The 140,823-nt window shown below is 40.4% G+C and overlaps 13 protein-coding genes across 21 annotated transcripts; 6 read left to right on the top strand and 7 right to left on the bottom strand.

Moving 5' to 3' along the window:
* Nucleotides 1-5,016: 5,016 nt before the first annotated feature.
* Nucleotides 5,017-6,037, bottom strand: LOC113150965 (growth-regulated alpha protein-like). 2 transcript variants are annotated; one of them, XM_026343737.1, is made up of 4 exons: nt 5,946-6,037; nt 5,513-5,639; nt 5,334-5,411; nt 5,017-5,240 (listed from the first exon to the last, which is right to left on the bottom strand). In XM_026343737.1, the coding sequence occupies exons 1-4, from the start codon at nt 5,998-6,000 to the stop codon at nt 5,168-5,170; spliced, it is 333 nt and encodes a 110-aa protein (XP_026199522.1). In that variant the 5' UTR covers nt 6,001-6,037; the 3' UTR covers nt 5,017-5,167. The 2 variants fall into 2 exon arrangements, with proteins under 2 accessions (XP_026199522.1, XP_026199523.1); XM_026343738.1 differs by having other exon boundaries at nt 5,193-5,236.
* Nucleotides 6,038-9,149: 3,112 nt separating this feature from the next.
* LOC113150943 (growth-regulated alpha protein-like) lies at nt 9,150-10,468 on the bottom strand. Its single transcript, XM_026343707.1, has 4 exons — nt 10,365-10,468; nt 9,631-9,757; nt 9,452-9,529; nt 9,150-9,358 (listed from the first exon to the last, which is right to left on the bottom strand). The coding sequence occupies exons 1-4, from the start codon at nt 10,417-10,419 to the stop codon at nt 9,286-9,288; spliced, it is 333 nt and encodes a 110-aa protein (XP_026199492.1). The 5' UTR covers nt 10,420-10,468; the 3' UTR covers nt 9,150-9,285.
* Nucleotides 10,469-14,354: 3,886 nt separating this feature from the next.
* On the bottom strand, nt 14,355-20,840 carry ppm1f (protein phosphatase, Mg2+/Mn2+ dependent, 1F). 6 transcript variants are annotated; one of them, XM_026344013.1, is made up of 8 exons: nt 20,598-20,840; nt 19,954-20,250; nt 19,021-19,151; nt 17,716-17,918; nt 17,403-17,591; nt 16,689-16,832; nt 16,323-16,416; nt 14,355-16,203 (listed from the first exon to the last, which is right to left on the bottom strand). In XM_026344013.1, exons 2-8 carry the CDS (start codon nt 20,121-20,123, stop codon nt 15,818-15,820), a joined length of 1,317 nt encoding a protein of 438 aa, XP_026199798.1. In that variant the 5' UTR covers nt 20,124-20,250; nt 20,598-20,840; the 3' UTR covers nt 14,355-15,817. The 6 variants fall into 6 exon arrangements, with proteins under 6 accessions (XP_026199798.1, XP_026199797.1, XP_026199795.1 ...); XM_026344012.1 differs by having other exon boundaries at nt 19,954-20,170; XM_026344010.1 differs by having other exon boundaries at nt 19,954-20,143.
* An 810-nt stretch (nt 20,841-21,650) lies between these two features.
* top3b (DNA topoisomerase III beta) lies at nt 21,651-39,161 on the bottom strand. The gene is made up of 18 exons (XM_026344095.1): nt 38,871-39,161; nt 32,392-32,523; nt 31,434-31,540; nt 31,230-31,304; nt 30,670-30,866; nt 29,989-30,145; nt 29,793-29,906; nt 29,546-29,636; nt 28,653-28,807; nt 27,831-27,936; nt 26,426-26,572; nt 25,835-26,008; nt 25,190-25,318; nt 24,822-24,971; nt 24,383-24,483; nt 22,524-22,725; nt 22,164-22,351; nt 21,651-22,046 (listed from the first exon to the last, which is right to left on the bottom strand). The coding sequence occupies exons 1-18, from the start codon at nt 38,938-38,940 to the stop codon at nt 21,765-21,767; spliced, it is 2,577 nt and encodes an 858-aa protein (XP_026199880.1). The 5' UTR covers nt 38,941-39,161; the 3' UTR covers nt 21,651-21,764.
* Nucleotides 39,162-67,315: 28,154 nt separating this feature from the next.
* sdf2l1 (stromal cell-derived factor 2-like 1) lies at nt 67,316-70,620 on the bottom strand (the record flags this gene model as incomplete). The annotated part of the gene is made up of 3 exons (XM_026342953.1): nt 67,316-68,122; nt 68,386-68,582; nt 70,452-70,620. Coding segments are annotated over 3 exons (645 nt in total), but the record flags the coding sequence as incomplete, so codon positions are not given.
* A 2,540-nt stretch (nt 70,621-73,160) lies between these two features.
* marveld2b (MARVEL domain containing 2b) lies at nt 73,161-79,564 on the top strand. The gene is made up of 7 exons (XM_026344091.1): nt 73,161-73,272; nt 74,802-76,055; nt 76,668-76,703; nt 76,807-76,976; nt 77,238-77,409; nt 77,512-77,562; nt 78,338-79,564. The coding sequence occupies exons 2-7, from the start codon at nt 74,823-74,825 to the stop codon at nt 78,452-78,454; spliced, it is 1,779 nt and encodes a 592-aa protein (XP_026199876.1). The 5' UTR covers nt 73,161-73,272; nt 74,802-74,822; the 3' UTR covers nt 78,455-79,564.
* Nucleotides 79,565-80,294: 730 nt separating this feature from the next.
* oclnb (occludin b) lies at nt 80,295-89,687 on the top strand. The gene is made up of 10 exons (XM_026342952.1): nt 80,295-80,342; nt 80,692-80,772; nt 82,058-82,119; nt 83,185-83,851; nt 84,046-84,207; nt 85,911-86,026; nt 86,215-86,319; nt 86,465-86,636; nt 88,714-88,755; nt 88,853-89,687. Exons 1-10 carry the CDS (start codon nt 80,295-80,297, stop codon nt 88,949-88,951), a joined length of 1,554 nt encoding a protein of 517 aa, XP_026198737.1. The 3' UTR covers nt 88,952-89,687.
* Nucleotides 89,688-92,603: 2,916 nt separating this feature from the next.
* Nucleotides 92,604-97,339, top strand: gtf2h2 (general transcription factor IIH, polypeptide 2). The gene is made up of 15 exons (XM_026344245.1): nt 92,604-92,695; nt 93,067-93,136; nt 93,319-93,396; nt 93,529-93,565; nt 93,736-93,822; nt 93,908-93,958; nt 95,047-95,101; nt 95,221-95,326; nt 95,410-95,500; nt 95,582-95,777; nt 96,072-96,135; nt 96,253-96,356; nt 96,482-96,584; nt 96,676-96,715; nt 97,001-97,339. The coding sequence occupies exons 2-15, from the start codon at nt 93,081-93,083 to the stop codon at nt 97,109-97,111; spliced, it is 1,179 nt and encodes a 392-aa protein (XP_026200030.1). The 5' UTR covers nt 92,604-92,695; nt 93,067-93,080; the 3' UTR covers nt 97,112-97,339.
* Nucleotides 97,340-97,417: 78 nt separating this feature from the next.
* On the top strand, nt 97,418-100,527 carry dhfr (dihydrofolate reductase). The gene is made up of 6 exons (XM_026344246.1): nt 97,418-97,826; nt 98,091-98,140; nt 98,588-98,693; nt 98,830-98,953; nt 99,287-99,402; nt 99,767-100,527. The coding sequence occupies exons 1-6, from the start codon at nt 97,735-97,737 to the stop codon at nt 99,846-99,848; spliced, it is 570 nt and encodes a 189-aa protein (XP_026200031.1). The 5' UTR covers nt 97,418-97,734; the 3' UTR covers nt 99,849-100,527.
* Nucleotides 100,528-103,490: 2,963 nt separating this feature from the next.
* Nucleotides 103,491-112,883, top strand: ankrd34bb (ankyrin repeat domain 34Bb). Its single transcript, XM_026344262.1, has 3 exons — nt 103,491-103,546; nt 110,969-111,248; nt 111,336-112,883. The coding sequence occupies exons 2-3, from the start codon at nt 111,046-111,048 to the stop codon at nt 112,816-112,818; spliced, it is 1,686 nt and encodes a 561-aa protein (XP_026200047.1). The 5' UTR covers nt 103,491-103,546; nt 110,969-111,045; the 3' UTR covers nt 112,819-112,883.
* Nucleotides 112,884-113,803: 920 nt separating this feature from the next.
* fam151b (family with sequence similarity 151 member B) lies at nt 113,804-118,604 on the bottom strand. Of its 2 annotated transcripts, none has more exons than XM_026344264.1 (6): nt 118,569-118,604; nt 118,165-118,290; nt 117,087-117,246; nt 116,578-116,795; nt 115,816-115,951; nt 113,804-114,471 (listed from the first exon to the last, which is right to left on the bottom strand). In XM_026344264.1, the coding sequence occupies exons 2-6, from the start codon at nt 118,283-118,285 to the stop codon at nt 114,333-114,335; spliced, it is 774 nt and encodes a 257-aa protein (XP_026200049.1). In that variant the 5' UTR covers nt 118,286-118,290; nt 118,569-118,604; the 3' UTR covers nt 113,804-114,332. The 2 variants fall into 2 exon arrangements, with proteins under 2 accessions (XP_026200049.1, XP_026200048.1); XM_026344263.1 differs by having other exon boundaries at nt 113,807-114,471; nt 118,455-118,603.
* A 997-nt stretch (nt 118,605-119,601) lies between these two features.
* On the top strand, nt 119,602-133,727 carry npdc1b (neural proliferation, differentiation and control, 1b). The gene is made up of 9 exons (XM_026342614.1): nt 119,602-119,921; nt 127,482-127,649; nt 128,965-129,054; nt 129,146-129,343; nt 130,027-130,093; nt 130,810-130,891; nt 131,338-131,417; nt 131,603-131,702; nt 132,029-133,727. Exons 1-9 carry the CDS (start codon nt 119,852-119,854, stop codon nt 132,098-132,100), a joined length of 927 nt encoding a protein of 308 aa, XP_026198399.1. The 5' UTR covers nt 119,602-119,851; the 3' UTR covers nt 132,101-133,727.
* A 1,907-nt stretch (nt 133,728-135,634) lies between these two features.
* Nucleotides 135,635-140,151, bottom strand: fut7 (fucosyltransferase 7). Of its 2 annotated transcripts, none has more exons than XM_026344175.1 (2): nt 139,760-140,151; nt 135,635-138,669 (listed from the first exon to the last, which is right to left on the bottom strand). In XM_026344175.1, the coding sequence occupies exon 2, from the start codon at nt 138,614-138,616 to the stop codon at nt 137,567-137,569; it is 1,050 nt and encodes a 349-aa protein (XP_026199960.1). In that variant the 5' UTR covers nt 138,617-138,669; nt 139,760-140,151; the 3' UTR covers nt 135,635-137,566. The 2 variants fall into 2 exon arrangements, with proteins under 2 accessions (XP_026199960.1, XP_026199959.1); XM_026344174.1 differs by having other exon boundaries at nt 139,888-140,151.
* Nucleotides 140,152-140,823: the final 672 nt, after the last annotated feature.

Raw genomic sequence — 140,823 nt, 5'->3', positions numbered from 1 at the left:
CATAATCTATGACAAAATATAAGTCATTCCAAAACAGAAAACATTCATCATTTGTTGTTTCAAACACACATATGGTCATACTGCACGTGGCTTCACAACAAGTGAAGTGAGTAAAAAAAAAAAAAAAATGAAATTACACATATCTTATTTGACTAAATCCTCCATTAATTGTTTGCTTTAACATTTCAACAGAAACGAAATCCTACTTAACCTGAATAAATGAAAGTAGCTGTTTCTGTTTCACATTTGTTGCCTGGATCTTTCCTCTTTTGTGTTTTCAGGGAAATTCCCCGAATCAAACACAACTTGCTCAACATCACATCATAAACACAGCACAGACATCATGACACAGAGATCTATAAAGCATTAGTAAATAATGCATTAACCTTCAATAGAGTCATCCACAGCTGTATCTTTGCATTAGACCTGCACAACATCAGGAGGGCCGTTCTTCCTCACTGACCTGCTTTAGCTCAGATATATTGTGTTGTGAACCACTCTCTTCATGTTATTCCACAGCATTGGGTTGTTTTGGTAAATTAAAAAGGCTTTTTTAACCAGAGTAACTTATTCTCAGAATGTATTTATGAAAAGCATGACTAAGCATATTTAGACAGCCTTTAATAGAGCTGCCAAAGTCTATGTGTGGAAAACACTGGTTGAAAAATACATCTGCAGAAATTCTATCAGGATATTCAGATTTTAGATTTTGGTCATTTGATTATACTTTATAGTTAGTTTAGGTTTAGGTTAATATTTGCTATTTACTAGGGATGTAGTGTTAAATATTGTGGGGCACAATAAATGTTTGTATATATGTATATGTATGTATGTATTTAGACGTTTGTTTTTAAAGAGTATATAAACTAACCTGACGTACCAACATTGTCCATTGTGCTGAAGACAGTTGACCTATAAACTACTCCATAGTAGTTATACAGGTGCTGGTCATATAATTAGAATCACACTGTGTGTCACATTTCCAGCTCCTCCTGCTGCCTGTTCCTCATTCCCTGCCCTGGACCCTGCTATTGCCCGACCCTCTGGTACCATGAGTTCATCTCTCCCTCCTGGTCTGTTCTCTGTCTCGTCCTCTGCCTGATTATCCACACCGGACCTGAACTCCATCTTTACATTCTCTGTCTGAACCTCCATTACCACGAGTGTTACTCCCACACCTGATCTATTCTCTTCCTGGTCTACTCTCCCCCTCGTCCTCTCAGTACCGGACCTGTTCCTGCTCCGCCTTATTCACCGTGCTCTGTCTTTATGTTGGACCCCGTGGATTATATGGGACCATCTCTGGAAGTCTGTGTTTAGCCTTGTGGACCTGTCTGTGTGTGCTGTTATTTGAACTGATGTGTGTGTATGACTTTGGACTGTAGTATCACACTGTTAATTGGACTTTGAATTTCATAATTTTCAGGATCTGTAGTTTTGGATTTGGGATTAGTTCTTATTGTGCTTCTGCAAAAACTGTTATTACTCCCTTGGACTCTTCCACTGTTGTCAGCCTCCATTCTGCTTCCACACTGTCTCCACCTGCCTCTGTCTGCTCCACGTGCTCTCCATTAGTCTTCCATCTTGGCCGTGACGTCAAGACCACCTCTTCCTGTCAGCTACTACTCCTGGTTCACACCCAGACCTCCACACTCATCTGACGCCATCTCCTCCCGACTGATGTCCTGCTGTTCTCAATGACTTTTTTTACTTGCTCTTTTGTGAGATAAACCTTCTAAACTAATTCTTACCTCAGTGTATTTCTGGCAATGGAGCCTTTCATCCAGCTCCAAACTGACTCCAGAGCAGTTTTGGACTAGACTTGCTTACCTGCCCAGCTACCTGGAGGATTACGTCTACATGGGTGATTTCCAGGATTCACCCTTTCAGGGAACTTGTCTGACCCTCTGAACGAGACCTCTGGGTTCCATTGGGGCCAGATACCTGCAACTGGTTTGACAGAGGCGTCAAACCTTCCAGGCCCTGGTTTCAGCTTCATCTTCAGCCCCGGCAGTGGGTTCTGTTCCTGTCTCCAATGCTGCTCTTGCTGCTCCTGTTCCTGCTGCACCCCTTCAAGTTGCATCACCTGTTCTGTGAAATCAGACTTTCTAACTTAGCACTAATGGTACCCACTTCCTAATTTAGCTTATGAGGTAATCTCCTCCTCTTCCCCCCCCCCCATTCTAACAACTAACTAACCACCATTGCTGAATGAAGACACCAACCAAAAGCTGCAGTGCAGTTGCTTTTTTGTGTCCACTCTCTCTTTCTGTCTTCACTGTTCCCATTACATGTTGACCTGATTCCAACCTGGACTTTGATGCACTGTTGTTGATTTTTGTTCCTGACTGATTTTATTTCAACATATGAGGTTATACTGGTATATTTGTCATAAAACATGACCTGTATAGATGGTTGACATTGATGATGATAAACAGCAATTTTATTTTCTATTATCTTTTTTTATTGTTGTTGTTTTACAGGATATAAATAGAAATGTTTTATTACCCCTAGTTAATTAACAGGAACATGCTGGCACATATTGTAAAAATACAGTAAGACCAGTTTTCCCACTGTCATATACTGTTATCTTACAAGCAGTCTTCTATTGGTAAAATAAATTACAGTATATGAACTGTAAGACTGTAAAATGCTGATGTCCCTGCTGCCAGTATTTTTTACAGAGTGGGAGCCAAGTGCATTATGAAGCTATGAAAGAAGCATTACTCCACTACAATACGATGGTAAAGAATGCCAGATCTAAATACTTCTCAGACCTGATCACTGCTCACTGCCATAATCCTAAATTTTTATTTCAGACTGTTGACAAGTTAGTAAACCCAACCCCTCCTAGCATCCCAGCTGAAAGTGATGCAGATTGTGAGAAGTTCTTAACCTATTTTAATGATAAAATAGAATCAATCAGAGCTTCTGTCATCCCCAACTCCTCACCAGTCATAGTTTCACACCCTTTTAGAGAATGCACTTTAAGCCAGTTTCCTCCCATGTCCGTATTTGAGCTACTACAAACTGTCTCTAAAATGAAACCATCTTCCAGCCCAGTTGATGTCATCCCAACTAAGTTCTTAATCTCGATCATTGATTCGCTTGCTCCCTCTCTCCTGAATATTTTCAATACTTCTCTGTCCACTGGGATTGTGCCAGATTATTTTAAAATTGCATCTGTGCAACCTCTTTTGAAAAAACCTGGTCTAGATCCCTCATCCCCCGAAAACTACAGACCAATCTCCAAACTACCCTTCATATCAAAGATTTTAGAAAAGTACGTGTCTAAACACTTATTTCTAGCCGCAGAAAACTATAACATCTTTGATGAATTGCAATCTGGTTTTCGCAAACACCACAGCACAGAGACCGCCCTACTGAAGGTAACCAATGACATTCTGTTGGCTTCTGATGCTGGTTTGTGCTCTATTCTTGTCCTCCTCGATCTTAGTGCTGCTTTTGATACAGTAGACCACCAAATTTTGTTAGACCGGCTAAAGCACTGGGCTGGAATAGAAGGCACTGCACTGGACTGGTTCTCCTCATACCTGTCCAACAGATCGTTTTGTGTTACAGTTAATAACTACAAGTCGTCTTTTTCTCCTGTAAAGTACGGAGTCCCACAAGGTTCAGTGCTGGGGCCAATCTTGTTCTCTTTGTATATGCTCCCTTTGGGACATATTATTCGCAAACATGGTGTTTCTTTTCATTGCTATGCTGATGACACTCAGCTGTACTGACCCTTTAAGATATCAGACCACGGGGGACTGAGTTCCTTACATGAGTGTATAAATGAGATAAAAAACTGGATGGCTCAAAATTTCCTGCAGCTGAATTCTGACAAAACAGAAATAGTTGTCATCAGTCCACAGCGTATAGCCAAACACATTCTGCCCTGCACAGATTCTCTCTTAGCTAATTCTAAGCCCACTGCAAAAAGTCTTGGTGTTTGGTTTGATAGTAAACTTAACTTCGAGCATCATGTCAAAAAGCTTGTCCAGGCATGTTTTTATCATCTTAGAAATATCTCCAAAATACGTTCAATTCTTTCTTTTCATGACACTGAAGTAATCTTACACGCATTTATTTCCTCACGCCTTGACTATTGCAACAGTCTGTTCACCTGTCTCAGCCAGAAATCTATTAATCGGCTCCAGATTGTTCAGAATTCAGCTGCAAGACTCTTAACTAGAAAAAGAAAATATGATCACATCACTCCTGTATTAGCTTCCTTACACTGGCTGCCAGTATTTTTTAGGATTGATTTTAAGATTTTATTAATAACTTTTAAAGCTCTGCATGGCCTTTCCCCCAGCTATTTATCCCAGCTTTTAAAGCCTTATGAGCCTGCACGTAGCCTGAGATCCTCTGGTAGAAATCTTCTGTATGTCCCCAATGTCAGAATGACTACTAGAGGTGACAGAGCCTTTTCAGTTAGAGCCCCTAAACTCTGGAACAGCTTACCCGAGCATATAAGATCAGCTGACTCAGTAACATCTTTTAAAACTCTCCTTAAAACATACCTCTACCGGCGAGCCTTTTGCGATCTTCTGTAAGCTAAAACAAATCTGTCCTTGGGAAGACTCTCCATTAGATTACAATGTCTTTACGTTGGAACTGGTCTCCCCAAGGACCGATGTGGTAGTTGTTTGTATTATTGTTTTGTTTGTATAGCTGTTTCCTGCTCCCCAACCGGTCGAGGCAGATGGCCGTTTAACTTGAGCCTGGTTCTGCTGGAGGTTTCTTCCCCCAGGGGGAGTTTTTCCTCTCCACTGTTTGCCTAGTGCTTGCTCAAGTTGATCTTGTTGGGCTACATGTGTTTCTTGTTTGTCTTGTGAAGCACTTTGTAACATATGTTTAGAAAAGTGCTCTATAAATAAATTTATTATATTATTTATTAAATCATGTTTAGTTTGTGTTGAGACAAACACACAAACCAGAAACACAGTAAGTTCCATGAGAAGTGTTTTATTCTTAGTTTTTCAGGACATATATACAAAAACAGCAAGGATAACTTAAACAAATATAGTAAAAATACAAGACTGGCCACTGACAACATTTTGATCAATGACAATTATTATTTCAAAAACAAGACAGTGTTTGAGTTCCTCATCAGCGTCTTCAGTGCAGGGTTCTACAGCTTGGACTTGGTGTGGACTGTTTAAGCTGTTGATCTCCAGGTGTCAGTCTGAGCAGAAGCTTTCGTCGTTGTCTTGGCTCTTTTCTTCATCTGCCTGAATCAGTGTAGAACAAGGTTAGTGAAAAGATCTGAAACAATCACAGCATGATTTGATATTAGAGAGTGTGAGCAGGGACGCTGATCTTACCTGTGTTTGTTTTTCAGGATGAGTTTCCCGAGCGGCGACTGAGGGTCCACACATTTCTCCTTGTTTGCTATTGTGACACTGGGACAAATGAAAGAGACAGAGACGTGTTAGAGAGAAGCTGAGAAGTGCAGGACAACGTCCTGTCAGTACATGTGGTTGAGTTCAGCTCGTTTACTCACATGATCTCTGTGTTTGGACAGAAGACACTTGGTTCATATATGACTGGCTCTGTCTTGATGAGCTTTGGTTTGAAGTTGCCGATGAAGGTGACACACTTGCACCTGCTCGATCTGTTGGCTGGTTGTCCTGGTGGGGGAACAGACACAGTTAAGGCTTTTCACTTGCTCACTGATGACTGTGATACTGAAGCAAACTTTCCAATGTGATCATTCTCAGGTGATGAAATGTTGAAATCACCAGGTGCCACAGAGAAGATTTCATCCCCCAACTCCTGCCTGCAGAATGTTGGTCCTCTCTGAATGGGACTTTAATAAAACCTAGTGACTTACTCCATTTACAATAAGTCATCAGTAAACATCATGTTTAAGTTGCAGTAATGCTGGATACTGAAGTAAAACAGATCACAAACAAATGACAAACTCATCAAGTTACCTTGAGCACAGAAGACAAGCAGGCAGGCGAGAACGACGGTGACCAGTGAATTCATATTTGCAGCTGTAGACTGGTTCTGGTTCAGCACACTGTGTCTTTCTGCAGCCGGGACTCCTGACTCTTTTATACATGAGGGCAGCTGTGCAACATGACACGACACTTTCACTTTCTAATAGTTCCTCAGTCCTTTCCTCTTTATTTCAAACATCCAATTTCTCTGAAACTGAGAAGTGTGTGCAGAGGTTTTGGCTCAGAGGATCATATCAGTCTACAGAATGGAAGTCAGGCTGCAGGAGGAAGTGATTTTCTAATATTGTACACATGAAGAAAAGAGGTCTAAACTCTTAAAGATGGATTTAATGTCCAAAATACTTACTGTACCATAATCTATGACAAAATATAAGTCATTCCAATACAGAAAACATTCATCATTTGTTGTTTCAAACACACATATGGTCATACTGCACGTGGCTTCACAACAAGTGAAGTGAGTAAAAAAAAAAAAAAATGAAATTACACATATCTTATTTGACTAAATCCTCCATTAATTGTTTGCTTTAACATTTCAACAGAAACGAAATCCTACTTAACCTGAATAAATGAAAGTAGCTGTTTCTGTTTCACATTTGTTGCCTGGATCTTTCCTCTTTTGTGTTTTCAGGGAAATTCCCCGAATCAAACACAACTTGCTCAACATCACATCATAAACACAGCACAGACATCATGACACAGAGATCTATAAAGCATTAGTAAATAATGCATTAACCTTCAATAGAGTCATCCACAGCTGTATCTTTGCATTAGACCTGCACAACATCAGGAGGACCGTTCTTCCTCACAGACCTGCTTTAGCTCAGATATATTGTGTTGTGAACCACTCTCTTCATGTTATTCCACAGCATTGGGTTGTTTTGGTAAATTAAAAAGGCTTTTTTAACCAGAGTAACTTATTCTCAGAATGTATTTATGAAAAGCATGACTAAGCATACTTAGACAGCCTTTAATAGAGCTGCCAAAGTCTATGTGTGGAAAACACTGGTTGAAAAATACATCTGCAGAAATTCTATCAGGATATTCAGATTTTAGATTTTGGTCATTTGATTATACTTTATAGTTAGTTTAGGTTTAGGTTAATATTTGCTATTTACTAGGGATGTAGTGTTAAATATTGTGGGGCACAATAAATGTTTGTATATATGTATATGTATGTATGTATTTAGACGTTTGTTTTTAAAGAGTATATAAACTAACCTGACGTACCAACATTGTCCATTGTGCTGAAGACAGTTGACCTATAAACTACTCCATAGTAGTTATACAGGTGCTGGTCATATAATTAGAATCACACTGTGTGTCACATTTCCAGCTCCTCCTGCTGCCTGTTCCTCATTCCCTGCCCTGGACCCTGCTATTGCCCGACCCTCTGGTACCATGAGTTCATCTCTCCCTCCTGGTCCGTTCTCTGTCTCGTCCTCTGCCTGATTATCCACACCGGACCTGAACTCCATCTTTACATTCTCTGTCTGAACCTCCATTACCGCGAGTGTTACTCCCACACCTGATCTATTCTCTTCCTGGTCTACTCTCCCCCTCGTCCTCTCAGTACCGGACCTGTTCCTGCTCCGCCTTATTCACCGTGCTCTGTCTTTGTGTTGGACCCCGTGGATTATATGGGACCATCTCTGGAAGTCTGTGTTTAGCCTTGTGGACCTGTCTGTGTGTGCTGTTATTTGAACTGATGTGTGTGTATGACTTTGGACTGTAGTATCACACTGTTAATTGGACTTTGAATTTCATAATTTTCAGGATCTGTATTTTGGATTTGGGATTAGTTCTTATTGTGCTTCTGCAAAAACTGTTATTACTCCCTTGGACTCTTCCACTGTTGTCAGCCTCCATTCTGCTTCCACACTGTCTCCACCTGCCTCTGTCTGCTCCACGTGCTCTCCATTAGTCTTCCATCTTGGCCGTGACGTCAAGACCACCTCTTCCTGTCAGCTACTACTCCTGGTTCACACCCAGACCTCCACACTCATCCAACGCCGTCTCCTCCCGACTGATGTCCTGCTGTTCTCAATGACTTTTTTTACGTGCTCTTGTGTGAAATAAACCTTCTAAACTAATTCTTACCTCAGTGTATTTCTGGCAATGGAGCCTTTCATCCAGCTCCAAACTGACTCCAGAGCAGTTTTGGACTAGACTTGCTTACCTGCCCAGCTACCTGGAGGATTACTTCTACATGGGTGATTTCCAGGATTCACCCTTTCAGGGAACTTGTCTGACCCTCTGAACGAGACCTCTGGGTTCCATTGGGGCCAGATACCTGCAACTGGTTTGACAGAGGCGTCAAACCTTCCAGGCCCTGGTTTCAGCTTCATCTTCAGCCCCGGCAGTGGGTTCTGTTCCTGTCTCCAATGCTGCTCTTGCTGCTCCTGTTCCTGCTGCACCCCTTCAAGTTGCATCACCTGTTCTGTGAAATCAGACTTTCTAACTTAGCACTAATGGTACCCACTTCCTAATTTAGCTTATGAGGTAATCTCCTCCTCTCCCCCCCCCATTCTAACAACTAACTAACCACCATTGCTGAATGAAGACACCAACCAAAAGCTGCAGTGCAGTTGCTTTTTTGTGTTCACTCTCTCTTTCTGTCTTCACTGTTCCCATTACATGTTGACCTGATTCCAACCTGGACTTTGATGCACTGTTGTTGATTTTTGTTCCTGACTGATTTTATTTCAACATATGAGGTTACACTGGTATATTTGTCATAAAACATGACCTGTATAGATGGTTGACATTGATGATGATAAACAGCAATTTTATTTTCTATTATCTTTTTTTATTGTTGTTGTTTTACAGGATATAAATAGAAATGTTTTATTACCCCTAGTTAATTAACAGGAACATGCTGGCACATATTGTAAAAATACAGTAAGACCAGTTTTCCCACTGTCATATACTGTTATCTTACAAGCAGTCTTCTATTGGTAAAATAAATTACAGTATATGAACTGTAAGACTGTAAAATGCTGATGTCCCTGCTGCCAGTATTTTTTACAGAGTGGGAGCCAAGTGATAAATCATGTTTAGTTTGTGTTGAGACAAACACACAAACCAGAAACACAGTAAGTTTCATGAGAAGTGTTTTATTCTTAGTGTTTCAGGACATATATACAAAAACAGCAAAGATAACTTAAACAAATATAGTAAAAAATACAAGACTGGCCACTGACAACATTTTGATCAATGACAATTATTATTTCAAAAACAAGACAGTGTTTGAGTTCCTCAACAGCGTCCTCAGTGCAGGGTTCTACAGCTTGGACTTGGTGTGGACTGTTTAAGCTGTTGATCTCCAGGTGTCAGTCTGAGCAGAAGCTGTCGTCGTTGTCTTGGCTCCTTTCTTCATCTGTCTGAATCAGTGTAGAACAAGGTTAGTGAAAAGATCTGAAACAATCACAGCATGATTTGATATTAGAGAGTGTGAGCAGGGACGCTGATCTTACCTGTGTTTGTTTTTCAGGATGAGTTTCCCGAGCGGCGACTGAGGGTCCACACATTTCTCCTTGTTTTCTATTGTGACACTGGGACAAATGAAAGAGACAGAGACGTGTTAGAGAGAAGCTGAGAAGTGCAGGACAACGTCCTGTCAGTACATGTGGTTGAGTTCAGCTCGTTTACTCACATGATCTCTGTGTTTGGACAGAAGACACTTGGTTCATATATGACTGGCTCTGTCTTGATGAGCTTTGGTTTGAAGTTGCCGATGAAGGTGACACACTTGCACCTGCTCGATCTGTTGGCTGGTTGTCCTGGTGGGGGAACAGACACAGTTAAGGCTTTTCACTTGCTCACTGATGACTGTGATACTGAAGCAAACTTTCCAATGTGATCATTCTCAGGTGATGAAATGTTGAAATCACCAGGTGCCACAGAGAAGATTTCATCCCCCACCTGCTGCCTGCAGAATGTTGGTCCTCTCTGAATGGGACTTTAATAAAACCTAGTGACTTACTCCATTTATAATAAGTCATCAGTAAACATCATGTTTAATTAATGCTAATGAATCCTGAATCAGAGGATCTACAGTCCATCACATCTTCCAGGAGATGTGTCAGGCTTGGGGGGATATTTTAGACCCGGCAACCCTAAAGTTGTTCTTCTTACCAATGTATCATTCATCTATAAAACATTAGTGAATAATGTATTAAGCATGAAATCAAACAATTCCAGCTTCTAAACCACTGACAGCAGTTTCCTTCTAAGAACAGTCTGACCAGTTTTAAGCTACAAACCAAAGTGTTGCCTGTTTCTGACGTTCACTGACATTGTTTGGAATAATCCACATTTTTAAGTTGCAGTAATGCTGGATACTGAAGTAAAACAGATCACAAACAAATGACAAACTCATCAAGTTACCTTGAGCACAGAAGACGAGCAGGCAGGCGAGAACGACGGTGACCAGTGAATTCATATTTGCAGCTGTAGACTGGTTCTGGTTCAGCACACTGTGTCTTTCTGCAGCCGGGACTCCTGACTCTTTTATACATGAGGGCTGCTGTGCAACATGACACGACACTTTCACTTTCTAATAGTTCCTCAGTCCTTTCCTCTTTATTTCAAACATCCAATTTCTCTGAAACTGAGAAGTGTGTGTGCAGAGGTTTTGGCTCAGAGGATCATATCAGTCTACAGAATGGAAGTCAGGCTGCAGGAGGAAGTGATTTTCTAATATTGTACACATGAAGAAAAGAGGTCTAAACTCTTAAAGATGGATTTAATGTCCAAAATACTTACTGTACCATAATCTATGACAAAATATAAGTCATTCCAAAACAGAAAACATTCATCATTTGTTGTTTCAAACACACATATGGTCATACTGCACGTGGCTTCACAACAAGTGAAGTGAGTAAATAAAAAAACAAAATGAAATTACACATATCTTATTTGACTAAATCCTCCATTAATCGTTTGCTTTAACATTTCAACAGAAACGAAATCCTACTTAACCTGAATAAATGAAAGTAGCTGTTTCCGTTTCACATTTGTTGCCTGGATCTTTCCTCTTTTGTGTTTTCAGGGAAATTCCCCGAATCAAACACAACTTGCTCAACATCACATCATAAACACAGCACAGACATCATGACACAGAGATCTATAAAGCATTAGTAAATAATGCATTAACCTTCAATAGAGTCATCCACAGCTGTATCTTTGCATTAGACCTGCACAACATCAGGAGGGCCGTTCTTCCTCACTGACCTGCTTTAGCTCAGATATATTGTGTTGTGAACCACTCTCTTCATGTTATTCCACAGCATTGGGTTGTTTTGGTAAATTAAAAAGGCTTTTTTAACCAGAGTAACTTATTCTCAGAATGTATTTATGAAAAGCATGACTAAGCATACTTAGACAGCCTTTAATAGAGCTGCCAAAGTCTATGTGTGGAAAACACTGGTTGAAAAATACATCTGCAGAAATTCTATCAGGATATTCAGATTTTAGATTTTGGTCATTTGATTATACTTTATAGTTAGTTTAGGTTTAGTTTAATGTTTGCAATTTAGTAGGGATGTAGTGTTAAATATTGTGGGGCACAAAAAACGTTTGTATATACAGTGAGGGAAAAAATTATTTGAACCCCAGCTGATTTTGTAAGTTTGCCCACTAACAAAGAAATGATCAGTCTATAATTTCAATGGTAGGTTTATTTGAACAGTGAGACACAACAATGACAAAAAAAATCCAGAAAAATGCGTTTCAAAAAGAGTTATAAATTAATTTGCATTTCCATGAAGGAAAGAAGTATTTGATCCCCTATCCGTCAGCAAGATCTCTAGCTCCCAGGTGGATCTTATACAGGTAACGAGCTGGCATTGGCAGCCCTCTCAGCTCGTTACCTGTATAAAAGAGACCTGTCCACAGAAGCAATCAATCAATCCAGATTCCAAACTCTTCACCATGGCCAAGACCAAAGAGCTTTCCAAGGATGTCTGGGACACGATTGTGGACCTACACAAGGCTGGAATGGGCTACAAGACCATCGCCAAGCAGCTGGGTGAGAAGGTGACAACAGTTGGTGCAATCATTCGCAAATGGAAGAAACATAAATTAACTGCCAATCTCCCTTGGTCTGGAGCTCCATGCAAGATCTCACCTCGTGGAGTTTCAATGATAATGAGAGCGGTGAGGAATCAGCCAAGAACCACTCGGGAGGAACTTGTCAATGATCTCAAGGCAGCTGGGACCATAGTCACCAAAAAAACAGTTGGTAACACACTACGCCGTGAAGGACTGAAATCCTGCTGTGCCCGCAAGGTCCCCCTGCTCAAGAAAGCCCATCTACAGGCCCGTTTGAAGTTTGCCACTGAACATCTGACTGATTCAGAGGAAGACTGGGTGAAAGTGTTGTGGTCAGATAAGACCAAAATCGAGCTCTTTGGCATCAACTCAACTCGCTGTGTTTGGAGGAGGAGGAAGGCTGCCTATGACTCCAAAAACACCATCCCCACTGTCAAATATGGAGGTGGAAACATTATGCTTTGGGGGTGTTTTTCTGCCAAGGGGACAGGACAATTGCACCGCATCAAAGGGAGGATGGATGGGGCCATGTACCGTCAAATGTTGGGTGAGAACCTCCTTCCCTCAGTCAGGGCATTGAAAAGGGTCGTGGTTGGGTACTCCAGCATGACAATGATCCAAAACACACGGCTAAGGCAACAAATCACTGGCTCAAGAAGAAGCATATTAAGCTCATGGAGTGGCCTAGTCAGTCTCCAGACCTTAATCCCATAGAAAATCTGTGGAGGGAGCTGAAGGTTCGAGTTGCCAAACATTGGAGAGGATCTGCAAAGAGGAGTGGGCCAAAATCCCCCCTGAGATGTGTGCAAACCTTGTGGCCAACTACAAGAAACGGCTGACCTCTGTGATTGCCAACAAAGGTTTTGCCACCAAGTACTAAAGCACGTTTTTCGAAGGGATCAAATACTTATTTCCTTCGTGGAAATGCAAATTAATTTATAACTCTTTTTGAAACGCATTTTTCTGGATTTTTTTTGTCATTGTTGTGTCTCACTGTTCAAATACACCTACCATTGAAATTATAGACTGATCATTTCTTTGTTAGTGGGCAAACTTACAAAATCAGCTGGGGTTCAAATAATTTTTTCCCTCACTGTAAACTGTTTTTAAAGAGTATAAAAACCAACCTGACGTATCGACATTGTCCATTGTGCTGAAGGCAGTTGATCTATAAACTACTCCATAGTAGTTATATGTGGTTTTATTTGAGCTGCCTGAGAGGAGGTGAACTGAGCTGAACACATCCAATACTATAAATAAAATGCAGACATGAATTAAGTCATCATATGCACAAGTTACTTAATTCTCAATTTAGTAATCTCTGTTCACAATTTAGTGATTAAGTGTGTTGAGCAGTGTATTTTCTATTCAATCCTCCAGTGTGTCTGTAGGTTCTTAAAATGAAATTAATATATTAAGGCATTAAATAGTCTTAAATATGAATTCAGAGAGTGTTACATTCAAGATTTAAGATTGAAAAAACTTCCAGAAGGAAAATAGTTTTGCCTCATTACAGTTGTTCTCAACACAGACAGAAAGAAAAGGAACCACAACCAGGAAAGATCCACAATAACACAAATACACATAACATCAACACAGAGAAACTCAATGTATATACAGAATATGTAAAATAGATGAATGAGAATAGGGCAATAATTATAGTCCAAGGTGAAATGACAGCAATTAAATGACAGAACTAGTCAGTTCCCCCTCCCTTTACTGAGGGGGGAGGAATTGTAAAGATTGATGGCCACAGGTAGAAAGGATCTCCTGTGACGTTCTGTGGAGCACTTGATGTTGATCAGTCTCTGGCTCAATGTTTTTTGACCTTAATAAATGAAATCATCATTTAAAAATAGCATTTTGTATTTATTCAGGTTATCTTTGTGTATTAGAGATTGTATAAGACATTTAGCCTTAGTTCTACAGAAGTAAATTATGCCACTTGAAATGTTTGCTTTCAACAGAGATGACTTGTGTGAATATTTTACATAAGTCTACAGTGTATTTCTGATCAATTTAATGTTAATTTTAGAAATAAAATCAGCTTTCCTTTCAAAAACAACACTCAAAAAATAGTTCTACAAAACCATATTATGTCAGTTGAAAGCAAAACATTTGCCCTGATTCACATGTGCATGTTCTGCCATAATACAATGTGTGAAAGCTGAAACACTGACTTTAATAAAAAATAAATCAAGGTTTTATTTTTTAAACATTTAGAACACTCAGGTGTACATTTTAATTGTACTGTAATTATTTGGAAGTACATTGTAAATTAGGTTTATATCATTCAACTGATCTAATCAACACTCAGGTACAACATTTTCTGTTCACATTTGCTTTTTATTCAGCTGTTTATATTAAATGTCATACAAAGCATGAAACCACTGTACAACTGCTACAGCTGATATGTTATTAATACAGTAAGACGTGATGAAGAAATGTTAGAGAAGAATTAGAAAAGAAACCGGATACAGAAATACTGAGTTTGTGATCATTTAAATCTAACATGGTCCACAATGATTTTCTCTAACCTCTATGTGTTTTGGCACACGATGCTTCATAAAACGGAAATACTGATTACACTGGTGCCTTTGTGACCCCCATGTCATTATTTTCCTTGCATGAAGCAAGATGTTCAAAGCAGACTTTCACTACACTGAACTCAGAGCACAGTGGAAATACTTTCTAGTATTCATAGCCTGCTTGGCATTAGAGACAGACTTATATTAGTTGTTGAGGGCTGGTTAAGACTGAAGAGAATTCAACTTCTCTTACTAAAAACTAATACTAGCCACTGCAACACAGCACACAGTAAGAGATGTTAGCTGCATCCCACTGAACAGTGACTGGTAAAAGGCACAGCTAGACACACTTTATAGCACCCATGATTTCCAAGACACAGGAAAACTGCTTTTAATACTGATGAAGTATAGAGAACGTATGGACGAGAAGTGGTGAATAAAAAACCATAAATACAGAGCTTTAACAATGGTAACAGACTTTTCATAACAGCATGGAGATAAAGAGGAGGCAGACTTAGTATGGAAGCAATGAAAAGCTGTAACAATCTGTATCCTATGAGAAAATCAACCAACCTGTACAAACTGAATACTGAATTTTGGAACTAAAATACCACTAAATGTCTGAAATCTAGTTCAAACACCAGCATTTATGCGGTTTAAGTTGACTTTGGTTCTCTCAATACTTTAGGTGTTGAGTTGCCTTGGCATTTCAAATCATCACTGCCTTTCTTCACTTTGCCAAGAATAAAGCTAAGCAGTTCATTTCACGTCTGTCTCAGATAAAAATAAGGTTTTTTCCTCTTTCAGTCAAATGGATTATAAGAGAAACAAAGGTTAAAAAGGTTGACATGTCTGTGTTAGCTCGGTTTCTTTGAACTGAGCTATGAATGAAAAACATTCTGCACAGAGAGTTCACTCTCCAAAGACACAAAGCCCAGATAACAATGACCACATGAGACAATACTGAGGTTACAACCAGGACATCAGGTTAAAAAGTCAAAGACACACAAGTGACGGTCAGGTGGTGCATATCCTCATATGAATTAAAGTTCAATCCAATTTTTACGAACTAATCTTTCCAAATTCTTTGGATAAAATAACGAGTCTCCTCTGTCACTTCAAAGCAGTGGTACAGCATCACTACACTGCTGTGTTAAGATCAAATGAGTTTTGTTAGTTTATACCTGGGGACAAACAAAGCTGAGAAATACTGGCAGTAGCTAGGCAAAGTGGTGTCTGGGCAGCAGCAGACGTTCTCCCTCACTGCTGTGGTGCATCTTGGGAAGTGGAGTCCCGAGTAGCCTGTGCAGTTTCTGTGAAGGAGTCTCGAGCCAGCAGCTGCTCTGGAGGTCGCAGGAAAACCACCATCACTGTGATGTTATCACTGGAACCAGCTGCCTTCGCGTGAGCTACCAAATATTGAGCAACTCTAAGTCCAACTGCCTCCTCAGACTGTTGAGTGTCGCCTCCTTCTTCTGAGTCACCAGGCTGCTGGAGTGCATTCAGGACCAGCTCTGGGACCAAGGAAGGTCTGACTGTGTCAAAGAAGCCGTCACATGCCAGTAGCACGTAGTCCTCGTCTCCAAGCAGCTGGGTTGTTGAGCAGTCAGCGTCTCCAGACACATAGGGCTTCTGGTCAAAGTCACCTGCATGTACAACAACACAATTAGCAGCAGCGGCTACACACAGTAGTGCAGGTAATGACAGCCGAGCGGCTCACACATGGCAGTAAGTCTGTCTGTATCTGGACTAATTGTCAGATTACCTATAGCTCTGGATACAGCATAGGTACCATTAACACGCCAGCAACCCATGAATGTGATACAGCCTCCAAGGTCCTCAATTCTCTGTTTCTCATCCTGGATAGTGGACGATAAAAGAAACAGACATTACCATCAGATCATCTACTGTTCATCTGCTGTTTAACCCAGAAACTGGGATGATAATGTTTCTGTGAACTGGACAAAAATATTCAGCACTGAAACACTACATGAATGTTTTTCATCAGTTTAGAACATTACAACAGCGCCCCCTGTGGGACCTTATTTTAATCACAGACTACAATATGCTATAACATCTTTTAAAGTAAATGTACACACTGTGGGTGTATCTGTGTGTGTTATGTCCTTACCTCTCTCTCTGGTTTGTGGGGGTCCATGACTGTTACAGCTTCTCCTTTTCTGACCAGTACAGCTTGAGAGTCTCCCAGCCAGGCCACAGTCAGCTCCTGACCCTGTATTAACACCGCTACACCTGTAGAGCCGCTCCGCAGACGCTAACAACACACAAAAACACACAGACACTTTTTTTACCTCAGGAAATCAGGTTTGTCTAATCCCCTACGCCGAAAACAGTAATCAGGTTTCTTTCTCGAGAAAGCTGCTAAGTCTGTACTTTGTGTTGTCTTTGACGCCACTTCTAAAAAGCAGACATCAGCTGTTTAGTGGTGACACTGAAGCCAAGTGTAGCCTGGTTACTTGACTTTTTTTGATATTGGTAGTAAAATTTCAGGGTCAGTGACCCACTTCTTTGATGACCTCACAGCAGGTTTGCAAATTTCTCAGTTTCAACATTTCATGCGTCACATTCAGGGTTTAACGATTTGCAAATCACAGCGTTCGGTTTTTATTCAAATCTGTATATTGTTTTGGGAGCAGGAAAGTAGCTATATGGCTATATTTCTGTTTATTCTAATGCATCTTGAAATAATTGATTGTGGCTATTTTAAATTGGTCTTTTCATTTAACAGTTTGTGGCATCGGTACCTGTTCTAGTGGCACACAGTTCACGTATATGTCGACTGAAACCAGTGTGTTTAGGATGCTGTACTGGGCAGACTCAGTACCTCTCTCCTGGCTTTGCTTCTGAACATGTTGTCTGTGTGCTTGAAGGCAGCTTTAAAGGCTGAGGCTGCATCACTCTGCAGTGTCTCCTGTTTACTGAGAACAACATGGAGGTGAGTGGCAGTGTAGGTGGCAGCGTCCACTCCTCCGTGGCCATCAAACACAGCGTAGAAGGCACGCTCCACTCCATCCTGGAACATGGCAGAAAGAGAAAGACCAAACATCAGTTTAATATGTTATTGAAGAAGCTTCAGGTTTTCTAAACCTTCTGAAATTATGCACATGAAAGACGGTGTCGAGGTGAAAGTCTTGCACCTGGATTCCGAAGAGCTGGTTGAACTCAGCTAGGGCCAAGTGTTTGTCCTCCATCTTCCTCCTTGTGTTTTTGATGGCATGAACAGAGCAAGGGCGGAAACAAGAGGGGTAGGGGTAGGGGCTGGGGAAGTTCTGATGCCATAACAGCGCTGCATTTATCAGCTTGTTGAGGAAGAGACGCTGGACTGGCTCTGACTGAAGTACTAATGATGAGATAAGAGAACCAAGAAAGTGGTTGTTACTGCTTTTTGTTCATAGTATATACAACATAATACATAACAGAGAAAAGAGAACAAAATCAAAGACCAACACCATGAACTTGGCATTGTTTCAGGTTTTTGTAGAACCTGAAACAAACACGCACTCCTTTCCTTTAATCCAACGGCATCTGAACATGTCAGCTCTGGGTCTGGATGTGCAGCCTTGTGGCTTTTTTTTTTATACAGTTTTGACAGCAGCCGTACAAGATCAAACCTAGTAGCATTTACAGGTCACTTTCAACAAGGCACAGGTCTAGTTTATGGACAGGCACCAATGTTATGATGTGTTCCATCAGCAACAGCAACACCAGTTTATAACAACTCTTTACACTGTATTTTACATTGAGAGGCTTGTTGGACTTTCCAAATCGGAAATCCAACTACAGGGAGCTGTTCAGTTTTTACCAATTCCCAAGTAGAATCTGCAGAATGATGATCCTGAACTAAAATGAGAACACAACGAAAACAAAATGTTCAGATTAAGTTCAGGTGGTAGTGATGGTGAGAAGAAGCCTCATTTAGGATGTCAGGTCTTTGCAGCTATTAGTGAGCTCATTATAAACTACTGACATCTAGTGGACATATCCTGACATCACGAGGTCCATGCTGTACAGCAGGGTTGTTATGAATGTGTAGCAACTAGTAACACTGCGGTATTTAAGCTACACTTTACTGGGATAGATAATTTGTTGGCAGTAAGTGCTTAAGTGTTATTACAGTATTAGGGCTCTGGAGGATTCTCTTTTTTGAGAGAACCTGTCGTGTCTTGAAAAACGTTTTGCAAGAGACAGTCATCCGTGAGAATAAGCCTTTACTTGATTCAATCAAAGCCTGGAGATAATATAACATTATTCCAGCAAAGTGAGGTCTCGTTTGTCATTACTCACATGACAATCAGAAAAACAACACATGCTTCTGGTTGAGGCACAAAAAGCCTCAACAGTGGGTGTAAATAACATAACATAACACAACACAACACAACACAACACAACGACCACAGTTTGTCTGAAACTCATGTTGTTGATGGAAGAGTGAAAAAACTTACAGACCACTTCCTGTTCATCTACCAGGTTGGTCTCCGCTTCCTGGGGGAAGTGGTAAGGGGACAGGTCATTCTGCAGCAGCTGGGACAGCGCTTCATGGCACAGGAGGGCACTGAAGACTGCAGGAGCACCCCTTAACCAACAAACACAGGCAAAAGACACACGGGATACTGAACTGGAAAGGATTTATTTTTACATCAAGTGACAAACTAACTGTAGAGCCACTTCAGTACTGAATCAAACAAGTAAAACTAGCAAAAAGCAATGGGGAAAACGTCACTGGTCTGTGAGAAGCTAGAATGCATGTCTAACTGTGAGATCAACTCTGTAATTTCCTTTACAAAATTGTATTTCTGTTGCAGGGAAGACTAGGCTCACGAAACAGGAAACAGGGAGAACAATGGTGTTTCTACAGACAGTGTTTCACAGGGCATACTACTGAAGGAAAATGTGTGCATAAGTGGGAACACACAAGCTGGTGACTCTTCGTCATCATGTTCATTTCAAACATGGATTTCTGTACCTATTCTGCAGCATGTAGTCAGGCAGCAAAGCTAACTGTACAGTTACAGACAGAATGAGCAGGGCAAGTGCTGAGCTGTCAGAAATGTGAGGAATGCAGCCACACACACACACACACACTTTTGTGTGGCAGTCAGTGTGAGGACACTCATTGACATAATGCATTCCCTAGCTCCTTACTTAGCCCATGTTAATCCACCCTGTTTGAATTTTTAACGTATCACATGTACTGTCTTACTCTAACCCTAACTAAAACCTAATTCTAACCTTAAAACCTAGTCTTAACCATGAAATTGCTCTTTAAACAACTCTCTCATTGTGAGAACGAGCTGAAATGTCCTCACTTTTTAAAGATGTCCTAAGTCTAATGGTTAAAATTCACCATACACACACACACACACACCCAGTGGTACCTGGCAGTCAGCAGCCTCAGGCCCAACTCCAGGCTCTCGCCCTGCAGCTCCTCCAGGGACACTTTGCGGCTCAGGGGGCTGACAGGCAGCGGACTGCATTCATCCAGGGCAGCGGGGAACTCTTCCACAAACCTCCCCAGGAAGCTCTTGACCTCCTTCTCGTCGTTCATGCTGCTGGTGAACAGGTGGTCTGGGTGTTACAGGTCAAAGGTGGAGACTTGAAGGACAGAGAGAGCACAGGCTTCAAATATCACTGACGGTCACAAACAGCCACACCTGGTGATGTAGTGACCTTAGCTGTATGAAATTAAGACAGGACAAAACTTCAAATCACCAGAAGCCCAACAAGGTGCACATCTAAACACGTGTACCGTCAGCTAACATCACTTCATTTGTTTTACGTTAGCTACAAACACTGCTTTCTGCATCCTCAAACCTTAACTGCTCTACTTCATACTTGTATTATGTATTTAGTAACGTTACCACAGCTGTGCCTGCCCCACGGAGTTCACTGCTATACATGCTGTCACCGACATTAAAGGGAGTTGCAGGCAGTTTTTAGATGTACGTTTTCCTAACGAGGAGAACATCCAGTAGTATCTTCACAGACACTTTTTAGATCTACGTTAGTATCTGTGTCTTACCCGTGTGGCTGCTTGCTACAGTCCCGCAGAGAGCTGAGAGAAACGCCCAATGACGAGACAAAGACTCCAACAGAGATGAAGTGATCAACAGGCGTGCACTAACACACATGCACACCTGCGCTGGGTGACTTGATGGTAAACACATCAACTCATGGCAGTAATAAAACCACTGTAACGTTACACTATCTGTCATGTACAAATTAAAAAAAGGCTGCATTTACTGATCACCACCCTTTTGCTCCTTCTTCCTGTACGTCACCATACTTCCGTTTTCCTTCCTGTGGTCCCTTAAAGGGCCAGTACAGTCCAGATGGGTGATTTGAGTACAAAGGAAATGAAAGCTGCAGCATGTATTTTTTTTTTTGTTTGTTTTTTGTAGAAATATTTTCCAAAAGTTATGTTGAAGTGGAGATGTGCTGTCAATGTTTCATCAAACTTACCAAACAACCTGGCAGCATTGCAGAGATATACCTTCTAAAGGTTTACAGTGAGGCTCACCCTTCTTACCAATCAGATAATTTTAAACATTTCTGCTATTTCTGCTTATTACATTTTAGAGCTCATTATATATTGTAATTTTATAATGACTCGTAATAGCTGAGAAGAGCATAGTGAGGGAGGGCAACATTGAGAAAATTATAGTGGATGGATTTAGAGCCTTATGCCACTAAAGTGCACCAAAGTGCATATTGTAGCTTGAAACATCAATGGTAGTACACAAATGATGCACACTGATTTTGATGCTGTTGATAACGTGTCTATCCATATTTGTTTTTGTTTGTTACAACAGTGACAATACGTAACATAAGTATCATGAAAATATACTGTATTACAAAATCCAAATTTAGGTAGAGTGCTATAACATTTCCCTGAAAAAAGGATTTTAAAAATAACATAGTATAACAAGCCTTCAGACCCACCAGCCTTCGCACACATCTTTGTGTTGTAGAACTACATTTAAATAGATCTATCTATAAAAATGTAAATCAAAAAAAGTTGCACATTTAAATACTTCTGTATATGAAAAATTTTTGTTAAGATGAACAACACAGAAACATTTTGATGCTGTTTTACTTCAGTGTAAGTAAACATACATGTAACACAAGTCCAATTACTTATTTATACACCTTCATACTACAGCATGTAACATGACATTAATCAGAGACACTATACAAAGTAGGCTGCCAAGGCAGCCATTTTGTCTTTTGGTTTTTTGGGATTGCCACGGCGTCCCCTGCCTCGTCCCCGTCCTCCCCGTCTTGCACCTCCACCGCGATGCATGGCGTGCCTCATGGTGGCATGTTTGAGCTCCACCAGATCCTGGAATACTGGATCACAGAAAACACAGCCAGTGTGTTGGGTCTCACCAGCAGGAAGTGGAGTGCGAGTCTTGTTAAAGTCGACAGCGACCAGAGAGGCGTCGCAGGCATTGCAACTCTCCTGAGCAACCTAAGTAGAAGAGAGAAGTACTTGTTTAAATATTGTATGGGACATTAGGTATATATTATACATATACATATGACGGCATAGGACTTAATATATTAACGTAAGAGAAGATCTTCTTACCTGCACTCTGTGTGCGTGTTCAAAGAAGTGCACCACCACGTTGCATTTATTACAGGCCATCCTCCATTTTGGTCCAGAGGTGGGATCCAACACCAAAACCCCACTGTCACACTCCACACACTGTCCAATGCCAAGAGAGTTTAGAGAGTGCTGACACGATGGATGGGTGCATTCATTGCATCCCATACCTGAGAACATATAAGGCCAGAATGAGAGAAGTCTAGAAAAGACCAACATCAGATTTATTAGGAAAATGGCATTGCGTAAATGTGTTTAATAAAATCAGTTAGTGGCTCCAGCTACTCAGTCACAACCTAACAATCAATTAGTATTTACATTATACTATTTGTTTTGTCCTACCTTTCTTCATGTCACGGAAAGGTGGATTGCTAAAGCAGTAGGGACACAGGGGATAGCTCTTGCCCCGGGCACCAGAGGTCCACAGCACAAGCTCAAAATCATCCAGTGGACAGCGGAGCTCCTTGTACAGCTTGATGGCTCCATTCTGGGGAAGACTGTATGTCTCATCACAGTGGGAGCAGTGGAGCCTGCTGGGCTTGGCCTGCAGATACATGTTTGAATCAGCTGTAATTAAAGGAGCATTCACTTCCAATGGGACAACTGAAAAAATATGTCCTCACCTTAACATCCCACATCTCTTGTACTGTAGTTGCTTATTGAGGAATTAATAATGAATTCATATTAATTGAACTATGTATTGTGTAACTGTTCCTTGAAGTTTGAAGTGTGCCTATAAATTAGAACAGTGGTTTTATTGTAGACCAGTTACCATGTTGATGAGGATACCATCTTGAATGCATGATGAGCCTTTAGAAACTTAATCTGAAACCTTTTTCATGGGTCTGTTTTAGGTGAAGACTTCTAGTTGAGATGCTAAGTTTGGAAAAATTGATTCACTAAGCTCAGATGACGTTTTTCATTAGCAAACAGAGCAGATCTCTCACTGAACAAAGCCTGATGAATTGATCTTCTGGTGGAGTGGCCACCTTTGATCTGCCTGTTCATGGAGTGAATACAACTGAAACAATTTACCCAAAACATTTCCCACAAGTCCCACACACTTCCCTCTTAAAAACCTTCAGTCCAGTCATTATTTAACACTTAAAAAGCAAATAAATGGAAATATATTCCTCATCACAAGCCATGAAATGTATATTAATTTGCATTGATAAAATTTACATCAGGAAAATATGTAATCAATGCAATATAGTGGTTGTTTTGGAGAGGGTGTGCCAGACTGCGCAACACATTATGGGCATGTTGATGGTCCAACTACAGTATGTTAAGTGGAAGTGATATTAGCAAAATATGAACAGTCTGCTGGACACCTTGGAGACTGTAAATGGACAGGTGTGAAAAGTGATGTGTCTTAGCTGTCCACTTGTGATCATCCTAGAGACGTTATTAAAGCAAGAGTAAACAGGGACATGGTGATAGGCCTCCTTGAAAGTGTAATGAGGCAAAACCAACTAAACACATATACTCAGTCCACATGGTGCAATCCAAATACAAGTTCCTAGTCTTCCATGGCTCCAAGAGGACTGCATACAAGAGTTACCTTGCAGTTTCCACCGGAACAAGCCATTTAACAGTACCATATAAGCCTCTACACACATATTCAGATACAATGACCATGACCAAAACATCTGCAGCCTCATGAGTCATTCATGAATTTAAAAGTGGTTTTGCTGTTAGCTAATGAAATGGAAATGAAGGAAGCATGTTTGTTGAAGTTTGAAGGCCAGAACTCAACAGGCAGACATGTGGTCTAGAAAGGAAGGCAATTGGTGCCCAACAGTTACTGGTTCATTATTGACAGCGACTGCAGGACTTTAAACAGCGACTGTCAGTGTACTGCATGTCAGCCCTGTAGTACAATAAGTCGGCAAAAACAGGATCACGGGCCTCATAATTACAGTGAATGTATTTTACATGGACATGAAATCCAGACTTCAGAAACAAAACTCTTATCCAATATACTCAATGATGGAAACATTACTATGTGACCAATCAATAAAACACAGGAAGTGGCTGTGATTTAGCAGCAACTTTCACATTTTATAAAGGTTTGTATGAGGTGCTTGTTTACTGTCTGTTTGCCCCAACAGAGAACAGCAGTGTTCATATTGGCTTTCTTGTGCAACAGATGCAGTATGCCTTCTTTGTATTCTAGCAGTACATTTGATTCCTCGACTGACCTGGATATACTTCATGAAGCGATGGCACTTGCCACAGCGGGACATGGGCTTCCCAGTGGCAGCGATAGGGGAAAATGAGACCTCCATTAACTCATCCATGCCTGTAAAACAAACCAGATAACATGAGCTAGAAGTGCATGGGAACTGTATTAGTTATTTTGGCTTATTAGGCAATAGTGTTCAGACTTGCATGTGAAATTAATTGTAACATTAATTTCAATCTGACTCATCAATAAATAGGTGACAAGGATACAAAAAAGCAAGTGCAAATCAATGTAACTGCTTTGTCAGCCGTTTGTCACTTAAAAACAGAAGACTACCAAGTGCTTCTTTACCTTGCCCAGCACAAGATAAAAAAACATTCAAGAGCCTGAACAAATTCCAACAAATATAGTTAGAAATAAATCTAATTCTTCATTTTTTCAGACAGTGAATTTACCTGTAATAGAATCCACAAAGAAGTGGAACTTCCTCTTGAAGATATCCAGCGTGTGCTGCAGGACCTGCTGGTAGTTGGCCTTGCCCTGTGCGATAAGGTTCAGCTGCTTCTCCACAGCGCTGCGTATGGTAGGCAGCACCAGCTCTGCATCTGCACAGAACGCACAGACAGACTCTCATTGGCATTATAATTATATGTTATAAAATACACTTGTAAATTTCTCACTAAGAGTGTGGCTGGTGATTTTTAATGAACTACTCTGTTGATTATATGGACTTGATTGTGCAAGAGCTGATAATGTGAAATGACCTGCATCGGCTGACATATCTTCTAAATCTGATGCAGGATGGTTCTGGAAACCCACTTACCTATCTTGTAATAGCCATGCACTAAGACAATGCCCAGATTGGTTGGCTTCAACTTGCGTCCACTCTCTACTGTCACATAGTTCCTCTGGCAGATGTTGTTAATGTGGACAGGGATGCTGGCATCAGTACCTGTAGGAGGTTAGGGCAATAGCCAACATCGGTGAAAATGTTATTCATTATTATTATTATCAACAAGTGAAAATATGTAGATAGCTGCCCAAGTCTGAGACCAAACCAAAGCTAAAATGAGAGTCAATATTGGACTTGCATACATCAGGTGGAAAAACATGACTTCAAAGAATAACAACATTGCTTTGTGTCTGCTGGATTTGTTCTTTAGAATTACTGTCATACTTTTTAACAGGTAGTTTGTCAATGGTTTTAGCTTGTTGCAATGTTCCTTCGCTCCCTAAAAATCCTTAAGGCTGCTTTATTTCAATGCTTTAAATTAAAGCGTCTTAAGGGTCTGTGTTTCATATCCACACTCTGTATATTCTATCATTGTAGTAGAATATACACTCTGTATATTCTATCATTGTAGTAGATTTGACAAATTGCAGCAATTAACTGACACCTTTTCTACAAATTCTTTTAATAAGAAGATATACACAGCAACAACATCCAACACACAGGGCTGCTATTTACCAATTCCATGTTTCTCCATGAGGGTGATGAGTTCAGCCTCAGTCAGGTAGTCTGGGGGGCTGGTCTGTTTTTCCACCAGCTTGATCTCATCTACCGTGAAAGTGTCTCCACGCTCACATGCTGGCATGGCCTCTTCCAGAGGGATGCCCTGCCAAGGCATCATAGTTGTGTAACCTGGGATAAGAAAATACACCCATGAAATATTGGGTTGTACCATCCTACAACCTACAGGAAGCCAGTGCAGAGGTCCTCCACGCTACGAAATTTGTAAGTGTACTCACTAGCTCACATGTTTAAAAATAGTGTTTTAGTACACTGTATGTCTGAAGTAATCTTGAATATCACTACGCTCTGACTTTGAAATAAAATCAAATAAAATCAGTATTTCAAACTGTGGATGGCGGAGCTGCCAAGTAAAGTGCTAGTCTGACCCACAGGGAGCATCTTGTGGTTCAGTTCTTCCCCAAGGATACTTTGACATGTACAGAAGGAGCAGGGAATCAATACACAGACCACTCCTGATCCACAGCCACCCCTAAATGCACTTTGGTACTCAAGAAGCAAACACAGTGTGGGAAGAGCTATAAGTACCTGGCGACATCAAGGTTTTGCCATTACATGAGAAGCCCTCCGTGCCAATGTTGAAGTCTATGGTGGTCTGTAGGTACTTGCAGTCCTGACTCACAGTGGCAATGAAATGTCGAGTGATGTACTCGTACAGCCGCCACCCATCACTGCCTGTGGAACAGCAGATGAAGAACAAACTGGATTAGAAGATGAACATGAGGGGCTCCAAGTGAGAATCTAAATGTCAGGTTATGTCATTGTTCAACCATGGATAGCAGGCCAAATTATTAACAGGTTGGAACAAGAGGGACACACTAAAATGTTTACCACCAACAGACACATTCATGTAAACATACTGCATTAAATTCTTAGCCTGTTCTGAAAGTGTTAGACTACCATACTAATTACCGGTACTCAAAATGAAGATAATAAACAACCAAAACATAAAATATTGATTGGTTAGAATCATGTCTAATATCTTTCATTAATGGTACCGGACAAATTTATGGGGCTATTGTTTTAGCAACATTATTTGCAGTTTTGTGGAGACCATTCTGTTCATTTTGTGAATGTGAAACTTAATCATTCTTTTACACTGGCAGGAAACTCAAGCTTGTGAATTAAATTAGTGCCAGGTTACTTTGCAATGTAGCTGTACTGCGTGCAGACCACAGGCGGTGGAACACCTAGTGATTGTGATCTAGACATTGGGTTGTAGTTGTGGTTACAGTGCTGCTTCAACAACTTAGGTCTGCAGCTGAGTCTCATTATATGCCAGTTGTTTTCAAAAGTAGAAATGCATGTGTATGTCAACAATGGGGTATGTAGAACCTGTGAAGTAGGTACCTCCTGCAATAAACTAACCTGATTGGTACTGTAGTTTTTGCTCTCACTGGAGTATCTTTGCTGTAGTTCAGCTACTTCCAGTGTGAATAATTAGTAGCTTGCAAAGCTGTGCTTTCTATGTAGCTTCCCCATCAGTGTATTTATGTGACAGAAGTTTGTCTAAAAGCTGTTGGCAATGAGATCTAAAGGTTATCCTGAGTAAAGGCCACATTGGTGTATTTCTTTTTTTCAGCTCCCACTACATGATAAATTAAATTCCATGAAGAGAGATGTGGATATCTCAAAGCCTGGACAAATAAAACCTGAACTATCAGCATGAATACACAGTCAGACATGCTGGAAAAACTCTTTGGAATTCAAGTATATCGACACTTAATCAATTAGATTCATTCAGTTTGTACTCGGCGATCATCAAATATGTCATCATTCATTGCTGTGAAACAATAAATCAAGTACATCCTCACTACATCATATATCAGAAAAGACCTGCTATGACAGCCAATATCGTACTTTTATTCAGAGAGCTAATATTCATTATCTATTATTTATTATCTATTATTTAATTACTAGCTGCCTGACCCACCCAGTTCTGCTTCTGAAGCAGCACGCATGGGAGTGATAGGTGGATGGTCTCCAGCATCGGTTCCTTTCCTTGGTCGGTTCAATCCTGTTGCGAGTAGAGCCTTCACCTGATGTGAGGTGGAAGAGAAATATAAAATACCATGAAATATTTAGAAATTCACATTCAAGAACTATACAGCTCTGGAAAAACCCAAGAGGCCACTGCAATGTTTTCAGAAAATAGCATCTATATGAGAATGGCATTCATTCCATACCAGTGTTTGTCTATTCACGAGTCTATTCACAATCTGCTTCACGAGGCACTGATAACCTCAATTCTGTTTTGATTTTTTGCAGAAGAAATACAATACAGCTACCACACAGCAATTAAAAAACTGGTGGGGAGCAGCCAAAAAGCTTAAAAGCAGTGATTGCAAATTGGGGTTATTCCATCAAATACTGATTTCTGAATGTTTTTCAGTGAAAATATTGTCACTACTCTGATTTCTTAGTTTAGAGTTTTCTTCAAATTCTGCAAACACTGCGTCATTTTTGTTATTTTGATGTGCTGTCATTTCCTTTAAATGTTTTTTCTAAATAAAAACATTTATTCAGATATTAGGAAAAATTTAAAAAAAGCTCTTCAATTTACCTGTAAAAGATAAAACCTAAGAAATTGATTATTTTGCAATAGTCTTGTTGTTCCCAGAGCTGTATATTTTAATCACCTACCTAGGAGCATAAACACAATGGTTTTGATTCTGTATGCATACAACTGGCATTGAATATTTTAGCACATTAAGCCTTTTATATACTTTTTGCTTGGCTCCACACAGATCCTTACCTCTTCCGCCCACATGGGATTGTTGCTCTGCTGCTTTAATGTTCCTTTCAGGTCGAAGTTTTCTGGGTAGTGTGTTGTCTCAGTACGTGGGTAGCTGATGTAGCCTTGTGTATACAGGCGCTCTGCAATCTGCATGGTATGCTGGGGACCCATGCCTGAGTAATACAAAAAGAGACATTCTTGGAGCTTGAAAACATTTTGAATTGGAGTTCTTATTAATTGATCTTTCTAGGTCTCAGTTTGAAATAGGATGATGACTGGACTTTGATGTCACCAATTAACTGCATGTCTTTGGACGGTGAGAGGAAGCTGGAGTACCCGGAGAGAACCCATGCAGACACAGTGAGAACATGCAAACTCCACACAGAAAGGCAGTGCTAACCCCACCACCATGCCACCCCATTATGGACTAACAGCTGTTAATATTATTTACCTAAAAATAAGTTCATATGGATCACTGATCAGCCACAACATTCAAACTAGCTGTTTGTTTTAATGTTGTGGTGGACAGGGCTCATCATGCACACTCTGACAGGTCTGCAGCTATGCAACCCTACACACAGTGAACTGTGATGCACTGTGTGCTGCGACACCTGTCAATCCTGGTCAGAATTACAGTTTTCCAAAGCTGGGCCCTGTCCAGATTTGTAGAGTTTGGAATGTTGGATGGAATAATATCTTTGAAGCTCTGAAACATTTGGAAGGTCAGTTTTTACTATTTTCTTACATTTATCAGACCAATGAAATAATCTAATCAAGAACATAATCAACAGATGAATTCACTGTAACAATAATGAACAGTTGCAGCCCTAATTCAAACAAAGTATCGCTTAACCGGTGAAGAAATCAGAAGGAAAAAAAACACCTGATGAAATGCTGTCCACTAACTATACCTAAGGCAGAGCTGGCCACTCTCAACATCTCCACTGTGTTCAAAGCCTGGGGCCTCTGCTTGGTCTTCTCTTTCTTACTCACTGACTCCACCTGTAAAAAAGGTGATATAGAGTGAATTGAGGTAAACTGTAACTTGGGTGAATCTAGCAGCTAGATGAAAGTGACTTTTGTTGCACTTCTACACATTTTCTCTCCAATTGTTGAGTTTATCACTTTGCTTGAATTTTGGAAAACCTTTATTCTTACCGTAGCCTCCCTGGATGTCTTAGCCAAGTTGAGGAACATCTGACCAACGTCCCTGTCAAAAACTCTAACCCTGTTCCAATCCAGTGTCAGTGGGCTCTCTTTTCCTTTGAATACCTGACCAAAACACAGCATGTCTGTCAGTATAGCACAGTAGGAAGAGAATACTGTGTAAGGGAGTGTGAAACCAGACATCTACCTTTGCCTGGAGGACCCAGTAAGTCTCTGGTTTAAACGACTGGATCTTGTCATGGCGTTCCACACAGAAGCCCAGCGTGGGGGTCTGGCAAGGTCCAAATGAGATCAAGGAAGAGTCCAGATTGCCATATTTGCCTTGGAAATACTTTGTCTGAAAACTTGAAAAAAAAAGTACATTACCGTACATTAATTCTAACACTCTGTAACACAGTGCAGAAATAAACAATTCAATAACACTTGAAATCATTTAGATGGGACTCAATCATGTATAACCCAGTGAGAATCTGATTAATCTGAATAAGATTTTTAATAATATTTTTTATTTCATGTGCATTTCTGACTACAATAGAGATCCCAGAGTCGATCCAAGGGTTTCAGATTCACACATATTTCAAATAATTGGTATCAACTAAAACAAAGCTAACCCAAATCTGATCCTTTATTCACTGAACTCGAGTGTGTTTTGTCTGTAACAACCTGCTTGTGTTGCAGCACTGCTCTCCTTCCCATGTTCTACATGCATAGATGTTTTGAGTGACAGTGAGTGACAGACATTTCAGTGACTGAAATGCAATACAAAATGCATAATTTGATAAAATTTTACTGTAGGTATGTAAATAAGTATTTTTTACAATTCTGAGAATGAGACCAGCCCAGTGGGTGGCTCTAGATAGTAGTGTACCGGGTGAAAGCGCAGCCAATACGCAGATCCAACTCTTGGCGTGCATCCACTGACAGGGCTTCATTGCGGTTTGGCTCTCCCAGGTGGTTCATGGCATTCCAGATGTCAGTGTCAGTAATGGAACTGAATTTAGCACGGTAAACACTGCGCTCCCTGACATTGCCCTTGTTCATCACTGGCTGGATGGCATCCAGTACCTGGGAAGAGAAATAGTAACTAGAAATAGGAAGATCAAATTTAAATACAGAAACTGTTTTCCCTGTGATCAAAGACCTTTGTCACTTTAAAGAGAAATTTTTAAATCTGAATTTGGGATGAACTTCACTGGCCTCCTAACACTTGACTACACCCAACATTACAGATAGCTGTGGTCAGATGTCATGAACACAGCACTCAAAGGTACTCAATTTAAAATATTATGGTAGATAGAGCCCAGTTTCAGTTCAAAATAAGATAAGAAAGAGTGATTATAATACCAGGTGTAAATACGACAACCCATTACCTATATGTCATCATCTAGTTACAGTTCAGTTCATGTTAATGCTAGGCCATATGATTACCTCAAAACAAATGTTTTCGCCTTCTTTATCACAGTCCAACCATAAAACCACGTAGTCGCAGCCTCTGGCTTCAACCTGACATGACACCAGAAACTCTGGGTGAGCATCAATCATACATCAAACATTAGGGCACAACATGCTGACATCCAAATGGCCATACAGATTGTACAGAAAGTACCAGCAAGTTGCGAAAACCAGGACTACCTGGAGGTACTTGACCATGTTGAGTTTGGGGGTGGCTTCCTTCTTTTCCGTGGGAGCTTTGCTAAAAAGTTCTGCAGGGTCCACCTTGTCCCAGTTGTTGTACTTCCCTTCAAAGACAGAAAGAAGCTGGTATATGTAACCATATTATAGTATGTCAGGTAAGATATCAGGATGGCCAAGATAATTTATTTTTATTTTTTCAGAAATATAATTTCTGAAAGCATGCAGGATGATAGATCTTCAGCAGCTTAGAAACGAACTCCAATTGTTTTTCTCTCTGTTTTAAAGTTTCAAGCTTATTTTAGTTCTTACCAGCTGTAGTCAGAGGTAGAGATGTCCTGAGGCTATCCTAAGGATGATACTAGGCATCATATCTAGCTAAAGACAGTGAGGTGTGAGCCAAAACTGTGGAAAGTCACAAAGCTCATTGAAAGATACTATTAAAAGAAAAGTTATAGTTTTTGACAGATGTTTTTCCAGATGCAACTTTCCCTGTAGAAGAACAGCTGAGGACTTTAAACAGACTTTGGTTGCTCCTATGGCACCACAGATAATAATTTCCTTTAGGCATATAGCCTCCACCCTAATTTATACTTTTTGGCTCTGGGTGTTGTAAAACAGTGATGTCACACATTTTCCTGTGAATTCGAGTTTTCATAGATAACCTTTATGTCCTATACTGAGGTAGGAGGATTTTTAGTTCTAGTTAGTTTAGTCTTAGGATTAAGATGCCCGATAAATACAGGCCCAGAAAGTTCATTAGCCACATGTTAAACTAAATGTGTAACTAACTTAATTGTTTAACGTTTACATCCATTGGTGGTGTACAGAGAGGCTTCACTGTCTGAATATTTCTGGACATGACTATATGTAAATCTGGAGGAGGAAAACACTTGATTTACTCCAAGGAGATACTATCAATGAAGGTTAGGTAAGACCTAATTTAGATCTTACTCACCAATGAAATCCAGAGTCATCACATGTCCACAAACAGAAGTCATCTTAAAGCGTACAGTTTGGCCCTGGAAGCTGCCAGCGTATTCATGCACTGAGCATGCTCCATTGAGCCCTTTACGACTTGTACAATTTCCTAAAGGCAGAAAAGAACAAATGTGGAAGAAATTAGTTGATGAAGTCAGGTATAAACCTCTTTGGTTGCAGCTTGCACTGGTGGGAAGATTGGTCAAAACAGGTGTGGGGGGGGGGTCAATGAAATGAGGCAGCACAGAGCATGCTGTTGATATTATGGGTAAAAATTTACCTAACATTTTAAGTTGAGAATGTCTCAGAACCACATCTTTATACTTTTAATAAACCCTGCAGCCATCTGAAGGCAGTAGGACATATATTCTGTGCCCATCTACTGTGTTTACCTTGATAAAATACATGCAAATGTCAGGCTACTACATAATAACCTCACACAATAGTCTATTCTGTTGGTTTATGCAGAATATGTGAGATTACAGTAGTTTATCAATTCAGTTTTGCCTCCTTTCTTCCTTTTTAACAAAAGTGGCAGTTGATGTTTTATTCTTACATAATGGTGCAAATAGTGCTGTGTCATGTTTTGTGGCCATTTACAACATCAAGTAGATGTATGGGAACCTTTTGGTTTTCTGCATCAATTTGCCACAAAATGTGATCTGATCTTAATCTAAGTCAAATGCATTAACATATATAATGTGCCTAAAATAATACAAAAATTCTGATCTTTCGCGTCTTTATTAGGAACAACCATAAAAACCTCATGGTGCGAGTGAAAAAAGTATACTTTTTCTTGCCACTATAGATGAACGGATAAAAGAGAAAACTGACATACATACATCCAACTGATCCATCATCAATGTACACAGAAAATAAAAAATCACACGACCCATCTGGTCCCGTATATTGAGGATGTTGTGTATCATCTTACTTGGAGACATCTAGCAGTTTACTTCAGTTAATATGTAACACTCCTTGGGGAGTATCTCCAGAAGTGTGTGTGCTAAGGGATACCAGAGCTATCACTCTTCTACTTTCTTCCCTTTTTGACCCCTTGTATACAGTATCCAATTTTCTTGATGTCTGCATTGTTATGTTTGATACCCCTTCTCTCTCTCTCTCTTTTTTAATCCATCTGCCATCTTCTCTTTCCAATTTCCTATTCTGCTGGTAGTTTTTCAGTCCTGGTCTATAGAATGTTATTGTTGATTTCAACTGGCCAGTGGAAATTAAAAATTCCACAGGCCAAAACATAGTTCTGTCTGAAGATTTCTTTTTTTGTTTGCTGATGTATCATTCTCGAACGCCAGATGTTTCTGAGTTGCAGAAAGACCATCCTTGATATGCCTATTCTTGCTCTGATATGAGCATCTGTACATTTGCACTATCCAGAAGTAATCCTATATAAAAGCAATTCTGCAAACATTAGACTGGTTAGTTTTAACTCCAATGTGAGAGATGTGGATTACAGTGGGCACAGCTTTAACACATAAACACGCTCTATCCATTTTGTCTAAATGTTACATATTCTGTTTTTTGATTTTTTTGAAGAACACTCTAAAACTTTGCATAAAATGCCAATGACTCAGACCTGGAAACAGTGTGGTGCAACGACATCAGACCTCTGATGGCCGTGTCCCTTTTCCGGTCAGTCAAGGGGGAAGTGAGGGGCAGCTCTTGTCTCAATGCTACACGCTGATGTCATCTCTGAATAAAATTATTCTTTCAAGGCTGAATACTGATGACAAGACCATGGACACTAACTACTAGGATGGAAACCAGACTAAGCAATTCACCTTCCTCCATCATCCCACACAAACACACAAACGTCATACCAAACTTTTTGACAGTATGACAGTAAGCCAATCCAATTGTCAATACCTCTACCAATCCAAACTCACTTTCATTGGAAGACTATCAAGAAGATGATATATAAATAGAGGCAGATCCAGATGCAGGTCACAGATCAAGCCAAAGGACCCACTCAGGACCAAAGAGAAAAAACCCACCAAGATCTTAATCACAAAGATCTCCAGTCATTCGATTGTTCGAATCATGGAACAGCTCCAGGTAAGGAACTTGCTTTTATGTTACTGGTGAAGACACCGGCTTTTTACCAGTTGCCCCATTCTTCAACAACTCAGACCCCTGGGTGTATATTTTAATGTTCTTAATAGCTGTAACTTTTCTTGTTGTCAATACTGGCTGTGAGATCCCTGTCTGTTGTGCAATACAGTTGATGCGTTTCAGCAGCCTCACATCTACTTAGACAAATCACCAAGTTAGATGTTTAAATTTCATTATAACCACTTTTGCAACACTGGACAAACTGAATTGTTGGCTTGAGAAGGTCACTGGAACGTCGGACAATTACAGAAGTGATGAAATGGTAAATGGTCTGCACTTATATAGCGCTTTTCTACCTAGCTGGTACTCAAAGCGCTTTACACTGCATCTCATTCACCCATTCACACACCGATGGCAGAGCTGCTATGCAGCTGACCTGACTCACCAGGGGCAACTTGGGGTTCAGTATCTTGCATGCGACGTGGCAGCCAGGTATCGAACCACCAATCCTATGATTGGCAGACAACTGCTCTATCTATTGAGCCACAGCCATCCCAAATTAGAATTTGAGGTTAATCAAAGTCTGCATCATTCAACCTATCCAAAGGAGTTTTACCTGACTGGGACCCAGGAACTACGATTCTAACTAAGAAGCAACATGAGGGCCTCAGTACTGCTGTGGGGAAATGCATACTGCAATCAACATAATGTTCTTGATGTTAATGTTAAATGTTATGTCTGCTTGCTGTGCTTGTCAAATTTCAAAACTCTCTACTGTTAAATACACTATGAAATATTTGCCACTGAGTTTTCTCTGCCTATGACTTGATAAAAAGGGATTAACAAATTATAAGAAATTCTACAATGTAATTAGAGACAGATGCTTCGTTGATTGCAGCCAGTGGAGCATGAACATTAAGTATTTACCACATAGCAATGTGACGCAATGTTCCTTTAAAACGGGACGACAACTGTCTGCCAGTGACTCTTCATGTGATTACATATACATTAGGACAGCTCTGTGAGAGGACAAATACCGGTAATCAAACACTCAATATTCCACACTAATGTAAACTTGGTTTATTTGTGTCCAGCTGCTGCGTGTCGTTCTGCTGTGCCTGCTTGCCCTCCACCAGTGTCTGGCCATGCCACTGGGCAGCCAGTGTGTTGACGAATCTGTCTGTACCTTCAGCCTGCAGGACTACTACAGCCAGCTAGTCAACCTTCCCAATCGCATCAACGAGCGCAGCATCGCAACCTGGAGCTATGTGTGAGTTAATGTGCCGTGTGTCACTACAGCTCTTAATTAACCATCAAACAAAGAATTTATTGCTGAAAGGGTTGATGAACCCTGGCAAATATTGTCTGCTTTCAGCTTCTCAAATATGTTGATTTTTTCAATATGTTTTAATATCGGTCAGAAAAAAAAGTAATAAACTAGAATTTTAAAAAAATTATATATATATATATATATATATATATATATATATATATAATATAATTTTGTAATTTTTTTTTTTGACAAGAACCTTGCAAATGTTTGAATGAATGACAGCCTGTGTCTGACATCTCACGTCAGGGAGAACATCAACTTGAACAGACTCCCTCCGGTCATTCACGAGGCCAGCTGCCACACCGACCACTCCTGCAGGGGACTCGACAATACTTTCAGTCTAGAGACCATCCCTTTGTCCCTGAGAATGCCTGTGCTCATGAAGAACCCCAGCTGCTTACCCACATCCAGCTACTCTCTGGAGTTTGAACTCATCACCATAGCTTGTATATGTGCCATCTCCAGGCACAGCTGAACACAACTGGCTGCTCTAATGTCACTTTAGAACATGAAGAATATGTGGTTGTTTAGATTATGAGGTAAAGATGGTGGTTACTGATATTAGTTTATCTCACTAATTGTTGTTGTTGTTTTCCAGTGGACACTGAAAATGCCATTATCCATTCACACCTGTTAAACCAGTTAATCAAAGTAATTAAACCCATTTTACAGTGGCAAGAAAAACTTTGTGAACCTTTTGGAATTTCATGGTTTTCTGCATGAAGTTGTCATAAAATGTGCTCTGATCTTCATCTAACTCACAACAATACAAAAACACAGTCAAAATAATAGTACACAAACATTATATATTTTCATGTTTTTATTGCACATAAGATGTAAACATTCACAATGCATGGAAAAAGTATGTGAACCCCTAGCCTAATGACTTCTCCAAGAGCTAATTGTCCTGCCCTTTAAAAACACACACCAGTCATGGGTTTACTGTTGCAGCACTGTTGCCACTCTCCCTAGGCGTGGTCGTACTGTAAAGATGACTGCAAGAGCACAGCGCAGAATGCTGAATGAGGTAAAGAAGAATCCTAGAGTGTTAGTTAAAGACTTACAGAAATCTCTGGCACATGCTAACATTTTTGTTGACATGTCTACAATAAGGAAAACATTAAACAAGAATGGAGTACACTGGGGGACACCACGGAGGAAGACATTACTGTCCAAAAGAAATATTCCAGCACATTTGAAGTTTGTGAAAGAGCACCTGGATGTTCCACAGCACTACTGGCAAAATATTCTGTGGACAGATGAAACCAAAATTGAGTTGTTTGGAAAAAACACACAACACTATGTGTGGAGAAAAAAGGCACAGAACACCAACATCAAAACTTCATCCCCACTGTAAAACATGGCAGAGGGAGCATCATGGTTTGGGGCTGCTTTGCTGCCTTAGGGCCTGGACGGATTATTGTCATTGATGGAAAGTTAATTCCAGAGTTTATCAAGACATTTTGCAGGAAAACGTAAAACCATCTGTCCCCAACTGAAGTTGCACAGAGGATGGGTGATGCCACAGGACAATGACCCAAAGCATACAAGTAATTCAACAAAAGAATAGCTTCAACAGAACAAAATACGCCTACTGGAGTGGCCCAGTCAGAGTCCTGACCTCAACCTGATTGAAATGCTGTGGCATGACCTTAAGAGAGCCAATGAACACCACACATCCCAAGAATATTGCTGCACTGAAACAGTTTTGCGAAGAGGAGTGGTCCAAAATGACTCCAGATCGTTGTGCAGGTCTGATCTGCAACTACAGGAAAACGTTTGGTTGAGGTTATTGCTGCCAAAGACGGGTGAACCAGTTATTAATCTAAAGGTTCACATACTTTTTACACCCTGCACTGTGAATGTTTACATGTTATGTTCAATAAAAACATGAAAACATATAATGTTTGTGTACTATTATTTTCAGCAGACTGTGTTTTGTATTGTTGTGAGTTAGATGAAGATTAAAGTACATTTTATGACAAATTCATGCAGAAAACCATGAAACCACATAGTTTTTCTTGCCACTGTACATTAACTGGTATCATTGTATCCGTGTGGAGTATTTGGCAACAGTTGAACATACAACACAAGCCCCCAGGATCATCACAGGGCAGTGAAGCTGTTTTGGCAGAGGTGGCCAGCATTGGTATTGCGACTGGCGATTTGATCACACGATGAACACTGTCCCAAAGCTTGTATCTATAGAGAATCTTTGCAAACTAAGCAGTTATAAAACCTTAAATATATTTTTTAGGCTCACAAACCCCACAAAATCTTTATTTTTATTATCAGAATTGAATTATTTCTGTTTCATATATTTTAGAAAAAGCTGTAGGTTTATTTTTATTTTATAAAACATCTATGCATTCCAACATATACACAGCAGAAACAGAGCTAATATATAATTACTCACCATCACAGTCAAGTAATAATGCCAAAAAGAATAACATGGCGTCTTTAATACATGCTGCTGTGCTTAATCAACTGTCTCACATAGCACCCATTTAATTCAAATCACACAAACCCTTTCTCATCTCACCGTAACATTTTAGATCCTTTAATATTTAATTCTAACTGCTCAAAACAATCTGTCATATTCCAACTCGGTTTCTGCTTCTTTCAGTATCTGCAGTTATAATCCTAAATGTCACACTCATTCGCTGCTTATTAGACTGGGATTATCTGCTGCAAATCATGTTTCCTACTTAAGTAAGTTTTTAAAAGATCTCTCTCTCTCTGAGAAGCTGTGAAAACAACAAACCTGTGTTTAGTAAGTAGGAACATGATTTGTAGAAGATAAAAAAGTCAGAACAAGGCACGACGTCTAATGAAATAAATATTTTCAGAATTGAGCAGTGGAGTGAGACAATCTTCTGTTCTTTTGGAAACGTCGTGACTCTTAATGTAACGTTAGCGATAGTAGTTACATGAGAAGGATCATTTATGTTTGTGTGGTTAATAGAGTATCCTATCACAAAACGAAACGAAAACGTTCAACTCCCTCTCTCCTGCTGTTGGAGCATATTATATTGGTATAAATTCATACCCACCTTTCGAGAGGATTTTGGCAATCGACTGAGCCAACGAAGGCTTCTCTGCCACCATCAAAACAGTCCTCATTCTGAATGAAGTGCTAACAGCTCCTCCAACTCCAGTCAGCTCACAAGCAGCAGCACTGGGAGTGCAACGTTACTGTTGTTGTCTTGAACCTTGTCAATACGTGCGAACAACATCCACTCCAATATCTGGAACACTATGAATTCTGTATATAACTGATATTTATGATACTATGCTATGTTACAAAGCACGAAAGTAGCCATGACAGTTTATATATGATTCACTTCCGGGGTCACGTTGACGGGTTTTTTTTTTTTTTTCAACTTTATTAACATCACAGGAAAAGACAACAGACAGTAAAACTAACTACATGATAGTATTTTAACCAGTGTTGATAGAAGTAACCTGTTAGTGTACTTACGGCCCACCTTAATGTTCTCATACTAGTACAGAATATTTATTTATTTATTTATTTATTCCACTGTAATTATCTCACAGAAATCAGTTGTTAATGGAGTACCTATACTTTTGTACCTAAAGTAAATGTTAGAGCATACAGTTCAGTTTAAGTAAAGACTTTCAAGTGGTACTTGTCCATGTACTTGCACCTTTACTTGAGTATTGAATTTACAGACCAGTGGCTCTGACCTCACATATTCCAAAGGCTTTTGAGAGGCTGATCCTGGAGTTCCTCTGATCTCTTGTCAAACCCTACTTGACCCCCTTCAGTTTGCCTATCAACCTCATCTTGGAGTGGATGACGCCATCATACATGTGCTCCATCACACCTACACCCAATTGGAGGAAGATGTTTTTTTGATTTTTCCAGTGATCTAAACACCATCCAGCCTGCATAAATTACAAAACCTGCAGGTTGACACTCCCCTGATTTCGTGGATCATGGACTACCTCACAAACTGCCCAAAGTGCAACCGCCTGCAGAACTGTGTGACTCAGACTTCATTATTCCTTCTGCCTCTTTTCAATAATAAAAGATACCTTACTAACACTCTTCCAGAGTAAGACACAGAAAATATTTTGTTCAGCTTTCACTGGTCTAAAAACATTTTTTTGAACAAGTTTGCTCCGTAGATTGTGAAATGGTTCTAGTTTAATGTCCAGTCCAGCACACTGCCTAACAGACAAGGGTCGACCTACAGACTGCTCTGGACATTGGCCACTAGATGGCAACAGAGGACATGAATTACTCCAGCGACGCCCAGCAGCAGAGGAGGAACCTGCTCGGCAGAACACAGGCTCTGATTTTGAAGTCTCCTTTTTTGCTGTTGTATATTATTAAAAGTATTAGCAGTGTTTGAGAAAGCAGAACCGAGGTTCTGAACGTGTTGAACCGCGTGCATTATCCTGAGGAGTTTGTCCCAGATCACAGCTGCATGCAGGGACATCCATCATGCATGCAGCTGCAGTTGGGTGCATCAGTCCACCCATCTACTCCACGCCGCTCTTTCTGGGCTTAGCCTAGGTCACTGAGGGCAACAGGGTGAGAGCTTGAAAAGATGGAGGGAGCTGTGCGTGAAGCCGGCGGGGGGGGGGGGGGGGGGGGGAGGCTCGCCTTTCGGGATGTTAACCCTGAGGCAGATGGTCTGAGGAGAGACGTGTGGCTGTGAGTGTGTGTGGCTTCCATCCCCTCCTCCACACTTCAAAGTGGGTAATCAATTAAATGCATCCTAACCACCACCATCCCCTCACCTCCCAACCCCTCCCTGCCGTCCATCAAGTCAGCAGATCCCCCTGAGCAGATGCAGGCCTATGGATATGACTCAGTGGGGATGTTTTGCATAACCTGGGGTGGGGGGACTTGAGCTGTGCTTTGGGGGAAGTATGTATAGAATGGCCTCAGGGGCTCAGCAAACACAATATGAATATATTTACGTGCCGTGTATGGTGAACAACTTTATCATGTTTGGGAAAACCTCCATCAGTACAGGCTGTAAACCAACGTGTGGCACTGAGCTGCTCCTTGAAGCATACTGTCGCCACACGTTGTCTTCTATCACAGCACACTGAAAACATGGTGCTGTGATAGAACAGTCAATTGTTTCCAGGGATAACTGTAGTGGAGGTGAAGATTTTCTATGTTTATGTAATATTTCTCCTCAACAATATTAAGTCACTATGTAGGTACATTTACACAAGACCTGTACTCACGTACAATTTGGAGGTACTATTTATGTATCACATACATTTTTCCATTTTATGTTGCTTTCACTCAATAATTGACTTATAAAAATAATAAGCAATTAACGACTAAATGATGTGATATTATGGACGAAGCAGCTGTGAGCACATGACGTGGTTCGAATCAGCTCCATGATTACCAGCTGCTGTTTGTGGTTCACACCAAACAGCAGAGATTTGATCCTTTTTTAAAAAAATGTATTACCAGAAATCTTCTTTGTCATGTTCTTCACTTTACTTCACGTCACTCTCGGACGTTTGTTTTACAGGACAAATGTGAATAAGCAAATGTTTTTATAAGTGAGTGAAGCTCCAGGTTTGACTCCAGTCAGCTTTAACATCAAATGTCACTAGGCTGCTCCTTTCACTTTCTTTATCCACCATCACTCTGTATGTTTAATGGCTGTGTTCAATAAATACGTGAAAGATCAGGACTGTTTGTTGATTTTACATTGTACACTCTCTGCATACTTCTCTGTGATATTGACATTGGACATTGTTTAGTGTAGTTTTTATATATTTCATTTCTGATTGCATATTTTTTTTCTGTAAATCCATCCATTTATTTTCTTTTAGACATTGTGCATCATACATTGTAAATACCTACATCATTTCATTTAGTTTTTTTCCTGTGTATTTTCAATGTAAAATTTCCATTTCTGTATTTTCATTTCCTATCTATCTTGTATCCCCTCTAAGCAGACAGTGATTAAAAAGCATTTCACTACATGACACACTATGTACGATACCGTAGGTATATATTGAAATTGTGACTTCTTTGAAGATCAAATCACATTTTATGACCTATTTACACAGAGACTCAAGAAATTGCAACTTATTTGTCAGACATTTGCAGCTGCACGTAGAGCATAAGAAATCACACTTATGGGCTCTCATTTGTACACATCTACGGCCCTGCTTCTGCTCTGGCTCCTGTTGGATCTTTCATGACGTTCAGGCTGTCGACACCCGACAAACCTGCTTCTTTTCAGACACCTCCACCACTCAATGAAGGCGCTGCTCAGACCGAGTGAACCTTGCAGACTGAGTGTACATTAGTCTGCAGTGCTCCTCTCTCCCTATATCATGCGAACGGCTGTGGCAGGTGGCGTTGCTATGGCAACACGCCCCCATTTTCCTCCACAATGCCAAATCCATCCGGAATGGAGCTCAGATAGCAAGCTCAGATCCGGAGCTGCAGGAGAATGGGAGTATTATGGTATGGATCCCATGCAGACAGAAGCGGGTGGGTTTTCAGTGACGTGTGCAGGCAGCCAGTGATTTCTGTGCAACGTACAAGATCACACACACACGCACGCACACACTTCACAAGTCTTTGCACACAGCATAATGCATGCTGCTGTGCATGAGAGATCTTACTGTACCTTAACCTGTGTGTAAAGCAGAGGATTGAACTGAAGAAAGGCTAATGTCTCTTTTCAGTTCCTGTTTCCAAGATGACTTGGCACCATCATTCAGTAAGAACTCACCTTGTTAACTGCTGAGATCTGGGATCACACGAGCAGTTAGACAGGTTGTAAACCCCTCAGGTAAGGCTGATTTGGAAGTGAAAGCAAACTGTCTGTTACTATCACATTTTACAGACTTCAGGATTCAGCTGAGGTCTACCATACATGTACTCTGGCTTATAGAGGATTGTGAGGACACAGGTGACAGTAACGCCCTGGTTGACTACAGTATAATAGAGAATAGAAATGTGCTTATATATTCATTGTATTGAAAATCTCTTTATTACTTTACATATATTGTAGGTGCAGTTTACTGGTGCTGTGATTGTAAATACAGATCAGACTTGTCTTCTGATTTGGCTCATTAACATCAAAGTCTCATTCAGACTCTTTCTGCTTTTCTGCAGCACTGTGCCTTTTTTCTCTAGTTCTACTACAGGTTTCCATTTCTCACTGATTTCATCTGTTTCCTTGTCTCCATCAGTCTCTCTCATCACTGCGACTCGACTGTTTCAGTTTCTGTCACATGTAGTAGCCACACTATAAATCATTTCATCTTTGTCATGTAAGTTCCCCGGCATCCTTGAACTGAAAGCTTCTTTAATCTTGGGCTCTGAAGAAGTCGCTGAAGAGTTGAATATTTTTGTACAATTTGTTTGTAGAAATATGCATGAAACGTATTTTGGAGAACAGAAATCAAACTCACAGACCAGTCGGGCAGCAACACAGAAATATTCAATTTAAAATGTTTCTTGGCCTTTGAACCAATCTGAGGACTTTAATCATTTCTGCTTGATTAGTAAGTTTTGCAGCTTCTTCTTTATTGTAATTGGATAATATCTAATATCTGAAGGGTTGTAAAGAACGTGTTGGAGCAAAACAAGGAGAGAGAGAGAGAGAGACGAAGAGACGGCAGAAGAGACTAAAATGATAGAACTATCATGCTAGTGCTAGCTTAAGTTACACAGTGCAGCTTTAAGTTCAGTCAAAATAGACAATATGTAGGCAAAACTACTCCCATTAATACTAAATGTCTGGGAGTATGGACGGCATCAACACTAACATTAATTATGATTAGCATTCTTTTTATTGTTATAAAATTACCAATACTATTTAATATGTATTACAAACAAAAAGAAAGTTTCCATCATGAATATTTTCATCTTATTACAAAAACAAGATTTTAACTCTTCAACACTGCATTCTGAAATTCTGTTAATTAGTTTATAAAAAAAAAGAAAAAAAGAATTAATTGAGTCAAGTAATTTACTCAACTCATCATTTCAAGACAAAAGATGCAGGTGAAGTCAGAACAAATCATGATTAGAGAATAGAAATTGGTTTAAAAATTAAAACTGGACATTTTAAGTTGAATAAACGTTGCATATTTACCTTAAGTCAATGAGAAAAGCTTAGTTGATTTCATTAAATTTCTGTATAATGTTTTAGTTCAGAATGAATTTTAAAATTAGTTTGAATAATTTGAAAATATCCTATATTATTTCACTGTAGTAACTATGGACAGTTGAGAAATAATGGAAAACCAATGAAATGGGAGTCACAAACTCTTCCTCAACTTCCTTTGTATTTAAAAAACTTTAAAGCCTACTTGGGTTTTTTTGCAAGTTGCTTTAGATAAAAGCATCTGAAAGTTTACAGTAGTTTAGCAATGAGAATAAGTCGGATTTATTCACGTTTTTCTCATCGAGCCTTGTATCACAAACGCACCCACCTGCATTCGTATTCCACCCACCAGCAGAGGGCTCAGAACTCCCCGCTGGGCCAGGCTCAGATACCCTCCTGGACAGGGCTCTGCCCAGATCTGCTCCAGTCTCAGTCAGAAAAATCACTTGTCATACATGATGTATGATATATGATGATGTTAGAATAGTGAATGCAATCGATTTTGACATGGGAAAGTGGAAATGGAGCTAGAAAATAATACTGGTCTCCCTCTTTGACCTTTCACTCAACTTTGCTTCAATGGCTACACGTATGTCTACCCAAAATGGTGGCATACACTGAGCAACAAATCAGCCAAAACAAGACTCTGACAACAAGAAACACAGAAGCACAGTTCATCCAGCCACACCTCAGCACTATTGCCCTGTCTACACTGTGTGAATGTACTTTGTACGTGATGTCAACGGGTACATTATTCAGACAGAACAACACTAGCATGTGGACATTTTGATTGGATCCATGTTGAATGAACTCAACCCTTTCAGCTCAGCTCCTCTCACTGCTGCACTCAGTCCCTCTTTCATCACCTGCCTTTCTCTTTTTCTTCCCAACCTGGAATTCCAGGGTTGTCTGAACTGAGTTCTCCCAGTTCTTCTGTGACAGGCGACCTCTGACCTTTCAGTCCAGGGTAAGTGTGGTATGCAGGTACCGATGCCTGGACTAGCATTCTCTACATGTCTGAGCTGTAAACTCTTCTCTGGGAAGAAGCCGAGCCGTGATTTACACTGATGAAGATACACAAAAAACAAGAACATGGACTAACAGACTCCACGTATTTCAAAATCATATGGATACAGTTTCATGTGCACGTGCTACATTGACTCCTCTATAGTTACCTGGGAGCTGTAGTTACTAATTATTTTTCATATTTCACATCCAAAACATGAAATAATTATTTGAATAACTATGATCTGTTGTTTCAGACACAAGATAAAATCAAACAGACCATTGTTAATGTAATGTCATGTTATTACTGACTGATGTCATTCTGCCAGTAAAATAAATATTTTTACTATGGACAAGAATAAATCTGTGTTTTTTTTTAGGTAAAATATTGAACGTGGGACTTATACTGGAATATTTTAAGTGAAGTATTACTACAGTTGCTAAAAGATGATGAGTACTTCTTCCAGCACTGACTCTATGCTGTGATGCAGAGATCAACAAACAACAGCACGACTGCTCTGTTGAGCTATTCCATTAGAGCTGTTTTTCCATTTTGTGGAACTCGATACTTTTACTCTTCTAAATTAACATGATTGTAATAACAGCTTTATTACTGCAACTTCACAGCTAAAGGTTTTGGCTCATACAAAACACATGACTGCAGTACAATAAATTGTCTCTAAATTAACTCTCTAAAGCCTTATTAGTACTTTTTCCTTTCTTGTTCTAACTGCCAATACTTTGAATGAGAGGTGAAATAAATATTCATATCGTGATTGGGGGTATTTGAATAGAATAAACTGTAAACTGAATAGACTAAAGGACCTAAACAATTACTCCATGTGATCCTTCTGAGAACCAAAAATTCCAACTGTCTGTAAATGCACTACTGTTCAAAAGTTTTGGGTGCAGAAATTCTTAATTTCCTAATGGACCTCTGTACACCTATGTAAATATATTCCATGAACATTAATATGTACACTGTCCTTCTCACATTAGACTTAGTCTTTTCTTTCAGAAACAAGGACATTTCTAAGTGAACCCAAACTTTTAAACAGTACTCTATAGCTATGGTTTATATATGCTGACCAAATCTGCTGCAAGATATAAACACAGTTCATGTCAAGGGTTTTTTTTTTTTTGTTTGTTTTTTTTTTGCAATGGCAAACACTAATATGCCAAATAAATGAGACGTTCAGGACACAGCTCCACATAGTCACGGCTGCTAAATAATTAACACAAGCAGTGGGATGTGTGTAGCCATCACAGTGATGTCTCTGTCTTTGTCATTGATGCTTAAATTTAACCAGAGTAATTTGTGGATTGCTTTGCTTTCATTTGTTCTGTTTTATTTCTTTCTTTAATACAGACTTTACACTAAACAATGATGGGCCTGTTAATCATCATTTCTAAATGTGCTCAACTAATTGACATTTTTACCAATATGGAGAAATATATGCTGCATTTCTGTCATTATTTAAATGCCATTTCCTCTTGGTAGGCCTGTAATAAATTGTGTGAGGCACATAGGCCTATTAAAAATGATTATTTCTATAAAACAATTATTCTTTCACTTACAATGAACAAATAATACAAGAGACAGTTTTATTCCACAGTGTTAACCATTTAGATCATAGTATCATTACATGTTGTCCTTGGAGAATCCAAAGAAGAAACTGATAGTGTTTGATTTCTTCACTCAGGTCAAAAACAGCAGGCCTAACATTGGAAAAGCGTGAGAATAATTTCATCAAGGCTTTTGGCGTTTTGAAATTCGTTAATAATAATTCACTCGGACATATTGACACGACAATCTCCTGCTGTGGAAGCAGTAAAGAAATGATTGTTGACCTTTTCTAGTTTTATTCACAGCGTTAATCCTGTTAAGTCCATTAGTTTGGCCTGTCTCGGGCTAAATGAAGCTCTGGTTGATCTAAACTGGTTTGGTCAGCGCCCAGCTCCTTCCCAACATGTGTGGTCCAGCAGCTTCCCGGTTTAACCCTTTCACTGGCGGCTCGCACCGCGGCACCCGGACGAAGGATGTTACTCTATTCGTTTTATTCGTTCCCGTTCGTTGAACCAGATCATTTAACGTGGCTGCACCGTTTCCTCCAGGCGACACACCGCAGAGACACGGCACAAACACGTGTGTACGTCGGGGATGGCTCACCGTGGCCACAGCCATCCACTCTCCAGGCTGCTGTAGCCTGTCGCTCCGCCGAGAAATATAGTCCCCGAGCGGAGGCTACAGAGATGGGCCATTTAAAGAGTTGGGAGCTCAAAACACGTGTTTGCTTTGAATGTGGAGCTTTATAGATTAACGTTGCATTCGCGTAACACTAGATTAACAGGATTAAGGAACTTTTTGATATTAGCACATGGACCACAATTAGGAGGAGCCAGTGTGTTTTTACAGCAGAATTATTTTAGTAAGGTGGTTTAGTAAGGAGCATTTAAACCTAATAATCTAAAACAGTTGTGTTTGACTATGCTGATGTCAACAACAAAGAAGGAACTAATGACTGAGCTGGTCATTGGAACATCACAAAATGTTTAGTTAATTGCTGTGAATCCGGCCAAACCTCAAAAATTAGTTCTCTGCACTGTTACTTCATATGGAAAAGAAGCGCATTACCACATTAGCCCACCAAACTAAGTCATATCTTTACCAGACGCCTGTTGGCTGCTAATGGACACTGAACTCAAAGGTATGTCACCAAAACTCTTCATTTCCCATTTTTCCTATGTCACATGAATGCAGCATTTAGGAGGCTCTAACGTTAGGCCCCGCCTCTTGGAATGCTATAAGGCCGAGCCCCGCCCCCTACGGGAGCGCCATTCAAATCCCCAGGTCTGGGTGCGTGTATGGTCCCACAGCCTTCAAGTGAACTGAAAGATCTGCACTGTCCTAGTCAGAAAACACACACAGAACCGTTTAACCTGTTGAAATGGATCGAATTTGAGCAACTAAATGTTCATAGTCATGAAAAGTTTTTAAAACAAAAAAAAAAAACAAACAAACAAAGTAATTCATAATTATACTGTTTCATTTTTAAACAAACTGTTAAGGACAACATGTTAAACAGTTATGTCATTGCAATAATTATAATTTATTTGAATTGTTAATATTTTATAGTCATAATGAATCAATTCCTTAAAAAGGAATAATCAGAGAGTCACCATAACCAGATAACTGAGAGGTTGAGGATTTAATTAACAGCAACTTCACTATGGGAGAATATCTCTCTTGACCTGTTCTATAACACTGCTTTATATTATCCTTGTACCTACATGAGGCAGCCACACCTGTGCAATATTTTTTTTTTTTTCAGTCTTTCACAAAAATCAAATATCAGAGTAAAGCCCAAAAATCTCTTCACATCTCATAAACCCTCAGCTGGATCTATGATCTTATAGGTTGGAAACTACTAGATCATTAATTTACACACTGATGCATCGGCATTAATCAGTTCATATAAAATCATATTTATCATATATGATCATATATAGTAATATATCAGTCACAGAGGCCGCTCTTCTTCAATATGAGTGATTTTACTTATATTGTACATTGTAATGTAGCAATGAAGTATTTTCTGTGTTGTTGTAATTTTTGGAATCCAAAATGATCTCCAAATGATTATATGTATATATATGTATATATATATAATAATCTAATACATTTTTGCTAGTACATTGTGTAACATACTTATGTGTACTGAACAGTAAAAGACTTGATTGGTGGAGGAGTTTGTGGTTTAGTAACAAATTAAAGCAGAAGAAGAAGAAGAAGAAGAAGAAGAAGAAGAAGAAGAAGAAGAAGAAAAAAAAGAAGAAGAAGAAGAAGAAGAAGAAGAAGAAGAAGAAGAAGAAGAATTAACTATGTACTATGTACTATAGTCACGTCTGATGTTGTGACTGTTCCTCACATGTATGAATACTCTTTCGTTGGCTAATTCAAGAACAACTGTTCAGATTTCCCCTGAATTATCTGTGGAGAATCTGGACAGGACACACACATTGATGCACACAGTGATATCACTTGAGAAACAAATCATTTAAATAATTATTTTAATATACAAGAAGCGTACTGAGTAAATTGACATAAAATACTGTGACACTGTATTATACAGTACTGGTACAGTATTTTCCTTATTTTTATTTTTTGTTATTTTCACTGTACAGTAAGTGTAGCACCGTATTAACTTATACTATATATTTACCTATAATATATACTTCTATATTTATTTTCTGGACACTAGATCTGGAAGAAACCCACTGTAGACCGTAGTAATGTGAATATTACAGTTAAAGTATGAGGGTTTAAATCATAAACTGCAAACTTTTGTGTGCATACCTTGGCCAGTTTCTATACTTTATTTATGAACACTTAAGTGACTGGGGAAGAGGGCCTCACGAAGCTCCCCCCTGCCTTGGTAAGAAGGCCTGTTGTGGCCCCAGGTCCCGGGGCTCCGTACATACTCACCATTCCCTCTCACTTCTCACCTTTCCCTCTCTTTTGCTTCCTGCCTTGCATAAAACTCTCCCAAGTGCAAAGCAACCACACCCCCACCCTGACATCTGGCATCTCTGTGGCTGCTGACCCCTTGAGGTCACAGGTCAGATGGTGTAGGAGGGACAGGGGAGTGGGAGGAGTGCTAGTAGTTTCCTTTTCAGTGCCAGTGTAAGGCTTAAAGAGGGAAGAAGGGTAAAAAAAACTGGTGAAAAGCCTCTGTGTGCAGCTGATACTGATGTTAACATTCATTGACAAGAGGCGACGTTGGTAATAATATATCCTATATAATGTTGTTGCTTTTGTTTTTCACCACTCTACCAACTTTGAGCATATTTACAAGGGAAGCATACACTTACTAAAACAATTTCTAATTATTACTATGATGATGTTACTCCTCCCGCTACTACTACTACTACTACTACTGCTGCTGCTGCTGCTGATGAGGATGTCCTTCCTAAATCTTTACATGTTCTTGGTGGTGCTGAACAGACCTGAGCTACAATATTAACACAAAGGAGACTCAAGGAGGCTGAACCTCCTAGAACGTGTTGGTTGCTCTGTTTTGTGCACATGACATTGAATAGATGTAAAGAAGGAGCCAGGAGGGTTGTTGCAGTGGAAGGGGACATGATAAGGGAAGAACCTGCAGCCAGTCGAGTTTGCTTCATCTGGGGACAGACAGGAGCCCTGCGTTCTGAGAGCAGAGAGCATGGGACAAAGGATAAGGTTTAAGGAGTTTGGAAATGAAGAAGAATTTATATTATGATGTCATTAGGAGCGCCTTAAAGTCCTGTCTGACATGTTTAACATGAAGGCCATTTGAGAGAATCTTGATTTTGGCAGAAAGCAGTAGAAGGAAGTCGTGTACCACTTTGCTTAAGTGAGTGCTTTTCGACACGAGGGAAAATTTATAGCTGTGGTCGCTGGCTTCCCAGCTCCGTATGACATGTCATGCAGAGGAGCGTGTGGAAACAAATCGTAAACATTGTTGGTGTGCCTGGTGCCACTAAGAATAGCCAGACTTTCTTACCCCAACACTAAGGATGATTTAAATTAACAATCAATTATGTGACATTAGCACAAAATGAGTATTAGATCCTAGATCATAGATAGAGCTATTCTCAACAGAGGCTGAGAAATCAACAGAATAAATAGGAACAATTACAACAAGGAACAGACAATGTTAATGATCCCATTTAATAACATGATGTGCACTACACATGCAGCATCACAGGAAATGGAAGCTACAGTATACATTTACTACATTTACCTGCTATTGTACTACTGCTACAGCTCCTGCTCATGTATTATTGTAATTCTAATGAATAATTCTATAACGTTCCCTGAACCTTTATGCAAAACAGCTACAGTAAATGTAAAACTGAAACCCTGCAACAAAGTCCTGAATTACTGTGTGAAAAAAGCTGATCCTAATGATAGAAGCAGTCAAAGTAGTTGTCTTCTAACTTCCTCTCCTGGAGTAAGAAGTCTCAGAGCTTCAGTGTCTTGCTCAACACACTTCAGGAACAGGGCGTTGTGTGTGGCTGATCTGGGCCATCCTGTTGCACCCAGTCACGGGTGTCATGTCTAGTTGTGACATTCTGAAGCAAATTCCCTCCGAATCAATTTGCTCATTCTAGTCATCCTACACCTATAACTTTCACTTCAAGTGTCTGCAGAGCACCATCAGTTCCCGTGTTAATGTTACTAAATGGAGACACGGTCTTGGTTGTTTTCCTGTGACAGCCAGAGGTGTGTCTGCTGCTGCTGGTGACTGATCACATGATCAGCGCCAGGGGCCAGCCTAGGACTAACACATGCTGCCGGGCTGAATTCTTTCAAATGTGATTGGCTCAGAGAAACAATGTGAAACACTGGTAAATGACAGTCAGCATTGCTATGTCTTTAGTTTGTATTTTTTCTGCTTTTGACTCTATTAAACAATCAGCTGCTCAGCAGAACAGAGGAAACTATTGTAAGAACAGGTTCTTGAATTTTTTTTTCAAACATCTAGTAATTTCCTTTTGCATTTGATCAACTACGGCATAACAGAGCAAGGATGGAAACATAAAAATACCACAAATCAGTTTCAGGTACATGTCAAAGGTCGTGTGAAATCATTGTTGATGAACCATCAAGCAGGAAGGTTTTGTACTTGGAGGATTTTTATGATCATGAATATTTTAATAAGAACATTTGACGCCTAGTATGGAGTTAGCAGGAAAAGAAATAATGCATTTCCCAACATGTTTTACATCTTCATTTCAATGTATTGTCTTCTCAAAGACACATTTTTTTCCATTAGATTTGGTACATTTCTGGGTGAGTCCACATGCTCCAGTCCTTTTTTTCTTTTTCACTTAAACGAGTATGGGTTCCTTTCACATCACATCTGAGACCTCCAAGGTGTTACTGTGGTCTTTTTCCTATTCATTTCTCACTCCACAACATTGTTTGCAAAACGAAAACTTATCAGATGTCTTTGTTACTGCTACAAACAAGTGTGGGTTTTTACGTATTTGTGTGTAAGGACCCATCACCTTTGATTATATAGTTGTGAATTGTTTTTTGTTAAATACTCCTTGTGCTGCTAGCTTTCCAGAACATAATTTTGATTGTTTCAAGCAAGTCCACCATAGTCCACAAGTTGCCAGACCTTATCTCAGCGGCTAGGCTTGCAGCAGCAGCAGTCATATGGAGGGGTCACCACTGAGGTGAAGCAAAGGTGTACTGCCACACTGTTCAAATATTCCAGATCCTCTGTTGGAAACTCTCCAAGTCACTTCAGTGACAACAGTTTTTTATTCTGAAATTAAAGTTCTGAGTGTCAAGATTACACTTTGCACGGGCCATTAAATATCTCAAATGGTTTGTTCTAAATTGCATAAAAGATGCAGTGAACTCTGGCTCTTGAACACAAAGCATGTCATTGTGCAGTTGTGTAAACAGTGAGCAGTTACAATGCTACTACCTATGTTAACTTCTGCTCTGTGCAATCTGTTGCACAATTTTCTGTAAAAATTTAACCTACTGCAGCCTGCACTGACAAACAAGTTTGGACCCTGGCCATGCAAGACCTGTGCTCACAGCAAAATGTAGCTCATTTCTCTGTGTTTAGAACCACAAACACATATTATCACTAAATTTGGAAATCTTTAAGCCTTCGGTTACCTTATACTGTACATCAGAATGGATGTAAAGCTGTAGTTAAAATAATATTTGTGGATCATCAAGAATAAGTATTAAGATAATGTGTGCTTTAAATTGGTAGAAATGTTTAATAATATAAAGACAATAAATTAAAGGGAAATAATACAACAAACAGACAGAAGACTGTGATGACCCAGCTGGTCATCATCACAGCTTTTTTCCTGTAAATTGTTTTTTTTTAAGTATGTGGCAACACACCATTAATGTGAGGATTATACACCTCTTAACAACCACTATATGGACTAGTGCAAAACAACACCCGATAAAGATGTCCTTTCCCTGCAGGTTAGCATAAAATAAATTCTTTAAACTGCAGAAATGATCGCACACAAGTCAACTTGCAAAGAAAAAAGCATGTGGACCTCTTCTAAAAGGCATTCACAGTACTTTTTTTGACAATGTATTTGTTTTATTTTCTAAGCTGTGATTAAACCAATACAGTGTTTTTTTCCACTTATTTAAATTATTAATATATAGTATTAATAATGTTCCCAATTAAAATTTAGTGGTATTGTGCATGCTGCCCCTTTTCAATATACTTTTTTTTTTTTTACCTTACTACTGTCTGCCATATTGATTTTACAAAGGCTGAACAACACTTCAGTGAAGCAACTATTCATTAAGTGATACCTAAAACACCTAAAACACCAAGTTTAAAGGTTGCACTTTCATCCAATGAATATGTTCAACATACTGTATCTGTTCATCAAAATTCAGTCTGACATTTATTAGTTTTGGAAACTTTGGGATCCGTGTAGGATTCAGACCCTCAGTTTGCTGACTGTAGTCCACATCAAAATGAAGGCACTTTCAGACACAAAGATGAAATGTTGAAACATTTTCTACCAACAACAAATTAAATATTTCCATATTTGTATTATGCATATATAGAACGTGCAGCGTTGAACTGATAACGAAGAATGCATTATTGCATTGTTTCACTGTGCACTAACCACAGTGAGCTGCCTACCACTGCCCAGGTCCTCGGATCTTTAAAGTAACCAGCACGTCAACCTGATCACTCAGCCGTCACGGCTAAATATGGGCATAACGCTTCCTGCCGGCGCGCGGGCGCAGCTATACAGCATAAGCAGAGGCGAACGTGAGCGCGCATTCCTTACATAGCATCTACAGCACGTCATGGCGGCCAGGTTTCTTCACAAAACTCTAGGCCATAGCAAAGATAGTAAAGAAGAGGACTGTAGAAGGGTTTGCTTCTGCGAGGTCGTGTGTTTGAAAAGTTTTTTTTTACAGCCTATGAAATGGGTTAAGCTAAAAAATGTAGGCAACTGAACTTCACCTAGCTGGGGTTGGGTGGAGTGGAGTGGAGGCCTTTCTCCTCAGCTCATGTCCCGCAGGCTGTGTTAGCACATGCGTTAAAAGCCATTGTTTTACGTGCTTCTCGATGTGCATCAAATAGCCAAGCCCCCGCCCGAGGCTGTGGGCTCCAGTTCCAACAGGCTATATTTTTAGAAGTGGGTAAAGACAGAATAGTGTTATGGGTCTATTTATAAATGGACAAGTGTGTATTTTTCCAACGTGGGAATTTCGCACTCTTTGTAACGACACCAGCCGCGCAGCATGACACCGTCCACCGTCCGTCCCCGCGCTGCAGCGGAGAGGAAGAGGAGGGTAGCTGGTGTGGAGGTGGGTCTTTTCCGCTGGACAATGCAATGATTTCAGCTCCATTGGTCAGGAATGCCAGATTTCACAGGCCGCTGCCCTCCTCCGAGCGTCGACCACAGCACCTAAGTGAGCCCCATCGCCTTTAACCTTTTCCCACCCCGGGCCGTCCTCTGCTGCTGACCACCTTCTCTCCAGTGGAACTCTCTCTGTTGTGGCTACAACATCCAGCAGAAGTGGATCTGGAATAAGTGGCGTGCTCACACATGGAGGCTAGTGGCTGAGCCCTTGTAGTAGAGGTCGGGCTACTGTTACTTCCTGAACTTAAAGAAATGTTTTTCGTCCATGAAAGTAGCTTAAGTTATAAGTTGTGCGGCCTGCTCAAGTTCAGAGCAACAAACGTGTCTTTCACCTAAAATGGAGCAGCGGGAGATTGTATCCACACGTAGTGCTTTTATCTCAGGGTGGTCTCCAGTGTGGAGTTGCCATTTTCTGTCCCACTCAGAGGACTCCTGCAGTTGATCAAGTTGCTGACTGTTGATTTTTTCGTTCCTTTGAAGCACAATAACACAATGTAGTACCTCAAAGGCGGGTAATGAGAAATTTGTGAATGGAAGAGAGAATTTGTGTTCATTGTTAAAATTAAACTATACAGTGACGTCCCCCTGGTATGTGACCAATCCAGACTGTGATGAGATGAAATTTCAACCAATGAGCGCAGACACAAGTGCCGAAACGGACCAATGGTAGACTGGCATGCAAATAAGGAATTTGTCTCGGCAAGAGCTGAATGTCAACTAGTCAAAGATGGAGTCCGGAGCTTCGAGGCCGTGAGGTTGCTAATGGACGAAATGCCGTTTTTCTAACTGAGGAGCCTTTACACCCCGCTAAGCGTTACCGGAGGCTAAAGGGACGTATGCGTGGGAGATAGATGGAAATGGACAAGATGTTTCCCCGCAAAAGTGGGGGAACTTGGCTTCGGTGTGCTTCTTCTCTGTGTTGAACTGTGGGGACCGGCCTGCCTCCGCCAGGTACCGTTCACCAGAGCCTCTGCCTCTGCGCGATAGGAGCGCTGCTGCTGGTGCTGCTGCTGCGGGGCGGAGATGGCGTGGAGCTCGCAGATGGACGTGAGTGTCGTTGGGTCTGATTGGCCGCGGAGATGTTCCGCGAGCAGCCGTAGCTTAAAACTGTTAAAGCAGCTATTGTGTGTGTGTGTGTGTGTGCAAGCGTGCGTGCGTGCGTGCGTGTGTGTGTGTGTGTGTGAGAGAGAGGGAGATTGGGAGGCAGTGGGAGCGTGATAACGTGGGTGATTGACAGGTGGGCGCCCATGCAAATGATCATTACTGTCTGCAGATATCAAAACTAAGTAGGTGACATCATATGAGGTAATCCGCATATTTCAAAGTGGGGTCCAGAGACACCTCCACAGTTCGACGGGGCTACCAGAGGGCCCCAGCCAAACGACAAACAGAGCCATTAACTACTCTACAATATAATAACCTAGTCAATATGCCAATTAGGCTAGTTAATGTTTTCTCTTTCAGGAAGGCTACTTCTTCTCCGTGCACAACACAATTTTACAATCAATAAGTGCAAAAAAAAAAAAAAAAAAAAAAACATGTAAAACTTTGCATTAGGTTATTGAGCATTTCTTTGCACTTAAAGGTTAGACAAGAAACATGTAGGGTAATGAAATCACTGTAACCTAAACTATAAAATGTGCTTTAAATAAATGCTTCAAAATGAACATTTTACAAGGTTTCCCAAAGAGTAGGACAGCAATATGCCCCCTCCTCCACAGAAGCCCACATGTCCTTATGTTTGCTGGAGCTGGCGGTTGAAGTTTGTCGTTGCAGTGTGGCTGCAGCCTCTTATTTTACACTGACACCAATAACTTCACGTATAGGAGGGTTTTCAGTGCTCAATCAAATCTTCTTTAACTAAGCTGAGTGGAAAGGAAAAAGTTGGCTTGTCTAGCTGGGTGGTGCTGCTGGTTTAATTGGGATGGAGTTTAAAACGCGTCGGCGGGTTGTTTCTTTATTTCTTTCTTTATGTATTTGTCTTTTTTTTTACCTGGGTCTCTCTGGATCGCAGCTCTCTGCTCTCTGATGGTAAACTTTTCTCAGCGTTGGAAATAACAAAGCCCCCCCCCCCCCCCCCCCCCCCTCCCTCATAAACCGCCACCACCACCTCTTAAACGAGGAGGGTTTCAAATTGCCACTTTGGCTAAATGGACAGGAATAGTAGGTATTAAATGAAGGTTTCTGGTGTATCGCGGAATGTGCTCTTTGCCCTATATATGTTTTCTCCACCCTCGTTTCCTCCTGGTGAAGCGGCCTCCGCCCCCTCCCCACACCACGAACACGGAGCCCACTGCTGACCGGAACAAATGAAAGAGGCGACAGAGCTACACAGGACTCACCTCAAGACACTGGCCTTCACAAGCCACCATCAACATGCATTAGCCACATTGGGAGAAATCAACTTGTTTAAGTTCCCACATATTCACAGTTCCTTCCTAAACTCCTGTTTACGCATTTTACGCCATATAAGACACAGTGCATTGTGAACCTGATAAGCCTCCTCGGTTGTTTCACGGCTGCTGCTTTGCTTCCGACATGTTAATAGCTGTCTGGCGGTAGCTCCCATACAGGCCTATAGGCCCCGTACTGTCTGCATAGTTCAGAGGACTGGAGCTGACGGCTCTCACGCTGGGCTCTGAATAGAAACTCAACGGATTTGAGGAAGAGCCGTGTTGTCCAAGGCCCTTTTTCTGTTGTACTACTGTGAAATCAGATGAGCAGTGCAATATTAAAAGGGCATTGGCTGACAACTCCCCCCAAACACACACACACACACACACACACACACATATACACACACTCCCCTCCCCCCACGTCTCTACTTACAAATCTCCTTTAAACATCACAAAGATATGGAAAGGCCTCTCTGTTAGCCTCACATGGGTTGGACGGTTAGCTAGCAACAGTGTGTCAAGCTACGGTTGTGTCGCAGCGTTATTTTATTCCAGCACCTCAATTTGTCGTTGTAGCATGAATGTAGTGCGGTGAATGTGTGAAGTGTAGCTGCCGTAAAGTGTGTAGCTGTAGGTGTGTGTGTGTGTGTGTGTGTGTGTCCCAGTGTGCAGAGGTCAGCTGCTTTGACGATGTTGCACTACTGTACCATCCGCTAAAGTAGTGCAATAGTATTGTCATAGCATTCGGCCTTCGCCCTATACTCCAGCTGCAGCGCAGCAGCGGTACAGCGGAGAGGACAGATGCTGCTAAATGGTGGAAAAACAGCACTGCAGAGCGGAGAAACCACGGAGGAGCCTCCGTAGGTGATCGTTGGAAGGCAGCCCACCCTCCGATTCACACAGACGCACGTTTCCAGCACCAGTCGTATGACACTGGCCATACATGTAGAGAAGAGCGCGGCCATTTTTTTTTTACCGCAACCAACATAGCAAACATGGATCAAATTGTAATAGTCAGTTAGCATCAAAACGTATATTATGAATAGCATACATTTCTATGGAGTCAGTCTATATCGAGTCAATAACTGACACACTAACAATTTACAGAGATAATTAACAGATGAAGCCATCTTTATAAAAATACTTCCTAATCTGTGGATCATTTTTGCTCTATATTAAAATTGCAATCGTATTAAGTACATTAACAACTTATTATAATATTGTTTCCCATTTACAGCTCATACTGAGAGGCTGTTCTCATAACACTGTTCAACGTCTTAATTTCAAAAATTCAAATATAAAAAAACCTCTTCTATATACATTTAATGCTTAATACTCAATACATTTGTCCTTTGTTTTGGATCCTCCCCCATGTCCGCTGTTTGAGGAGCAGAGGGTTCCTTATGACAGGAAGAGTCTGTGGCTTTTCTGTTCCTCCATGCTCCATTAATAGGCTGCATTTTACCCTGGGATATATAGGCCTCCTGCACCACGCCTTCTTTCTAAAGAAAAGGGGAAAAAAGAACATTTTGTTCACAGAACTTCAGAGGCTTTCTCGGTTTGCATTGCACACCACGTGTCAGATTAAGTAACGTGCATTGAGGTCAACTTTCCCAACTTTTTTCACACATTTTGTTAGACAGTGTAATGTGTTGCTACATGCTGGCCCACTGTGTGAAATCCTATATAGTAAATACTGGATCAAATTTACCTTAAATTCCCCTGCTGGATTTTACCTTGATCCAATTGCACCAATCTAGAACCACAACTTTGATATCCATATTTTTAATTTACATATACAAGCTACATACTGTAAATGTATGTAGTGAAATTGCTGAATGGAAGCCAAATAGGCAGATTTTAAATACATGTAAATAGTTTGTATTTTAGTAGTGTAAAATGTGTAAAAGGAGAGTTGTGCTAAAATTATTTTTAAATGGAACTAATAATTTTTTTAGATCATAAAAACAGGCCTTTTAAAATATAAATTAGCATTTGAAAAACATCAGTTTCAATGTTTGGAAAATGTAAAATAAAAACATGTATTTTAAAGGTCCATTTGTGGAATACTTTGCCACCGCAACAGTGTGAAACCCCTCTGGTTCATTGCTATAAACATTTAAATTAGGAACATATGTTATTTTCCCAGATAAAAAGAGAGCAACAGTACAGTATATCACTTCCCAGTGAAGGAACATGTGAACCTACAGGTTTAACGCTGCAGTCGTTCTGTTGTGGCTGTGCAGTGTGTGTTGTGTATGCGTGTGTGGAGCATAGGGCTCGTTTTTTTCTCCCTCTCTCCCTCCCTCCCTCTCTCTCCCTCTCTTCTCTTTCAGTCAGTCAGCTTTTGAAAGCATAATTTGAGTGTGCAGGCTTGAAGAAGTCACGGTGTGGGTGGGAAAAATGGGGTAAGTTTCCTATTTGGGGCAGGTCGTAGGGTGGGGGTGGGGGGGGGGGGAGATGGGGCTTCTTGTGAGGAATGCGGAGGGCAGGGCCGCTCTGAGGGGCTGTGTGTGTGCGTGTGTGTGTTTGAGAGAGAGAGAGAGAGCATTGGAGCCTGTAGCGTCATATTTAGCCACTGTTTTGCAAGTGACTGTGGAATTTGCTGTTTGTCGTGTGTCTTTAGTGTTGCAGTAAGAGATGGAGTGGAACCACAAGCAAGTGATGCTAATGTATTTAGCTGTGCATGTGCACCTCTAATCTCCTAATGTGAATATAATGCTGTCTGTCAAATAATGATTTACAATGATTTAGTTCTAATGGTAGTGGAGGCTCACCAGTTTGATTTGAAGGATTAGGTTTGACCATATTAATAAAACGTTTAATAATGTAGATGAATCCATAAATCATATCAAACTGTATTAAGCATCTAAATGAGACTAGCGAGTTGAAGTTCACTATGAATGTTCATTTAGCATTCCTAGTGCAGATATTAATTCCATTCTGGGACGGCAGGAAATGTTATTTAAACCACTGCTCCGCATGTTAACAACCAACGGCTCCATCAGGTGACGATGGCCCGTTATCAGATGACGCTAATAAAGATATGTAGTTGATGTGAGGGCTTTGGAGAGGCAGCATGTGGAAGCATGTCTTTGTGCTGGCAGGCAAATACCAGAGCTGATGAAGTGAAGCTGATGATGGGGACGGTGTGCAGAGGAAGGAGTAGGACTGCAGTTACAGCAGCTGCCATTAACATGCAATCAGCTGTAGCAGCCCCCTTCTCCCTGAGCAATGTGTAGATCCAGGTGAGCCACAACAATAAAACAGTGATCCTAAATACAACTTTGAATATCTTCCACAGTCACAGCCTGTGTCCTGGTTTACAGATGGCCCTAATAAATAGCTGGATACAAGCTCCTATGTTTATGTTGCTGTCTCTTACATACATAATGCATCTTAGTCCACCTATGAAAGATATTTCAAGTGATTATTGCACTTACCATTATGAACAAATGAAGCACACAGACTGTGATTGGTTTTATTTTCCTAAGGAAAACAGCAATGTGGTCAAATGTGTGTTTAAAAAGGAATTCTTAGTGGAAAAGAACTGCATCAGAGCTGGAATAATTAGCTGATTATTTAATTAGCTGATCTAGTATTTTCATAATCAGCTAATAATGGACCCATTATTCAAGCAAAAATGTCAAATATTCAGTAGGTCTAGCTTTTCTAATAGGAATATTTAGTGGTTAAAATCAATCTGTAAACTCTTTGTATATGAGGGACCTGATAATCCCAAATGTAAGCAGGGTAAAACATCTTCTGCATGTGATCCTCAGGCTTCTATAGCGCCAACAGCTGTAGAACATTGTAAAGTTCTTTCACAGTGCTCATAATTGGGGCCACGTAATTTGAAATACACCAACAATAATGTAGTTACATGTTTTTTTTCTATCAAGAATCAGTTATTGTGACTTATGATATTAGGTTGTTTGTGTGGCAGTGTTTCTAATTAGATACAAATATAAAGTCAATGGAAAATACAGTGGGGCTTTCAATTTCTCCAGAAAACATGAAGTGAATGATTGACGTATTCAACTGGGCTTTGATCAGGGCCACTAATGGTGGTTAACTGAACACTAAAAATCTGTGTGAAGAATGCTTCCTTTATGTTTCAGTCCTTTCCCTGTGTTTGTAACTTGTATACCTTCTCCCTCTCCTGTGTCGTCTGCGTCACCTTGCAGACAAGACCCTATCAATATTGCCTCTGCTTTCACTAGTGTTAACAGAGTAGTGCAATATTGCTTATAGGGTCTTGACTCTGAGGGATGTTCTTCCTCTGGTTTGTTGTGCAGCTGATGTCACACAGGCATCACTGTGCCCAGTTAGCGCTCCCGCTCAGTCCAGAAGTTAGTTTAGGGGTAATACACTGGCAGTTGGTGTCAAACGGAGCCTGTCTCTGATTGTATGTAAAACAATATAAAAATGAATTACTGCATTTTCAGTTAATGTTACTGTTGTTCAAATAAATCCAAAATTGCTGTGTGAACCTGCATTTACAATTAGGAAACACTGCTACTGCTAGACTTCCTTAAATATAATAAAAGATATTTGTAAAATTATAGTTGATGTAACTAAAAAAAAAAAAACGTCTTTCTGTGGGTCAAGGTTGGAAGTGATGTTACATGTTTGGTGAAGGCACTTGAGCTGGTTGTGTCCAGTGTGTAATTTTTCCAACAGCACAATGAAATTCCACTTACCTCTGACGTGTTGGCAGGAACGCACAAATGTCACACACACATATTTAAGACCTGGACAATTAAAACTAAATGTGCAGTGTCACTAGTTAGAGGAAAAAATGTGCTTTCTTTTTTTGTCCTTTCCATGAACTTACCCTTTAATACTAGGACAATTAAAAATGAATTAATGTTATGAATTGAATTATACAACTTTATCTTTTTCAAATGCTTGGAACTGCTCATTGTTTGATTTGAAACAGCCTAAAAAGAACCAGTGAATGTGTCTGTAGCCTGTTACATGTTGCCATTCTCCTCATTTCTTTCCTGACACTGACTGGAACAGAAATAGTCTTGAAGACAAACAGGACTCTTTGCTCTCAGGGAATCCCGCTGTTCACGTCGCACACCATCACCCGGGACGACAGCGGCTATACGGGATGCTCTCTGCTCGACACTCTTTCCCTGTTGCACTACTGTGGGAGCTGAAGCAAGCAGTGCAATAATGAAAGGGCATCGGTCAGCTGGGCCTCACCTCCTGCTCCACACCCTTCAACTTCCACCACCACAATCAGTCATTGGCTCACACACTTTACTGCCTCTTAGTCTTTACCTTGTCATCAAAGTGATTACTTCAATAAAGGTAATACTAAACAGACACGTGGTGTTTGTCTTTTATTCCATGCATGGCTGTGATGATGATGATGGGACTCTCATGAATAAACTGGGTTCATACTGCAATAAAACTTTCTGATAAAAATATAGTGAAGCTCTTTTGATCCCTGTGGAGGAAACAGTTTGACAGTGACGAGTGGAAATGAGCAGAGCAAAAGGGTTAAATGCAAAGTGACGGTCTATATAAAGATGTGTATATATATATATATATATATATATATATATATAGAACATGAAATGTGAAATAATAAAAAATGCTGCAAGACAGTTAGTCTTCCCGTTTTTATAGTTCTTATTCCTGGTGTATAAACTAATTCCACTGAAAACTGATGACAGTTTCTTCTCTGCATGATGCAGAGCAACGTGGACCCATTCTGTACATTTATCCAATAATATGATCTAACAGCAGCTAACATTAACCTTCAGTGGAATTTAACAATGCCTGAAATGACATAAGAAGAATCCGCTACAAAATACAAGCAGTGTGTGAATTAGACCTTTAAAACAAAAATAACAACGTGTTCTTTTTATATTTAGCTACAACACAAAATCTTTCCTTTTCACACATAGTTTCTATTTTAAATGTTTGAATTGTAAGCAGTTTTAAATTTGACAGTGTTGTCTAGTCTATTTGTTGGAAAAACATTTAAAGGTGAAAATTGGGGCAAATACAAATTCTCTTAATTAATAATGAAAAAACAAGGACAAAGATGTGTGTTAGCACAGGTGGAGCTGATTTTAACCACTTCATCCATAATATATATATATATATATGATTATTAGCTGTTAAATAAATGTTGTACAACATAAAATGGAACCACTAGTACCAGTCATAGAGCAGACACACGCACACATGCGGATGGTGACAAATACCCACTTACTGTCTCACATCTTCTGAGCAAACCAAACTGTTGTAGTGCATGGGCAGGTACATTTCCTGCTAAGATCATCAGCTTTGCTACAGGTGGACCAGTAGCCGTGCATTAGCAGTGGGCTTCTAATAAGATGACTACAAAGAAAATGTTAGTTGTAGAGTTACAGACTCTTCCACGTGGGAAATATTAGAGCGAGCATCACGTGTACGAGGCACATATCCAGCCTCAATCATTTGAAGGTAGCAGAGTGGAGGAGTACCGAACAGCTTCACTGTGATATTTGATTGAAATGAACACTGTATTAATGCTCTAGTAAACTGTCATTCAGCAGTCACATGAAACACCATTTTATTTCTGTTTATATAGATAAAGGATCCTTTTATTGTAAAGAGCATTAGACTGCACCACACTGACCTTACTATATAGTTTAAAAGAGGCTTTTAAATGTCGGATTTCATTCTGATCTTGAATGTAAACGAATCCAGCACATAAACACGTCCTAAATGTGTAACCTGTAGCAGCTTCAAACAGCTGTGTGCCAGGCTGTGTTCAGTTCCATTTTCTCTTTCTCGTGCTTGTCTGTTTTAGGAGTTCAGTCTTTTTTTTTTATTCCCCGGCTGCAGCGTCTGTGAAGCTTCGCAGCAGCATTTTAACAGCCTCTTCTGAGTCACTTGCAGCTTTTTTACTCTCCAGTGAAGCAGCGAGACGGCGTCTGCAGGAGACACCAGAAAACAGGCAAGGTAGAGCACAAACACACAGCTCACTTCCTCCTCGAGAGGTGGGTGGTCACATTTACATTTCCGCTGCTCTTGCCTGCTGGGACTCGGGAGAGGGAGGAGAGCCTGGGAACCTCCCTCTACACCCCCATTCATCCATCCATCCATCCATCCCCCACCGGACTCCACCTCCCACCCCTGCTGCTGCTGCTGCTACTAAAGCTTCATCAAAGGTCAGCAGCAGTGCACCTTTCTCTGACAGCAATCAGTTCCTCTACACACCAAATCTTCCTCACTTTAAATAGATTTTATAATTTGACTTATGAAAATCAAACTTAACTATTTTAGACCTTTACATCATTAAAACACTTGTATGAAACATGTAAGGGATGAATTCAATAAAGGACAAATAAAAAATTCTTCCTTGTACCAGCTCTCCACATCATTGTCGTCTGTCATAATGACATATGCTTGTTGATAATTAGTAGGCTAATTGCACATGAATACATTATTATTTGAAGCATTAAAAAAAAATCAAATGAGCTGGTTGTTGAAACTGTTAATAAAGATTTAAAAAGTAATGACTATCATTTAGATTTTTCAAAAGCAGCTATGGTTGTGATGGTTAAGCCTAGAGGTTTGTAAAGGTAGGCAGCCTGCAGCAGTGTGACAGTCTGACTGTAGACAGTCTGACTGTAGACAGTCTGTAGACAGGCTCACTGTAGACAGTCTGTAGACAGTCTGACTGTAGACAGTCTGTAGACAGTCTGTAGACAGGCTGACTGTAGACAGTCTGTAGACAGTCTGTAGACAGGCTGACTGTAGACAGTCTGACTGTAGACAGTCTGACTGTAGACAGTCTGTAGACAGGCTGACTGTAGACAGTCTGACTGTAGACAGTCTGACTGTAGACAGTCTGTAGACAGTCTGACTGTAGACAGTCTGTAGACAGTCTGTAGACAGGCTGACTGTAGACAGTCTGTAGACAGTCTGTAGACAGGCTGACTGTAGACAGTCTGACTGTAGACAGTCTGACTGTAGACAGTCTGTAGACAGTCTGACTGTAGACAGTCTGACTGTAGACAGTCTGTAGACAGGCTGACTGTAGACAGTCTGACTGTAGACAGTCTGTAGACAGGCTGACTGTAGACAGTCTGTAGACAGGCTGACTGTAGACAGTCTGACTGTAGACAGTCTGACTGTAGACAGTCTGACTGTAGACAGTCTGTAGACAGGCTGACTGTAGACAGTCTGACTGTAGACAGCTGACTGTAGACTGGCTGACTGTAGACAGTCAGACTGTCTACAGTCTGACTGTAGACAGTCAGACTGTAGACAGTCTGACTGTAGACAGTCTGTAGGCTGACTGTAGACAGTCTGACTGTAGACAGTCTGACTGTCTACAGGCTGACTGTAGACATTCTGACTGTAGACAGTCTGACTGTAGACAGTCTGTAGACAGTCTGACTGTAGACAGGCTGACTGTAGACTGGCTGACTGTAGACAGTCAGACTGTCTACAGTCTGACTGTAGACAGTCTGTAGGCTGACTGTAGACAGTCTGACTGTAGACAGTCTGACTGTAGACAGTCTGTAGACAGTCTGACTGTAGACAGGCTGACTGTAGACAGTCTGACTGTAGACAGTCTGTAGGCTGACTGTAGACAGTCTGACTGTAGACAGTCTGTAGACAGTCTGACTGTAGACAGGCTGACTGTAGCAGCCCTCACACCTGCTTTAAGTCCACTTCATACCCAGACTGGAGCCGCGGCACTCAGCTCTTCACAGTGAAGCCGCTTCTTCCTCTTCCTCCTCCTCTTCTTTGACCATTTAAAAATCCACTGATTTCATTCAATCACCTGTGAGAAGCAGCCGGAGAGGATGAAGAGCATGCAGGAGGCTGAAGAAGAACATGATGATGATGATGATAGTAGTAAACGACCTCCCTGCGACGCTGCTTCTGTCTTTGACGGCGCATTGTCGCCACCTGCTGGACAGATGAGTGAGCAGCAGCAGCTTTTGTTGCTTTATTTCTTCTTAAATAAGTCACTAAATTCATCTTCCTGTTTACTTCTACTCCGAGAAGTCAACCTGTTCAAACACATAGGTACACCTGTACATTCTAATGCAAACCAATGCAGCAGCTCTGCTATGAATTCTACTTTATGTTCTATTATTGACGTCATGGTGTGTGGTCGAGTCTTACTGGAGTCTATTACATTGGGAGGTGTTTCTAATGATTTGGGCCCTTCAATTAGCATGACTAAAACACTACAAACATCATGATGGCTCTATATAGAATAATATATAGTAACAAAAAGTAACTGACACTCCACAAGTAAATGTAATGAAGTAAAAGCACAATAGTTTCCTCTGACTTGTAAATTAGCAAAAGTAAAAGTAACATAATAATAGTACTGTGTTTTGTTCAAGGTAGTGATTCTGGTGAAGAAAATGATAATAATATGAATGTATATGTCATATTTTAGATAATGAGGGATGTTATTCTTCTGAAAATTTAAACATGAAAAGATGAAAAGTAGACAAAAGATCAACATTTCTGCTTTTATTTCCAGGTGTTTACGTCTGGATCCAATACACAACTTCTACCTTTTGTTTGAACCCATTTTTTCATGTGAGCCAAAGTATTGGACCACGTGACTGACAGGTGTGTTTTAGAGTTAAGAGGTGAAACCAACATGACTGATGAGACAAAGATGAACCTTTACCAAAGTGATGGGAAGAGGCTAATGTTTGGAGAAAGATAGAACCTGCTCATGATCCCAAACATACAAGTTCATCTGTGAGTGGAGGTAATGTCATGGCCTGGGCTGCAAAGCTTCTTCTAGGACAGGCTCGTTAATCTTTACTGATGATGTGACACATGATGACAGCAGCTAAATGAACTCAGAAGTCTACAGAAATGTTTATCTGCCAATTTAAAGAAAGATTCAAACTAACCGTTCCGTCATCATGCTGCAAAGATAATGACTAAAAACACACAGCAAAGCAACAAAGAAGTTCATTAGTAAGAAGTAGAAGGATTTAGACAAGTCAAACTTAAACTCCAAAAACCATTTGACCTGCTAAAGAGGAGACTGAAGGGAGTAACCACCCAAAACAAACTGAAAGACGCTGCAGTAAAAGACTGGAAAAGTATCACAGAAGAAGAATGCTAATGTTTGGTGATGTCAGTGGGTCACAGGCTCGATGCAGTTATTGTAAACAAACAATTTGCAACTAAATATTAAGTCTTATTTACTTTTTACTATCATTACTATTTACTATTTTTAGTCAACATGTTCTAATACATTTGCTCACATGACAAATGGGTGGGTTCAAATAAAACGGTGCCATCTTCTAAGTTGTTTATCAGATCCAGATGTAAACACCTGGAAATAAAAGCTGAAATGTTGATCTTTTGTCTCATATTTATATTTTAATGTCAAATCCAGATGTTTTCAGTCTACAGCAAAACTAAAGGAACTGGACTCACGGTTCCAGTACTTTGGGAGGGGAGTGTACAAAGTAGTGGTATAAAATTCAAATTGGTCCTCACACTGTGGGCCATACAACAACAAAAACACACAGACTTTTTGCACATTTTATTGTGTTGTAGATTAATTTTAAAAATGAATAAAACGGCTCATCAAGCTGCACTCAACCCACAGTGACCCACAGAACACGTCTTTAGAAACGGCTGTAAATATATATATATACACATACTGGTTTTATTTCACACATGGCCTTTCAACACTTTCACTGACACTGTTCTTCAGATGTGTGTTTTTCTGGACAAGTTTAACAGTGACAGTGAATTTGGGGGTTTCAGGGTAGTTGCTGTGTCCAGACTGTATTTTACTCTCTTTTTATTCCTAACTCTCTACAGTTGAAACTGAAGAAAAGTATAATGAGCACATGGCTACACTACATACAGTACAGAAAGGAAAAATAACATAATCCTCCTCTCACAACATTGCGGTGTGTCTCACATACAGCAGTGAGTCATCAGTCAAATATTTTACATCATTCAGAATTTGGCCCAGTCGAGCTACAAAACCACGACAGCAGCAAGCATCCGCAGTGCACACATGTCCATCTGTGTCCCCTAATGAGGATGTCAGAGTTCATCGTGGCGCATTGGCTCCAGGCTTGGCTGGATGAAGACGCCCTCCATGGTGCGCCACCAGCTGTGCTGACTGGGAGAGCTCATGCCGTGCACCTCGCGCTGGCCGCGGATGGGGTGGCCATATTGCTCACCAGTCACGCTCAGGAAGACGTCAGTTCCCACGTGTTTGAACCGCACAGCTTCATCGCGTCCCCAGTGGACGCCGTCACATTGCACTGTCCACACATCCAGGTCGTCACCCTCACCGTTCTCCCCAAAGGCGCTGACCTCCTGCAGATGCACACACACACACGAGACAAGAGAAACTGGTTTGCATGTGGTGACAGCAGTAGTGAACAGAAACAGTAGATCTGTACAGAGTGTGGGGTGTAAAGGTCTACTCTGCTGCAGCCTTTACTGAAATGATTTGTCAGTAAATCCCATAGCAGACCAAAACCAATCATGAATGTATCTGACAAAATAGTACTATGTGTGTGCGATATACAGTATTTCAAACTATGCCATAACAGCAAATGTGTGTGCCTCTCACTCACCTGGTTGTTAGATAGGGGTGAGCTGAAGTGGTGTGAGTGGAGGTTTCGTCCAGTCTTCATGTGCATGATGCGGATGGCCTGACCACACTTGATGGCTGTCCCACGCTGACAAGGACGGTTGGGTTTTCCACGAATCTGCCAATAACTGTTGGCATCGTCTGCACTCTCCACTCCGGTTACAGACTGCTGTCCACTACCTACACAGTGACATGGAGACCTGAGAATGTTTACCGACGTAGACTTCAGGTTGTTAAGATTTTTCCTTTTATTTGATTGATTTGTCTATATTTGTCCATTTACTTTTTAAATTTGTACATCATGTTTTAAAAGGACTGGAAAACACACACAATTCTTTCTAACTATGTGTCTAGTAGTATGTTATTCTGCAAGAACATAGTTATTTTTACTGGTGTGGGTCTCTTAATAACAGAACAGAAACAGCCTTTATTTGTCATTTGTCACATTTACATGTTACAGATGAAATTGGTCCTCTGCATTTAATTCATTCGGGGTTTGAACCCCGACCTTCTGTATCTAAGGCTGATGATCTACCCATTGAGCCACCAGGCCGCCTGCCTGAATAAGTACCTGTTCAGGTTTGGAGTCAGGGTCGCTCTTCATCATGGCTACAATACTCAGTAGAGATAGAAGCATTCATGCTTTTGTAGATCATGGAAATTAAAAGTGTGTGACTTTTTTAGAATAACATGCTTTTAGAATTTTTACTGTACCCACACGCCAGTCAGGCTGTATCCGGCCCTGCTACTGTTTCGTCTGTGGCTCAGTTCCACTGAAGGTTTATTTGCATTCAGTCTGTTCATGTATCACATTTCGTTTCTCAATCTGAACGTGCACTCCCTATGCACTACATGTTTACTAGGTTAGTAAATTTAAAGCAGATTTGTGCATGAAACTAAGTAAAATATAGTAACCACTGACGACCACAGAGTTTCCATAGTGCCAAGTAAGCACAGGCAGCCAGATGTGATAGAGGAACTGAGGCCATTTACCGTTCAAAATCCAACCACATGATTCCTGTGGGCAGCTGCGGCATTAAATAATAACAGACCATGGTGGGAAACCAACAGGTGAGAAGGTGTGTCTATGGATATTACAACTCACAATGTGAAAAAGTGAGAATATCATCACTTTATCATTACATCATACTAAGAAAATATGAAGATTTTTATGGGCAATAATGCCATGCCAAAAACAATTAAAATACCGAATTTAGGTCATCATATATAGGCTTTTGGAAAATTAATATCATTTGGTGATATTAAGATAAGGGAAATTGTATTTCAATCTACGTATCCGCTCCCAACTGTATTTCAAGTGAGTTATGAGGATGTAATGGGCTTTACTTTGAAAAGCTTGAGCGGAAGCTTCATTGAAGCTCGGTGCTGTTGACACCGGTGTATAAAGTGAAATCTAGTTAAATTGATGCTCAAGGAGAATATATATGAAAGGTGTTTTATATTATATGCAGAAATGCGGGGGGTTTACACGTTTTACTCTCTGGACTCATATCAACGGCTTTCTTCCCGGTATCATCCATTGAAAAAATATAATGCCAAACTACATCGACAGAAATGACAGTTTCATTTATTTTGCTCATCGAGCAAAAGATAAATCTTCAAAGAAGTTACTTAAGATACCTCGGAAATCAGTAGTGCATCGTCCTAATTTCGGCTTAGGACAAACATGGTGAAAAAATATTAGTTTTGCTTAATTCAGTAATAGTTTTTGTTCACCTGTTCTACAGCATCATTTATACAGTACTCTTCCATCACAATGATTGCGTTGGGTGGCGGTCGAATAGGTATCATATTACCAGTAAAGATTAACGTTTGACAGAAATAAAAGTATATCGAATAACGTTTCCACATAATAAACACATACAAGGCCTTGTGTAAGTGTGTACTGTTGTCTATTAATCTTTGCGCACCAGCAATGCAACTTTATGCATCTTCTGAATAAAATTAAAGAATTATTATTTAATTATTAGAAAAATCTAACAATGTCTGTATATATGTACAGGTACTCGGGGTTTATGGTGATCTTACCTGAGCCGTATTTAACATCGTGGGAATGTAGACGGACGTTGTGTCTGGTGTTGAGCAGTTTTATCAGCGAGCCGCATGTAACATAGTTGAGCTCCGACTCTTTCCCTTCAGAGTTTGACCACAGCAGCAGAAACAAAATTGACCTTGAAAAAAACCTGGACAGCGTGAGTTATCTCCATTTTTAAGGCTCTCGTTCATATGACCGGCACACACTACACTGACAGCAGATACAGTCACTTTCAAACTAGCTGCTGGCTTCAGCCAATCAAAGCTTGACAAGTCCTAAAATACGGAAGTAAATGTCGGGATGTGATTGGTCAAAGTGTGCTAATTTGCCGTCGTTGTTAGTAGCAAAACGGAAGCGTGGATGCAGTGTGTGTCATTCTATTGTATGAAAGGGGATCGCTAAACTTAAACCTAACAAAACCCCAAATGTTTTATAAAACATTCACATCTGAAACTAAATAATTTCTATTGGCAGTCTTTGGAAAAAAGTAAACATTAATGCAACAAATAATTATCACTGTAATCTCATAACAACTGGCGACCAATCACTTCACGAACTAATTGATGATGTCACTGGTGTCATGTCCTGTTCTAGACAGATAGACATATAGTTTACCCTTCTGTTAAAGAAAGAAAGAAAAACCCACAAAGGCCACTGAAATAACTTGAAACTGACAAAAGTAATAAGAAATAAAAATGTACTATAAATTAAGTCATGAAAATAGTAGAAGTAGACTTAATAGCAGACGACCGAGGTGGACTCCACTGATGAAAGCAAATTGTAAAAAAAATATATAAAATGCATATTGACAAACCACAAAGCTTCTGGGAGAATGTGCTTTGGACACTTGAGACAAAACTGGAACTTTTTGGCAAGTCACATCAGCTCTAAAAATCATCTATAAACATCATCTATAAAAATGAAAAAGAAAAGAACACTGTACCTACTGTGAAACAGGAGGAGGCTCAGTTATGTTCTGGGGCTGCTTTGCTACATCTGGCACAGGGTGTCTTGAATCTGTGCAGGGTACAATAAAACTCTTTCAAGACTTTCAATGCATTCTGGAGAGAAATGTGCTGCCTAGTGTCAGAAAGCTTGGTCTTTGTCACAGGCCATTGTATTTCAACTGGATAAGGACCCCAAAACACTAAAGAAAGGCTAAAAACAAATCACTGGACTATTCTGAAGTGGCCTTCTATGAACCCTGATTTAAATCCTAGTGAACATCTGTGAAATGAGCTGAAACGTGTCATCTGGAGAAGACACCATTCAAACCTGGGACAGCTGGAGCAGGGCCAAAATACCTGTTGACAGGTGCAGAAGTCTCATTGACAGTTACAGAAATCTTTTGATTGCAGTGATTGCTCAAAAGGTTGTGCAACAAAGTATTAAGTTAAGGGTATCATCATTTTTGTCCAGGCCAGTTTCATTAGTTAGTTTTTTTTTTTTAATTATTCTGTTTAACCACAACTCAAAAGCAGTGTCTGCCTGTCCACATACACACACACACACACACACACACACACACACACACACACACACACACACACACACACAACCTACAGCTGACCAACTGTTTGTAACCAACATGCAGGCTCTTACTTATTTACTTAGTTTAATCCATGTTTTGACTTTTTTTTGGATAGTGTATATTCTAAATGTGAACTACTCGTCTTAAACTGTCCTACAGCTTGAATGTTTGTGGTCTACAGTAGCTGTTAAACTCATTGTAACTAGGCATAAGCTCACTGTGCAAGACTATTTACCCTATCCCATATTTACTAAGGAGTATCTTCAGCACTAGTCTGCTTATTTTTGTTTTGTAATCCAAAGCAGATGGTTTATTCAGGACATTCTCCCCATTTTTTTTTTCACCTTCAACATGTATTGTTTTCAACTACTTTACAAATTCATTCAGAGAAACAAAAATAAGATAAGTTATATCAAAGTTATATATATATCAAAGGTTATATCAAGCAAAATCAGCCACAGTGGTTCAAGTGGTTCTTGATAGCTTTTTATGGTTCAATCAGTCCCTGAAAATGAAACAGATGAAGAGTTTCCTAAAAAATCCTGTCAACTAACAACTTATGTTCCCATCCTCTATGCTCCAAAAGCTATAGGAAGGCTCTACTGTTTACTTCAGTGGACATGTCAAGATGTAGACGGAGCCACACTAACAACACTGCTTCCATCTATTTTCTTCAAAAAATGTCATAAAACTCCAACCCATTAACCCATTCATCAGTATATGACAATGTATATATGTCATTATTAAGGCTATATGCATGCCTGCCTTACATATATGTTAGCTCTGAGATAGATCTACCTTTTGTTCAGTGACAGCTGGGATAGACTACAGCACCCCAGCGACCGACAACCAGTTAGGATGGAAGAACTGATACAGGAATTGATAGTGCTGACACAGAGACACACTAAAAGTTAGAAGTCAACCTTTAGAGGGATTATTGGTGATATTAAAAAATATACTATACAGACTGTATTTACTATACTTTACTATATCTATATCTGAAGAAACTGTGTGTAAACAATGCAGAGTGAGCGCTAGTGACCACACGATGGCGCTGTAGGCGACATGTATTTTCTCCACTGTAAACATTGATGTTCTCCCAGCATAGTTTGAACTGTGGGAAAACCGGACGTGAGAGGAGGCAGTGAACGCATCGCGGAGCTGGTCCGACCTGCCCGGTGAGTTTCTCCTGATGCCGGAGCTCAGAGAGCTGGTTTCAGGAGGACGACACGGAGGAGGCCGCGGGCACTTCCTCCCCGCTTCACCTGGACTCGTAGCTACAGGTAGGTCAGCGTCTCAATGTGGAATTCAACTGTGTAACAGACTTTTCGACTTTAGCGTGATTGTAACGAGCTAAATTACCACTAATTTAAACTGTAGAGTTGAGTTTGTACTCCGTTTCTCCTGGTTTATATCGGTTTAAGCAGATACATCACCACCTGTTCTCTACCAGTGATACAGGGTTAACGAAGCTAACATTTGATCAGGCTTTTTACGGCTCCAGTAACTGTTTGAACACGTAGTTTACCACCTGTTAGCAGTTTATCATGAATTAAGGTTACGTTAGATAAATTGTACTAATGGAGAAAGACGTCTGGGGCTTTATTTCAAGTTGTGCCGTGACAGTGGTTTATAAACGACAGTGTTTCAGGACTGGAGCTAACATCCTGCTGATTTTACAACTTTTTTTATTACTGTGTCAGAAAGGTCCAAGAGATCACGTCATATAATACTGAATTTATATGAAGAGCAGGTGGTAGCGTGGGCAGGGCTGGAAACACAACCTGCACACATTTGACTAAGTTTATTATTTTTTTTATCAGTATTTTGAATTTTAAAATGATCAAATATATGTAGAGGAATAGCTAATCCAGTATTTCCACTGAATTGTAGCAGAGTTAAATTAGCTAAATAGAAATATACATAAGTACTATGTGGCTATGTGATTCAGTTTTGAAGGTACCTGGATCAAAACAATGGACCTCATGCAAGAACAAATTCATCCAATGTTTTGATCCAGTGGGCTGAAACAAGTTTCAGAACACCTGAATGTATGTAGCACCTCCATATCATCAATTATATACCAGAAGACCTCTGATAAGTAGATTTTGTCCTAGAGACAGAGAGAGTGTGGTAACAGTCTGTGCAGGGTCCTGAAAGTCATGGTATGGCTTGTGTAATGTTCTAAATGTGTGTTTGGACAGCTAGAACTACCCTAATCTGAACCATTCTACTTCATAAAATCATTACATCAGGAACATAGGGTGACTTTAAACCCACTGAGACCTTTTAGGCAAACACAGGCATAAACATGACACATTTTCATTTACTGCAAGTCCAAAATTATACAGTGTGACAAAGTTGGACAAAAATGTCTTTTTCTATTTTTGGTGCCATTTATACTTCCTAGCAGGTAACCGATATTATAGCTTTCTAGTGGTACATTTGAAATCTAGTTGTCTTATTCCAGTTTAGGTCTTATCTTTGTTGTTCTATTGTTTCTATCACTACCAGAAACATTCTAACAAATAAGTTGATTGCTGATTTCTGAGAAGATGGCGACAGAAAAGTGTGAGCAGTCAGATGATTGCACAAGTTGGAAACAAGAATTAATCGTCTGATTGGTCACGCTTGTTGCACCATCAGACTTGGTAGTAGTGATTTTGATCTTGGTTTGTTTTCAGATCTCAGCAGTTAATTTAGCGTGATATCTCAACAGATCTAATATTCAAGTTGTAAATAGCTACAACATTCATTTGAAGCTACTTCATGTCCATATTTTTAATCCTTGTAGTCCTGTTTGTCCTTCTAGTGATCACAGAGAACATTTCCCATGTCGTCAGGAGGAGTTGGTCCTTCCGCCAGGTTCGACTGGGTGCGGGAGTTTCCACATTATGACCAAGTCCCTTTGGACTCCTTTAGACAGTACCCAGATTTCCCTGTGCCCCCACCACCTTCGCATGGATCAGTGCCAGCTGTCAGCTTAGACCCGCTTCCCCCTCCCCCTCTACCTGAACATCCAGCTGTTGGGCCTGGTAGCTTAGACTTCCCCAGCAACGATGAGCCAGAGGAGGCAGACTGCGATGCCATGGACATTAAGCCGGTCCACCGCTTCATCCCCGATTCTGTCAAGAACTTCTTCCGTCGCAACAGTAGTAAACGTGACAGCAAGGGTTCATCTATCCCACCATCTCTGCCTGGCTCCCACTCCCCTGCCCCCTCGTCCAAGAAGAGCACTAAATGCCACACCACAGCTGGAGTCCCCTGCTCACCCCCACACTCTGCGCCTCCGTCTCCAACTCTTCCTGACTCATATCGTGACCCCTTTGGTGGCTCTGGGGGTAGCTACACCTCTCAGAAGGAGCGAGATGGGCTGCTGCTGGGTGCTGAAGCCCTTGACTCCGCGTCCGCAGTGCCTACCAATCTCTCAACCCAGACTTACCAGGAGCGGGTGGAGGAATACCATCAGCGCTATGCCTACATGAAGTCCTGGGCTGGTCTGCTGAGGATCCTGGGCTGCGTGGAGCTGCTACTTGGAGCAGCTGTATTCGCCTGCGTCTGTGCTTATGTTCATAAGGATAATGAGTGGTTCAATATGTATGGATACTCCCAGCCACAGCTGTATGGAGGGCTTGGTGCAGGTGCATTTGGTGGATATAGTTACTACACAGGGCCCAAGACTCCTTTTATCCTGGTGGTGGTTGGTCTGACATGGATAGTGACTGTTATTCTGGTGGTCCTCGGGATGACTCTGTACTACAGAGCCATCCTTCTAGACTCCTCTTGGTGGCCACTCACAGAGTGTTCCATCAACCTGGTCTTGGCCGTGCTCTATTTGTCAGCAGCAATAATGTATGTAAGGGACACCACTCGAGGAGGAATGTGCTACATGCCAGTCTTCAACAATGGAGTAAACGGGGCGTTCTGCCGCACAGAGGCTGGCCAGACAGCAGCCATCATCTTCCTCTTTATCAACATGGTGCTCTACTTCATCAGTGCAGGAGTGTGTCTGAAGCTTTGGAGGCACGAAGCAGCCAGGATGAGGAGGGAGGCCCTAGAACAGGAGGTATGACACACACGTTTATATTCCTATATTTGGGAGGACTAGTCCCTACTACTCATATTCTCTCTAGTGCAGTGGTATAAACATTTCAACTAGTTGTTGTTCATTTTAAACAATCCACTGTAGTGTGAATAGATTAGATGGCAGACTTGTAGGTGCTCTTGTGGTACAAAAACTTCCATCATCTACTCACAATGCACACTTTCCTAAAAAGCTGATGCTATAAATATTCCAATCACCATCCTGCTGATGGTGAGGTTTCAGTTGGACTATGTAAAAAGATTTATAGATAAAATTGTACATTTTCTATCCTGCAATACATACTGTAAGGCTCTTGGCTAATAGAAAACATTATATTAGAGTCAAGACAATATTTTATTGGGATGAGCTAAACAGAAAATGATGATTATTAACAATATGGCCACTTATAGATAATCTAACTATTTGAAATGTCCTCTTATTTCTTAAAGTAAGCAGTTCAAACTGAAGTATTCAAAACACTGAGGTTTCCATTAAAAATGTTTAATGAACACTTGACTTGTTTTCTCATACCCTTTCCATATCATGAACATCTAATGAGTCATTCCCTATCTTTTCCTCCCACAATCAACCTAGATGAAAACAGTTGGGTCGTCAGTCCCTCTGTCAATAGTAAGTATTGAGGATTGTTTTTTTCTGTTCTAACAGACATTAAACTAACCATTGGCTTGACACAGTATACACTGTAACACACAACTTTGTTTATCAACTATAGCCGGCTTCTAGGACCTCAGAGCAGACTCCCCTCCCTACCATCCAGCCAGACATAATGGATGCCTCAAACTTTGCAGCCGCCCCTCTGATGGCCCGGCAGCCCGAGATCCTCCGAGGTCATATACCAGCTGGACACATCCCCAAACCCGTCATTATAGCTGACTATGTGGCGTGAGTATTACCATCATAGACACATGTTCCAAAACGTATGTGACTGTTTTCAGACTCACTAGATAGGAAGATTTAGATGTAGCTCCTCGGGTAAGATTTAAACTGAAATATGAACCACAGCAGATGTAGTCATAATCTGGGTAGTTGTGTTAGACTGACAGATTGATATTGTCATTCTTAGCACTAAGAGAGTGATTTAGCTGCTACGTGTATCTAACCAGTGGCCCATGAAAATGTGTTGTTCTCTTCCTGTTTCCACAGTAAGTACCCCAGCATCCACTCAGATGAAGAGAAGGACCGGTACAAGGCAGTGTTTAATGACCAGTACGCTGAGTACAAGGAGCTGCACAAGGAGGTTCAGGCAATGTCCAAGAAGTTTGAAGAGATGGATGAGATGATGCAGAACCTTCCTGCACGGCCTTCCAGCCAAATGGTACAGCATCTCCGTGAACTCCACACACAACCACACATAAATACAGGCTGCTAAACTATGTCTATATGAACTATCCCTTTTGTTTTCTTTCTTTTTTTCAAGGAGAAGGAGCGAATCAGTAACATTTTGATGGAATATCAGAAGAAGAAAACTGTAAGTATACATCATAAAAGGGGATTGAATCTCACGTCTTCTGAGTGACTGTTTCTGTGCCAAAGACTTCATGCTCTGGTTAAAGGATTAATCTGTATTCTTCCAATTTGGTGTTGCTTCTATAGTGCTATTTGGGGCTCTATGAGTTATACAACTTCCATCATGGAAAAAATATGTATAAAATCTATTACAGAAAAAGCCAAAAGAAGGTATCTAGGTAATTGCTGTCCAGTGTAAACAAAAACAAGTTGGCCAGTACAGAGATCTCATGCTTTGAAATGTCATCCAGATTTAGGATTTTAGAGTAAAAGTGGAGGCCATCTGTTTTTTCTTATCTGCCCAGCCCATTGCATTAGCCAACATCAGGCTAAGGTACTTGATTGTTTCAGTTAGGAAAGGAATTCTCCATGTGGGATGATTGCCAGTGAATCACACCTGGAGAATGTGGCTGTGTTGTCATCAGCCTGCAGAAACTATGAGGCAGTTTGTTTGACATTTGTTGACTAGTCAGGGAGAGTAGCACATGGCCTGTGAAAGCAGTTGTGTAATGTTTGTGACTTTTATACAAATATAGACATAGTAATGTGTGACATCAATCTTTGGTTTTCACTGAAGCCAGTTTGAAGGAGTTTGTTTTCATTGTCCCACTACCTCAGACTGAACACTAGCATTGTGGAAACACCAGCCACTTATGAATGGTTTGGTACATTGACAACTTTACAAATTTCCTGACCACCATGGAGAGCATTCATGTTTCTTTTTGTTTTCTTTTCAGGATCCAACATTTTTGGAAAAAAGGGAGAGGTGTGAGTACCTAAAAAACAAGCTCTCTCATATCAAACAGAAGATTCAGGAATACGACAAGACCACAGAACAGGATGACGGCAACTAAACGCAGCAGTTAAACATTAACACAATGGAAATTTCTCTCTGTGGTGTGCAACTTGTGTTTGCTGTCCACATGAAACACACCAAAACGAATAACATAAACAACAAAATGTTAGTTCTATGTAATTTGGGGAAAAAGGACAATCGGGCACATTTCCTAGAATGTGTGACTGTTCATTTTCAAATTAGGCATAATTGGACATGAGGCAGCTGACTCAATAGCAATGAAGGCTAAATGGTTGAAGTAATACCAGTAGAGGTGTGAGTAGAAGTTTGTTGTAGGATATATAAAGGTTTTTTTGTGCAGTAGAATATACTGTAATTAGATGTACTATAATGTATGTGTGACACTCTGGAGGTCTATGTGCCTGACATAATGCTGTCTCTCAGATGTAGTTATTGTTTTTATTTGGATTTTATTCTTTCCAGTAGACTTCTCTTGAACTGTGTCAGGCACAATGTGAACATTTACTGAAATCTCTTCACTGTATGAAGTTTTTCTGAAATCACTGTGAGGAATAGAACAGATGGGTGTTTTTTAATTTGTAACATTTTTAGTCACTCCTTTTGTAAACTCTTATGTGTGTTATGTATGTGTGTTATTTTTGTTTATCATATGCTACATGCCAGATTAAGCACCTTTTTATACACTTGTATTTTGTCTTTTTTGACTTTAGTGAAGAAGCGAATGCACTGTTTGTGTGACTGTATAACGTGTGCCATTCACTGCTTCAGTCCAACAGCTGCACTCTGCTGTCAGTCCAGAGAAGTAGTAACTTATCCTGTGAAGCCAGCCTTCCAGCTGGTACGTTCTTTTCAACAAATAATGTAATACAACTTCTGTCTCTCGCTGAGCCTGGTGGCGCTGGCTGACAAAACGCTCATATCAGGACATAGCAGAGCACATTCATCTTGACAGATTTACATCAGAACAGAATAATAACATTTCTAGCTGGTGATTAGTTTGTAACCCAATATTGATGTCTGCTAATGTAACCCTTTCATGAGTAAGAAGCTACAAGTGTGAGGATTTATTTTTTATGTTTTTGGTATGAAACGTATTTAGTGACATGTTGATTATTTCATAACAATAATAAATCAAAATGAATTTTCAGGAGTGTGAATCTAAATCCACCACACTGACCAAACACAAAGTTGGGCAAGTATTCTGATTAGTTTTACAAAGTGAAACAGAATCTCGAACTGTGAAGTCTCTTTGTAGCCAAAAGTAAAAATAGATTTTGACTTTTGATGTTTTTGGTATAAAATTATGGGGAGACTCTTTCATCTGGATATTTACTTATCATGATTTTCCAAATAGATGTGTATATGTTTGCAAGGTGGCACAGTTTTCTAGATCTTGTACACCAACGAAATAGATTTGAAATGAAATTAAGACAAGATTAATGTCACTATCCATGTCAGACCAAAAAAGAACGACTGTGGTTGAAGTAGAAACCAGAATAGAGTAACAATACGACAAACACTAGTTGTAGGTCTTCAAAAGCAGACCGGTTTGTTTAAATTAACTGTCTATAAAATACAACATGAGCCTTAGAGTCATTCTCAATGCTGATCATAACTTTGACAGACTGTCATTAGAACAGCTGTCTGTCACTTCAACTAGGGGATTTGTGTCCTTACAGCAGATTCTCAAACATCCGTCCACACATCCCTCTCTAGAGGGAGAAGATGCTTTTATTGTTTGTTTCCTTATTTCTCAAGGTAACCCTTACAAATCAATAAGAAAAAGAGTCGGACTGAACCTCCTTATAATCAGAATTGAGCTGAAATAAAGTGAAGTGCACACAAAGCTGGGTTCCAGTGGGTGTGACCCTCCTAAGATGGATGCTGCTGTAGTTGTGTATCCACAGACAGCACCTGAAGAACCGGTCTGACGGAGCAGGTGTCAGGTGTTTCTCTGCTGTTCACTTTATGTACCAGGAAACCTGGTTTAGCAGCATGACAGCTTTTCATACCTGAGGTCAAACGAGTTAACAACAAAAACAAAGAGTTTATTTATATTTTGATCTGTTAAAACAGTTGTAAATGAGTATGATGATTACACTTGTGTAAAGGTGGCAGCCAGCTCTAACAGGACATATAGAAAACGATGTAAACCTTAAATAAATGAGCTTAGATAACGTGATCTAACCCCCGGAGACGGTGCCGCTGTGTTGTGGATGCCGCGCAGCGGGCGGAGCGGACACCACGTGACGAGCGCTCCCCTGCGGAGAGGAGAGGCTGCCGCGAGCCGCGAGCCGCGAGCCGCGTCACAGTTCAGCTCCAGGACGACGACGGCTCGACGCTTCTCCACAGCAGGTGAGTGTCTGTAAACAGTCTTTAAACAGTCTTTAGACAGCCTTTAAACTGCCTTTAAACAGTCTTTAAACAGTCTTTAGACAGCATTTAAAAACAGAAGAAATTCATCCTCCACTGTGTAGAGCGTTTAGGCGACACGTTAAAGTGTTTAAATGCTCAAAAAAGTTGTTTGCTAACAGAGCGAGAACATGTCAAGTCAATTAGGCTGCGTCGCTTTTAAATGTGTTAGCATGGATTCACTTTTAATCTCACATGTGAGAAATGTGCGTGTTGTTTGAAATCGCCTCTGTAAATTACAATCATTGTCAGTATAAACAGAAAGAGTTTGATCAACTAGAAGGAGAGCGGGATGTTTTAAATGTTTGGGAAACTGCTTCACTTCCACTTATCACCAGTTCATGTTCCCAGATAGTCTCCGTTTGTGTGCCAGTTTATTTCACCACAAACAAATCTGGACTCCAGGCAGGAAGAAGAAAGTTTATATAATAATATTTGTTATAGATGAAGTGAGCTACCTTTAATGCCCTACCTGAAATTAACACAGGCACCTGATTAGTTTACTTCCCTCACATGAGTAAAACAACTCATTGTTACCTGGTTGATGCAGGAATTTAGGGTTTTACATTGTTCATGTTTCCTTATAGCCACTTTCATTCTGGATATGTCTACATCACAGGATTGAAATTCTGGGCAGATCACTCATACTTTCAAATTCTTCTTAAGCAAGACATTCACACTTTTTTATGAAAAGATAAGACTACTTTATTTAGACAAATGTTTTGCTGATCTGCTTGTTTTGTTTGGTATATTTTTCACAGAATATCATGATCAATTTTACCTAATGTCAAGTAAAAATGAATGAATGACTATATTCTATACAAATTTGTCAAACTATGGCAAAAAAAAAACTAAACAGTTTTTTATTGTACCCCCAGAGCCCGTCATATCAGCATTGAACATTCTTAGTGACTTGCCCTACATTTTTACACGCAAACCCAAATAAAGAATAAAGTTAACAATCCTGAGTAATGTGAAATGTTTGCACCACAGACTAGTGCCAGAAACCTATATTTAAAAATATATTGACTACCTCAACCAGTTTCTCTCTTATTTAGCTTTTAATCTATATATATGTGTGTATGTAATGTAGAAAATATGCCACACCCTACTCAAGAATGCTAGATTTTATGTTATGGATGTTACTGTAAAACGTTTGGCGGGAACACTAAAACAAAGCTCAACTATTTTTAATAGTTTTGTGGTTTATCTTTTTTTTTTCTCTCAGGGTGAGCGCCAGTTTGATTTCAGTATGCCGAGCAACAAACACCAGTCAAGTGGTAGCAAACAGTAAGTTGACCTGCATTTATTCTTCGCTACTTCACTGCTACACTAATGTCTCAGAGAGGACATGCAGTCAGTGTTTAACTTGGGTGGAGCATTTTTACTTTCCACTGCACTGGAAAGCTAGAAGCTGAGGCATCCAAAATGTATATATCAGGAAATGCCTTTCTTTAAAAAAGAATCGTTTATCAGATCTCTGTGGATCTTGACCAAAGATAAGGTGAAGATGTAACAACTAATTAAATTACATTTAGTTATTTGGTATATGCTTTTATTCAAAGCGACTTACAAGTGAGGTACAAAGCAAGCAAACATCTAAGCTAAGAAGAAGAACTTTAAAGTAAAGTGCTCTAGAAAGAGCAATTTCAGTTTCATAGAAAAGTCTCTCTGGAAGAGTTCTGTTTTCAGCACGTTTTTGAAAATTGAGATGGACAGCTGAGTGAGCAGAGGTGGGTAACTCATTCCACCATCGTGAAACCACAGACTGGAAATGTTTTGCCTGGGATCTTGTGAGGTGAGGTGGGGGGGCCACAAGACTTTGTTCGTTTGCAGAGCTATTCAAATTCCAGCTGCTGTATAACTGTACATGCTTTTGAAGCCCAAAATGTGACAGAACCTGGATTTGATGGCAGATGATATTCTATATAGAACCATAGAAAATAATCTGCCATCCAATCCAAGCTTCTATTAGCTGGACAGGTATGCTGTTTTTCCCCTTTTCAGTCAGCTGACATACAAGTGAAACTACTAAAATGGACATGATTGTTTGTGAATTAATTTCATCCTATCTTGACTATTATAATAAAATAACCCTTCCCATCACTAAATAATTTACAGGTAGTGCAAAATGCTGCTGATAAAATTGTCACCTTTTCCTCTAAAATTATCGTGCTGGTTGGTGCTTAATCCAGACTAGAAATTGAGATTTTTGAAGTTGTAATCCCTAAATTTATGGAACTCAGATGTGTGGACCTCTTTTAAACTAGCTACATGTGTCAGCCAGAAGGTTTCAGATCACTGTTGTTACAACACAGACACTGACCACAGCTCCTCTGTTCCCTTCTGTTTCAGCCACAGCAGCAGGCACAAGCATAGCGAGCTTATGTCCAACCGAACCTTTTCCTACTACCCACCAGAGAAGATGCTCCATTTCTATGAGTGGACTTCACCACCAGGAGTGATGAAGATAATCAGTATCATTATCATCGTCATGTGTGTGGCTGTGTTCGCTTGTGTGGCCTCTACGCTGGCCTGGGACTACGACATGAGTCTCATGGGTATGGGAGGAGGAGCTGGCATGATACCAGGTTATAATTATGGTGGTGGAGGCAGTTATGGTGGCTCCTATTATGGCACCTCGGGCAGCAGCGGCTCCTATGGTTATGGCTATGGAATGCAAGTGGATCCCACTGCTGGCAAAGGATTCATGATCGCCATGGCAGCCATTACCTTCATAGCTACTCTCATCATATTTGTATTGGTAATTTCGAGGCAAAGAACTGCACGCTCAGCAAAGTTCTACCTTGCAACAATCATCATCTGCGCCATCTTGGCATTTCTGATGATCATTGCCACTATTGTGTACCTGGTGTCAGTGAACCCAACAGCCCAGTCTTCAGGGTCTGCCTACTACAGCCAGATTGTCCAGCTTTGTTCCCAGTACCAGACTCAGACCCAGGCTCAGGGCATCTTCATCAACCAGTACCTTTACCATTACTGTGTGGTGGAACCCCAAGAGGTGGGTGCTTGTTTGTCTTCTGCAGAAGAGTTTGGAGTCTTATTTACCACAAATCATGTACTAAAGTATTCTGCAGTGTTCTACTTAAGATTGTTGAATCTTTATCTTAACATCCAGACGGTGTGAGCTTTGTGACCCCTTTATTTATTGGATGGAATTTCATCACACTAACACTGCATTCTGTGTCCATGCAGGCCATAGCTATTGTTCTGGGCGTTCTGGTGTTCGTCGCCCTTATTATCCTGCTAGTGTTTGCAGTCAAAACTCGCAACCAGATCAGACGCTGGGGCCCGGACCGCATTCTCTGGGAGGAAGTCAAAGTTTTTAGTGTTGGTCACACCAGTGTCGGACAGTGGGTGAGTGTGTTTGTGTATATTTGTGTTACAGTTGTGTGTTTCTATAGCAGGATCGGCAAAAACTAAACGTATTGAATAAACCAAAACAGTGTTAACATCACAGGCTTTGATAATGGCTGTGGAGAAGAACAACATTATCACTTTCTGCTAAATGTGATATGTTCTTTTTAGTTTTGTTTGAACATCTTTGTCCATAAATCTCTAACACATCGGAAATGTTTTAATCTCTTCATCAATTGTAGCTAATTCAATCTGGTCATGTCACAAATTATGGACAGAACTTTCAAATACTAGTCAAGGGATCAAGTTCAGATACCAGATGTTTTAAGGGTGATGTGTGGAAAATGGGAATAAACGGATGCACAAGAATGTTTAATCTGATGGGCTGTGCCCGTCTCTACCATGTTTGTTTGTCTTCAGAGAAAACAGCTACATGAAACATTCTAAAGGGAACTTGGCACAGTCTAAATGTCTCTGTTGTGACATATTTCTGCAATTGCAGAAAGGACATGACGTAGTAGTTGAGACAAGTGAAATGTGATGTGTGTGTGTTTGTCAGTCAAGACAGGGAAGGATGGTTTCACTCGCAGTTTCTGGGAGTAGCCTAATTGGCCACTCCTTGTTAGAGCAGTATGTTATGTTGTTAAGAGAAACCCTCATCCACTATGTAACTAAATTAAGCACAAGAACATGAATCCAGACAGTGAAACGACTTCATTCTACATCTATATAGAGTGTGTGATTGTCCCAGCAATACATTCACACCTGACAGCTTGGTCGTGGCACTGACCGAGAGACATAGTTTCAGATTACCTGTTAATAGTAGTGATGGTATCAGTGGTTCAGCTATGCAGGGAGAAGTAGTAGAACTGGTTGGTTCAGGTGAATGGCTTATACAACCACTATTTATAGTGTGTTTATAGTAGTCTGAGTAAAGCCTGACTGAAACCACAGGTCATGTAATACAAGGGCTGCAATCAGCAAAAAAAAATCCCTCGAGAGTTTCTTTTTCCAAAGTGGTATACTAATTTGTTTCCTAGTAAAATATATAACTTGGACAAAAAAACAAAACTGAATAGTAAAATGTAAGAAGCTACTGACACTGCTGGTTATTACTGATGGTTAATAATGTACGAATGGTTAAAAATGCTGAACTTTTTTTCTTTTGTTGCTTAAAGGTATAGATGTAAAATTATGATTAGTGTGATTGTGAAGTGGATTAAAAAACTACCTGTACATGTTCACCTGCACTGTTTGAATCATCACGTAACAATAACAGCCTAAGATTTGCTGTGTTTAGTTTGGTACTTGATCTTTGTCAGGGCTCAATTTGTTAAAACACTGATTCCTACACTTAATACTTACATAATGCAACTAGATAGTTAGGTCACCCTATGTTAGACTCCACATCTATCTGTAAAATGCCCCCAGTTTGGAACACAGGCTATAATGTTATGTAATGTTGTGTTATAATGTTATAATGCTAAAATAACACTGGTGACATCATCAGACTCGTCCAGAGCTGCTGAAGATATAAACAGTATAAAGGTCTTCACTTTCACATTGATCTTCATATGTGAAATTTGTGGTGTGTCCCTTTAACAATGAATCACAGTAATTCTGGCCAAAGCTGAGCTTCTTACTTAGATCTACACTAAATCCAAAGAGTCTGAGGGTAAATGTGTGACCTTGTCTTGCTTCAGGTAAACAACGTGTCTGGTGCCCCAGGCGTACTGGTGAATGACCCTAATACCAAATTTGGAGGATCCAGAGACTATCTGGACCAGGTGGAAAGCAACAAACCTCTTTACATGCCCGGGTAAACTATGCATCATACTGAACACCTGAAATGATGACCTGTTGGTAATAGCTTTGAAATGAGTACTAATGAAGTACTAATTTGGATCAAACACACTGAACCTGTCCATAATATCAGTTTTCTTATGGAATCAATGAATTGTAAAATGTATTGCAGCCAAAACCTATAATTAATCGTTGTCTTTGCAGAGACTCAGACATAAGCAGCTCTTTGGGAGCTCTGAAGCCCAAGCTTCAAAACTTTGACACTGGTGCAGAGTCTGGAGATGACCTGGACGAGGAGGACTTCTCAGTGTGAGTGGATGTACAGGAATCTGATAACTAATGACAGTAATCACTTTAAGAAAAACATTTACCAGAGGATTACAAGTGATGTTTAGTAGTCTCACAATAAACTGTCTGCTTTCTCGGGTTAATTTGTGTCTCTTCTGGTCTGCAGTTTGTTTCCATCCATTGTGGATGAGCAAGAACGCTTGAACTACAAACAGGAGTTTGACCGGGATCACAAGGAGTACAAGAACCTGCAGCAGGAGCTAGACAGCATCAACCTGGACCTGGCTGACCTGAGCAGAGAGCTGGAACAGTACCCCGAGGGCAGTCCACAGTACCTGGTGAGTGTGGCAGCTTCAGTGTTTCTTGTTTCTTGTTTGTCTCTTGGAATTGATGAAACTGAATTCAGACATACAGTCCCTATAAAAAGTCTTCACCCCCTTGGATGTTTCATCGTTTTGTTGACATAAATCAGTCATGGTCAATAAAAGTTGGTGACTTTGACAAAAAATGTAGAAAAATACTTGGGCTTCAGAGCTCCCAAAGAAAACTGGTTTCTACAAAGTACTGTCAATTAAATAAAAATGTATAGCGTGAAATCAGTGTTTGCATTAATATTCACCTCCTTCAGGTGAGTATTTAGCAGATGCACCTTTGGCTTCACTCACAGCATGGAGTCTGTGTGGATAGGTCTAAGTTAAGCTTGCACATCTGGACACTGGAATTTTATTTTATTCTGTTCATTTTTGCAAAACTGCTCGAGCTCTGTTGTGTTGCCTGGGGATCGGGTGGGAACAGCCCTTTTCACAGTGTGGATGGTGTGTTTGTAGTGATGTGCAGTGTTTGGGGTGTGCCACATATAGAGTCCTGTCTGATGGTCAAAAAGCACCATTTTGGTCTCATCAGACCAAAGAACCTTCTTCCACTGGAACACAGAGTCTTTCACATGCTTATTGATTAACTCAAGTCATTATTTAACATTTTCTTCAACAGTGTTTTTCTCCTTGCAACTCTCCCATAAAGCTTTGACTGGTGAAGAACCTGGGCAACAGTTGTTGTATGTACAGTCTCTCCTATCTCGGTGTGTTGGGTTGCTTTCACACCTACAGGATTTAGTTCGATTAAATCGGACTCAAGTTCGGTTTCCCTCTTAGTGCGGTTTGTTTTGCACTCGAGTTCGCATCAAAACAACTGCACCAAGACCCCCAAAATGAGGTGGTCTTGATCCGCATCATATAGCGAACTCTGGTGCAGTCCTCCTGGTGGGAACGTGTACCGAACCAAAACGGGACCAAACGCTATGAATCGCATGATTTGAGGACTTTGGGTAGTGTGTAGATTCCAATTTCTTTCGTTTGTCCATCAAAAACATGCTGTCTGATTAATGAAGGACAAATGTGGAGACGTGAGGAGGTGAAGTTTCACCCACGTCCGATGACTCTGCAAGCGATGTAACGTAATAAACAATAATCAACAGGTTGACCAATCTGCATTAACATTTATAGTTAAAAATCTTCTCTCTCCTGTCACACAAATGTACAGTAGAACAACACTTTATCTTCTTCCTGTATTTCCTTTTTATTTCCTGGGGCAGAAACAATCTGACCAATAAGCGGACAGGACGTTCTCACGTAGCTTGAAGTGACGTGTTTTGGTTCGTTTGGATTTTTACTCGGTGTGAAACTGAACCGAACCGAAGAGAAACTGATACAAAGTTACAAAGTCATCAACTGATTCGGACCAAAGCAAAAGAATTAAGGTGTGAAAGCGACCTTAGTGTCTCTCACTAGCACACCTCTCCTTCTTGTCACTCAGTTTGTGTGGACAGCCTGTTCTAGGCAGATTTAGACATGTTCTATATTCCTATCATTTCATGATGATGGATTTTACTGAACTCCAGCAAATGTTTTAGCTCCTAATCAAACGTCTTCTAGATTTTTTTTTTTGTATCCGTCCCCTGACTTATGCTTTTCAATGACCTGTTCTCTGAGTGCTGGGAGTGCTCTTTTGTCTTCATGGTGTAATGGTAGCCAGGAACTGTGGGACTACTAGCACTAAATATCTGGACCTCTGTTGGATTAGGTCAGTCATTTCATAAGGGGGTGAATGTTAATGCAAACACTGAGTTCACCTTATGTATTTTAATCTAATAGTTTGTAGAAACCTGTTTTTACTTTGACATTAATGAGGTATTTTTCTGACATTTATTTGTCAGTCTCTTTTATTGACCATGACTGATTTATAATGTCAATAAAAGGATAAAACATCCAAAAGGGGTGAAGACTTTTTATAGGCACTGTAACTGTTTGTGGGAGGACTTGAATTTTTGCACCAAGGATAATGAGCTGCGGTTTTGCATGATGTATGTGTTAATCTGGGGTCCCTTCAGCTCATGTATTGCTGTCTTTCTCATCTCAGGATGTCATGAATGAATACATCAAACTGAAAGACATCAAGAAGGTAAGACATGAAACAGAGTACCAGCAGTGCTGCTCTTCATATTTAAAAGATTTTTATGATGAAATGTGTGGTTAAACAACTGTCCTTTTGTCTGCAGTCCTCAAACTACCAGCATAAGAAGAGGAGGTCCAAGTATCTCAGGTCCAAACTGTCTCACATCAAGAGGAAAGTCAGTGAATATGACCGCCGACCATGAACCTTCACCTCTGACTCCCACATGAAGACAAAGGGACGTGTGTGAACTCCCGACTGTGTTTAGGTTTATCGGAACACATTTGCAGTCACTGTAGTGAAAGCCTATTGCCTTTCTGCAACATCTGTACACTATCAAGGGACTGAAGGAAATCCGGATCGTTGTTCATTATGTCTGTGGTCAATGCTTCAACTTCTTTCACAAAGAACTACTTTAAAGAACAATGAAATGTTGCTTTCTTGAAGTTAGACAGAGAGAGGTGGGATCCTTTGTGGTTCAGTACTTTGTGGCTGTTTTTATTTTTTATTAACTTTAAACTGTCACATGAAGAATTAGTCTGGTGTTATCCAGCACTTGTAAATAATGTTCATTTTTAGTTTTTACAAAGCATTTGTTCTGTAATATTTTTGTGCTCTTTTTTGTAAGTGATAAAACCTGTGTCCTTGTGATTGAAGTTCAAATTCTGGAATTATCTCATACATACATTACATATTTTAAAAGTTAAGCTAGCTGGTTAATGATGGCTCTGTTCCTTCTCGGTGTGTCATTGCCTTTCACTGTTGTGAATTTCATTGATTGAAGTGATTTGTTTCCACCACTGTACATTCAAAAGTGAATGAATACATTGTGCCACCCTTCTCTGAGTCTGTTCCTCTGACATGTACAGCCTGTACAACACAAAGATATAAGATCTTGGTAAAAGAAATCATGTCTTTGAATAAAAACATTTTATTAAACAGCTTGTGATACTGTCTTTTAGTATAAGTTGTTCAGCATGAAATGGTAGTAAATATAATGGTTAGTGGTTCTTCTGAGAAGTAGAGATTCTACCATGGTAGTGGTGATGAACTGGATGCATGAGAAGAACAACACTGAGCAGTGTGTGGCTGCACAGCCCCTTATGCTGCCTGCTGCAGTGCACTGTGTTTTAATGCCTGCTGATTATGGGCAAGATTAGGATTTTCTGACGCTGACACCTGCTGATCAGTGTATTAAGTTAGTTATAGTTATAGTTATCCAAGTTATCCAACACCTATATACAATTCAATTCAATTCAGTTTTATTTGTATAGTGCCAATTTACAACAGAAGTTATCTCAAGGCACTTTACAGTGTTTAAGGTTTAAGACCTTACAGAAAATATTTATACAAAAAATTATAGAGAAAACCCAACAATCCCATTTGAGCAAGCTTTAGGCAACAGTGGAGAGGAAAAACTCCCTTTAGAGGAAGAAACCTCCAGCAAAACCAGACTCATAGTGGGCGGCCATCTGCCTCGACCGGTTAGGGTGAGTGGAAAGAGAAGAGAGAAAAGAACAGCAGGCAATAAAGACAACAACAAGCATCAAGAACATTGGGCAGATGAACTGGATTCTGGAGATGTACAGCTCCAGGCCGAGGATACCTGCAGAAAAGTACAGACAGAGGGAGACAGAGAGGAGGAAACACAACTACAAGAGAGAGAAGACACAAAGTTAATGACATGCAATGGTGGCATTTGCATTGATACAGGAGAGAGGAGAGGAGCTCAGTGTATCAGTAGAGGTCCCCCAGCAGATTAAGCTATATCAGCATAACTAAGAGATGGTTCAGAGTCACCTGATCCATCTCTAACTATAAGCTTTATAAAAAAGGAAAGTTTTAAGTTCTAGTCTTAAATGTAGAGAGGGTGTCTGCCTCAATCCGCCGCAAACTGAAATCTATCCGATAGATACGATTTAAACCACTCTAGTGCTGTTCCTTTGATCCCAATGACATGTTCCAGTCTGTGTAATAAAATGTTGTGACCTATAGTGTCGAATGCAGCACTGAGATCTAACATGACGAGTATAGAGAGTAGTCCATTGTCTGATGCTAATAGAAGATCATTAGTGACCTTTACAAGTGCTGTTTCTGTACTATGATGTACTCTAAATCCTGACTGGAAATCTTCATACAAGTTGTTGCTGCGCAGGCGGTCGTACAAGAAACTATCTTTTCAAGGATTTTAGAGATAAAGGGCAGATTGGATATTGGTCTATAATACGCTAAGACCCTTGAGTCCAGAGTAGGTTTTTTGAGTAGAGGTTTGACTACAGCAACCTTAAAAGCCTGTGGTACGTAGCCTATTTGTAAAGACAGATTGATCTGATCTGATATGGACGTGCTGATCAAAGGTAAGACATCCTTGAGGAGTCTAGTCGGGATGGGATCTAAGAGACATGTTGATGGTTTAGAGGAATTAATTACTGAAATTAATTCAGAATGATCTACAGGGAGGAAGCAGTCTAAGTACGAGCGTGGATCTAGATTTGTTGTACAATCCATGCTATATGCAGGGAGGATCTGATCAATTGTTTCTCTAATAGTTATGATTTTATTTGTAAAGAAATTCATGAAGTCATTGCTGCTGAGAGTTGAGGGAATACTAGGGTCAACCGAGCTATGACTCTTTGTCAGCCTGGCTACAGTGCTGAAAAGAAATCTGGGGTTGTTCTTATTTGCCTCTATTAATGAGGAGTAATATGAAGTTCTAGCTTTACGCAGGGCTTTTTTATATATTATTAAACTATCTTTCCAGGCTAGGCAATATTCATCTGAATTGGTGGAACGCCACCTCCTTTCCAACTTACATGATTTCTGCTTTATTATTATTATTATTCTGCTTTTTGTACCATGGAACTAACTTCCTCTGACTCACTAGTTTCTTTTTCAGAGGAACAACAGTATCAAGTATTGTTCCAAGTGAAGCACCAGTACTATTAACAAGATAGTCCACTTGTGCTGGAGTAACGTTGAAATAACTGCCTTCCTCTGTGTTGGTACATGGCTCTGAAATAAAAGATGGAATCAGTTCCTTAAATTTGTCAACAGCATTGTCACATAAACATCTACTGTAGAGAATCTTATCTGTAGGTTTAGTAAAGTCTGGTACTGTAAATTCAAATGTAATTAAGAAATGGTCAGATAAAAGAGGGTTTTGGGGAAAAACTATTAACTGATCAACTCCCACACCGTATGTCAGAATAAGATCAAGGGTGTGATTAAAACAGTGAGTGGGTTTATTTACATTTTGGGTAAAACCAATGGAATCTAATAGTGAATTAAATGCAGTGTTGAGGCAGTTATCATCAACATCTACATGGATATTAAAGTCTACAGTTAAAGTATACAGCTTTGGATGTTTTCCTTGACTTTCCTGTGTCTTCCTGAGTGAATCCTCACTGTGCCTTGTTCCACATTGGTTTGAACTTCCCGCTGTTCAAAACACAGTGATGTGTAGATTACCCACCATCACTCTTTACATTTATTGGGTGTGCTCAATAAAGAAACACATTTTGTGAGAGTGAAAAAACTGACAGCAGAGGACATAAAAACTATGGAAGTACCACGGCAGCATGATGAAGAAGAGGATAAAGGGTGAATACATAAAAGCACAGGAAATACCAAGAAGGACAAAATAAAGAACTAATTTTTGGGGGTTACATGAGCCAAAAATAAGGATGAGAGGAATAAATATGTTACACAAGTATGAGGGCTGGTGGCGACTGAGAGTGAAACACCAATTATAACTCAAGTGCTATATTAGATCTGTCCAGAAGGCGGCAGCAGTGCAACAGAAGAGAAGCTGACTGCGGTGAAACAGCACAGAAGAAGAAGAGGGACGCTTTTTTCCCTTGTGTCAGTGTTTCCGTCCGGAAGACAACAGTGTTGCACCGGCGGGTCTGTGGGTGAACAGCTGAGCTTCGTCTCCGTCAGTGAGCTGAAAGTGAGTTGTTCTCTAGTTTAATAATTTAGCAGCAGTTACCTCGATCAGTTGCTACTTCGTGGATGATGGACTCAGTCATTACTGCCTCCTATAATTCAGCCTTTAATATTTGCTATTTACGCTAGAGTCAGTGACAAAGGTCCATGCCTAAATACATTTAGTATACTTGTAACGGAATAATATGTTGTTTATTTGTCACCACTGTCTCCTTTGTTGAGCACAGTTTTAAATGAACCATTTTTGTATTCTGAGAGAAGTTTTCGGCCATGACGTAAAGTGAATTAACACTTTCAGGTGTAGAGTTTGATTGAAAGCAGGTCGGTGTCCACACTGAGCAGTCTGCTAAAGTTCCCCGTTTGGTTTTTTTCTAGCATTTGTTGACATAATGGATGAAGAACCAGAGAGAGCCAAGCGCTGGGAAGGAGGCTACGAGAGGACATGGTGAGACTGTTATTTCTAAACCCAGAACACTGCAGGGTCTGAGCTCCAAAAGTGGCTGTAACTCCTACATGGCTATTTAACACAGAAACAGCTCAGCTGGTTAATTTCCAGTCCAGCATTGTGCCACAATGAGCCAAAATGGTTCATCACATTGTGTCTGATTACTTCCTGTTCTTCTTCAGGGAGGTGCTGAAGGAGGATGAATCTGGCTCGCTGAAGGCCACCGTGGAGGAGCTCCTGTTCCAGTCCAAAAGGAAAAGGTGTGTGTTTGTGTGTGTCACCAACTACTCATCCACATAGTTCAGCTACTCAGCTGTTTGCTGGTCAGATATGTGTTAATTCCCCAAAAAGCGATTGTCACTATAAATGTATGTGTTTTATTTACATCACAGGGTGGTAGAGAGCCATGGACAAGTGAGGCTCGGAATGGTGAGTTGGTTCAGCAGAGCCTAGTCCCATGTGTGATACTGAAACTTAGTTTTGGCACTCCATTACAAGCTGCGCCGGGATTAGTGTGTATGTGTGTGTGACTGTGTTTTGTTATTAAAAAAATTGTCATGTTTAGAATGTGTCATCACTTGTAAACATCTGTGCTCCAGATGCGTCACCTCTTTGTGGTGATTGACTGTTCAAGAAGCATGGAAGACCAGGACTTGAAGCCAAACCGCCTCACCTCTACTCTAAAGGTATATTCTGCAGACTCACACACACACATACACATACATCAGAATAATCTGTTAAGCACCGTCTCCTTTCTCCCTTCCTCCTCAGCTGATGGAAGCTTTTGTGGATGAGTATTTTGACCAAAACCCCATCAGTCAGGTACGTTCATGCCGTCTTGAGTTCTGCATGTTTGACTCCTTTAAACCCTTCCTGCTGTTGTTTAAACGTAACATTTTCAGTACATAGGAGACAGATGACTGTTTAAAGACACGTGTAGTTACTGTAGTGCTGTCATGTTGTAAGTACACAGGAAATGTTCCAGGGAATGCCAAATGTACAACTAATTGGTAAAATACACTCACTGGCCACTTTTTGGACACTTGTGCAATCTAACATAATCCAATACAGCAGCTCAGCCAATAATTCTACTTGTACAAGATCATCATGTTTCAGTTTTCTTTCTCAGAACCCCCTTTTTTACAGTATGTAAATAGTGAAGCAAAAACATCAGAACACCTCTACATTTGATACACTCCAGTAGGACCCCACTACCCACTATGACCTCAATAATACACTTGTAGTAGAAAGATCACCTTTCTGACAGTTTCAACAAAGACTGAGACATTCCAACCTTGAAAAACTTGAATTCATGACAGAGCTGCTGTGTTGGATTGTGTTTGATTGTACAGGCGTCTCTAATATAGTGGTCATTGACTTGTATGTCCTTGGGACACTGAGGAGAAGCTGAATGAAGAAGCCAGTGATACAACAAACATATTTTAGCTCCTGATCAATCGTCTTCTATTACAGACTTCATGTTATTAATTCATGTTTTTTTTCCACAGCTATAATAGCTAATAGAGGTTTTTAACTGGATCAGTTGTGCACTGTATTACAGTTTGAATGAACCAGATGTGTTGTGTTTTATAACAAACCACATATCTCAGAGGTGTCACACGTTATTATTCAGTATTTTAATAAGATGATTCACAATAGATAAACATGTAATCTCTCTTATCTCGCCTAATCAACCATGTAAAGAAATTAATTTACAGTTACATGAAAAAAACACAACCACAATGTGCAACACTGCAGTGATTAGAGGAACCACTAACTAACTCTCCAACAAGCAGATCTGAATGATCTAACTGTGATGGAAGAGATTTGCCTGTGGTTGGATGTTTTCAGATTCAACACGGTGTCGGTATCTGTCATGTGACCTAACAGCATGTGTTACGAATCTTCAGGTGGGCATCATCACCACCAAGAACAAGAGGGCTGAGAAGCTGACTGAGTTGACAGGTGAGAATCACACAGCCTGCTAATGTTGGATTCCACCCCTCAGTGTGACGCTCACACAGTAGTGTATATGCGCTGTAATCTTTAACATACTGTGATGCGTCCTCTTGTTTCGCCATCAGGAAATCCAAAGAAACACATCGCTGCTCTGAAGAAAACAGTGGACACAGCATGTGCAGGAGAGCCGTCCCTGTTCAACTCTCTCAACCTGGCCATACAGACTCTCAAGTAGGTTCTCAGTGTTTGTGTTTTACAGTGTGTCTTGTAACATAACTGAATGACACTCAGCTGGTGTCTGTGTTTGTACGAAGACACATGCCTGGACACACGAGCCGGGAGATCCTTATAATCCTCAGCAGCCTCACCACGTGTGACCCGGCCAACATCTACGAGCTGATCAAGGTGAAGTTGCACCGTGACACCCTCTCCCCTCGTGTCTGCTTATTCTGGAGTCGTGTATAACCCCCTCCCCTTCCCTCTCAGACCCTGAAGTCTCTGAAGATGCGGGTGTCTGTAATCGGCCTGTCAGCAGAGGTCCGGGTGTGCACGGTGCTCACCAGGGAGACGGGCGGCTCGTACCACGTCATCCTGGATGAGAGTCACTTCAAAGAGCTGCTGATGCTGCACGTCAAGCCTCCTCCGGCCAGCTCCTCGTCTGAGTGCTCTTTAATACGCATGGGTCAGTAAACAACACGTGCTACTAAACAGTATGCTTCATTATACTCACAAAAGATTCATCATGAATACTGATACTTCCTTTGTTTCTGGGAGCTAGCTTAGTTGTTCTCTGATTAAAAAACTACCACTCTTTAAAGCGACACACATTTGAACACTAGAAACAATTTGTGCTCTTTTATACCCCCCCCACACACCCAAAACAGTTTTTAGTTTTCTTAAATATATTCATAAATACCTGTTGCTGAATATTTGGGACTAAAAAGCATTTATTCTGTTGACTGCCGTGTTCCCTCAGGTTTTCCTCAGCACACCGTTGCCTCTCTGACTGACCAGGATGCCAAGCCTTCATTCAGCATGTCGTAAGTAAAGAACAGTGTGACTTTAAACCCTGTGACCAGGACTACAAGCATTCACTGTGTATCATTCAATAATTCATTCATCTCTGTGATGTTCTGCTCTTGGAATGTATCTCCCAGTCATCTGGACAGTAGTGGTGGTCCAGGCCTGTCTCTAGGAGGGTACTACTGTCCGCAGTGCCACGCCAAATATACAGAACTTCCTGTGGAGTGTAAAGTCTGTGGTATGTTTGAAGATTTGATTCTTATTTTGTTTAATCTCAGACTTGATAAAAAAATAAATTATTGATAGTTGTCACTGGTGTGTGTGTGTGTGTGTGTGTGTGTGTGTGTTTGTGTGTTATGCAAGGTTTGACTCTGGTGTCAGCTCCGCACCTTGCCAGATCCTTCCACCACCTCTTCCCCCTCGAGCCCTTTATAGAGATTCCTGTGGAGGAGATTCAAGTGAACAGGTGACTCTGGTACTCACACACTCCTTGGAGTTTGACATACACACAGTATTGTGCCGCTGTGTGTCTAAAACCTGCTGTGGTTCGGTTTCAGGTTCTGTCAAGCTTGTCAGGGGGAGCTGAAGGATAAAAGCGTAAGTAGAGCAGAGTGTATATTTGACTTTGTAGTTTTGTATACATGATGTTGGTACTGTGGGGATTTACTAGACAGGGAAGAGTTAACACAGTGAAGAGATGCTTATACGTTGAATTATAGGAATTGTAGGATCTAGGGCTTTTGGAGCTTGATTCATCCTCAATGAAAAATCAGTTTATCTTGATTTGTTCCATGTTTCTTTTGAGTTCTTTAATACCGTAGTGATATTAATTTTTTTAAGTGTTAAAGCTCTCTCTCTTCCTCTCTGACCTGCTGTTTGTAGGCATTCAGCTGTACGTCCTGTCACAGTGTGGTCTGTGTGGAGTGTGACCTCTTCATCCATGACTCTCTCCACTGCTGCCCGTGTTGCATTCACAGTCAGAGCGTCCCCTGATGTCCACAGGATCCCACACAGAGACTCAAACAGACTTGGTGGTCCTATATGTCGGGGGTACATTAAGCCCTCACCGATGGTCACTTGTGATCGGACAAGATGATTCATGTAGGACGAGTGCAGGCCGTCTACATGGTCTTATTTCAGGTGTAGAAGATGGGTACAGAATATTGGATCCTCTCCTCTGTCTGCTCTGAGAACTGCCAGTAAACAAGTGTCTGTCACCAACGCTGTCTGTGCATTCATTCCTTGTTTTCACCACAGTTCTGATGACATGGCCGCTACAATAAAACTGCTCTAACCAGTAAGAAATGTGTAGTCTAATTTCTAAACACGCCATGGTGCAACTATTTATCTTTTCTTTATTCAAATCCGAACTCTACATTCAGGGTCGGAGGTAAACACTCTGTGCTGACGTAACCACACTCTCTTAAAGCCGCAGAAGAAGAAGAACAAGTCGTCACTTCCGGCGCTTCTCATAACTCGAGTGGCGGGAAGTGGCTGTGATTAGACGCAGCTAGCGCAGCAAGGACCCGCAGTCCAGAGTCCAGAGTCCAGAGTCCATATCCCCGACTACACACCAGTCCAGAGTCCCCAGACCAGACCAGACCAGTCCAGAGACGATGTCCCGCATGCTGAACGCTATCGTGGCGGTGTGTCCTGACCTGGGCATCGGGAACAACGGAAACCTGCCGTGGCATCCTGTCAGACTGAGGTAAGTGTCGGTGGACTGTGGTGAGTGGTGCGTTAACACATGTGTGACGTCACTACTTTACTCAGTGACGTCCTGATAAGGTGTGATGTAAAACACGTTGTCAGAGGTCATTAATAGCTGTAATACACACTGTAAAGTGGTACTTCTCAGACGTCTGGGTTCTCCAACTATTGCATTGAACGGTACTAATGAATAATACGTGGACACAGCAGTGACTGTAGATGAATTAACTTCTATTTGTCTGCACTGTGTTTTTATTTTTAGTAACGAATTCAAACATTTCCGAAAGATGACAGCGACTGCGTCTGTGAAAGGTAACAGTGTTGGAAAGAGTTCAAAGTTTTATAACCTCCCGAGTGCAGTTAAGACAGAACAGGAAGGAGCAGACATTTACACTGCCTGTAAAGAGTTCACTTTCTTATGAGAGAGCTTGTGGTGCAGACTGCAGCATATAGTAGCACAGAACAATCCCTTTGTGTTATACTCAATATAGAAGGACCAAATATCCCCTAACGAATCTGTCCTTCCTGTTTGTCAGACCGGCTCATGAATCTGTGGATTCCCAGTGCCCAGTTTGTGTGTTTTCTCTGATTGAAGTAAAACAGTTGGCCATGTTAAAGCAGCAATCACACTATGACCATGATCATTATATTGGGCATTGTTGTCCAGGAGCCTTGCACCGAGGAAGTTGTGTTAGAGCTGGCTGTACTTTAAGGAGAGCTAACCAGTAATTAATAAGTTCAAACTTTACTATGCTGCAGGCAAACAGAACGTGGTGATCATGGGCAGGAAGACGTGGTTTTCCATCCCAGAGAAGAACAGACCTCTGGCTGACAGAATCAACATTGTTCTCAGCAGGGAGTGCAAGTATGTCACACACTTCATATTGTGGTGGGCAGAACTTGGTCTCAGTTACATTCACACCAAATGTATTGCTGTTGCACACTGCACACTGATATCACGTTTTGGCAGTAGCTTAATATAACTGCCAATGTTCCCCCAGAGCGCTTCCTACAGGAGCACACTACCTTGCACCAGACTTCAGCTCAGCCCTGAGGCTTGTTGACACAGAGCTAGCAGACAAGGCTGACCAGGTCTGGATTATAGGAGGCAGTTCTCTCTACAAGGTACTGCACGGAGAGATCAGCCTGGGACAAAGCCAGGATTTAAAATGCTGATGATTGAAATCAATACTTATGTGTATGTGGAGGCTTCTTGATCAGCTTTTTATGTCCAGTGTTTGTCATCATCTTGTGTGTTGCTGCTGCAGAATTTTTTTTTCCAGTTTTTTCTTTTAAAAATAGTTTTCAGTCAGAGTAGAGAAAGAACATCCAAATAATAATAATTTTTACGGCCATATTGGGCTCAGTGATAGTCATGATGAACCACTTCACACACACTTTTGCATACACACCTTCCTTCTCTCTGTAATGATGTTTTGCTTGCGTTGTACTATGCAGGAGATGATGGAGACCCCGGGGCCCAGGAGGCTGTTTGTTACGCGAATCCTGAAGCAGTTTGACTGTGACACCTTCCTCCCGGAAATCAGCCCAGACAAATATCGTCTCCTGCCAGAGTAAGATAAAGACACATCAGCGCACACACAGCCTTTATTTGGTAGTATAAGTTGATCACTGATGAGTCAATAAACTCAAGCAGCCAGATGAGCAGACAGGTTTGAAACAGCTTAGTAAAAAAACATCTGTATGGTCTTTTAAAACTGACTTGTTCTACAGTATAAACTTTAATTTTAAAATCAAATCCAAACATATTAAAAAATAATCAGTAGTAAAATTAAATGTGTCAGACTAGTACGACTGCTGGTTGCCAAATTAGGAACTTCTCAGGTCTTGAATTATACACCAATATGACCCTTAAACCTTTCATATTCATGCATATCACAGATAAAACAAAGTACATGAAATTTCTTTCTCCTAAAGGTTCCCAGGGGTGTCACAGGAGCTGCAGGAGGAGAACAGTGTCCAGTATAAATTTGAAGTGTATGAGACCATCGAACAATGAAGACGACCACAACCCCCAAGTCTGTTTTGTTTTTTGGAAATAAATGGGTATTTAAGATTTCTACTGTAGTTATTTACAGACATAAGCTGTTTATGTAATAGCTTTTAATGAATTTTAACCAAAGCCCAAGAAGATTGAAGCCAATTAGTTTGAAAACAGACATTTCAACTGCAATGAAGGCTCCATGTTTAAGAAACGGACGAGAGCCTTTCTTTTGATATCAGATTTGATCCTTGAGTCATGAATGATACCAGATCACTTGTCCAGATTTTTATAACCTTCCCTGGCCACAGAAGTCCCCTCCACATTAAGGAGGTGTTCTACAAGACTGCAGGTGACATGAATTACAAGTGACATAATTGCCTTACCCTGGATCAAGCATAATTTAGTTTGTGTTCCAGCCTTCACTAATGTCACCAATGACATATGACCCTCAGGGGAAAATGAGGGAAACAATGTAAATAGAAAATTAATAGGATAGGTAAATGGATATAAACTGACCAAATGATTATTATTATTATGTCTTTATTATAGATTTGGTTAAATCAATTAACCAAGAAAAAAAACATTTGAAAATGGATTTTTCTCAGTAACATGCACTGCTGATGATCACATTTAAGGCATTTATCCTACAACTGTTTAGAGCATACTTTCAGTAACTTCAAGCATTGTAGCAATTTCTCTGGAACACTGCCTAATAATTCTTTCTGGATTACTTACACATTCAGCCCTTTCTGTAATTATATCGGCTGTACTTCCCTTTTCACATATTATATGTGGTACCTCTTCATACATCTCCATATTGTGCTGCTTCTCTGTGGGTGAAAAGTTTGCTGTGTGTGTTTTGTCCATGTTTGATCAGTACCTCTGTGATCGATACATCTTTTAAACAATACTCCAAATATCCATATAGCCAAGAAATCTACACCTGGCTTGCCTTAGCTGCACCTTCTTATTCTGGCATATGTGCAATGGAATAAGCCAATATGAGTTTATCAGAATAGGTGAAGCTAGGATATTTCACTTATCCTGCATTTCTTAATTCTGCTTTTGTGCAACACCCCTCTGATGTTATATATACTTATGTGAAGACGGGTGGCCAGTCAGAGGCCCAAAGCTTTAGGTGTATGTGTGTTTGCATGCTAACTGGTAGTGAAATGCCCAGGTTGGGAGGATGGGAGGAAGAGGGGCCTTAATTCAGTTCAAGTCAGTATTATTTATATAACACTACTAAACCACAACAAAAGTCATCTAAAGGCACGTTACAGTGTAAGGTTCCATAGGTTCAAGGTTTAAGACCTTACAAAATATAACTGTTTTATAACTGAATTATATAGAAAACCCAACACTCCCACTTGAGAGGCACTAGATGACAGTGGAGAGGAAAAAGGGACGGGAAGAAGCCTCCGGCAGGACCAGGCTCAGGCTGGGTGGCCATCTGCCTCAAACGGTTGGGGTGAGTGGAAAGAGGAGTACGGAAAGAACAGAAAGACACAGGAGCTCAAACAAGTCTTTTTAGTCTCAAGGCCAGAGGAGCTGCTGCATAACGAGGCATGTATTTGAACTTTTGTATCAATGTTGCCACAGAATAGAATATTAACTCAAGCAAAATATGGTCAAGTTGTTAGCAATATGACACCATTTGTAACAAGTTGTGTAAACATCACAAGTTGCAGCATCAAGTCAAAAAAGTGTGTTTTTTTTATACATTAAATACGCTACACTAAATACATTTGCCACTGTTTTTACATTGAAGGATACGGAGGTGGTGGCATTATTTCTTTTGCAATTAAGTAGGCTATTACATATGTGTTAGCACTGTGTCTGTTTGTTTTTGTTTGTTTATTTTAAGACTGGGGGCTGAAAAGTGGACACTATAAGGTTTGTTGCGTTGGTCATTCTTTATTGTAAAAAGATGTAAATGTAAAAGACGGAAGGCGACAACGAAAAGTTTGCATTCACAAGGTAGTGACTTGTTGACACACCCATCACAACAAAATGTGAGCCGATGTTCACACATAAAACTAGGTGAAACTAGATGAAGAGGAGCCATTTAAACAAATGAAACAACACATTAATTCATTTGTGGAAAATGATCCAATATTTATGTGACAAAAGTATGTGAACCTCCACGATTATCAGTTCATTAGAAGGGAAATTAGAGGCAGGTATTTGAATGAATAGGATAACAATCAGGAGTGAGTCTGAGAGGTTCTGCCTTATTTAAAGCAGAGACAACCAACCTACTAACTACAGAAGTCTGATCTCAACAACGCAGGTTTGTAGAAGTGTGTTCACAAGTCCATCATCAGGAGATCATGTCAGGAAAATATCAAGTCCATGTGTGAGCTTATCATGCAGCAAGATAACAAAACACACGAGTTGTACAGGAGCAGAAGAAATGTAATGTGGAGCCAAGTTAAAGTCCCGACCTTAAGTCTATAGAAATGCTGTGCAAGCCCCTGAAGCTGGCAGCTGATGTGAGTTGAAGCAGTCCAGTATAACTGATGTGCAGGACTGAGAAACAGTTCCTGGAAATGCATCAAGTTAGTGCAGCAGATGTTGCTCACTCCAGTTACTGAAGGCCCGGGTTTACATATACTGTATCTGCCACACATGAATATTTAGGGTTAGACCATTTTCCACAATAAATACTTTAATAAGTGTGATGTTTTTGTCCTAATTTTCTTTAACACATTAGTTTGTTTTAGGACTACTACTGTGACATTCAGTTCACAAACTTTCCAACTTACTGCCACTGTTTGTTAACACTGACATAACTTGACCAGTAAATTCAGCCTTCTACTGAAGAACATGATGCTTCTCTGGCCCCAACACCTTCACTATCATATCTTTGGATCAACTGACACATTATACTGGACTACATATATTCCCATTAGATCTGGCTGACAACACATACAGTATGAATGAGTTAGTCATACTGTGGCCTTAACTCCAGCACGCAGTGTTGTATCATAATGTGTCAAGTTAAACTCTCTCCTGTAGAAGCACTGTGAAGAGGAAATGACTGGAACAGATGAATCATTATTAGGGAAAGAATAGTGCATCATAAGAGCTGTTATAACACAGACATTAGATTTTCACATTTTGGACAAGGTCATCAGGTTGGTTATGTCTTTTGAGAAGCTACTGTTGTTCCACATTTAAATGTGTTCTTAGCTATAAAATCTCAGTTCTTCTCAATCAAACCTTTTGTCCAGCCCTTCTCCAACGCTCACTTAAGAACATAATGTCATGGTAATTTGTCCACGGCATTCGTGAAGCTCTCTGTTGTGCAGTCATCACCAAAATAAATCTGTCTGCAGCCTTGGACTTTCCGCTGACGTCGGTGGCACTGTTGTCATCAACACACATCAACAGTCTGAATACCTGAAGGTGAAAAGAAATTAGTCGTACCTGCGCAAATGCTGTACCAAAGACCACTATGTGCACTGTGGCTGCTCATAATAGGATGTGCTGTCATTGGCTGCGTGCTTCCTGCTCCTCTGCTGCCATAGGCTGGCCTTTCTCTCTCATATATTAGACTTTGCTCCCTCCTTTCATCAGTCACTCCTCTGCACGGATGTCTGCTCTCCATACTGGTGTCTCTTCAGCCTGTACACTGACAGTGACCTGTCAGCTGGAGGCGGGGGCTGCACTCGGAACATCTGGAACGGTAAAGAATGCGACACATTCAGGTAAGTTTGTACACACAGCAACAACAAATTAGTATTCATTTGTGCACTACACTACTTACTAGTATGGAATTAGTATGAAATAAATGTATGCATTACTTGTTAGTATATATATATCTTTGTAATATTGTGTGTCAACATGTAAGACAACAATATTGTATGTAACACAGGATTATATAAGTTACATAAATCAAAAGCTTTTGTAATAGCCGTGAGTAAAGATGCTTTAGAAGATTTAGTTTGTCCTTGCAGAGTTATTTCTGTAGTGTTCACAAAAACATTTTTGATTTCATTCAATTCATATTTTGAACTGTGATGAAATGAAAGCATATTCTAGTGCAGCAACTAAATAGGTTCCTGTTCAGCATTGCATATAGTCTTTACAGCCAGCGCTCTTTACAGTCTTTAAGTTATATATGTGTTTATATATACATACACATATACACAAGTATCAGGATTTGGCACAAATGTTAACAATGTCTCATTTTCTATGTGGAGTATGGAATGAAAAAAATGTGTGGCCTTCACATGTGGAGGGATAAAATGTTAAGCAATGACATTTTCTCTTGTGCCTCTATCATTAGCGATTCTGTCTGTGTTGGTGCTAGTTGAAGGCCAGCCCTGACCCCCTCAAAGAAGCACAGATGGGGGTTTGAATGTCACCCAGCAGAAAAAGGCTACTAACTGAGGTTAAAACCTCCTGCTCTTCACACTTACGCTTTATTTCTGCCAAATGACCCATTACACTACTGCACAATACCAAAGTTCATTTAATGCTGCTAATCCATAAGGTTCGAGAACTCACACACTAAAACACACTAAAAGATGAATTTTCAACATGTGTTCAGCAGAGGTCAAGACTTCTTTCATTCTTTACTTTACTTCATTGTAAACACTGTACATGTTAACAAGCAAGGATCAGTATCAGAGCTGAGCACGGCTGGACAGGGACCAAAGCTAGCCCTGGACTTTTGCCCAAACAGGCCCACCATACACCAACTTTTATTGGACTAGTCTTCAGTCTGGATCTGATAAACATCTTGGAAAAGCACCTTTTTTTTAATCCATCCATTTTTCACTTGATCAAAATGATTGGAACATGTGACTGTGTATTTTGTTGTCCAGGTGTGTTCTATTACATTGATGATTCAAACAATAAATAGCACTGAATGTCTACGCTCAGTTTCAGATTTAGGTTTTCCCTGCATTTAGAGTTAAGAGGTGTAACCAACATGGAAACCAGAGAGATGTCGATGGGTAAAAAACAAGCTATTGTCTCAATTGGCCCTTCAACAAGGCAGCAAAAGAACGGAACAGCCAGAGTCCCAGGTCCAACGCAAAAACCTTGTTTTGCTTACATAGCTTACATAGCTGGGGATTCAGAGAAGCTGAAAAGAATTTTTAGAAAACACAGCAACACACTCAGATAGAGACTCGTCCACACCAAAGATCGGGCTCTAGAATACAAGATGAGCAATATAGTGTCTGCGGTCCAGTGCAGTGAAGAATGCCAAACAGCCACTAAACAGGAGTAGTAACACCTCAGGACCTAAATCAACTGTGTAGATTTCTCTGTCCAATATGTGAACAGAGGTTCACATATTGGACAGAGAAGACAAGTGGTTTGAAAAAGGTGTGAGGGAAGCCTTGCATGTGCAAATCAGTTTAGGCCTTTTTTTTATACAATACACCAAATATTTGAGGATTACAGCTTTTCAAATATGAAGATTGCTGCTTTTTATGTAATCACTTTAATTATATTAATTTTTATACGTTTGAAATGTTGGTTGGTCAGAACAAGTACTGTCAAGGTGTCACTATGGACCAAATACATTTAGGTTCAAGACGAAAAGATAAACATGAGAGGAAAGTTTAGAATTTCAGCTTCTCTTTCCTGTTGATAGATATAATAAACAAGACATGACTTAACACCTTTTGTATAAGATGACCAAATGGTAGGTGAGCAAAAGTATTGGAATATGTTACTGACAGTGGCTTCTTGTTAACCAGGTGTGTCCTGTGAGATTGATTGTTCAAAGAATAACTATAACTAAGTCTTAGCCTTGTTAACCAGGTGTGTCCTGTGAGATTGATTGTTCAAAGAATAACTATAACTAAGTCTTAGCCTTTTTGGAAAATGGAAAAGGCTGGCTAAAGAAAACAACAGCTCATGACAATAGTATTAACTATAACTCTAAATGCGGCTGGTTAGTGTAGTGGTAACATCACCGCCTCCCATGTGGGAGGCGTCCTTAGGCAAGACCTCCTCACGCTGCCCTGCCTACCCTTGTAACTTGTAATGACTTGTAAGTCGCTTTGGATAAAAGCGTCTGCTAAATGACTGTAATGTAATGTAATGTAATGTAAACAGTCAGTGACGTCACCAACAACGTCCACAGAGCAGAGGTGTAAATATCACCCACTGGATTAAGACTTCATAAGCAGAGGCCATACCACAAGATGCAACCCAATCAGGAGAAAGAATCAGAAAGCCTGGGTAGAATTTGCAAAAGCGTACAAAGACGAGTCACAAAAATCAAGGAGGAAAGTTTTATGGACAGATGAGACCAAGATAATCCTCTAACAAAGTGATGGAGAAAGACTTTCTCTAGTGCCACGGCTAGGGCTGCATGGTTGCTTCTAGGACAGGTCAGCTAACAGGTTCTTAGCTGATTTTGTTGACTTATGTTGCGTTTAGTCTTTTTTGATATTATAGAAGCAGATGGGAAACATGGGGGGGAGAGAGAAGGTCCCCAGCTGGACTTGAACTGCAGATTTTGCACTTATGTGACATGTGCACAAACCATTAGGCTACCATAGCACTGATAGCAGCAAGATGAATTTAGAGGTGTACAGAAACATTTAGCTTTTGATCATTTACTCCTTTACCAGACCAGGTACCACGCTACCTGTGTCTACGTGATGGCCACATAGACCCAGGCTCATTGAAATCATGTTTATAGTTGTGCTCATACTGTTCGTTGTCACTGAATACAACACAGAAGTTGTCAAACTCATAGAAAGCAGTACTCATTGGATTGTTGGCAAATTTGTTCACAGCAGTTCTACATTGTTAAGTACATAATCCAAGAAAATTGGAAACTTTTACATTACATTATATTACATTATAGTCATTTAGCAGACGCTTTTATCCAAAGCGACTTACAAGTCATTACAAGTTACAAGGGTAGGCAGGGCAGCGTGAGGAGGTCTTGCCTAAGGACCCCTACTGGAGGTAGCCATAGCTGGGATTTAAACCCCAGTCTCCCACATGGGAGGCGGTGATGTTACCACTACACTAACCAGCCGCCACAGCTTTAACTGTGAATAAAAAAAAAAACTTGACTTCATCTTGTTGGTGCCTCAGTCAGTGTCTTTATTCAGAGTCCACTCGTGAATAAAGACCCTGTAACATCACCCACAGTAGCTGGAAAATTCTCCAATATAGCAGTGATTGTTGTGAAGTCTCATCTATTGTAAATTGTAGTTACATCGGCAACTTTACATACAAGTAAATCTTGAAGTGTGTACAAACCCAATTGCGTGTATATACATCATCACCACTAGAAATCTGCCCATGACTGAAAAATTCAAGGCAACACAAGGATTCTCACAGTAGTACAAAGAGGTCAGGTAGCAGCTGCTGCTTTGCAATCGCTGCAGAGCTACAACTGGAAAGGTGAACAGTAGTCATAAGACTCTTCCAGCACTGAATGACATTCAGAGTATGGTTTCAAGGACTACATGTGCTTTTGTATATTTTTAATCTATTGCTAGAAATCATGTATATTTGACATTGTCGTGGATTTTACAGAAAATGGATTTCTCCTTCTCCGGCATTTATCTCAGTGTGATGTGAACTTTCTGAGGCCTTAACAATAGATCTATGCTGTGAATGTGCTACAGTCATCTACTTTGATAATCAAATGTTGTTGCTATGGATACCATCTATCCATTTGCTATTCGCCGTACCCTGTTCAGGGTCAAGAGTGGGCTGGAGCCCATTGCAGCATGCGCTGGATGAGATAAGCAGTACACACCAGAGAGGTCGCAAGTGCTCACAGTACTAACATACATAGGCAAATCAATTTAATTAACATTAATGGTCAATTCAGAGTTCTGAAGTAAGTATGTGCCAAATTCTTTCACGTTTCACTGTCTTCATGTAGCTTTTTTTCTATTATGGCAACTAGTAATATAGAGCTTTTACAACTTAGAAGATAACACCTTTTGTTTAAACCCACCCTTTTTTTATGTGAGCAAACGTATTTGAACATGTAGACTTAAAATAGATTAAAGTTAATAAGACTTTATATTCAGTTGAAAAATGTTTGCTTGCAATAACTGCATCAAGCCTGTGACCCACTGACATCACCAAACATTAGCGTTCTTCTCTTGTGAAGCTTTTTCTTGTTGTTTATCTTTGGTGGTTACTCCTTTCAGTCTCATCTTTAACAGGTAAAATGCTCTATGGGGTTTAAGTCTGGACACTGACTTTTCCAGTCTAAAACCTCCCAAATCTTTCCCCTGATGGACTCCTTTTTGTTTTGCAGTGTGTTTTGGGTCTTTATACATACAGCACGATGAAGGATCTTCTAATCAGATAGGTTGCATCTTTCTTTAAATTGGCAGACTAAATGTATCTGTAGACTTCTGAGTTAATTTTGCTGCTGCCATCATGGGTTAAATAATCAATAAAGATTGCTGAGCCTGTCCCAGAAGCCTGGCTTTCCTATTCTTCTTGCTAATGAGTGGTTTGGGGTACTTTTGTTCATGAAGTGGGTTAAAACAAAAGGTGCCATCTTCTTCTTCAAGTTTTGAGGGGTGGTTTCAGCTGTAGCCAAATAGCCACATATTTAAGGCACCTAGCTCTTTCATGAGCTTGACATGCTGCTCTCTCAAAATGGCACTACTCTCATCATCTTGAGAGTCCTTGCAATTCTAAACACTCTCCCAAACGTCACAAACTCCCACTCTACTTAACTACGTAACTCTCTGCAGGAACCTCAGGACCCTCAATCCTAAACAGTTTTCATCCCTGGTCTCTGTTATCCTATCCCCACCACAAGTCTTCTCTACCCTTTACACAGACACAGCCACTGACAGATTCTGCACTACACTACTTGTCTGGCCATGCATTAGCTCCTAATTCATGGCTCACTGACCAGATCTGTGAACAACACATCATGCTCAGGAGTGCTGAGAGAAGTGGTGCAAGTCCAAAACTCCATCTGCTCTAGTGGAGTATCAGAGCCTGCTTGTGTTTTTTTTCTCATAGCATCAACAAAGCAAAAATTACTACCAGGAAAAACTCTGACTCAAAACTACTGACACCAGGAAGCCTTTCTCCACTTTCAAGTCATTCCTCTCCATCTTCCGCATCCACCTCTCTCACTGCCAACACCTTTGCAACCATCATTTCCCAGTTCTCTCCTTTGAACAGAGACATCCTACTAACATCTAACAGCACATTGCTCACCTTGTTTGCCACTCTGACTGAGGACGATGCATATACCCTTAAACCATCCTACCACCTGTTCTCTTGATCCCATCCCCTCCACTCTCCTTCAACTCCATCCACACAAACCCCAGTCATTACACAAATCATTAACACATCTCTCACAACAGGCACCTTTCCCACCTCATCTAACCACTCCTTAAGAAATCTACTCTTGACACCTCCCTTTTAGAGAATTACAGACCCGTCTTTCTTGTTCTATTCCCGGCCAAGACCCTTAAATGAGCAGCCTTCAATCAACTGGCTGTCTTCCTTTCTAGGAATGACCTCCTTGATGTCAACCAGTCTAGCTTCAAGAGTGGTCACTCCACAGAAACAGCACTCCTGAAGGTCATGTCCCTGCAGGCTGTAAAACCTGCAGCTCAGTCTTCCATTGTAATCTTACTTGATCTATCTGCAGCCTTTGACGTGGTTAACCACCAGATCCTGGTTCTTAGGTATCAAATCTCACTTGTCTTGAGAGAAGGGCCTCTTCAATTTAACCTCTCCAAGAAATAAGTTCTTGTCTTCGCACCGAGACCTACAATACAACACTAAATCAGCATCAACAAAGGGTCTTTAGTGATTGTCCCTACTAAGTCTGCCAGAAACCTGCGGATGATCACTGATGATCAACTCGGTCTCAATGGCATGCAGATTTGCCCTTTTCAACATCAGAAAGATCAGACCCTACCTGTTGGTCTATACAACACAACTCATTTTGCAGGCTCTGGTCATATCTCGGCTTGACTACTGCAATGTCTTACTGATGGGGGTACCGGCATGCACCATCAAACCCCTCCAGACGATCCCAAATGCAGCAGCATATCTCATTTTTAAACAGCCAAAAAGGACATGTTACACCACTTTTTAGATATCTGCACTGGCTTCCTGTACCTGTCTGCTTTAAGTTCGTAGCCCTAAGCCTTGCCTACAGAGTGGTCAACTCCCTCATCCAGGCCATCTCTCCTGTCTGCTGCTCTCTGTCATCAAAAGACGTCTCATGGTCCCCTTACTTCATTTCAAAAGGTCCTAGGTTAAACCTTTCAGCTCAGTGGTTCCACGATGGTGGAACGGCCTAACCTCCTCTGCATTCCCAATTTTCAAAAATCACACAACTATTCTGCAACTTTCTCTGAACTTACGTCTTAAAAAAAAATGTCTTGCACTTACACCTCATGAAAAGGAAGCTGTTCTGCCTAGAGCACTTTACTTAAATGGCTTTCCCCTTCGCTTTGGATAAGTGTCTGCCAAATGACTAAATGTAAATGTTGTGTATCAAATCGAGACATAAACACCTGGAAATGAAAGGTGAAATGTTGATCTGTTGCCTCATATTCATCTTTTGATGTCAAACCCAAATGTTTTCAATCTAAATCAAAATTAAAGGAACTGGCTTTAATTTTCCAGTACTTTTAGAGGGGAGTGTAGATCCAAGATTCTACCTAGTTTTCTACTACGGTTTAATAAATACCACTAAAAGGCTAACACCATTTAAGATACAGGTATATATGTTTTCATTCTCCCAACTGCAACTCTGTGAAAACTAGCAACACAGATAAATGCACAACAAAGCAGAAACCCAAATTGGGTGTTGCCTATTTAGTAACTCATCCAGCCAAAACAGACTTTTGAATGCACCCTGTGACATGCACCAAGAGCGTGCCAAACACACTGTGTTTTTTCAATGACTAGTAACATTTATATCAAGTATGTGAATATCTCAGTGTGTACATGTAATGGATATAACTACATCTAAAAAGGGTGAGTAGGGGGGGAGAGTACAAATGACTAAAAAGTACAAATTTACCATTCCAGTTTATCAAAAGGTTGGTGTAGTTTGAAGACCCACACTTCAAAGCCACTAAAAACAGTCCGTCTGATGGAAATACACGTAAGAACTTACTATTCTTTTGCTTTTATTGCAGATTAACAGCTGTAGTCGCCTTTGGACAAAGTGACGATCAGAGATACTGAAGGTGGATTAAAGGCCAGGTTCCTTGCAATGGATCAGTCTACAGAGGTTCGTACAGATGGCAGTTCCCTGCTAAAGGCTGTCTATTTGAGTCGTCTGCGTCTGACTCGGCTGCTCCTTGAAGGAGGGGCCTACATAAATGAGAGTAACGAACATGGCGAGACACCCCTTATGGTGGCTTGCAAGACACATCATACAGATTCTCAAAGTGTACCCAAGCACAAGATGGTTTGGTACGTCTTTTCAGGGTATTTATTGAAAGCATATTTATGTTGAGAATTAAAAGCTGGTGTAATAAATATGATCTTTACTCCCTGTAGGTACCTTCTGGAAAATGGTGCTGATCCAAACATACAAGACAAGACGGGGAAAACAGCTCTAATGCATGCATGCCTTGAACAGGCTGGAGCTGAAGTTCTGTCACTACTTCTGAGCAGTGGAGCAGATCCAACTCTGGAAGATCATGCAGGCTTGTCTGCATTGGTTTATGCTGTGAATTCAGGTAACAGGGAGGTCCTCAATGTCCTCCTGAATGCCTGCAAAGCAAAGGGTAAGGAGGTCATTATCATCACCACCAACAAACTGCCATCTGGCCATCAAGTAACTAAGCAGTACCTTAATGTTCCACCACCTCCCGACCTCGAGGAGCGTCTGCATTACACCCCAACATCATGTTACCTGTCTGCATCTGAGGTCCAGTCACGAACACCTCCTCAGGGCTCCACAGCAAGTACTTCTCAACCTGGCAGTCCCCTTGTTGGTCTCAGGAATCCCCAGTATTTAGGCTCAGGACCTGGACTAGTCACATCTCAACCAGGTTCTCCAATCCAGCATCCTAATCCTATATGTGTTCCTGGAGTGGATAAGCGACTTAATCTCCACAGACTACACTCAGAGCAGTGGTCCAAAAGTCCTTCAGTGCTGCTCCAGCAGAGCCAGACCTCTTCTTTGACAGAAGAGCCAGTGGAAATTACACCTGAGGAGGAGCTGTCTTTTACAGTCAACAGCCTTGCCATCCACGGAAGACCCCCAGCTGTAGCACGCCACCACAGCATCGATGTGAAAGATGCATCTGGGCTTCTGAAAGCACTAGATAACATGTCGGGAAATGAGAATAGGGGAGGAGGTGGAAGAAGAGTATTTGGAAGAAAGATGTCATATGACAGTGCTGCAAGTTCACTGCATTCTGTGTCACACCCAAATTTGCATCAAGAAAGTCCCTTTCCCAATGAATCCAGTCCTGTGAATGAAGATTCCTCTGACTGTCTAAGACAATTGAATGTGTCAAGCCTGCAAAACGTGGTCCGTCGGCGGAACATTGGTTTTGACCACTATAGTTCTGACTCTCAGTTACCACAGTTTGGCCGAGACAACACCTCCAAAAATGGCAGCGGGGTTGGAATGGGACCAGAAAGACACAAGCTGGTTAACAGCAGATCTTCCACTCTTTCAGGATCCAGGGAGTCCTTGGAGAGCTCTGTCCAGAGACGAGGCACAGCTGGGCTAGAGCAAAGAGGCTCAGGTGCCCTTCTCCTGGATCACATTGCCCACACTCGTCCTGGATACCTTCCTCCTCTAAAGCCCCATGCTCCTATACCAGACATTGGGGTCAGCTCCAGATCTTCCTACACTTTAAGTGGAAGTAGCAAGAACAGTGTTCTTTCAGGGTCAAAGCCCATTCTACCATGTGCACCTGTTTTTCCAAGAGATCTAAAAGCCAAGAAAATGCTTTGGAGACGCCACTCAATGCAGAGTGAGCAGATTACACACCTGTTCAACTTTGAGGAAACTTTTGGCCACTAGAATAAAATTTGGCACGTGTAAAGAAAAATGTATGTGCTTTCACCAGTATGATACATTGCTTTATTGTATCTAATGTCAGGTCATGTAACTTCAGTGCATTTAAACTTCTTTAATTTAAAAAAATAAAATCCCCCTTACACTAGCACTTTCCCAGAAAACAGATACTGGTTGTTTGCCAGTTTTGGCTTAGAAAAACTGATTGTTTGCATTTTTCTAGTGATACAAAGGATGGCCAAATATATACAGTACAAATGCATAAATAATCCATTATTTCATCTTCTGTTTATTCACCTATATATGCATTGTTTAAATTTCAAACAAGAAGTGAACTGCATGTCTTCATCATGGAATACAAAGGTATCTGTCTACATAAACTGAGGAAACATAGAAGCCTTGCACTTACAGATTTTTCTCCAGTCTTGTCTCTTTGTGTTGGGAGAGCTTACTCTTTTAGAAGAATGTTTCATCTAAATTGGCAATTAGGAAATCTGCATCCTTGAAAATATAAAACCTTCTCAAATACTCTTATCACGTGTTCCCAGTTGCCAGTGGCAACACTTAAGTGGGGCACTCAGCCTTCAGTCCTTCATTAAACTGTATTATACTGCACTCTCTGTTCTCAATAAACCTTGTTTGTACCAAATATTTGAGTGGCTTTGTATCAAGATGTGCAACCTACGGTTTTATGTGGTAAAAGGCACAGTGAAAACAAGTTTTCTTTGGAGTTTATACTCAGCACTGCTCAGAGAAGGAAATATTTTGAACAGCAATTATCACCAACGAGGTTTAGGCCTCTATATGTCTGATCCTTGGAGAGCCCAATGTTTTCTCAATTCCATTTTTTAAATCACAGCTTTAGTTTCTTTAGTTACTTTGCATATTAAAACATTTACTTAGCCACAATTGATACCAAAAGGCTGTGCATTTCTTTAGATTAAAAAATTTTAATGTTTCACATAATCAGAATTATATACAACTCAACCAGCTACAACAAGGTAAAAAAATAATCAATAATAATGACCCAATACTATATTACAATACAACAGTTCTTCAGAGTATTTTTTCCATTGTTGATCATGCTAATTTACTATAAATTTAAATTTAGAACTCTGAGGTTATGCTACTTTTATTTAAGAAATAAATTGAGAAATGAATTGTAATCCTTTTTATGTTGAGGTTGTGATACTGCAGTAGTTTGTTTGGACACTTGCTAGATAATGTGAAACACATTTGACTGTCTGTTACGTTGCCAGACTAGAAGTCTTCTTATTTCACAAGGAAAATGCAACCATTATAGAAAAAGAACTAAATATGTCTAATTTGTGAAGCAGAAATATTTCTTCATTATCACAAATCCCCTAAGATTCACCTTGCAGCTGCCTGGGTGGTCGCAACCCCCAGGTTATGAATCGCTGTGGACAGCAGATAAACCACAGGAGACACGTTTGGCTTTCTTCTCTCCACTTGGGGGCATCAGTGTGTTGTCAAACCAAAACAAAATGCATGTGAAGTGGTTATGTCATACTGAGCTCTGTCCTTAACAAGTCTGGTAGGTCATAGTAGATCCTACTGATGTCAAACATGTTTCTGTAGGGTAGTAAGTCATGTAGTGTAAACTTGTCATTCTGGCCAGTCCACACTGTTAGAGTGTACCTGTGAACAACATAGGAATGCAGAATTAAGAGCCAACACATAGTATGTCAGTACTCAAGTCAGAAAACAATTATTTGTGCAAGAGGTCATGTCAATAGTTGTTAGAAGAACAAGCAGTAGTTGCCCTAACTGAACAAAGACTATCAGTTGGAGACTTGTGTTCACATTAATTTGTCTACTCTTTGTTTTTAAACTATCATTTGTATGTCAGAGACAACTATAGTGGATCAATTGAAAAGTTGTATTTAGGCCATACCAAAGTTTGCCAGCTTCAAATGCTGTCATTCAAGGAGGGACATCCACCCATAGGCCAGTTTCAGCATAACCTGCTTCTCTTGGGGAATGGTAAATGGTCTGCACTTACAATACACAGCATAGAGCTTTTCTATCAGTATGCAAAGTGCTTTACAATGTTGCCTCTCATTCAACCATTTAAAGCTGCCGTACAATGCACTGCCCTGACCACAGGAAGTAACTTAGTTCAGTGTCTTGACCAAGGACACTTCACCATGACATCATTGGTGAACGACTGTACAACAATCGTAACCACAGCTGTCCTAGGTTCAGCCACTAGACATACTATGCAGGATGGCTGAGACACACCAGGTGGGTGGGAAAGCCTCCCCTAGGCAGACTTGTTATAACACCAGTATGAGACCTTGATCAATGTCTCACACTTTGGATATGTAGCTCCAAAGAAACAATGTCTCCTTGCCTCACTCTGTCCTATAGTAGGCTCTTTAAATTTGAGATGTTTTTCCTTTTGTGTGAAATAACTCTGCAACACATAATCAGCATTACAATTGTCTAAATGGTCAGTGGGACACTCCACAGGCCATTTGCACTACAATGTTGACAGACCTAAGCTGCTGATGCTTCTAACACTTGCAGTCTTTATTTTATTTCTATGCTTTTTTATTTGACAATATGCATGACTAAGAGAAACACAATTTAAATCCACTATATGTCCTGGATGTATAGCAGAGTTGATGATAAAGTTGACTTTGACTTATATCAGGTACTCATAAAATCACGTCATATAAATTATCTTAAAAATAATTGTCTAAAATCTCTTGATAGCATGTGAACCAGTCTAACTGGTTAAGCGCAATTAATATACAGCGGAATATCTTTCATTAGGCTTAAAGCTCTTGGTTGTTGACATGGTCTAATAATTCACAAAATGCTGCTTTTAAGTTTTTGTCATGTTAATTAGTACATGTCATGTGATATAGTGTTCATTTATACAGGACTCAAACATGAACACATGCTACGTTTCAGAGTGAATCAGAGCAGTTGGAGGTTGGATTTTACTCAAGTCAATCCCACTGTGTTGATAGTTACCTGTCTGACTGCTGCAGCAGCCACGTGAGCTGGGAGAACGACTGGACCAGAAGAGCTGCCCGCACTGGGAAAGTGACTGGATGTTGAAGTGTTCTACATACCTCCTCCATCCCACGCACCATGTCCCAGCTGTAACCTGAAAACATTGATAACAAAACAAATTAATCTTAAGGTAAATAAATATATGCAGATCTAAACCAATCATAAATACATCAAAACAACTAAAACACATAATGTATGTGTGCTTAGGTCGCATTTCAAGCATCACTTCCTACTGTGCGTTCGTATGACATACATCCACAGTAAATCTTTATATAAAGTATATTTTATAATATATTTTATTTTATAATATATTATAAAACATGCTAGATAAGCAGGTGACTAATATGTTTGCCTCTGGCACTTAGCTAACTTATTAGTTCATTAGCCACACCATTTATAGTATATGAACTGGAGCTTAAATTGAATATTTGCAGTTTAAAATAAAGATTATATACTGTAAATGCAAGGCAGAATAAACAAATATAATATATATATATATATAATATAACACTATTAGTTCGCACCATCTCTCCTAATATTCCATAGTTGAAATTTTAGAAGCTTTTAAACACTGATATTGATGTCAGCCTCAAAATTGGCTGCAGTGCTAAAAACCTTGATGGCCTATTTTAGACTTGATGTATAAGGGGTCAGAGATCACAAGTAGTAATAGTAAAAGTCTTCATGGAAACGCAGCCTGTCGTGCTGATGTGTCGTCACCTGGGTTAACTATGCCAGCAGTCCATCCTGTAGTCCAGCCAAGAGAGAGCACAGTGTGAGTGGGAAGAGTTGTCACAGCAGAAAGAAAAGCCTGAGGCTCCAGAGGTCTGGCCTGTCCCCCAGGACCAGGGAGGATGTCTGCATTGACCCAAACAGGACGACTAGGCCCTGTCAGCACCTCCTCCAGCAGAGCCACAGATGGAGACACTGCCTCCAGGCTGCATGGAGAGTACAACGCAGTGTGAGCAACACACACAGTCACAGTTTAGTTGTAACTTGTATACTGCATTCTGTTTAAAAACATCAAAGTTCTAAAACATCATCTGAACACATACTAGAAATAAATCTCTGTCTGCTCTGCCGTGACACTTTCTCTGGACGCTCCCAAAGCGTTATGTACAGTACATCTTCGCCAGTCTATACACGGAAAGTTTTACCATCACTCTGGTCGGCCCACTGGAAGGCTTCTGCAAGCTGGCCAATCAATCCAAAGATAAACTAGTTCTCACCTCTTAAAGTCTAGTTTTATTCCCTTGTTGTGTGTTTTTACTCCTTCCAGCCATTCCTTCAGTGTGATGTCACTGTCTGTATCTGGGGGGTGTGCCATGATTGGCTCTTTGGGGTCACGGCCTCTTATAATGATGTCAGCCTCAATCATATGAGTGGGACCTAGGAATGAAAGTTCATGGTCAAAAATAGCTGGGTCACACAAAAAATGTCTGTCACTGTTCATGAAACTCAGAGTTTATATTGTGACTGCATCTGTTCAGACCAAATTCAAATTCATTCATTAACTTACTGAAAACCTACTGAAACTTTGTTTAGTGCTCAGTAGCTTACTGATGTTCCTCTCATGTCTATCTGAAATCTCACTATATGGTGTTTACTTCTTCAGATAATATTTGACCTTATGGAGCCATGTTGCGGTCAGTGTTTTCAGTTTTATTCTCTATATTTTAGTTTTTATTTAAAATTTTAATTTCTGTTTTTAAACCCAGGCTTATAATTTGGGTGACATGGCAGGCAATTGTTAACTATTATCAATCCACACTCACAACACACAAAACATAACTAAGGTTAAATTGGACTCCCATTTTAGCTTCCAATTAGTAGCTTCTTCAGTCTACTTGGATGAATAGTGAATAGTTTTGACCTCCATCCATTTAACATCTGTTCAACGCAAATAGCAACTGTTTAATCTGATCTGGACCTGGTGTTTGGTGGTGCATATGTGATAAAAGGAACAGTGTGAAACCACCCTTTCTTGCTTTTTCACACATCTAAACCTATGGTGTAAATTGTTTTTACACTCCATTTCACTTTATTGTATTTACACAAATCAAATAAAGTGTTCACTAATCTGCAACAACTCTTTCGACTTCTTCCTGATAATCTAGCCCAGGTTTGATGATCTGACTCTAGTGGTTGTTTAGTGACGACTGGGTCCAGTGGGATTTGAACACACCAGTTACTGCTTTTATCTGTAAAGTTAAGCGTTAAGGATTTATTTGTCCTTTCACATCATTCAAAGAGATAAAAGATATAGCTTTGTGTCTGTCGAAGCAGACAGCAACAACATAGAAGTACCTGCTAGAGCCTCCGTCAGTCTGCTCCTGCTGTTGACAGCGTGTGACCATCTCACTTCAGCAGCGTCCCTCTTCTTTATCCCACTCGGACCTGTGAAATAGTCCAGCGTCTGGTCAGACATGTTCCCTGCAGACAAAAAGTTACGTTAAGTTACAAAAAGTCAAACTTGACCTGCCGCTTCACATCCCAGACTGACTGAGTTACAGAATACTGGGAAGGATACATCCACTAATGTTAGCTAGAGAGTATAGCTAGCAAAAAGCAGCTGACAAGTATTCTAGCTGAATTACCCTTTAAGTTCCAAACGACATAAAGTAGAAAAAACCCGATTAAAATGAAAGCACTTCTATGTTTGTTTCCACGGGAAAGAAACGTCGATGTATTAAAGGGAAACATGAGCTCACATGACTGCGTCACATTCACACAGGTAACACATCCATTTCCGCTTACAGCCTTTCAAAATAAAACAACGAGCAGTATTTTGTCACTGTGCTTTTTTTTTTTACCACTTCACTGGTAAATTACAACCCAGACACAAAATATGGGGTTTTCAACCAATTTAATGTTAATTTCTGTCTGAGATATAATTCAAACAATTGAAACATTGAAAGTCCCATGAACCTACTTTGGTCAGCTCTCAGTGTGGAGTTTGGCAGTAGTTGAAAATATAATTGATCCCGCTAATTGTCATACTTGAGAAAAAATGAGAAAAACACATTTAGTTTCTACATATTGCACTTTCACCTAGAAATCATGTCATCAATTTAATTTAAACTTCGCAAGATATATACATTAATCCTGTCCTAACGTTAACAACATGTACAAGCTGTAACATAACGCTTTGCTTAACTTTCCTTTTGGACCTTAAGGAAATGAGCTAATCATTGTTAGCACACAGTTTCACACAGAACTTTATTTCTTTTCAGTACGCAAAAATATCAGATTATATTAACAATATTATGGGTAAAGATCTTATAAATCCTTACATAGACACATTTTTAAAGCTTGTCCAAAACAAATGAAATATCCTAATTTAATTATTGACATGTCTTTCTGTTTCTACATCTTGCAAAATATACAAACCCTATAAAGTCCAACTAGGACATTTTTAATTATCATTAGTATTATTATTAGCAGTAAAAAGGCCTCAGTCCAGGCAGGTTTGTTGCTGATATCAGGTGCAGTAACCATCATGTTCACCTCTGGATGCTGTAGATTGATTGCTGCCATACTTCCACAGGGTTCAGAAGCTCTAATCCGTTTTATCCGGGCTTTTTTATTCTCTACTTTAGATGAAACCTGAAGAAAAACAAGATTCTGCCCCGGAGCGCAGAGGGAGCAGCGTGCTGACGTCACCGAGCGACGTGCCTCTGCTCCAGCTCAGCACACGAAGCATCGCTCATTGAGCCAGTCATCTTTGAAGAGCGGTGGAGCAGGTCTGCGGTGCAGAGCACACAGCGAGGCTCGGATGATCCCTGCTGCCGCCAGCATCTTCTCCTGAACGCCTTTGCTTTTGTCTGCTATTTATTCGGTTTTGTGATTGCTCTCCTCCCTGAGCATCGGGGTATGGGGGAATGATCAGCACCGAGCACCCCCCCGCCGACACCTCCTCCTCCTCCTCTTCCTTCTTGTGCTTCGGTCGGTCTCCCTCCCAGCCTCCCTGCCAGTCGTCGGAGCTCTGCCCAGGATGCGGGCCCCGCTGCTCGGCCAGGCTGCGACGCTTGCGGCCCTGATGGTGCTGAGCACCTGCTTGACAGGTGAGATCCTCTCCTACCTGCTGTCAGTCACACACTGGCTGGTGTTAGGAAGTGGGCAACATGTGCATCAAGCTATTCAACTAGTTCTCTAATGTAACTGGTGATAAAATAAGGCTGTCAGGCTGACACTGGTCCTAGGTTAGGAGTTTATACTGTAGAGGTTGTCATTGATCTGCTGTGGTATGACTGTATGATGCAGGTTAGACTGTATTAGACACACTAATACACCATTAGTTTGCCTATGTCAAGAATATCTGTGATCTCATGGCATTTATCCTATAGTGATACATTTTTATTTCACTGGGTATAGAAAATATCATTATTAGCACGCTATTGTTTTGTTTTGGTTTGTTTTGTTTTTTTCATTTATAATGAAATAATTTATTTAAAAAACAAACAAATCACAAACATCTAAAAAAAAAACTAACAACAAACATTCCTGCATTTCCTCTGCAGCAACATCCGAGTGCTTTAATAAAACGAGCAATTTGAAACAAAATGTAATAATGGGAAGAACAACCAATCAGTTCAGTACTGAGAAAATAACACTGATAACACTGGAAGTATTAGTTCAACACAGGGTGGGGGCTGGTAAAATGTGTACAGTGTAATCAGTGTGCCTTTACTGTGAGTCAGATGAGTATCACAATGAGTTGTGAAAGAAAGTGTGTGTGTCTGTTCTAATCCTCACTGAAATGATGATGCTCCTTTCACAAGCAGAGATGCTTTTGTGCTTCATTACTGTTTCTAAACTGATTAAGTGTCATGTCCTGTCTTAAGATTACTGTGAACGGTGCTAATTCATTGATTTATAGGTGGATAGACATTGAATGGACAATTATTGTATTGATAATTAATGATGTGTCTATATAAACTTAAAACCAGTATTTGGTTCCAGTTTCTGTACAGTTTTATATCTCTGTATTATTTATTTATTTATTTTTTATTTCTACACTACATGTTGTTTGGAAGACATAAGGTCTGTCGAGTGTGTGCTCCGGGAAAAATAATGTTATCTGTAGTTTATAGACTTGATCATTTAATCAAAAACAAACTTACAGAATCATTTAAGACTCCCACGTCTCAGTCAGTTATGTTGTTGATGATTCGATTAATTCATTAGTCAAAATAGTGAAACAGTGTTTTGCTTGTTTTTTGCTCATGGTTTGCAGCCAGATTATCTTGGATTCATCTGTATGATGGTAATTATTAGTTGTATAGTCACATTAAAAGGCATAAATGAAGGAGAGCTGACAGTGAGGATGAGCTGTACTGAGCAGGTTAAAATGGATAAATCAGAGTTGAAGAAACAAAGGCTAAAATGTGCCAGGATCAGCTCTAAGATACTCTAGTTAGCAAAAGGTAGACAGATTAAAATACATAATGTCATTAATGTTAGATGTTTACTTGATTCCCAGAGACATTTAGAAATAAACTGGTACTGTAGCTTGTATTGTTCAGTTTTTTAGAGATGCAGGTAAAAAAAAGGCACACACATTGATGTACAGTGACTCTGGCCTTTCCAACGTGATGTGAGCATTTGTCTGTGAGACAGTACAAAAGAAATCACATTAGCTTGTGATGTAGGAAATGGATGATTCAGTGCGAGAGGAATGGATGGAGCTCGATGTTTTCAGGGCATGTGAGTGCGTATGTTGGTGGTATCACGCACGGCCTCCGTTATCATGAGTAGAGGCACTGGCTATGGTCTGGTTGTCGTCAGAGACGCATTCCTGTTGAAGTTGAAGTGCTCCGTGCCACTGTGGTCGGTGACAGCTCGGCTAGATAACTTCACAGTTTACAGGCGTAGTCACATAAGGATGACACATAGACCACAGCCAGAAAGAACAGAAGAGAAAATGGGTAAGGTGAGAAATGGTAATAATAAAATATGCAAATAATTAAATTGGATAACAAAAAAAAACAATACATTTAGTCAATAAATATAACAAGTAAAACTGTTGCCCCACCAAAAATGTATACATCTGTTACACAATGGACAAGGGTCAACTTTAAGCATCATTAATCTTAGATATAGGCAAAAAAAAAGAAAGGAAATTGTATAATATGTGCTGTTAAATAAAAAGCCAGTCTAGTCCGTATTGACTAGTCTGACCTGAAATTCCTATTAGTGTGACTTAGTCGTGGACTCTTAGCCTGGACACGCATCTGTTGCCATGTGTTAGGACGAGCCGTTTCCCTGACAGCTGGTCCTCTGTTGCATCGTGTCTTGCTGCTCCTGTCACAGTCACATTATTGAAGCCTTTTCATTCAACCATCAGCCAACATCTAGGTCGGATCCAATTATAGTTTACCCATAAAATAGTGGTTGAAATATTCCCCACTAAAATGGAACAGCCCTTTAAGACCCCTGTGCACTATCAGCAGTTGGGGATGGTGGTTAGGTGAACAAACACGAAAACACACAAATATTTCAATATGCAGAGATTTGTTCTTTAGATAGAGATTTGGTTTTCAATTTGAATTTTACTTTGTAGTGAAACAGGTGGAACACAAAGGACATTGGGTTTGTATGTTCTCATCATGTACAGTAAAAACTACACTAATTAAGAAGACTGTGTTGAACAAGCTTTGTTAAAATTTATCTCAAAGATTCAAATTCAGTTAAGCAGCATTTAAGAGATGGATGCTTGTGCCTCTGGCTTGGCTGTTGTCCCTGATGACCTGAAACCAGGTTCCAATCAGGCTTTTAAACCAAACATAACCTGATTAGGGCCTGTGTTGTGTGAAAGGGGCCACTGCTTCTAGGGAGTCAGTTTCCTGGGTGCCCTGTAAATCTGCTCTTCATGGGTTCAGGAACATTCAGGATTCTGTTCCTAACACAGCCCCTTCTTACAGGGCGATTTCAATTTTTAATAAAATTGAAAAAAAATTAAGAATGTTTATTTTACTTTGATATTATGGGTTTTTTCATATTTTGAGGAAAACAGTGAATTGAATTCATTTTTGGAATAATGCTGTAACAAGTTAAGCACTGTGAATACCTTCTGGGGTCACTGTATATTACAGCATATTAATTCCTACATTGTTTATCTTTATTTATGAGTGATGTGCGTACTGAAGTTTTTGCCATTGGAGGATAATTGTTACATCTTTTCTTTCCAAATGCAACAGGTTGATATTTGGTACTACAGTGATGAACAGATTCTATTCTGAATCAGTAGATTTCTCCTTTTTTTGCTTTAGTTATCTTGAATGACAGCTGTACATGGTTTAATAGCACTACTTCACCAGTACTGATATGATGTAATATTCAGTTCAGTCCTGTTTAGCACTGGGCCACTGTAAAAAAAGAGCATCTAGTGCATCAGTTTATTATTTGTTTAAATTCATCAAAGCTTATGCTAAGCTAGGCTAACCACATCCTAACTCCAGCGCTGATTTTCTCATCTCACTTTCCTCCTATGTTGAACTATATTTCGGCTGTATACACATGCTGTCCTGTGAAGTCAACATTAGCAGCACACCTCTACTGAGCAGTGTGACTTTCTCTCTTTGCACATGTGCCACCTCTTAGCCTTGATCCTCTTTCACCCTGCCAGGTGAGCCATAAGTCTCATGATGCTCTGAACTTGGATGACTTGGCAGTGAGTTGTAAGCTGTCCATTCGCATGTCCATCTGTCTGGGACACTTGGACAATACAGGCACCGTGCCCATTGATGGCCATAGGAGTCCACTGAGTTCCTCACTCAAGAGAACAGCCAGCAGGACTAACTTTGTCTGTCTGCAGCAGGGTGGTTCTAGGGTTGCCATTGTGGGTTTCTTAATCTAGACTCTGATATATTGTACCTCAAGAGCTAATGCATGAACTACCATTATATTTTCTACAGTCACTTTCGTGTTCCCCAGTGGATGAATCTTAATTTGGGGATCTTCTGGGTTTTCCCCCAGCACCAGCAGCAGGTTGATCTGATGACTCACCAAATGTTTTAGAGATACAGTATCCATCGTGCCTAGCAGATTAAATCCGCTGATCGACCCACATAACAGCTGGATGCAGAATTTGGTACCGGCATAAATGGTCCCCAGATGTTGTGTCATATCGATTCTGATGAGCACTTAACTTTACGAGATCATCAGTCCAAATCAGTCCTGTAATGTGATTATGATTCTAATTTATTCCTGAATGAATTGTTCATCAACGTCAGCAGGCCTGTGTGTTTAATGCTAGTTAAACTGTATATAAGATACTGTAAATCAGTATGTTAGCTTTGTTCCTGTTGAACATGGTTTAGCTATGGCAGTAAACCCCATGGTTTGCCATGTGTGCAAGCTGGAAACAAGTACAGTTTTTAATGCTTTGGAGTGACGGCACCTAAAACACAGTTTGTTTAAATGATGCCCGCACAGCACTGTGATGTGGTCTGATTTGTCTGCAGACATATCAGTGATCAGGACCTCACACCCACCCACCGTGCAGACACCTCTGTATCTTTGCACCCCGCTGCCTCTGTGTGAGCGTCAGCAGTGTCAAGGCTGTGAAAGCACACGCATCATCAAAGCCTCTCTCTGCTGTCTGACATTTCCAGTTCAGTTCCTGTGAGAGCTGCTTGGTGAAGGGAGCCTGTCGCTGCGTTCAATATGGCGTCCTCTTGTGCTGAATGTCACTTCACCTGAGCGCAGCAGAGAAGTGGAAAAAGATGATCTATTTGTATTCACTGAGGCTCCACTCTGATCGATCAGTCTGGAGCAAAGCAGCAACACACATTGAAACCAGACAAAAATAGGTAATAGAGTACTGGAATAACTAACTTTACTGTTGTAGTCTGATCTCATGTTACTTCTACTTTTGGTGACAACATTTCAGAGGGAATGATTTTGCTTTTATGTCGCTTGTTAGTCATTACAGCTGCAAATTGTTATAAACATGTAAATGACTAATAAATAATTATGAGTTTTTAGGGATTAACACTTGTCAGTACGTCTAGTGGCTCCACCTTTACCAGCTTCTTAGCAAATGTCACCAGATAGTTTCCCAAGGGGACCACATTCTGCTTCACAGGATGTTGATCAGGAAGAGAACGCGTTATTGTTTCAGTTTCACATGTGTCTCTCCTTCACTCAGCCAGTCCTGGTAAAAAAAATTATAAGTTGTAATGTTAACAAGCATGTTCAACTAGTTTCCACTTTCTTAGTTGCAGATTTTTATGCAAACTTGCCAAACTAACAGTTCAGTGGGTCCTCTATTTGTAGATTATTGTTTAAGGTGCAGAAAAACGAGCTGGAAACAACATATGTGTAACCCCACACAGTTTAAAGATTATAATTATCCAATGTGAATAAACTGATAAGTAAATAAACATCTTAAATGAGCTCATGTGAAGACGTGTTTATTCTATTATTCCAATGTGCTGTAATGTAATATTGAACGTTATACTCCTCCATAGCCGTTGGAAGAGGCAGCAGTCAGATATGAGTTGAGACATGGAAGTTGTGCAGCATTATTGGTCATAAAAAGCCTGCCTGTGTCAAGTCCTACCCAAAGCCTTTACGAACATATCATTTAGTCCAGCCTTGAGATGGAGTAAATGAGAAAAGAGAGAATGAACATGTTTCATTTTCTTTGATCAAACACAGGACAAGAGGTTGCTAGGAAACTGGGACTTTAGAAGAAAGTGGATTTGACACTGTGGGAATTTTATTGGTGCTAAGAGACTTGGTGAACATCAGTGGTGCTGGTCCACAAAGACAAAAAGTAATAATAACAATATAATAATAATAGAAAATACATGCTCTAATGCACTAACACTGTGTTTTCAAAATAGCTTTGATGAAGTTGCCTAGTGGGCTTGTTTTATTTGAATGTGAAATTATCTAAAGCAATAATGGTGCTTGTGTAATTTATTATAACATTATCGTGATTATTAGATGTTGATACTTCTATCCCATTAATGTAGTGTTTTCTCATGATGGAGATCTTTGGTAAATGTTGCTCAGTTGTATCTCCCTGTTTTAATGTAACAGGGAGTTCAGGTTGATGTTTCCACTTCTGCAGTAGAGAGCCACAACATATCATTCCCTAAACTCACTGAGATGTTTTCCACGTTTAGCAGCTAATTCATGTCAGGCACACAGGCTCTGTGGTCACTACTGTGGCTGACAGAAGCAGGGAAGCGGGTTGTCCCAGTGCTTTCTGCTCTCCATCATCCAGTTGTAAAGCTTTGCATAGATTAGCTGCTGCGTTTGTAGTGTCCAAGGGCAGGCCATTGTCTGTATGTATGAGGTGTACAGTTTGACAGCTGCTTCAGTCATAGTGCGGCGAGCACCAGTACAAAAACACAGGCACCTAGCTCACTCAGTAGAGAGAGCCTAATGTCATTGTGCCTAAATGTCTTTTTCTGAACATATGTCGAATTAAAAACAAATAGCTGTGCATGTATAAAAGCAGTCTTTTACTTTTTCACCATGCATATGTCATCCCTGCCTTTTCCCTCTCCAGCCTGAGACAAGTCTTCCATCCCTGACTTGTGCATTCGTGCAGTGACTCACCCCCTGATGATGTCACACCTCCTCGGTTGCAGTGGAAGTTGCCGTAGCAACCAGAGCCTAGGTCCCTGTAGCAGAGACGAGCACAATTCTGGCGAGGAAGCTAAAGGGGTTAATATTGATAATTGGGTGTAATTATTTTCCCCCGTGACATCAGGAGCGCTGCCAGAGGCTCCAGAGAAGTCCAGCTTTCTCCTGTTCTCCTCACTGCCTCTGCTCAGACGTCCTCTGTTAAATAACAGGAAAAAAAAATGCTGGGAGAAGTAAATGGATGCAGTATCACACTGAAAAACAAGTGCAACAGATAGTCCCTGTGGGGTAGCAAGTACAGCAGTGCTGTGATAGTCAGTGAGAGCGTTGTAGGAATGGAATGGATCCACCAAAGCTCATTTGATTTGTTTGTGTTTTACTTAACTAACACTGATAAGGGGATTATGATGTATCATGCATATTGGCCACAAAATGAATAAAACACAAAAAGAAGACACAATGAAAACCCACTAAGTGTTGATATACAGGTATTGAGCAGTCCTGCTGCTGCTCTGATAACAAGTGAGGAAAAACATGTCACAGACAAATCTGTCAAGTTGTCCCAGCTCTGCATTCAGCTGCTAACTGCTGAAACCCTTTCCCACTGATACCCTGTCATAAATTGCACCAGAAAGGCAGTGCCACCTCCACCCCCCACAATAAAACAGTATCACAGCAGTCGAGAAGAGGTCAGGCTGCCCACTTTCATCTGTTCTCAAGTTACAGTGACATTTTCCAAGCTGGCATTTTCCTGAAGGTGCCTTGTAGTATTACAGTGGTCATCTTCAAAAACACCAGCTACACTCAGGCGTGAGGAGGCTGCTTAGATTTCAGTGTCACTAAAGAAAGAGGTTTGTACTGTTGAAGTTGTGGTTGTGTAGTGTAAAACATGGAGTCTAGTCAACAAACAAACAAAACAGTCTTTTGTACATATTCCAATATAAATCTGCTATTTCTAGCTACAGTAGTCATTTACAACATTAACAATGTATCTTCATTTTGTGTTTTGTCTTTCTCCATAGAATCTCATCTGTGCCCTCGGAGTTTAGACTGTGCCCAAGCAGGACGACACTTCTGCCAGCCGGGCAGCTCACACTGTGGCCCCTGCTTGCATCCTCTGGTGGAGAACTCCCATGGCCGCTGTGTCGTGAAGAGGAGGCACGCTCCTCACTCTGCTCAGTTCAGTAAAGGTCAGTGGTGGGCTTCTTTTAGTTTGTTATTATTGTTATCTATCATTTCTAAACCCGCTAAATAAAATTGAACATGTGAAGCACCACACAGACAGTATGAAGCAGTGTACTGGCTTCATGTCCTCTCCTCTGTCCCCCCCCCGATGCTGCAGTGATGCTTTTCATTCATGATTCTGAGGAAGACCCTCTCCACCGCCCACATCTCTCACTCACCCTTTCCTTGTCTCATTCTCCTTATTGTCATCCACCCACGCTTTGAGCAGAAGGGCTAGTAAAGTACCGAGCCATCCACCCACACACAGTAACACACACAGTAACACACACAGTAACACACACAGTAACACACATAGTAAGACACACACACACAGTTCTCATCGACAGTACTATGGTACAGTTCTATGTAAACGTGTGGGTTACTTTTCCTCTCAAGATCTTCAAAAAAGTCATTAACTCATTTGGCCATTTGGTCTTAATTGACTCACTCGGACTTGACATGCAGGTCAAATATGCCACTGTGAATCATCGGCTTATGCTGTGTCCGAGCCTTTAAACCTTATGGTAACACTCAACAACCATGAGCTTGCCCAGGAACTGTAACTCACTGGGGGTTTAAAAATGAAGCCAGCTGATGCCAACAGGGCAGAGAGGCTATAAAATAACATCCGAGTGCTTCCAGCTTCCAGCTTCCAGATATTTGTGCTGTGTGTCTTGTCTTTGTGAAAGATGTCCTGCACTCAGCCGGTCGAGTAAAATTAGTTCAACTCTACAATTTAACAACAATCTCATGAAGGGATCTCTCGACTCTTATGCCTGCGTGACTTACTCCCACTCATCAGTGTTGTAAACTGGCAGGCAGTGTGGTGACGCTCTGCACTGCAGCACAGGATCACAAGTAGTGGAGGAGACATTGTTCATTCATTAAACTGAGCAGGTTGTCCTTTTTATTTTTTATACCTCACAGGGTGGGAGGTGTTATCTTTTTTTAAATCCACCGACCTGACCCTCAGCACTATTCCCAAGTGGGCAGGACAAATGGCTGTTATTTCCAGCAGCAGTAACACTGAGCGGGTGTCACTTACTCTGTGTGACTCAGATGATATTTTTTAATCCAACACATTTAACTATTTGAATATGTGTTTTTTGTATCATTTGTTTAATTAAGTTCCCTAATTCTAACACGAGGACTCGGTGTAAATATGTGATCATGTTTTCAGTAACATCCATCAATCTTTCAAGCACCTTCTAGCTACAGCAGCTGTGATGAACGTAGTGTTTCATTGAAGACAATGATGGATCTGGATTTGTTTTCCTCCAGCTAAGATGAGCACTTATCCAGACCTGGATCAGGAAATCGACTTCCTCTCTGCCATCATCAGCGAACAGAAAACTGAATCCAGGCTGCCAGGTAGTTGACTACTTTTCCCTTTTTCTATTTACCACTACACCCCCGGTGATGTAATAACTCCAACTTTTTCATTTCCTTATCTTGGCTACAGCCCCCAAGGATGGCTCCAAGTCCAAATCCAAGCAGGTCAGTGAGACCGCCTCCGCTCATAGAGCTCCCGTCACAGGGCAGCCCACAAGCCAGAGTGTCACCAGCACGGTTCCACCGACCACCACCACAAACCGCACCACCACTCTGCTCAGCCAGCCTGTCATCCTCCCCTACCCCTCCAATGACCAAGTCTTCATCAGTAAGTCTTTTCTGTCCTTTAGCCCTGACCTCTGATGAACAGTTCCTGTTACTGTTACTGTTAGGTAGACCAGTCTTTGCTGTATCTTTGAGTTGAGAAAAACTATTCTTCATCCTTTTTAAGGTCCTACTTTATCATTTAGTTGAGATAGTTTCTTGGTGTTGGTTCAGTACATCAGCACATAAACACGCAAGCGCACACATGAGTAAAATCCCAAGAAAAACGGAGGTCTTGTTTCCTGGAAATCTCCCCAGGAATCAAGTCAAAACAAACCCCTCTTTAAATAAATCATGGATGTGAAAATGAGGGAGAAATGTGCATCACATCTTAATGTGGATTATACTTTAGTAAAATGACTTCCTTTGTTTGAGCACACATAAGCTGAAATCTCCTGACTGACCTCAAATTGACTACAGTGTGAAACAGAACAGAATTAGTATGTTAGTGTCCATTAGTTAGGCTTCGCTCCATTACTATGACAAGTGTTGCTTTCACTGTTGACACGGCAGCAGATATGGGTACTACACTGTAACTGGCACACTGACACGGTTCTTTCCGTGAGCTCTTCTCTGAGCTTCTGACACTTCACCAGATCTTTCAGTCAGGGACCATGTCTTCCTCTGATGCCCACAGATCTGCACCACTTTCTCTGCCTCTGACTGTCTGTATGTATCTGTTCACAGTCATGAGCAGTGTCTTCATCGTGGCAGGTTCTCTAGCTTTGATCATCGCAGGAGCCTGCTGGATCAGGTAAGGCATTTACTCTTCTCTTCTTGCACTACTGCATGTTCACCTCTTTTGATAGCAAGTTCCATTTAGGGCTGTAACCAACAATGCTTTAACTGCTGATTACTGCATTTATTTCTTAGTTAAACAGTTTAACAGGTCTATAAATAGACTGTTAGTGTTTTCCACAGCTTAAAGAGATGTGGCTTGATAACATGTAGTTATCCAGCCCAGAGGACTAACAAGGCTACAACCAGACAGTTTATGCACTTATGCTGAAAAACCAATCACTCATCAATAATAAAAATGAATATACTGCCATCAACAATTTTATTGTTGCTTGATTAGTAACTAATAGATTAAGCAACCAGTTATGTTAAAAGTCTGTACTGAGTAGATTCTAGTTCTTTAGCATGTAGTATTCAAAACCCCCTGTTCTGAGCTAAGCTAAACTTATTGTACAATATCCAAAAAAAACATTCTTGGTAAAGATATAAATATTTTTTCTCCTCAGTGTTTCTGTATTAAATATTTAGTTTTGTATTTTGTAAGATCACTGACTTACTGAAGTTTTAGAATGATGAAGTTTTTACTGTGCACAATTTAGAAATGTCCTACTTTTATTTTTACACCAGTGGTAATGTTGCAGAGACACAGTAATGTCAGTTCCAAGTGCGTTCACAAATGTTAGATCTATTCTGATGCAGCATTTCTCAGTGTTGTCACTTATTTTGTTACAGATTGCAGAAAGGTGTGCGTCTAACTAAGAAGGTAGACTACCCTGCGTATGGACTGGTCAGAACCCAAACCTTTGACAATTTGGTGAGTAGAAAATATCAGTCGTTTGTGGAAACTAAAAACGGAAACTTAATACTGGCATAATTGGGGAGAACCTGAGATTTGAACCCCACATGAAGGACAGTGATCTTACCTCTATACTATCCAGCTGCAGCCAGCTGCTGTGACTAATTCATTTTAAATATGCAAAATAAAGTGTAGAACAGCATATCATTACACTGTATACCACTTCAGTGTGTTTTTGCATTAGGGTTAGACAGCGGACACCTTAGGAAACATTCATCCAGTAACACAGCTAACAGCAAGGTAGCTGCATCTGTCTAGCTCCCAACTCCTCCACCAGTTTCGCAACTTGAACACGTGCAGCACAACCACGTGCAGCAAAGTGAATGTCAACTGAACAGCGTGACTTGATTTGGGTGAATGCCACTGACTTTCTCATGTCCCCTCTGCCCATTGATTGGTTCCAGCCCGGGGACAAGAAGCTGGCTCAGAGTGCCCAGATGTACCACTACCAGCACCAGAAGCAGCAGATGCTCTCCCTGGAGAAGTGAGTTGTCCTCTTAGCCCAGACACTCATATCTTTCCTGAACATTTGTGTCTGTCTCTTGTCCTTCTTTGACTCTGTGCTGTCTTCTGAATATTTTATAACTCTTAAGTGTGTGTGTGTGTGTGTGTGTGTGTGTGTGTGTGTGTGTGTGTGTGTGTGTGTGTGTGTGTGTGTCACATCTGCAGGCACAGGGATGAACCAAAAGTTCCTGACTCAGGAGCATCAACAGATGAGGAGAATGAGGATGGAGACTTCACAGTGTATGAATGTCCTGGATTGGCACCTGTGAGTAAACTCTAAACTCTATAGTTACAGTATATGATCAGGTCAGCATAAACCTCCACAACACTAATTGGAGTGTTAAAGAATACTTGTAGGGAAGTACGATTGGATTTACTATTAGTAATACAGAGAACATTAGTGACATATCGTACTAGTATTCAGCAGGTGAGCACGAACACGTTATGATAGAAATATCCTGTAATCTGTGTAACATAACTGCTCTCTATCTAGATTGACTTTGTGCAAACAGAGCCATAATGTCACCCCGGAACAGACAACATGTCATTTCTGATAATGAATCCTTTTCCCATCTCTGTGTCCATCTTTAGACAGGGGAGATGGAGGTGAAGAACCCGCTTTTCGATGACTCCACCCTTTACCTCCAGAGGTTCCACAAGTAAACCTGGACATTTCCAGTTCTCCACCCTCTGAATGCAGCACTCAAATCATGAATGCAGTGTGATCAAATCATTGAATTTACGCCCACACACACTCCACACACACTGCTGTGCTCAGTCCAACCCTTTTAATGGACAGGACGGACCGTGTAAGATACAGAGGAGGGAGAGGAAGAGGAGTGAGGCGTTTGTGGACATTTAGAGGATGGCTGCTCTAAGGCTAAGGTTAACGTTGAAGCAGTACTGAATCCTGCACCACTGTCTCTCATCCGACAGCTTTATTCTCTTCTTTTCATGCTTTTTTTTTTTTTTGTTTGTTTACAAAATTATAGTTAGCCCAAATCTAGAAGCTCAGAATGACTTGAAACAGGTAACAGATGAGCATACTGAATTGAATGTCCTGCGTTAATAGACCAAAGTGCACAGACAGTCCTCTGATGCCATTGAGCTATTCCTAAGTATTCCTCGATTAGTTCTCAATGAACATGTTTATTAATCAGTAAATATTCCTTAATTAATTGAGTTCAAACTGCAGGCTTTGTTTTTATTTGTAGTATTTTTTTCTTAAAAAAAGAAATGTGATTTTAGTCTTTCATGAACACATCTACACGCAGCATCTATCCATATGTAGCCATTGTGTTCTCAGTATATTTGCTCTATGCATGTATTGATGACGCTGTGTATGAAACCTGGGTCAATATGCATTTACTGTTCTTACAAGTATCTTGTGCAAACTTGCTAATGATAATTATATATTTAGATACATATCTATATATCTATATAGATATATATAGACATAAAACTTGAATAATTTCAAAGGAATTTGAAACTTCTTTACCTAGAACTCTGAACCAGAGTGAGTCCATCTTGTATATATGGTATCTGACTAACATGGCTTGTTCCCATGGTTTTGTGATCTGTATATAACTGCTGGTGTGTACAGATCTTACCTCTTACTGTTCCTACACATGTTCCTCAAATATTAAACTGTTTCCTTATCGCGCATTCCTACACATGTGGAAGGGACAGTACCAGAAAAGTAGAGATGTCCATGGTTCGAACACATACTTTAACATTTATAAGTGCATATTGTGCTGTTATTGAAACATAGTAGGTTTGGTGATTAAGGGGAAAGCAGAGAGTATTCAAACAAGGTTCCTGTACTGGGGAACATGAACAAAGACAAGCACTATGTATAAGTTGTACAAATCGTGTCACACTGACGTCAAAGACAACCAGTCAACACATGATAAATGCTTTAAATAAGACAAATAACATTAACCTAAATGAAGTGCTTAAGTCCTTCATCTCACTAATCTTCTTTTTTTGATCATGTTCTGAGTTTTAGAATAAAGTTGTCTGTCATTTTAAGCCTATAATTCAATTGCTTATTTTCCAGATACTCAACTAAACTAAAGAAGAACCTTTTTATTGTTGGTTAATCAGCACAGCAGTAGCTAAACTAACAAAATTACAAAGGGCTTTCTAATGACCAGTCTGTTGAATTGCTCACATTGAACTGCTATATGTTTATATAGTATTCATTTACAGCATTGTGCAATGTCTTCACTGTATTTTTAATCAATTGAATGTTTTTAATGCATAAAAAAATTAGAGAGACATTTTAAAACAAGCCCAAACATTTGAACGGTAGCGTATCTGTTTTTTGTTTTTGTTTTTTTTACATTATATATTAATACTGAAGACGACAGATAATGTATATGGAAGAATTTAGTTAATTCATGTCATATTTTAGCCAGTAGTCAGGGTTCGGGTCGAGATATTGGTAATATCTCAAGAATTCAAGAGCAGTGGCCAGCGCTGTATTACATTTGAATTTAATAATACATAAATGATACTCAATATGCCCAATAATTATACTCAATATCATTTCAGTTTGATCAAATCATTTCATTTAAACATAATCATCTATGGACATATATGTCTTATGTAGCGTGTGTATATAAAGAATGCAACCTGGTCTTTCAGTGGTTTTGTAGCTTAATGAACACAATGCACACAGCAGCATGGTTTTATAATGACAGACTGGTGCATCTCACATGCATATCCTCTGCTTTTTCCTTAACTCAACCTGCTACTCTCACCCAGCTTAAACACTGTACAGACAAGACATGCACAACTACCCTACTGTGTAATGCTCCACTGCATAGATCACACATTCAACAACACACACCCAGGATGACTCTTCTGCTGCAGTGTACACGCTTTGGCAGGGATGTGACTGTGGCCTCTCGTTGTCGTCTCTCAGGAAAGCCGCCGTCCGCGGCTCCTCTCTTCAGCCTTCTCCTACCTTCTCAGCCTCTCAGCTCTCCCACACTGGAGGTGCATGTTAAAACTGCATTTGACCGGCTCACAGACACGCGTCTAGTGTCGGTGCGTGAAAAAAGAAACATCTACCGAGTATTGACAATGTAGAAGAAGAACTGGAGCTCTTTAACTGTGTTTTAAAGACTGTTTTTTGAAATCCACTGAGCTTGTGGCACAGAAACAGAAAGAAACGTTTCTTGATTGGACGGATGAGGGATCACTAACAAAGATCTGGCTGACTGCCTTTTTTAAATGTTCCATGGCTCTCTCTACTTTCCCTTCACCAGTACTGAGAGCTAAAAAATCAAGCTGGTTAAATAGTTGTGCTGTTCTTTCTCTGATTATGAATGGGTCTCTTGAAGGAACTCTAGAACAAGTAACTACCTATAGGCTAGTTCTCTTTGATACCGACTGTTTTCAGACTATATATTATATGTTATCTACACTAATGAGAACTTCTTTATCACTATGTTTAGCATGCACGTGGATATACCAGAGACAAAGAAATAAATATTTATATAAACTGAAATATGACATGGTTTTTCTGTCAGATGTAAAGCACATTCTCTTAAAAACACTATTTACACTGGTAGAAAGTAGCTCTGTTTACAGCAAGTGGAACTGTGAGAACAATACATTCGACTGAATTCAACTTACCTTCATTGTGTTAGGGTTGTTTTTCACTCATGAATTAAGTTAGTGTGTCCCTCACACAAATAAAAAAAACAAAACAAAATAGTGTTCAAGTGTGTAGTTGCTGAGTGAACATGTAAGTAAATGGTGGTGAAGAGGTCCATCTACTGGCACAACAATTTAATGCTAGAGTGGAACCTGAGAGATAAGTACTTCCCAAAGGGAAACTCCAGTTTTGCAGTAGTCAGTCAAAAACAGTATTAAAGAAGTCTCTGCACAACTGGAGGGTCACTGTACAGTGTGACGGCTGCTAATGGCAGCAGGTGGTAGAGAGCATGTCAGCATGTTCTCCATGATGATCACAATCAACAGCAAGGGTTCAAGAGAAGCCCCCAGCACAGAGTCGGCTTCCTAATTGGTTTTCAGTTAATTGGCATCAATGGCTCTGATGCTTCTGTAAAGAAGATTTTGGCTGCAACAGACCACCAACATCACAGTGAGAGGAAATAGTAACATGCTCCATATGTATACTTAAAAGGACGGACAGGGGTCAGCAGGGCCACTCTGACCAGTGTGTCAGCTGCAGCAAGCTGTGTTTGTATTGTCTTAAAGTACACAACCAGTACCCAGTATTTAGCAGTAAGCAGCAGAAGGAGCAAAGCAGGAAGACAAATATACATGTTAACGTGTTAAAGGACCAAATACCTTATAGGTCAGTTTCCTCAGTTTTCTGCTGAAAGTGGACCAGTGTGATGAGGAGTCAAAGACTCCAGTGGGATAAATGAGTTGTCTTAAATTAAATGAAGTTTGATGTGTCTGTGTCAATAAACAGATTCGAACTGTAAATGAAGGACTTCACTTATCATGTGTAACATTAAGCATCCTGAGTTTATGTCCTTGATTTTTTAGTTTGGTAAAGATTTCAGCATTCCTCTTTCAACAATATCCAAAGTCCTAATAAAACCCACCCTCAGGACGTGGTGGTGGTGGACAAGAGAGAGACAAGAGAGGGACATCAACAACATAGAAATAGAATAATAGAATCGATAGTGTAATATGAGTGTAAAACACAGCTCAGTTTATTGAGTTAATCAATATACACAGTTCAAGGTTCAAGGCCCTTCTTCCACCACTGACTGGAAACGTAATAACTCTTCAGGCAACCCACATTCTTCTTATGTCAAAGTTAGAGTGACTGTGAAGTTGAAATATGTATGAGTCATAATTTACTGAACTGAAAAGTCACTTCTATATCTCTATATGTCAGTGTGTCGGAGCACTGTCAGGCTAAATCTAACATCGTACAGAGCTTCTGCTTTTATGCATACATACCATACATGCACACATCATTAGATGGGTTATGGTGTTAGTATTAGGGTGACATCGGTGACATTATAGACTATAGACTGAGCTGATTGAATCTGCATGGCCACGAATACGATTCTGGAGGGGCAGCTTACTCTCCCTGGAAGTGGGCACCCAGCTCAAATGACTCCAATTTAAATCAAGCAGTTATCAAAGCCCACCAGCACAGACATAGTAAATGTTAAAGTATGTTCAAATAACAAAAGATTATAATTCACATTTTAGGACCAATTAATGCAGAAAACCTATTTAGCACCTTTGCCTTAAAGGTTTGCTATATGATGTTAAAGCTGGAGGATTGTTGGCTTTGTCCTTTTTTAGGAGCAGTGGGAACATTTTAGCATGTTTCTGTTAAGGGTTCAATATCATTCAAAGAAACAAGATCATTTTACAGGTGAGCTAATGGTTTTGAATCGTGCTGCCTTCACGTCGTGGTGAATTACACGCAGTAAATGGGGATAACTGCACCTTTAGACTGTGTCTCCTCTGGAAAGCATTCCCAGTGTTGCACTTTGATCAGATAAAAAGTGACAGCAGAGGGGGCCAAAAAAAAGAGAAGCTCAAGCCCTATTTTCACACTTCTATGCACCTGTGCATTTGCTGCATGAAGTGGATGTGGTTGTCTGATTGTAGTTTCAAAATTATCAAAACTGTCCCCTGGAAAGATGAGCACGTTGGAAAGGGACATTTCACCAATTGAGATTCTGACAAGTCTTCTGTGCCTTTCGGGAGATGGTTAGGTGCTGAACATGCCTGATTTTGTTCCACACTGATCAGAAATGCAGTTGCTTAATTTTTAACTGGAACTAAAACATTTCTAAAAACTTTGCATTGTCATTGATTCTAAAATGCAGCTTGAAATTCTTTTCTATTAAAATATATTAATCACACAACTTGTTTCGGTTTAACCTCAAGTTACAGCACATTGTAAAGAGAAACTTGCCGTGTGGTTAGAACAAATGGAACATGCTTATTTATGGTTACACATCAAGTCCCACTTCTGCTTTTTTGTATAATGCCAGCCCAACCAGTCACATGAGATTTGTTTGTTCCTCACTGTTTTACAACAGAGACACATGTCATTGTACATGAAATCAAGTCGCCTTTCCAATCAATCCCTGCAATGCATGAAGAAATCAAAAGTTACATTTTAACCCAACCCTCTAGGTCGAGATAGACTTGCCTGGCTGGTAACCTGGGAAACCTGACACAGATTTGACAAAGTCTTTCCCTCCAGTCGGTGTAGGTTTTTATTCTGTGAGTGTGGTGCCACTGGAGGTACTTCTCATAGGCCTGTCTGTCTGCAGCCACGTGCTTCAGATGCTCAGCCAGCTCTGCTATGCTCTTATAATCCAACACATGGATAAAGGAATCAGGAGGAGCCAGGGCCTCGTAGGTGGCCCTGCTGGGGCCGAGAACCACCGGTACGGCCCCTGCTTGGAATGCGTTCCTCCAGAGCTTCTCACTGATGTAGTCCTTCGCCTCAGAGTTCTCAAAAGACAGATAAAACAGACACTTTGAAATAGTGGGCAACAGCTCCTTGTCTGAGAGTGGCTTCTTGTTCCACTTGCCGTACACCTCTATGTGGATATAGTTCCGTAGTCTTTGGTAAACAACAGACCGAGCCTGGTTAGACTTGTATCTGCTCACCACCCAGCTGACAGGGCAGGAGCGATTCGGAGCAGCCTGGATGACTTTCTTCTCACCTCCTAGCATGGTCTTCCCATAGGGGATAGATATATCTGCGTCCCGTCTGTAGCTCATCGTCCAGTTGAAGAAGCCATTGAGCTGTGTGAGGTTTGCATTGTTGTGCGGTGGCTCCAAGGACATCCACACCCAGTGCTGGGAAGCCGGGCGACTTAGATGCAAGGGCAGCGAGGAGACACCTCTTCCCAGCTCCTGGTGGTGGAACACAACTACGTCAGCAGTGGAGAAGGCAGAGGTGTTATCAGTGAGGAAACAGCCACTGATGTTGTACATCTCCAGGCATCTGTCTCCATCCAGCCTGTAGGGGCGGCCGAATGGCCAGTGCCACAGTAGGATGCTGATATTTCTGCGAGGAGCACCAGGATAAGAGTTCAGTGTATGAAGCTTCTCCTCCAAGAAGCTGTAAAAAACCAAGGGTGACAGGGAACTGAGAAGAACAAAGGAGAGGAGGAGAAGGAGGAAGGCTCGCGATTCCGACAGTGTCATGGCTACTGGGTGGATGCCAGGTCAAAAGGTCACTAATCACTCGTATGGAACTCCTAAAAAGGAAGGAAGGGTAGATCAGAGATATTTTGCTTGCATTCTCATCAATGCAGGAACTGCAGAGGGTAAGGTGTTAACAGCACAAAAACCTCACTCTGCAGAAGACGCAAACTCAGTTTAGTTACAGGGTAATTACAGATGAAATTGCATCAAAGCTCTAAGAAGTAAAACAAAATACTAAATAATAAATGAGATACTATCAATACAGTCCACTCATCATGAGGTTTTTTTGTTCAATCGAAAAGAACAAAGAATCAGCAGAAAGCAGAAATGCTGATGTTGCATTGTACATTGTTGTCTTTCAGTTTAAGTTCTGCTTTTGCTCGCATGTTTGGATTAGATCTAAAATAATGTGAATTTAACAGAGAGTGTTAACTCAGATAAACACTAAAATAAAAAGTCCAGCTGTAGATTTGAGCCAAACATTTTAATTTTCTAATTAAACACTTGGTGACAAACACATTCTACAAGCTTTCACATGACATGAGGCAGTATACGAAAAGAAGCTGTCAGATGTGAATTTGCTGATCGTGTCACACCCTGACAGCTCTGTGAACCACACACTTATCATTTATACAAAAGCTGATTTGAACAGAAAGACAGTTCATGCTCTAAAAAATTACTTTCAAAACAAAAGTACAGGTTTTCCACAAATAAACAAATGTGTTATCGTTCTGTTGTGTTGAATTTGATGCTGTTGACATCAGAAATGTTTCTAGTTTCTAGTCCAGTTTTTATTTTGACAAATTGTTAAAGATGGAAATGATTTCCATTAAATGATTGTTATTTCATAATTGTTATTAAACAGACAAAAATAAATGTGATACCTACAGACTTGGTGTGGATCAAAACACAACACTAAAACATGGTTGAGATGGAAGTTAATTGAACCTTGGACTTTATGTAATAAAAATAATAATTATTATTATATTTTTATTAGACTTTATATTTGTAGAACTAATAACTAAAGCTAAAAAATAAATATAGTGGAGTAAAAAAAATAACATTAGCCTCTGCTTTGTAACAGAGTAAAAGTAAAATGAATAGAAAATAGAAAAGTATGGTAGATGAGTAAATGTTGCTTACCAGCTGTGGCACTATTCACACAGTAGTGTTCTGCACACTACCGCACCGTAGAAAGAAACTCTGCTGTCAGCTTATCAGGTGGATTTGAATAAAATAAAGATGAGGCAGGTAGATATGTTGGCACTCACCTGGATAACATGGCATCAGTCTGTCTGCTGAGCTTTGTTCTTTTCAATACGTCCTAGAACAGAGAGGATGTCTTGCCCTCCTTAAGCGTGTGACTCATCTCTTACATGATACATACACACCCAGCTTGTGGCTGCTGTATGATCACAGTTGATGGTCAGCAGGCAAACCGGTGGCACCAAAAAGAAAAACAAATTCACAGGCAGTGGTTAAACTCTCATACCTGTAGCTGTGCCAGCCTGTTTCAAAACCATTCAGTTGGTCTTCCTCTTCCTGTTCTTGCGGCTTTGAAAAAGGGCACAGGCTTGCACACACAGGGTTACTGCAGGCACCAACCACATAGTAACTGTTTTAACCCTCCCAGTTCACATTTGTTTTTTGTAACTTAATGCAAAATGCTTCCCGCTCCACACTCCCACACTTTTCTGGTTGTTTTTCAGTGTTTTAACTGACTGTTGTCAGTTTATATTATGTGTCTCAGAACTTACTGTAAAATGTGAAGAAAAAGCGGAGGATCACTCCTCAGAGTCCACTATTCATGGTAGCATTTTCAGCAATTCAGTGGGAAACAGGCTGAAGGCTAGAAAGAGTTCTTTCTCATCACATCCTTCATGCTCTGTCTGTTTTTGTATGCCAGTCAGTGTGAGAACTCATTGACATAATACATTCCCTAGCCCCCTACTGTCGCCTAGGCCATGCTAATCTACCCTGTTTGAATTTTTAATTGATCACATGTACTGCCTACTAACCCTAACCATGACAACTAACTGCCTTGGCCTAAACTTTACCCTAACCAGGAACCAAAACCTATTTCCAACCGTAACTCTAAAACCTAGTCTTAACCCTGAAATTGCTCTTTAAACACCCCTCTCTGTGGCATTTAGCCCAGTTGGTAGAGCAGTTGTCTATAAACTCCAGGATTATTGATTTGATTCCTG

Source organism: Anabas testudineus, chromosome 9, assembly GCF_900324465.2.
Source record: "Anabas testudineus chromosome 9, fAnaTes1.2, whole genome shotgun sequence".
Lineage (NCBI taxonomy): Eukaryota > Metazoa > Chordata > Actinopteri > Anabantiformes > Anabantidae > Anabas > Anabas testudineus.
The sequence above is the reverse complement of the archived record's forward strand: the minus strand, read 5'-3'. Positions and strand labels throughout refer to the sequence as shown.

Bases quoted from the DNA above. Each gene is read 5' to 3' on its own strand.
- LOC113150965 (XM_026343737.1), bottom strand. From the start codon at position 6,000: ATGAATTCACTGGTCACCGTCGTTCTCGCCTGCCTGCTTGTCTTCTGT. The intron at 5,412-5,512 runs GTGAGTAAACGA...CATTTGTCCCAG, and splicing joins TGTCCAAACACAGAGATCAT to TGTCACAATAGCAAACAAGG. The intron at 5,241-5,333 runs GTAAGATCAGCG...ACACTGATTCAG, and splicing joins ATCCTGAAAAACAAACACAG to GCAGATGAAGAAAAGAGCCA.
- LOC113150943 (XM_026343707.1), bottom strand. From the start codon at position 10,419: ATGAATTCACTGGTCACCGTCGTTCTCGCCTGCCTGCTCGTCTTCTGT. The intron at 9,758-10,364 runs GTAACTTGATGA...TTCCCCCACCAG, and splicing joins GCTCGTCTTCTGTGCTCAAG to GACAACCAGCCAACAGATCG. The intron at 9,359-9,451 runs GTAAGATCAGCG...ACACTGATTCAG, and splicing joins ATCCTGAAAAACAAACACAG to ACAGATGAAGAAAGGAGCCA.
- ppm1f (XM_026344010.1), bottom strand. From the start codon at position 20,814: ATGCAGCCTTTTTTTAATTTGTACATGACAGATAGTGTAACGTTACAG. The intron at 17,592-17,715 runs GTGCAAGACTTT...GCCATGTTCCAG, and splicing joins ACCAGCTCTTCGGAATCCAG to GATGGAGTGGAGCGTGCCTT. The intron at 16,417-16,688 runs GTAAGGACATAA...TCCACTATCCAG, and splicing joins CCCACAAACCAGAGAGAGAG to GATGAGAAACAGAGAATTGA.
- top3b (XM_026344095.1), bottom strand. From the start codon at position 38,940: ATGAGGACTGTTTTGATGGTGGCAGAGAAGCCTTCGTTGGCTCAGTCG. The intron at 31,541-32,391 runs GTGAGTAAGATC...CTGTCTTTGAAG, and splicing joins GATGACTCTGGATTTCATTG to GGAAGTACAACAACTGGGAC. The intron at 25,319-25,834 runs GTAAATAGCAGC...AACCTCCTACAG, and splicing joins CATGGAGAAACATGGAATTG to GTACTGATGCCAGCATCCCT.
- marveld2b (XM_026344091.1), top strand. From the start codon at position 74,823: ATGTCGTCAGGAGGAGTTGGTCCTTCCGCCAGGTTCGACTGGGTGCGG. The intron at 76,056-76,667 runs GTATGACACACA...CAATCAACCTAG, and splicing joins GGGAGGCCCTAGAACAGGAG to ATGAAAACAGTTGGGTCGTC. The intron at 77,410-77,511 runs GTACAGCATCTC...CTTTTTTTCAAG, and splicing joins CACGGCCTTCCAGCCAAATG to GAGAAGGAGCGAATCAGTAA.
- oclnb (XM_026342952.1), top strand. From the start codon at position 80,295: ATGGATGCTGCTGTAGTTGTGTATCCACAGACAGCACCTGAAGAACCG. The intron at 86,320-86,464 runs GTGAGTGGATGT...TCTGGTCTGCAG, and splicing joins GACGAGGAGGACTTCTCAGT to TTTGTTTCCATCCATTGTGG. The intron at 86,637-88,713 runs GTGAGTGTGGCA...TTCTCATCTCAG, and splicing joins AGGGCAGTCCACAGTACCTG to GATGTCATGAATGAATACAT.
- gtf2h2 (XM_026344245.1), top strand. From the start codon at position 93,081: ATGGATGAAGAACCAGAGAGAGCCAAGCGCTGGGAAGGAGGCTACGAG. The intron at 93,137-93,318 runs GTGAGACTGTTA...GTTCTTCTTCAG, and splicing joins GGAGGCTACGAGAGGACATG to GGAGGTGCTGAAGGAGGATG. The intron at 93,959-95,046 runs GTACGTTCATGC...ACGAATCTTCAG, and splicing joins ACCAAAACCCCATCAGTCAG to GTGGGCATCATCACCACCAA.
- dhfr (XM_026344246.1), top strand. From the start codon at position 97,735: ATGTCCCGCATGCTGAACGCTATCGTGGCGGTGTGTCCTGACCTGGGC. The intron at 98,694-98,829 runs GTATGTCACACA...ATGTTCCCCCAG, and splicing joins GTTCTCAGCAGGGAGTGCAA to AGCGCTTCCTACAGGAGCAC. The intron at 99,403-99,766 runs GTAAGATAAAGA...TTTCTCCTAAAG, and splicing joins AAATATCGTCTCCTGCCAGA to GTTCCCAGGGGTGTCACAGG.
- ankrd34bb (XM_026344262.1), top strand. From the start codon at position 111,046: ATGGATCAGTCTACAGAGGTTCGTACAGATGGCAGTTCCCTGCTAAAG. The intron at 111,249-111,335 runs GTACGTCTTTTC...TACTCCCTGTAG, and splicing joins CCCAAGCACAAGATGGTTTG to GTACCTTCTGGAAAATGGTG.
- fam151b (XM_026344263.1), bottom strand. From the start codon at position 118,560: ATGTTTCCCTTTAATACATCGACGTTTCTTTCCCGTGGAAACAAACAT. The intron at 118,291-118,454 runs GTAATTCAGCTA...TTTTGTCTGCAG, and splicing joins TGTCGTTTGGAACTTAAAGG to GGAACATGTCTGACCAGACG. The intron at 115,952-116,577 runs GTGACGACACAT...CAATGTTTTCAG, and splicing joins TGCTGGCATAGTTAACCCAG to GTTACAGCTGGGACATGGTG.
- npdc1b (XM_026342614.1), top strand. From the start codon at position 119,852: ATGCGGGCCCCGCTGCTCGGCCAGGCTGCGACGCTTGCGGCCCTGATG. The intron at 129,055-129,145 runs GTAGTTGACTAC...TCTTGGCTACAG, and splicing joins AACTGAATCCAGGCTGCCAG to CCCCCAAGGATGGCTCCAAG. The intron at 130,094-130,809 runs GTAAGGCATTTA...ATTTTGTTACAG, and splicing joins GCAGGAGCCTGCTGGATCAG to ATTGCAGAAAGGTGTGCGTC.
- fut7 (XM_026344175.1), bottom strand. From the start codon at position 138,616: ATGACACTGTCGGAATCGCGAGCCTTCCTCCTTCTCCTCCTCTCCTTT.